The sequence below is a fragment of the Poecilia formosa genome, unplaced genomic scaffold, assembly GCF_000485575.1.
Source record: "Poecilia formosa unplaced genomic scaffold, Poecilia_formosa-5.1.2 Scaffold93, whole genome shotgun sequence".
NCBI classification, from domain to species: Eukaryota; Metazoa; Chordata; class Actinopteri; order Cyprinodontiformes; family Poeciliidae; genus Poecilia; species Poecilia formosa.
In genome coordinates this window covers 1976812-2100799 of record NW_006800032.1, presented here as the reverse complement: position 1 = coordinate 2100799, position 123988 = coordinate 1976812, and the positions used below count along the sequence as shown (strand labels likewise).

The 123988-nt window shown below is 39.7% G+C and overlaps 6 protein-coding genes and 2 long non-coding RNA genes across 9 annotated transcripts; 5 read left to right on the top strand and 3 right to left on the bottom strand.

Moving 5' to 3' along the window:
- The first annotated feature begins 19619 nt into the window (after positions 1-19619).
- ei24 (EI24 autophagy associated transmembrane protein) lies at positions 19620-26666 on the top strand. The gene is made up of 11 exons (XM_007558016.2): positions 19620-19746; positions 20811-20947; positions 22008-22153; positions 22957-23017; positions 23142-23208; positions 23281-23405; positions 23916-24035; positions 24145-24256; positions 24348-24459; positions 24581-24655; positions 25323-26666. The coding sequence occupies exons 2-11, from the start codon at positions 20906-20908 to the stop codon at positions 25486-25488; spliced, it is 1026 nt and encodes a 341-aa protein (XP_007558078.1). The 5' UTR covers positions 19620-19746; positions 20811-20905; the 3' UTR covers positions 25489-26666.
- On the bottom strand, positions 21469-22001 carry LOC107836863 (uncharacterized). Its single transcript, XR_001662836.1, has 2 exons — positions 21810-22001; positions 21469-21754 (listed from the first exon to the last, which is right to left on the bottom strand). It is a non-coding gene; the product is annotated as an uncharacterized LOC107836863 (long non-coding RNA).
- Positions 26667-27428: 762 nt separating the features above from the next.
- stt3a (STT3 oligosaccharyltransferase complex catalytic subunit A) lies at positions 27429-36582 on the top strand. 2 transcript variants are annotated; one of them, XM_016674304.1, is made up of 18 exons: positions 27429-27527; positions 29718-29838; positions 29928-29988; positions 30067-30188; positions 30971-31116; positions 31623-31713; positions 31833-31939; positions 32016-32180; positions 32270-32450; positions 32777-32932; positions 33024-33115; positions 33641-33796; positions 33976-34164; positions 34466-34582; positions 34658-34760; positions 34845-35033; positions 35846-35961; positions 36221-36582. In XM_016674304.1, exons 2-18 carry the CDS (start codon positions 29751-29753, stop codon positions 36257-36259), a joined length of 2118 nt encoding a protein of 705 aa, XP_016529790.1. In that variant the 5' UTR covers positions 27429-27527; positions 29718-29750; the 3' UTR covers positions 36260-36582. The 2 variants fall into 2 exon arrangements, with proteins under 2 accessions (XP_016529790.1, XP_007558076.1); XM_007558014.2 differs by lacking the exon at positions 27429-27527 and adding an exon at positions 28958-29057.
- LOC103142126 (cytoskeleton-associated protein 2) lies at positions 36002-39326 on the bottom strand. Its single transcript, XM_007558015.2, has 7 exons — positions 39218-39326; positions 38922-38974; positions 38074-38822; positions 37670-37997; positions 37526-37586; positions 37199-37418; positions 36002-37100 (listed from the first exon to the last, which is right to left on the bottom strand). The coding sequence occupies exons 2-7, from the start codon at positions 38964-38966 to the stop codon at positions 36836-36838; spliced, it is 1668 nt and encodes a 555-aa protein (XP_007558077.1). The 5' UTR covers positions 38967-38974; positions 39218-39326; the 3' UTR covers positions 36002-36835.
- Positions 39327-40530: 1204 nt separating this feature from the next.
- Positions 40531-44409, top strand: LOC103142124 (52 kDa repressor of the inhibitor of the protein kinase-like). Its single transcript, XM_007558013.2, has 5 exons — positions 40531-40755; positions 41195-41312; positions 41799-41897; positions 42197-42233; positions 42327-44409. Exons 1-5 carry the CDS (start codon positions 40670-40672, stop codon positions 44141-44143), a joined length of 2157 nt encoding a protein of 718 aa, XP_007558075.1. The 5' UTR covers positions 40531-40669; the 3' UTR covers positions 44144-44409.
- A 1366-nt stretch (positions 44410-45775) lies between these two features.
- Positions 45776-59490, top strand: LOC103142123 (uncharacterized). Its single transcript, XM_007558011.2, has 11 exons — positions 45776-46159; positions 47611-47731; positions 48719-48826; positions 48911-48947; positions 49080-50854; positions 50947-50977; positions 51908-53676; positions 53776-53824; positions 53909-55707; positions 57216-57252; positions 57361-59490. The coding sequence occupies exons 1-11, from the start codon at positions 46065-46067 to the stop codon at positions 58884-58886; spliced, it is 7347 nt and encodes a 2448-aa protein (XP_007558073.1). The 5' UTR covers positions 45776-46064; the 3' UTR covers positions 58887-59490.
- Positions 59491-66949: 7459 nt separating this feature from the next.
- LOC103142122 (protein Wnt-11-like) lies at positions 66950-83468 on the top strand. Its single transcript, XM_007558010.2, has 6 exons — positions 66950-67216; positions 68919-69088; positions 72590-72834; positions 75737-76014; positions 76098-76390; positions 82520-83468. Exons 2-6 carry the CDS (start codon positions 69006-69008, stop codon positions 82692-82694), a joined length of 1074 nt encoding a protein of 357 aa, XP_007558072.1. The 5' UTR covers positions 66950-67216; positions 68919-69005; the 3' UTR covers positions 82695-83468.
- A 12265-nt stretch (positions 83469-95733) lies between these two features.
- On the bottom strand, positions 95734-98343 carry LOC103142121 (uncharacterized). Its single transcript, XR_476656.2, has 3 exons — positions 97736-98343; positions 97273-97303; positions 95734-96812 (listed from the first exon to the last, which is right to left on the bottom strand). It is a non-coding gene; the product is annotated as an uncharacterized LOC103142121 (long non-coding RNA).
- Between the last annotated feature and the right edge of the window lie 25645 nt (positions 98344-123988).

Genomic DNA, 123988 nt, shown 5'->3' with positions numbered 1-123988 from the left:
ATATTTGTGTATTATAAAATCCCTCTCTGAAATCATTTGAAGTCTTCTGTAAAATTCATGTTTAGTCAACGTGTGAATTTACTACATCAGGATCACATAACATATTATTCCTTCATGAGAAATTATATTTCATTAGATTTACATTTTTTTCCCCCCAAACTTTATGAATTTCTACAATATACGTTTTACACAACTACTACGTATTTCCATCTTGGCCAAAGCCCTATCTGGCAACCCAATGGGGTTCAACAAATTCCACTGTACTAGTGACACTTAGTGGTAGATTCAATTACTTTGGCCATCTTCCTTCAATTAAATTAAGTCAAAAATATTCAAGGTGTTAAACGGATAATTAACCAATACAATTACCATTGAAATAAAAAATTATAAACAGGCAATATAAGTAACATGTTTTCCATGACACCTAATGGCAGCTCCAGTGGAAGCCAGACTCAGCTGTTACAAAGGTGCCGAAACCAATGGCATCCCTGATACCTGCTGTGTATTTGATTAATTCAAAGACGAAAGGAGACGGCTGGATTATTCAGATGAACTTTAGTGAATAAATAGGATGAACGAATCATACATGATATACAAAACGTGTAGGAATTCAGCTAACATAAGTCTTTCTGTGAAAAAAAAACTTATAAAATTCTTTCTTCTTTGTCTGTCTTCAAATTCTTCTACTAGTTATAAAGCATCATGAGATATGTAGTCCATTTTCCGAAGCCAGTGGCAACACTGACCACTAGCCCCGAAAACAGTGGCACTAATGGCAGGTGTCAGAGGAAGTACCAGTATGAGGTGCCGAGGCACTCAGCTGTTGGCCCAGTAAATTCACTAAAAATTGGTTAAAATACATAATTGTTCCAATTTAATAAAAAATAAAATTGAATTGTAAACTTTATATCATTATTGTTGTATATGTTGTATTTGTCCTATGTAAATTTACTTATTTTTCTATTAGTACATGTTTTAATAGTTAACGTTGTTAATGTCATGGTGCTGTAATGTGCTCTTATTACTTAGGAACTTTCTCTTCTCTGTTGGTCAGATCTAATGCGGGTTTCTAATCCACATTTTGGACAATGTGGATCCACAAATGTTTATATTAAATTCTACTTTTTTTACATACATTGTGTGCTCTCCTCTGTTGCTCACACCTAGGCTCCTCCGAATTTAGAATCTCCTGATTAGGCCCAACTTCCTTATACTTTTGTAGTGTTGGTATTAGTAAGGTAAATTAACTTAACTTGCCACCTACTATTAAAAGTATCTAACGTAATCTTTCTTATTTGCTACATATGGGCAGCAATGTTCTTTCTTCCCCGAGATGGAGGAATTTTCAGTTTCCTGGCGCAAACAAAAGTTCGAAGAGTTCTTACAGTCAAAAGTGTAGAATTGTGTTTTGCAGACTTTTAAAGAACAAATGGATATAAAAAGGATATTTTTTAATATTCCCGAAGTTCCTGATCCTTTGGAGAAGGTATAGACAATAGCAGCAGCTGTTGGCAACAAATGTAACGCTTAGGCTGCTGATCGAAAGCGGGACTTTAAAAGATTTAGATCAGCTCAGCGTAGAGGAAATCGCTCGCGTCAACGAAATCAGAGACAGGGTGATAGAAGGCATCACAATCCCAAAGAAATTTGCTGCAACATCAAAAAAGCAGAAACGTATGGGCAGGATGTTAGGTCACTGACCTCTAGGGTCTCTCTTTCTGAGAGAGCTCTGTGTCTCTTTTTTTTCCAGTTCCCCCTGGCTGCTACAGGTGAAGACTATTGGAGCTTGTCAGCCACCCTATGAAAGCAGCAAGCTTACTGGGTGATAGAAGGCATCACAAAACCAAAGAAATTTGCTGCAACATCAAAAAAGCAGAAACGTAAGGGCAGGAATGTTCTTGTTGAGCTGAAAAATACACACAGTAGCAGCTCAGAACTAGAACATTTTACAAAAAAGGATGAAAATCTAATTGCCAAGACGATCAAGGAGCAGAAGTCCACCTGGATTAAATTCAACAATCGCTGCTGGCCTTACGGGCGACACCACCAGGGAGCTCAGTGATCCACTGTTACTGAGTGATCTGCTTTCTGCATGGAGAGAATGGGAAGAGGAGCTGCAACATCTGGACAATGTCAGTTTGCAGCGTTGCTATGTAAGCTCCGAGCTGGAAAGGTGGAAGTTGCCTTCCTGACCGCACGTTCCAGAGTGGCTCCTAAACGCCAGTTGTCCATGCCAATGAAAAAGGCCTTTAAAGATTATGAGAACAGCCTTCTCAGAAAGCTGTGTACGGCAGAAGTTGCAGGATATGTCATTGCATTAACTGTCGTAGTTATTGTAGTGTGGCGACACTAGATGGAAACTCAGATTTGGTGAACTTTTAGTTTTAATAGGTTGTTCAACAACGCCACCCTGGGAATTTCACCCAGAGAATATTTCTTTTGGTTTAAGGCACACAGGTTCAGTTATGCATGAATTTAAAACATCTGAGACAGTTTCAAATTTATGGAAAAAACATTTATTAAATTATTTTTAAAAATGCTCTTTTAAAACCAGTTTCTTTTTAAAAATAGGACACAAAGGAAAACAAAGAAAATCAAAGAAAGTGCAGTAGCTGAGGTTACCGGCCGGAGGGGGCGCTATAGGGATGGCATCCACCAAACACAGCAAACCAAAAAAAAACCTTTAACACACCAGACGCAGTGAGACAACCCAAACTCAAGAGTCACAGCACGCAGAATTGGAAGAGACTGTCACCACACCAACACCGCCACCAGACCTCAGCAACTGCAAAACAACAAAAGAAAAACAGTTAACCAATATAACAATCTCAAGCCTAATAAAAGAAAAACAATATCAGCCCGACTAAATAAAGAACAAAAAGGGCCGTAAACAAAATAAGTAAAGAAATAGAAATTAACAATACAAGTTAAAACATCAGGACCAGGCGTGGCCCTCTTGTCACGCCACAGCAGGAGGTGAAATGGGCGCGCCGATGCCACACCCCAAACACCGCTGCGATGAAGGCGGATAATGCCGCCGCAGTTCAACTTTAAAACGAATGTGTAGAAGTCCGGGAAACGAACGCAGACAGACAGAGATCCGGGAGACGAACTCAGACCAAGCCGAGCAGAGTGGAACAAAACAAAGCAGAGCAGAACAGAGCAGCAATAGTCCAACTGTGGGGGAGCTATGAAAAATTAATTAGTCACCATTTTAAATAAAACTAACAAACTGAAGCTTAGATTAGCATTAATTTCTTACCTGCCGATCCAAACACACACACACACACTCGCAGAAGGAGGAAGAGAAGGAATGCAGCGCAACACATGCAAAGGAAAACATCTACAAGCCCTGCATGAAGTGAATATCAGAGCTGCTCTGCCTACAGCACCAATGGAACATGTCAGCTAACTGGGCAGTAAATCATCTACTGATGTGCTCTATCTGGACGGTCGTTCAGGCTGCAACCAAGTGCTTCTGAAGATAAGTTTTGCTGCGGAATGGGAAACACTACCTGGAGACGTTTGCCATATTGGATGATGGTTCGGAGAGGACAATTCTTCTCCCAGAGGCCATTCAGAAGCTTCAGCTACAGGGGACCGCAGAGTCTTACTTTACGTACAGTAAGGCAAGGACTGAGAACACTGCATGGCGAATCAGTGACAGTCAAAGTCTCCTCTGCCAGTCAACCATCCAAAACGTTTACCATCGAGAGAGCCTTCACAGCAGATGATCTAGGTTTGGCTCCACATTCCTACCCAGTGAAAGCACTGCAGCAGAAGTATAGATATTTGAGGAAGCTTCCTTTGCAGTCATTTTCAAATGCTCAGCCGCTCATTTTGATTGGATCAGACTGTCCCCACCTAGTCACCCCCATCCAACCAGAGACCAGAACCTCAACGAGCTACTGTTGCCAGGCCCAAACCTGGGGGCCTCTCTTCTTGGTGTGCTGTTACGCTTCAGAGAACACTCCATTGCAATTAGTAGCGATATCAAGGGAATGTTCCACCAGGTGAGACTGCTGCCAGAAGATCAACCACTGCTATGTTTTATATGGCGGTGGATGTGCTATTCTGACACTCTACAGTATAAGTCTAGGCCCTTGAACAGTAATTCTACTATGACGTAATTCTCATACATATTTAAATATACAGCCGGTGTTCCGACTTAACAGAAAAAGACAACTCCTGCACTGAATGCATGTCAGATGGGACCTCTTCTGCGACAGCTGATAATAGCTACCACTAGGTACCACTACAACTGACACTAGGTGGCCATGGTATGTCAGTGCTGACAAGCTCCTGTCAGTTCCGGATTATAATTATTTTCATACAGTTACCTTAATATAATGCTATTATTAAACCGGGTAAGTTCAAACCGGGTAATATTGACTTATTAGTTAATATTGGTGACAGTGGCAACATGAGATATTGACAATTCCAGAGTGACATTATGGTCAGCATGGTTCCATGACAGTTCACAGGATGTCATAGTATTACTTTCTTGGGAAGCCACTATAACTTTCAGGGTTTTTTTTAAGATAATGCAAAGTTTTTGGAAAACATGTTATCATAATTTTCCAGAAATGCCTGTTAACCAGTTTTAAAGAGTTATTACTTGTAATTGTTACCCTACAACGAAGTAAAAAATTAGATTTGCTCTTGCAATTCTCCAAAGACGTCTTTGTGCGTCTTTGCTTTTCTTTCTTTCCTTTTTATTCTTTCCATTTATGTCAGGTAAATGAATGTATGCCTCTATTTTTCTGTTGTTCTGTTGTAATTTTATGTGTTATCCTCTTTTGGATTAAACTCTGCAATTCTGTGACTTTAACACGCATTGCTGTTTTCGAGTGACTACACGTGGTCGTCGCGAGAGGACCCGGGATCATAAAGGAAGAGAGAGAGCCAAACTTTTTCCAAAATTAACTAATTCAGAGAATTCTTCCTTAACAACGCAAATGCTTTTTTAAATGAAAATTGTGCCGTTTATATATTATTTTAATTGGCAGATATGTTTCAACATTTTAAAAAGTTTATGTCACAAAGTATATGCATAGTAATTGATTTGTCTATTTATTAGCCATAGTATGTAAATACTTTAAATAGCAATAACATATAATTTAAGTTTTCAACAGCCAAAAACTAAAATATTTGTGTATTATAAAATCCCTCTCTGAAATCATTTGAAGTCTTCTGTAAAATTCATGTTTAGTCAACGTGTGAATTTACTACATCAGGATCAAATAACATATTATTCCTCCATGAGAAATTATAATGATTCATTACGTTTAAAAATTTTTTCCAAACTTTATGAATTTCTACAATATACGTTTTACACAACTACTATGTATTTCCATCTTGGCCAAAGCCCTATCTGGCAACCCAACGGGGTTCAACAGGTTCCACTGTAATAGTGACACTTAGTGGTAGATTCAATTACATTGGCCATCTTCCTTCGTGACAGCTCTGAAACATCCTGGACACCTAACAGCAGCTACAAAGGTGCAGAAACCAATGGCATCCCTGATACCTGCTATGTATTTGATTAATTAATTCAAAGACGAAAGGAGTCGGCTGGATTATTCAGATGAACTTTAGTGAATAAATAGGATGAACGAATCATACATAATGATATACGAAAAGTGTAGGAATTCAGCTAACATAAGTCTTTCTGCAAAAAAACCCTACAAAATTCTTTCTTCTTTGTCTGTCTTCAAGTTCTTCTTCTACTAGTTATAAAGCATCATGGGATATGTAGTCCACTTGCCGAAGCCAGTGGCAACCATGGTGGCAATGTCTATGGTGGCAACCATAGACATACTATAAGAATAGACGCCTCATGGACCGCTCTCGCCTATTGTCACTGGCGAGATTTAGGGCGGCCATCTTGGAGCGGTCCACCACTCCACTCAGCGTTATGCATTTAGCAGGCACAATGACGTATCAGCGTATGTAATCAATCATAACATGTTTTTTGTTACTGTAAACCATATTCAAACATCTATCAAAGCTGCATTTATAAACAATTGTATTTTTAAATATGTTTTTAATACATAGCTCAGCATATTTAGATATGCTTAGTGGCTATAACAATAGAATAGGAATGGAATATTCTGATATTGATGTATTATGAGCATATTACAAAGCACACAGCCGTTCATAATTTATTTAATAAATTATTTAGTAATATCAATACATATTTATATAACCATGACACAAATAAATAATGATTAATACTGAATAATATATATTGAATACATGTTTATATGAAAGTATGTATATACATTAGGGCTGTGTAATTATATCGATTTTGCGATATATATTGATATTTTCTTTCCTAGAAAAAAATCAATATTCATCTGCAGTATCGTAACAGGCCCCATCGATTTCAATATAAAAATTATCAGAATCATTTCTATCAAATAAAACGTTGCGCTCTTTATTCAGAAATGCCCCAAAACAATTAAATAATCAAATCAAAAGTTAGAAACGCTGTCTTTAGTAATTTATTTGATTCCCAAATATATTAATGTGTGTGAGAAAATGTGTCAATGGCTGGTATTAATTTAAAATACTTTGTAGAACGGCACTTTATAAAGTTCGGTCCATTCACTTGTATTACCTTACTGGCACATATTCCACATTCAATATGGTGGACGTTGTTACGTATCGCAGCAACGGACCGACCCGCTGAGAAGGGCCTCGCTGCAGCAAACAGAAAGGGGCGGGGACGGACCACTGTCAGTCTCTTACCTTATTTGGAAATGGGACCATTGCGCTCCGGAAGTGAAGGGGGCGCTATTTCCTATATTATCCGCGGTCTCCCGTTTTAATTTTCTTTTTAAATCTGTGATTTAACTTTATCTTTAGGAAGGAGTTTCTCTCTCAGCATCTATTTGAAATTCTCTCTTTTATTTACTTAAGCGCAGCTTCTTTTATTTACTTAAGCGCAGCTCACAGTTTTTAACAATTTCCCTTGCTTTCGGTGTACTTCTAAATCTGCTCCTTTTTCGCATCTTTTTGGTCCTGCTACTGCCTCTAGTGGCGTGGGGGTAGTAGCACAACTAATATAAATACATTACTAAATCAGAATACCAAAGAAATTACTAAAGACAGCGTTTCTAACTTTTGATTTGATTATTTAATTGTTTTGGGGTATTTCTGAATAAAGAGCACAATGTTTTATTTGATAGAAATGATTCTGATAATTTTTATATGGAAATTGATGGGCACACTTTTACAGTGTTTAATTAAAGAACATATTTAAATAATTCCATAATTTAATGTACATTTAACATTTCAAGACGAGAAACAAATAATTTTCCTGTATTTATTTTTTATACGTTATTGAGAAATGACTTTTGATTTATAAATCAGTCATTGTCAAACATTAAACTACATATTTTTCTTTTTTCCAGAAAATAAATATTTATTACAGTATGTCAACTCTGCTATTGACAGCAAAGATTGAAAATAATTCTAACAGAGTAAATTATTTTTTATTTCATTACATAAGCTACATTAATACACTAATACTTCAGATTGAGATATTTAAAAATACACAAAAAGTGAAGGAATAAAACATTTATTTATTATACTGGGAACGCTGGTCACACTGGGAGAACTCAATGACTTCTGAGACGTCCTGCTCACAGGCTAAAGCCAAGGATAAAAGAGAAATTATCCAAAAGTGTAATAGAAAATACATACGGTATATGTTTCTTTCACATTCAGAAAAAGACATTTCCAGCATGTTGGGCTCTGACTCGTAGCATCTTTATAGCTAAATACCGACATGGTGAAGCTGAGCTGGGAAACAGACTGAAGAACAGCAGCTCCAGCTCTGATCCTGACTGATCTTTCCTCACTAAATCCCCTGGTTTTTAATGAACATCTCCTCTAACAGCGGTTTCTCATCACCTCTCTCTCTCTCATTAGAAAACAGTACGAAAACGTTAGCTGCTATGCTAACAATCAGCGGTTATTTCGGGCCAATTTAGCTACATAGGAAATATTTTCCGGTTGTTTAGAAGTGAATTTCTAGTTGCAAAGTCAAGTAATTCTGATCTTTCATCCTTACCTGGGGAAGGTAATGGCAATGAATCCAGTTTGTTTCGTAAAACGGTTGAAATAAGTCCACACAGCACAGGACTTAAGGAGCTCCGATCGCTCTGCTGCCACATAGAAGATGGCGGACGCTTTTACGTACGACTCAGCGCTCCATGAGGCGTCTACGTATTGATGTCTATGGTCAGCGGAGTTGTCAGTTCAGCATACTCAACAAGTTATGACGAAAATAAGTCATTAAATTGTTTATAATGTGATATAATATGATAACTAGATAGATATACATGCGTTGTCGTGGTTTCAAAGTGTATACATAGCAGTCTAGCTGCAGCTGCAGTCAACTACAACACACGCCCGTGTAAAACTCATTAACCTACTTAACCGCTAAGTCAGGATGCCATATAACTGTTTATAGCAAAGTGTATGATGATCTACGTCATGATTCTATGTTGATGATGAAATAAAATCTGAAATGTGTATTTCAGATAGTCAGTAATTCATTTAAGATATCTTGAATTGAAATCTCCATACCAGTCAATGGTAAATCTGACGTCATTTTGACTAGTCAGAATGTATATCTCAAATATGTATTTTGTCTAGTCGAAATATAATTAGAAATATCTTAAATCGCTAAAACGTCTAGTCATAAAACAATTTGAGATATCTGGAATGTAAGGGCGGTAAAACCGAATTTATGTTAAAACGGCGCTGACACAGAGAGCGAGAAAGACGTTTTGAGTTGTACTTTAACGGTTTCTCCCTTTGCTGTTAAGCACAGCACGAAATTAATAATGTCTACATGTGAGATCACGGAATTATTCTGCGGCGACGGCGCGGCTAAGCATCAAATGTTAAAGAATAGTGTTTTTGTCCTTCAGCATTGTACACATGCGCGAAATTTCCTGACATAAACAATAACATGCAGGGGTCTAGATTTGTAAATTCAATTATAATTAAGTCAGTGCCTCACCAGCTATGAACCTCACCGCACGTCACTGATGTGTGTGTGTGTGTGTGTGTGTGTGTGTGTGTGTGTATATATATATATATTTAACAGTTTCCCGTGTTTAAAATTTAACATATAAAAACTGTTAAAATGGGGGAAAACAACTGTTAAATTACACAAAAAAAAATTCTGATGGTAATTTCGTTAAAAAAAACAGAAAATGTACTGGCATAAAATTACCAGGACATTTTTTGTTTTTTTTATTTTATGGAATTAGTGTTTTACTGTGACAAAGAATTTCAATTTTGGGTTAGCAAAATATTGGTAAATTTGACATAAAAAACTGTTGAATTATGGAAAATATTTTGATGGAAATTCTGGAAAAAAAATACAGAAAATGTCCTGGTAACTTTCTGCCAGGATATTTTCTTTCTTTTTTTTATTTTTTTTTTATTTTACAGAATTTCCATCAGAAGTTTCCTGTAATTTAACACAAACAGCTAACGTTTGGCGAGAGGCGGGGTAACCCTGGACAGATTGTCAGTCTGTCGCAGGGCAACACAGAGACTCACTCACACCTAGGGTGAATTTGGAGAGGCCAATTAACCTAACAGTCATGTTTTTGGACTGTGGGAGGAAGCCGGAGTACCCGGAGAGAACCCACGCATGCACAGGGAGAACATGCAAACTCCATGCAGCAAGACCCCGGCTGGGGTCTTGCTGCATGCAGTAGGTAGTACTGTTGCTGCAAGGCAACAGTACTACCTGCTGCACCACTGTGCAGCCCGGTTCTTTTAACACTGAAACTAAAATGCTGTTTTGACTTTTAGTACAAAACAGCAAAATGCTTGTGGCTAATCGATAGCCAACGAAGCCCAAGTGTTGCTCAAGAACCCAACTCCTCAAGCAAACCCTCTCTGAAGAATCTTCTGGTTTTCTTCATCCACTGCCCGTGAGTCTGTCCGCCTTCCACCGCAAGTCAAAACCATCTGTCCTCTCTCGGCTCCCTCCCCAGAGCCAACCCAACCCCAGCTTACTGGATAGATGGATTCTTCTCCATCCAGTAAGCTACTCAGTCAGTCATCAAATTCTCAGTAAGTCGTACATATCTCACCTCTGCTTTCATCTCTCCCTAGTGTCCCTGCAGCCTGGTTCGCTGACCAGTAATCAAGAACCCCACTTAATGTAATTTTTGGCATTTGTAAAATAAATCAGCTTTATCTGATTTCCAAGATTTCCTGGTGTGTTTCTCGATCCAGCCTCCAACATGAGGCTGGATCGAGGTGAGGCTGGACAAACAACCATGTACACACACACACACCTAAGGAGAATTTAGAAAGACCAATTAACCTAACTGTCATGTTTTTGGACTGTGGGAGGAAGCCGGAGTACCCGGAGAGAACCCACGGATGCACAGGGAGAACATGCAAACTCCTTGCAGCAAGACCCCAGCCGGGGTCTTGCTGCAAGGCAACAGTACTTCCTACTGCGTCACTGTGCAGCCCGCTTCTTTTAACACTGAAACTAAAAACTGAAATTACAATATGACTTTTAGGCAGCAAGGAGTTTGCAGCAAGACCCCAGCCGGGGTCTTGCTGCAAGGCAACAGTATTACCTACTGCGCCACAGTGCAGCCCGCTTCTTTTAACACTGAAACTAAAAACTGAAATTACAATATGACTTTTAGGACAAAACAGCAAAATGCTTGTGGCTAATCGATAGCCAACGAAGCCCAAGGTGAAGCTGGATGGAGGTGAGGATAATAATGCTGTAACATTAGCCCGTGTTACAGCATTATTATCAGTCCTACAATAAGTACCAGTGTTAATGAACATACAAACCCTGCCACGTTTGCATTACACAGCTTTCTGACAGGGCTGTTCTCATAATCTTTAAAGGCCTTTTTAAATTCCTCCCGAAGCAGCTCGATCATCTTGCCAATGACATTTTCATCCTTTTTGGTAAAAAAATTCTCTAATTCTGAGCTGCTGTGTGTTTTTTTAAGCTCATTGAGCACATTCCTGGCCATATGTTTCTGCTTTTTGGGAGTTGCAGAAAATTTCTTTGGTATGTTGATCCCTTTTATCACACTGTCTGTGATTTTGTTGATTAAAGCGATTTCTTCTTTGCCGAGCTGATCAAAATCTTTTAAAATCCCGTTTTCAATCATCATCCTAAGCGTTACATTTAGTGCCAACAGCTTCCGCTGTTGTCTTTCACGTACCTTCTCCATAGGATCAGCAACTTCGGGAATGTTAAAAAATATCTTTTTTATATTCATTTCTTCTTTAAATGTCTGCAAAAAACAATTCTACGCTTTTGACTCTAAGAACTCTCAGAACTTTTGTTTGTGAAGAGTCATTGAAGGAGACAGTAACTCAAAAGGTATCAAAGTCTTTGATATGTCATTCAGTTACGTCCTGTTTGTGACGTCATAGGGCATATACCTTGTCAAGTTTCCTGTTTGTTTTCCGACCAAGTTTTGGCCGGGAAACTAAAGTATTTTTCCCGCCGCGCTCCCGTATTAGTATTGTTAAGTAAAGTTCCCGCATTATAATAATTTAAAATAATTTCTGTGCCTCTCCAAGCGGAATTGTCATTGAAAGTATGTTTGCACCATTTTCAAAGGCACTTTTCTCAGAGGGCGCTGTATTGACAGGTCTTGACCACTAGGGGGGGGATATATAATACAAGATGTGCAGACTGTCAGTTTCCCTTCATAGCAGTTTCACTATCAGCTGAATCAAACTAGGACTGAAGTTAAAACAAAAAAAAAACAATAATTAATTTTCTAAAAAGGAAACAAAAACATTGAATCCTCATGAGCAGACTGAAATTGTTGATAATTGACAGCATGAGGAGAAGTTAAATACAGCTTTGTTGTAATTGAAGAAAATAAATTACATGATTAATTTGAACTTAATTTTAATATTGTTTCAAGTACTTATATAACAGTAAATTATAATTCCCTTATATATAATATTAATGAATATGTAGAATGGGCTATTTAAAAAGTAGTTTAACAAAAAATGTTTAAATAAAATAGCATCTCAGCTAATTTCAAATTTTTTGATATAAGTTTCAATGAAGTTATCAATAATATTTGTACCTAAAGTTTCAACTAGTTAAACAGGGATTAGTTGGACTAACAGCTTTCTTCCTCTGAGAATTGCTGCGTGTTTTACCGCAACAGTTTTTTCACAGGACTGCCTAAAAAGTAAATCTTTCCGCTGGTTTATAACGATGCTACCTGCATGGTCACTAAAAATAGCAAAGTAAAGCATATCACACTAGTTTGAAAGTGCCTTCCCTGTAACTTACAGATTTAAAAGTACATTGTTAGTTGATAAATCACTGAATTTCCAAGCACCAAAATACTTTACAGAGCTGTTGTGATCTGGTTCAAGTTTACTCTGCATCCCGAAAGTCAGAGTCATGGAGGTGCAACATTCAGTTTCTATGATCCAGTAACCAAGAACAAATTTGAAGACTGCAAATAAAGCTATAAATAGTTCATTCCAATCAAATTTAAAAATCCATTTGGTTAGAGTTGGGTCCAAGTAATATCAATCGAAATATTAATTTTTTGACTTTGAATTGCCTCATTGGTGAAACATGCTTACAAATAAACTTGGCTTTCCTTAGAAAATCAGTGATATTATACACTTATACTGCAGGTAAGATAACAATTGGTGACAATATCACTGAACCTCACTCAACAAAAATCCAAACTAAACCACTTAATATCATGAGTGTGCCTAAACATGGCAGAAGAAGCTATTTAGGCTCTACCTACAAGAAACAACATGCCAGAAGAGGAGTATTTGAAATTAAATTCAGTGCATCTGTTTATTGTAAGTTTTTATAAAAACTAAACAAAACAAAAAAAACACATGTTAAAATTCTTTAACCAGGGCCTCTAATTGCATATTCCTTAAATTATTGTTAATTTTAAACATTATTTACAGCATGCATTTTTTTTTTATTGATTTGGTGTCCTTGGTGCTATGGGATGAGATGGTGGTTGAGCAAGTTCATATAAAATGTATCAAACAGCACGAAGAAGGAGGAGACAATGAACTTGTGCTGAAGTCTGGGCTGGAGGAAGGGTTTGGACTGAGAGGAAGGATGTGTGTGTGGTTGAGAGAAGGACGTCATGGTATGGAAAAGACAGTAGCAGAGTAAATAGAGTGGGTGTGTTGGAGAGTCAGGGATGTTGGTACAAAAGCTCCCCCTCTCACCTATGTGGTCCCGTATCTTGTGGGTGGGTTTTTTAAAAAGGGTTGCAAGAGTGTGTATTCAAAGGACAAAAAGGAGAGTGTTTTGGTGACCTTGAGGCGCAGAGGACTGATAACTAAACTTGATGGCTTGCTGAATAGTTCATTCGATTCAGCTGTTGCAGCTAAAACACGAAAAACAGTAGATCTCAAGGAGAGCTGATTTATGTAAGCAGATAACCTTTAAAATAATTCAGAGGACATGCTTAGCAGACTGCAACGGTACTAAACAGCAATAAGGTCTTTGTGAAGACTCCTATTCGACACATACACCAGGTCCAGGGACAAAACTGAAACACGGATTTCGTAATTTACTCCCTGTGCTTTGAGAATTTTAAAACTCTGACACTTTCTCACGCATGTCTCCTGCAATGAGTAGCAGGCAAATACAATGGGTACAGAGGGCTGCTTGAGGTCAGTAGTAGAAAGGACATCCTGCTCTCTGGAGCTGTTGCCATATTGATTTCTGTCTTGACTTGTATGTTAGCAGGTAAAAAAGCAAGTCACAATACAAGGGTCAAACTATGATCAAATGAAATACGTGTAGTTTTTTTCTCACATATTTGTAACGGGACAAATATGTATTGCTTTTAATGCAACCCATTTTACACAGTGTGTGGGTGAAAAATGTAGAATTTACAATGGGTCTTTTTTTTTTCTTTATTCTTTTCAAGACAGAATCTCTGGATATGATCACACACAACACCTTGTAGCACCATGGGAAGGAAAATGGCTAAATGGGCACAACTTGGACCTTCTCCCTTTTGGGTATACTCAGCGGTTTAGACATTAATAGCTATGTGGGGATGTATTTTAAGGCGATAGCAAATTTACACTGCTACAGAAGTTGCACATTGACAACTTTATATCATTTCACAGTGTAATGTCTTCATTGTTGTCCCGAAAACAGACATAATAACAAAAAATGTGAGGCATGTACTCACTTTTGTGTCATACTGTAAATACCTTGCCGGACCAATGAAAGAAAAAAGCTGTTCAGTTTACTTAATTTCATTTTGTACATCCGTCCCACACAATGCAAATAAGTAGAACAGACATATTTTCCCTCCCTCCTTCAAATACTTAAAGCTTGTCAAATCAACATATTTTATTTACATGAGATTACTTGAAAATATTAAGTTGAAACTACAAACATTTTATCTCTTACCATAATGTAAATATGTTATGTATTATCAATAACTTTTTTTACACTGTTATAATGAATAACACCAGCTTATTTTTCATTGCCAGTGTTACTCAGTGAAATTGTGTTGTGTAAACACGATTCTATCATGTTAATGGATAAGTAGGATTTACAGCTTTAAATCCTACTTAATTTTTTCAAGTTATCTATATAACTTTCTAATGTAAGAAGTTAAATAAAAAAGAAACAGATCTTTGACAAGAAAGACAAAGAGTTCAAGTGCTGCTGAACAATTGAACTTTATTTAAATGAACATTACTAAATCACACCATTTTGTATTTAGCATTTTTTACGTTTAAGACACAGAGCATTTTTAAATTGAGTCTTACCTGAAATACAATTTTTATGAACAAACATGTTATTTAGGAAATGAAATATCAAGTTTTGATATATTAATATTTAAGATATAAAATGGATATTAAAATATAACAGTTAAGCTTTATAAAACATATTTAACATGGTATAGAATAGTATTTCAGATTTTAACAATGTTTTTGAACATGTAACATGACATTAAAGCTGCAGTATGCAAGTAAGCAAATTGTTGTTTAAAGGTTAATCTGGAACATATTTGTACAAGAGATACACAAGATTATGTAGAAAAGTAAGTCAGATTTCAATAACACTATTTGACAGGGTGCCCATATGACTGACATGAGATAATATGTAAAATAATTTTTTTTATAAAAGTTACATTTGGCAGCATACATGCTCAAAAAAGTTGAACATGTATGATGCTGATGCTTTTCTAAATCATTTTATCTTTTATAGAGATATGTTAAAAGTCAACCATTAAGCTGCTGTATGTTCCACTGAGAAAAAAAGTTGTGTTTTTTTTTTTGTTTAAACTATCACTATATTATTACATTACAAACAATAAAACATCAGACAGAAAATTGGTGAAAAAAACTGAGCCTCGTCTTATACAGACACAACGTACTGATAGTTCTAACCAATATGTAAAAAGAAAGTTATAAAAGTTACGTACTGCAGCATTAATTTCATATTAATACATGTTCAAACACAGTTTGTAGAAATCTGGCTAAGACTTTATTTGACGGGGGTGCACAAGACTGACATGACACTGTCATGAACATAAAAGAGTCTTTATGAATGTTGTTATGAAGTGTCATTTGGTAAATAATGACACTTTTAATGCAAAGTTGCTCCAAAAGTTGCATTAAAGTGTCATTATTTACCAAATGACACTTCATAGCAGTCATAGACATTCGTAAAGACTCCTTCCTGTTCATGACAGATGCTATGCCAGGTTTATGATAGGTTTCTATCAACTGTATTGAACATGTACATGCTGCCAAATGTAACTTTTGTGACGATTCTTTTGTACATATTTGTTAAAATTATTATGTCAAGTCCGTATAACACAGCTTAATTTTTTTATATCATCAATCTCATGTTTTACTGTTTACTATGCAATATCATAGTGACAGTTTAAACAAATATGTGAAAAACCTATTGCTTATAAATAGCAACTTAATAGTTGACCTTGAACATATTTCTGCAGTTAGTCATTAAAAAATAATACATTTGTGTCCTCCAATGAAGAATATAACAGTCGAAAACACTCTGATTTAAGTGAGTTTTTGCGTGCCAGAGGAGTCCCCGAAGCTTCCATTGCACTAATGGAAGAACAAAAGGTGAGTAAATCAAATGAGATAGTTTGGTCTCTAAATACGAACGTTTATGGCTAGTTGTTAGCATGTTTGTTAGCTTACGGAATAAGCGTGATTTACAATGTTAAATCACACAGCTGATTAAAGGATGTAACAGCTGTTGATTGCTGGAATTGTCCCGTAAGTGTTTGATGCGAGACATCGACTCACTGATCCACACCACCAGGACCTACAGCACTGACACTGGGATGTCATTCGGACTAGAGAAGTGTGGTCTTCTGGTCACAAAGAGAGGGAAGGTCATCCACACAGAAGGGGTCTCACACCCAGAAGGAACAACAGCAGACATAGAGGACAGTTACAAGTACCTGGGAATACCACAAGCAAATGGCAACCTCGATGAGGTCACAAGGAAAGGAGCCACAGCCAAATACCTCCAACGAATAAGGCAAGTCCTGAGAAGCCAGCTCAATGGCAAGAACAAGATCCATGCAATAAACAGCTACACCTTACCAGTAATCAGAGACCCTGCAGGAATAACTAGCTGGCCAAAGGAGGAGATAAAGACCACGGATGTTAAAACACTCTGAAACTACTAATCATGCATGGAGGGTTCCACCCCAAATCCAGCACTCTGACTAAACACGAGTCACAAGGAAGGTAAATAAGGCAGGTGATTCCTTGAGTTTTCTAAATTGAGGGAAAAAACCTTTTTGGAATCCTAAAGACCTTTATTGGAAATAAAAGCCCCTCTTAGAGGATTAAGAGGCAGAGCGACCACAAAGCTGATTTGTTGGATTCTGTGAAGACGTTTGCAGTCTACAGAGGAAATCCCACCCAGTTCTAGAAGAACGGGTCTAAGTGGTTCCAGCACGCAATCTCCTCCTCAGGGTGAATTGATTGGAATTAAATGCTGAACATAAATCTTTTGTTGATAAGTTACAGGCCTTACTATGTTTAATTTTTCTTTCATGTGTTTGAATAAATAAATTTAAAAGGATTTTCTTAAAAGGATCAATCAATTAATTCATTTTATTTATAAGGGACCCTTTCATACTAAAAGCAGCTCTAAGTATCATGAAGTTGAGGTGGTGAGAGAAAACGCAGACGAAGTCCAGGGTGTTTATCTTGGGCCCCCTGACAAAAAATTTGTTTGGGCCCCCTGCACAGTTGCTGTTACAATTTTTTGAGTGTATTTGACCCATAAAAAGCGTCACAATTTTAAAGGCTTGCATTTGCCTTGCTTTCTTTGGTTCAATACTGATAATTAGCACAATATTTACTGCTCATGAATTTAACATCCAACAGTCCACGACCAGTATGCAAGTAGGTTGCTTACATTTTTTCTATTGGTTTTAGATACTGAAATGTCTCTCCATGAGCAACAGTCAAAGGGAACGTGCAACTACACATAAAGCAATCCAGACTTATCAAGAAATGCTATGTAGTTGCTTTTTATTCAAGCTGCAGTACATAACGTTAATAAAAAATATGTTTTCTCCATATTTGTTAAAGTTGTCATGATGTTGTTACAGTTTGTTATGAGACAGACAATCTGTGTAAACAATCAATCTCCTCCATCTCCATCCTGAATTACTATTACTGGTTAAAGTAACGCACTGTTTTGACCAAAACAACCAATCAGAACTAGTAGGAGGGTCTTGGTGCTGTCAATCATCCTCATTCACTCACTGCTAAACGTGCTAATGGTGGAGAAACAACTTATCATTACAAGAAACCCTTTATCTGCCGTCATTATGTTCTGTGAATGTTCAGTTTAGTTATTTTTACTGCTAAAAACAATCTTTGAAAATACAATATGATTAATTTTGACAGGACCCCGATTTTTTAAAATTTTATTTCTATGAACAATATATAAATAATTAAATTGTGGACGGCCCCCTGCTGGTCATGGCCCCTAGAATTGTCATCACTTTTCACCCCTTTACCGCGCTCCTGAGTAAAGGCATACATGACACATGAAAATATACTGAAGACGAATAACTCACCTTTAAAGAAGCTCTGCTTCTTCCGATGTGCAAGTCCACAAACTTTCTGGAAGCTTCCCGCACCTTCCCACGCACCGCTGAGCTGAAGCATTCACTCCAGTGACAAAAATAGTCAAATCCAGTTTACTCAAAATAAAGTAGTCTTGTACTTTTCTCAGGCCAAACATGTACATTGCTCACATTACTTGAGTTGAATAAACAATTTAGTGACACTTGAGTAAAGCATAGAAACCTAATTTAAGTAAGAATAGGTATTGCCTTTTAGAGTGTTCTAAGCCAAAGGAAAAGACATCAAGAGGTAAAGACAAAGTGGGAGAATGTTGAGTGTCTACTTATTAACACTAACAATTTTCTGACTCAGTATCATTGATATTATAGATTTCAACATATTTGTCTGTTTAACCCCACAGTTGAATCCAGCATGATATCAGTTCTATAAAATTCACTAAAGAAATTTAAAGGGGCAGCATTATGTGTTTTCCAGGGACATTTTATGGCACAATCAAGTAACTATCTCCACTTCAGATGCTATAAAATTCTATATGTATCAAATATGACTAAAAATAAAATTTACTTCCTAATTTAATGCCTTGAAATTGGGCTTTTGTCTCTGTAAAAGCTCCTGATCTTTCTGAAACTTCACCTCCAGGAAGTCAGCACATCGCTCCTCTATCAACCCATCAACAACGTTTTTTTTTTGTTTTTGTTTTTTTACCAGTTTTGGACTGAGAAATTACATGTATAATGAGCTCAGATGATGCTTAGTTCCACCAGGTGTTTGCTAATTGCAGCTGACTAGTCTAAAGGACCTGAGTGGTGGAGTTGTGCTTTCTGAAGCGGTTGCCACTGGTGACTAAAGGATTTCTCAAACATGAAACAATCAAGCTAACATTCCAGGTATGATTTTGATGAGGGAATAAAAGAAAATAGGACGTAAAGCTAAAAATAAGTTGAATTTACATAACACTGCCCCTTTAAATAAGAATCTATTTGTCGCTGTACCTGTTAATACCCTCACTTCTTACACTGAAAAATAATTCTCATTTTCAAAGACATAAGGTTAGTAATCAGTGAACATGGCGATTCTGAGCGTACAGGACGATTTTTGCTTGTTGATGGCTTTTAGAAGTCAGCTGGAATAAATTAGAATTTGAAAAAAAAGAGGGTGTAGAGGGTCAAGGTAGGGTGTAAAAGAAGTTTATTTTTTAGGAAAGAAACGTTTTTTAGTATGTTTTCAGAAAGTAATAACTATTATTTCTTTCCATAATTAATAACAATATTTGGTAACCAATAAATATAAGATTAACCATGGTTTAAGTACATGGGGTACGAAGTTGTTTATTTTTAGGCCCGACATATAAGAAGAACGAAATGGCAACGAAATTGGGTTCGACATTGGGGAGCACGAGCGAATCGTCCATGGACAAAACGCACGTTCAGGTTTCCGTAATAAGTACTACATTTCCCAGGTTACCTAGCGGTCGGAGCTTGCGCAATGTGTTTTGCACGGCCCTGGCTCTTGGCAGTGTATGTTTGTTGTTGTTGTCATATTAGGAGAGTGAAAGAGGCATTTATTATCGGGGCCATAACCGTGAACGTGTCGCATGAGGTAAGGAAGATAATGGCGCTCTTTGTGTGCTCTGTCTATCTTCGCTCACCTCCAGAACTGTTGCCTCGAATATAAACAGCACAGTTTAAGCTACTCAGCGTGAACACTGAGCTAGCAGAGACACGAGCTAACAGCAACACTGGAACAACCCAGCGAAAGTCAAATATTAGGAGTTAGATGCTTCTTGTTAAAGAGTTCACACAAGGAGGCTGTTGACCGATCAAGTTAGAGGCGTTTTGGGAGGTCAGCGGGATCAACTTCTGCCTGAGTGACCCCAGTAAATTAAGCTAACTACCTGTAGTCAGCTGGCTAATGTTGACTCACACACAATAACCATAGCTGTATGTGTCTAAAATAAGCAGGTGTGCCTTGCTGTTGAGCTAGTTTAAGGAAAAGGAAAGTGCCATTATGGTTTTATAATATTTCCATGGATTAAATGCTTGAAGTTGTTGCTAATAAACAAAACAAAATCGGCATGAACGGATAAGAGGAATAGCTTTGTTTTCCTGAGTTCACAGGCAGAAGTTCCCCCCTCCCACCAGCTGAGAACAAAGGATCCTCTCAGAGTTGTTTGAACCTTAGGTCTCATAGTTAACTTTAGACTTCTAGTATTTTCTTTTAAAACTAAGAACAAGTCAGCATTTATGTGACTCCATGATATCTTAGAAAGTAGAATAAAATCTCTGTCAGATGTTTTAGTTAATGTAATGACTTTGGAAGGTAGTTTTTGTTCCAGAGTTATAATCACCATGTTATTATTAGTGATTCAGCACAAAATGGCTCCTAGAGAAACAAACATCTGTGGCATTTTACACAGGCTTTCGTTCCTTTCTTTTTTTCTAATAAATCTGAACTATAAAAATCTGAAGTGCCTGCACTTGTGTGAAAACGTAACATTGTTAAAGCCTAAGTTAAGTACATAAAGTAGGTCGAAAACATAAAACGGATCCCTCACTATTATTTTTTTATGTCTTTTATATATTTATTTGCATGAATTTCTGAGGAATGCGTTGAGTACTTAACAGTTTTTTTTGTTGTTGTCATTTTCTTGTGAATTTCGGCAGGTTAGTATATGAGCCCCACCCTGCCATGAGAGCGGACCACCAGGTCAGCAGCCCCCCCTCCTTCTGCAGTTGATGGATCTGCAGCTGGTCCAGAGATGACAGACAGCGTCAGGGCCTTCCTCCAGAATGTTGCGACGGTCAGCGCACACACGCAGCACACACTCATGAGACACGGCAGGATGATCATCACGATGCCGTCGTTTAGCTTGAATGCTTACCTAAGTGTATGACCTTCCTCAGCATCGGTGATATTTATACTTGAGTAGGAAGGAAGTGGAAAGAAGATCCAGTCCCTTATTGTGCTCTGTGCAACATAATAAAGGTGTGAATTTCTAAGTAAAAAAAACAAAACAAATTAATCAGAATAAGATCCAGCATCGAGCAAGAAAAGTCTTTACAGAAATTTATGTTCGAATGATCTGAACCCAGTGAAAAATGCATCTTTGGCAAAATGGCAAAAGAGTAATTTTTGCTTTCAGTGCAGCTAAGAGAGGCTCACGTAGATCCCCAGAAGTTACATAACCTTTTGACAAAAAAAAAAAAAACAGTAGAAAATTTTTTTAATCAAAGCATCTACTAAAAACAAGTGTTATTATTAGAGAGCCAACATTGTCTTGTTCTTAAAGGTTTTCAAATAAAGAAAAGCGTTAGACTTTTCCCATAGACAAATGTTGGGAAATGTTAATCCGTGAAATATAATTTACTGCCACTGAATAATTCAGAGTAAACTGAACTGAGAACCACAAGTAATAGAAACAGGGTAGAATTTCAGGAAGGTGTGTAAGTTTTACTAGTTGTACACGAGATGAGCATTTCTATGCATTTCTATGCTCATCTGCCAGCATAAGTTTTCAAGATAAAGCTTCTTACTTTCGCTAGAATCTTTATCATTTAAAACCATCAGTATGACTGCTAGACATCTGAGATAAGAGTTAAAGGCGTGTCTTTAACTCTTATCTCAGTGATGTTAATAAAGGTGCACTGACGCACCTTTATTACCATCTTTTTCGCCATCTGTGCGTCATTTATTAAATTCCCCTGCAGACCTGGTTTCTCTACACTCGCTCTTTATTTGTAGTAGTATCTCAGCAGGTGAGTCTAAAAATGTAATTAATCTCCCAACACTGAGAAAATTTGAGTGTTAAAATAAAAAGAACTTTCAACCACATACGTGTTTGTTTATTTTGGATTTGCCAGGGGATCAAGGACTCCATATTGGGGATCGGAACCATCTCCAAGCTGGATGCTCGCATCCAGCAGAAAAGGGACGAGCAGCGGAGAAGGAGGGCCAGCGGGGCCCTCGCACAGAGACGGGCACAGAGTGAGGAACGCAAACCGGACAAGTAGGTCGGAAACACCAGGTTCTGACGGAGGTCGGGCGGTTCCACACATCTGTTTGGATGTGAAAACATCTGTTTTCACATCAACACAGGTTACATCTGTTTATACTAGTATGTTGAATTCACGGCATGCTGCAAAAGATGTTTGGAAAAAAACAAGTCTGGAGTTTGGAACTTGATAGAGATGTTATCCAGGTCTGGAGCTGCACAACGTCAACCTGCAGTTGTCGTCACAACATTCACGAGTGTCGTATATCAATTCCGATGTTTTATTGTGAACGCAGCTCTGGGTTGTTGCTTCCATCACTAACAGGGCTGCTGTGTCAGAAACAAACACCTGAGTTACACGAGACACCAAAAGTGTCTCATGTAAAGACAGTAGAAAATACAGTTTTCAGATTTTCATTTTAAACTTCCTAATATATTTTTAGCCATATTTACACTATTGTACTCAAAAGCTCCAGCTTTCTTTTATTTTACCAATTTTATTTATTCTTGAAGGGGGGAGAAATGAAACTACTTAAGTGATCGGTTTAAAGTTAATAGACAAATTCCTCATTTAACTGATCTGTACTCAGCATAATAAACACTGACATAATTCAGAAAAGATTAAATATTTAACGTGCGTGAAACAGTGACTTTAAACGAATGAATGAGCGACGCAAATAATGTTCCAGCTCCGACTTATTGGAGAGGTAAAAATGTCAATGATGATTTCCACTCTGCTCTGACGCACCTTTATTAAAACTAAAATCGCCTTTACTATAAATAATCCTGACGGTTATAATTTGTCTTTAATCTTTCAGTGAGCCTAGAGTAGCCAGCAGGATATTTCAGTGCTGTGCCTGGAATGGAGGAGTGTTCTGGGTAAGCTGCTTCTCTGCTCTCTCTTCTCTTCTGAAGCTTCTTGGTTTACAATTGCTGTTTTTGTTTCTTTTTTTTTGTCAGGATGCAGTCAAATGTGATCCCTCACTGTGCTTTATCTCCTCAGCTCAGTCTGTTTCTCTTCTACCGGGTCTTCATCCCCCTGCTGCAGACCCTCACAGCAAAAATCATCGGTACGGGCAGCCGCTGGTAGTTGCGGAGCGGATTGTTGGGCTTGTTGTTGATGGAAGCTGTCTGTGCTCCAGGTGACCCCTCCCTCCACGGCAGCGTGTGGTCCTGGCTGGAGTTCATCCTGACCTCCGTCTTCAGCGCTCTGTGGGTTCTCCCTCTGTTCGTCCTTAGCAAGATAGTGAACGCCATCTGGTTCCAGGTCAGAGCCACAGACTGCAGTGTTCAAATAAAAAATGAAAAATAAAATAAAATAAAAAATAGTGGTGGGATTAGATTTAAAAATGTGGTAAATTGCAGGGTCTGTAATTAATCCTATTTTAATCTAAATCTATACATTGACAAAATAATCAACATTGGAGCTTAAGAAACCCTTTATGATGCCAAGTTATTGAATAGTAGACATATGAGATACACCACAAAGATTTTTGTGTTTTTAATCTTTTATTTTGGTTATCCAACCATCAGATTGGTTTTAACCAGTCCTAACCCGTTCAGCTTTCAAGCGTTTCAGGAACAATTGAAAGCTGAAACACTTTGATCATTTTTAACATGTTGAAGTTGATGGAGTTAATCAAAATTAACTGAAAAAAAAACAAAAAAATAAGCATAGATTCAATTATTGGTTCAATTAGATCAAGGTCAGGTCATCACAGCGACGTTGTCTCCAAAGGTCAGAGGTCAGCCTGTAGTCTTTTTTTTTTTTTTGCAGGACATCGCTGACCTAGCGTTTGAGGTGTCCGGCGTCAAAGCCCAGTCGTTCCCCAGCGTCAGTAAGATCATCGCCGACATGCTGTTCAACCTGCTGCTCCAGGCGCTCTTCCTCATTCAGGTAAAACGCTCTCCTCGCTTCCGGAAACCACATTCCTGCTCAAGCAAAGATACCAAAACACATGTCACATCCACGAACGGCACAATGAGTGAAAGCTGTGGTCCATCAGGGGATGATTGTCAGCCTGTTCCCCATCGACGCGATCGGACAGATGGTCAGTCTCCTCCACATGTCTCTGCTCTACTCCCTGTATTGCTTCGAGTATCGCTGGTTCAACCACGGTGAGACTACCCTTCGTTTTCCACTCTTGCAGTGAGTTGTGTGGATTTAAGAGGGGGCTCAAGCTAAAATGATCACTTCTGTCTGTCGAAGGCATCGAGATGCACCAACGACTGTCCAACATCGAGAGGAATTGGCCATATTACTTTGGCTTCGGTTTACCCATGGCTCTGCTGACCGCCATGCCCTCCTCGTACATCATCAGGTCAGCTGCAGAGTCAATTTCTTTTTTCTTAAATATAATGAAATTACACAAAACATAGTACTATCTCAAAAAGAATACCAGAAGTGGTTTCTAACTGATCTGTTTTTGCCCCCCTTTGTAGTGGCTGCTTGTTCTCCATCCTCTTTCCTCTGTTCATCATCAGTGCAAATGAAGCAAAAACACCAACAAAACTATAGTGAGTGTGTCAACTACTTTTAAAATGCATGGAAAGTCTTGAGCCAACCCTCATTCATCAGTTTTTTTTTGTTTTTACATATTTATTAAAACGGTTTTAAAATAACTGAAGTGACATGGTTAGTTGAACACAATGTGGGTGGAAAATACATAAATAATTATCCTAGCCGCCATCTTGTCTTCTGTTTCACTATACAAGGATGTGACACTTTTAAACTATATTAATTTCCGAATTGCCTTCTTGTTCTACTTCGTAGCAGCATGATTTTTTTAGCATCAATGTGGTTTTTGAAACTTTCATATCATGACAATCCTACTTCACCTTCAACTTCACAATTATGTATTTTTATTGTTCTGTCACAAGAAATCTCAATGAAATACAGTGAAGTTTGTGGTTGCAAGACGATAAAAACATGAAGCGTTTAAAAACATTTTGGCAAGTTGCTGTCCAATGTAAAAGTAGTACAAATTAGTGTTTCTTTTTTAAAGTGTTTTTTTTTAAAAACATTAGCTGCTTTTGCATTCGTTGTCACACCTAGTTTATGACATTACCCAAAAGCTCTGGCGGTTTTTGGTTAAAATGTACAGAAATGAGGCGCAGCTCCAGACTTTCCTGTGACGCCGTCGGTAAACCCAATGCGTCTCTGATAACGTGCGTTCCCTCCCAGTCACTTCCAGCTGCGGCTCTTCTCTCTGGTCGTGCTGATCAGCAACAAGCTTTTCCACAAGACCGTCCACCTGCAGTCGTCTCTGACGCCGTCGCCCTCGTCCGAGAAGCTGGCCTCGCCCCACACCTCCCCGAACCGCCACAGACTGCTGCAGCACAGCCAGTGATGGAGCCACGCCGAGCACGGAACGATGTCGACCAACGTTTGGCGTCAGCCGGTGTCGATTCCTCCAGAAGGGTTGACCTCGAAGAAGGCGACATGCAACGCAAGATGAAGGGTTTATGTAGATTATCCAATCTTCGGCGGCTGGGTTCGGTTTTAATCCGCGCCAGGCACATTTTGACTCACATTTCTCTCTTAACACGTTATAGGAATATATACAGCTGTAACTTTATTTTGGTTTGGTCTTCTTTCCGCATAGGTTTTTCTTTTCTTTCTTTCTTTTTTTTTTGTTTGTATAATGTGCCATTTGAGTGATGCTTCGTAAAAAATACAGCACAAGAGACCATATAGTTTTAATCTTAAGCAAATATACCTTAATTAGACTTTTTCTCTCTTTGCAGGAGCATTGAGAAGAAACGGCACATTTAGGTTCCACCTGCAGCATATTGCTTAGTGCCGAGTCTTGCACATGGATGTCGATGTCTGACGAGTTTCATAAACAAATCCTTTAAAGGGAGTGTTCTTCTTTTTTGTTTTACCTTCCTACATTGCAATCTCAGATCAATTCAGGCAGCACCATGTTGCTGTTGATTGACTTTTATAAGAAATGGCCACTCTTTTGTTTTTTGGCTTCTCTTCCCCCGGAAGACCACCACTATCTGTAATATATGTAGTGACACCAGTGGGTGAAGGGTTCACCCCACTCCTTTAATGGTTGTGCGTCATTGGCTGGTCATAGTGAGACAACACTGCCAAAACACTGCAGTTTTGTTTTCTTTTCCACTTTAGGCACAACCATGTGAAGCTCTATAATAAAGAGGCCTTTCTTTAGAGAAACCAAGTAGGTGATCACCCTCACTTAGCTAAACCTATCCTACCCAGAAAGCTGATGTCATTATACCTAATCTGCAACTATAAATTTTTTTTTTATTATGGTGTACATAATAAAAAAACGCGTCTGAAGAAACGAGGGCGTCGTTTCTTCAGACGCCCTTGTTCACTCTGTAGTCTTTTCTCTTTCATTTATCAAAAGCTCATGGCTGTGGATAGGGGCAATGATTTTTGAAAAAGTGTGCAATTCTGACAGGAGCATAAGTGTTAGTGATTTTATTGTTGTCGTTTATTTTTCTTTTTGTAAAAGCAACATTTAATTTCAATAAAATTTGGTCAGTATTCAATGTTTGAAACGTGTCTGGTGATTATTTCTGCTTTTGTGTGATTTGAATTGTGAAGTGAAATGTGCTGCTGTTGCAGTTTGCATTTATTTTATCCCTGCTGCTGCCAGACGTTTCTGGCCAGACCTTTCCAAAAACAAGATTCTACTGGCACAAATAAGGCAACTGAGATATTCAAAGTAAATCCATTTGTATTTTTCATCCAGTTTTTTTTTTTTTTTTAAATCAAATTCCTCCTTTGTGTACTTCTGCTCTCTAGCTGCTGCATATCAGAAAAGTGCATGTATTTCAGGAACCAAAACACATGTCAGTGGTCAAGAATTTTCTATGGTTATTTCAAACCATGTGATTAGCCATCTGACTGACATGTTATTAATTATGAAATTTCAATAATGTTTTATGGAGCATCACCAATAATTGTTAGGTGAAGATGAGTCCAGCTTGCCCAGCCTTGTTCAGTAACTTGTTCAGTAATCCTCTGGGATTTAAAAAAAAAACAAAAAAACACAGAAATTACTTATAAACGTTTAAAAATAAAATATTAGCCTGTTTTCTTTAATAGAGTCTGCCTAAATGTAACAACTCACTCTTATTCAGTAGGGAGGAATCTCCCCCACAGATCTAGTGGAGCTTAAGAGCCAATCGTGTGTAGTTGCCAGGGGAAGAAATAAACATTTGGCCAATCAGCATCGCTGAATTTAATACATTTGGGGCGCTCAGAATATCTCGCCTCTGCCATAGGTAGATGACAGAAAATTTTGGGTCGCCATGGTGATAAAGTTGCTAGTGGCGACAACGCCAGTTGAGGGAAAGCTAAAATATCCACCTTGACTGACAATGACAATATAGAGGATTTTGTAGACGGCAGGTAAGCTACAGCTTCTGCTCCTCTGCCATGATATTGCCCTGATTTTTGTTGTTGTTGTTTACTGTTTTTGTTCAGCAACTGCTGTCATGTATTCTTTGCTGATTGTTTGTTATGAACGTTGCGGTGGTTTATTTAATGTTACTCTGGATAAGATAAAATAAAAACATATTTATGTCTTTTTATTATTGTTGTTAATAGTGAAGATGCTCTTGTTGCATTTGAGTTCCTGCTGCTATTATAAAGTTAATGTTTGGTTAATATGGCATGTTGATTTCTGGGACAGATGGCCATTCTGGTGTGGTGTTGTACAGGGAGGAGCTGAAGTCCTATTTCCAGCAAACTCAGCTCTATTAACATTCATATCAGTAAGATTTTGACTTATTGTCAGGTTAATTCAGGTGATGGCTTGGTGTAGTTCCAGTAGAATTTGAAGTCTTTTCGATTCCTAGATTAAATGCTAGCAGGTTATTTCACCCTATAACAGTGTGTTTTAGTTCTTTTGGGCAGGAAGACTGCTGCTGCTTAGTTTTATTAGTTGTCTTTCCTCATTTTTCATAGAATTTAGCTTTTATTAGCGTTTTTTCAGAGTTAAAATTGTAGGCAACCACAAATTAGTTGGCATTTTTCGCAGTTTTGAGTCTCATTCAGAGTAAGGTATTTGACACTTATTAAATAATATATGTTTTGCAAAATACTGAACAGACTTTTTACTTTTAACTAATCGAACACTTTATTTTATTTTGCTGTATGAAGAATTCAAATTCAATTCAAAATATCCTATTGATCCCAGGGGGAAATTAAATGTTATCTTTCCCATTTAGATTTACTCTAATGTTATCATCGTGGAATTTTTGTTATTTTTCTACTGTTTATTTGATTCAATTTCCCACCACAGTCCTTACACTGGACTATGAAGGGAAAGAATGTATGTGTGAATTATTTCACTGTAACAAGAATCTCAAATTGTATTTATTTATTTTTTAAAGTTACAAGTTTTAGAAACATAGAAATTACTTAATTGGTAGTGCCCCACAGTAAATGGAAATTGAAATACTTAAATATTTATTAGTTTAACTTATAGAATATAAACTTTTCATCTGAATTCATTAAGTTCTTATGTATTTGTATATTTATGCATTAATATATTACTGGCGTGCTAAATTGATCCTGGAATAATTTATTTTCAGTTGTATTTTATTTTAATTCTATTTTAATTATAATATTAATAAATAATTGTAATGATTTATCTACTACCTTTTGGCAATTTTGACTCTCCATCTGTATCATTTTTGACCAGTAGGTGGAGACACACTTCTTCATCTACTCTAAGGACACGTCACTACACCGCAGAGCCAAGGCAGAGAGCAAAGATTAAATGACAACCAATGAACCAATCAACTTTCTTGTAGGCTCCCGTTGACTGGATTTTGACCAATAAACGTGCACGCAAATGGTAGTGTAGGCGGGATTACGTTGAGGGTGAAGGTATAGTGTGTGAGAAGTGTATGAGTAGCAGGAGCGGCGGAGCGGGTGAGTGAGTGTTTTAAAAATATATATTATTGAGTTCTTGTTTTCCTCGGGAATATATATTTTCTATTTGAGGTCTGGAATTTATGGAGGTTTTAAAATAAATAAATAAATAAATAAAAAAGGCGCGTTACTGGTTTTCACTTAACAGGAGCTAGCATGTTAGCCTCTGTAGTTTATCTTCTACATATCTACATATACATACAGCAACGGAACTAACACATACTGTCTAATTTCTACTCTTCCCTACATGTCTGCATGCTAAGTGCAGCAAACATTTTAATATCTTGGCTAGCTTTTACTACAGCTGCCGTGGAAGTTGGTTAATGCCATTTTAAGGCTAGCTTTGATTGATGACTCTGCTGCTTAAACAGATAGCAGTCTTTCAAATAGAATCTCTTTGGGCTCTGTGATTCCGCTTTAATCGTTAGACGAGATGTTTTATTGCAACGCTGGACACAGCCGTCTGCACGGGCTTCAGAGAGGCTGCTTCCTGGTTTCTGACGCCATATGCAGTGCGTGGCCTTAGCTGGTTGGACTGGAGACAGAAGTTCTCACCAGCAGCTCAGACCCTGAATCTTGACTCTTGCTGATCATTGTTGCAGTGGTCTCATAATGCAGGATCTAACCGACGTGCGCCACTGCTTGTCCTGTCCTGAACAGGTAGTACGGTGAGCTGTCCCTGATCTCACCAAAATGACCAAGCTGGGCTTCCTGCGTTTGTCCTACGAGAAGCAGGACACGCTGCTGAAGCTGCTCATTCTTTCTATGGCTGCTGTCCTCTGTGAGTCCTCTGCATCCTTTATCCTAACAGAATGGCTGGAATACGAAACAGAGCAGGTGTTTATGTTTTTTGTTGTTTCTCCTCCTCAGCATTCTCCACCAGGCTCTTTTCCGTTTTGAGGTTCGAAAGCGTCATCCATGAGTTTGATCCGTAAGTTTCCATTGATGCCTTTAGATGAAATGATGTCCTCATGCTGTTGGCTCACCCTAACTTTCTTCTAACTATCAGGTACTTCAACTACCGTACCACCCGCTTCCTGGCAGAAGAAGGATTTTATAAGTTTCACAACTGGTTCGATGACCGAGCATGGTATCCCCTGGGAAGGATCATCGGCGGCACCATTTACCCAGGTAGGAACGATGAGCTTACAGTCATTCCCTTTTCTAGCTCTTATTTGTGTTATGCAAAATAGAGGAATCCATTCACACATTTGTCACACTTGGTCATGATGACCAAAAAGCTTTAAAATGTATATTAATCTTTTGTTTTAGCAGGATGATCTGTGCTCATAACAAATAGAAAATATTCAGTCTTTATAACCACGTTGAGAAATTCTGTCAAGAAATAGTTTTCGATGAAATCACCACGGCTACAGATGATTTAGTCCATTAAAAACCCACGTTTACTTGACTAGTAGTTGACCAGGTTTCTATTTAAAATGCTCTGCTATTTTAATAACTTGATTATGTTCCCACAAGCCCTCAGCATCATACATCCTCACCATAGCTAACAATGGCCCAGAGGTGCTTTTAGTTGATGGGGAGAACCTTTAGTGGTTGTCATGGAAATGCCAAGATGCTTCTGATTGCTGCAGTGAACTTTAGAGAATCATACGGTTTCCCTCTGTACCATTTGGCACGCTAAATATTGGCTCCCGTCCAGGCAAGTCCAGGGTTTAAAAAAGATGGATCTCAGTGCCACGTCATATTTTTACCCCAGGAAACAGAAAGTCATAGAAAACTACTTAGAAATTCCTAGAAACAAATGTTTTAGTTTCATTCATTTCAAAAATAATTTCTTCACATAGGATTTTTTTAAAATTATATTTTTCATTTTGAAGTATTTTTTTAAGCAACTTTATCAGATGTACCACGTAATGAGTTGACCGTCTTCCACTCATTTCCTTCTCCAGGACTCATGGTGACGTCGGCCGTCCTCTACCACGTCCTCCACTTTTTTCACATCACCATAGACATCCGAAACGTCTGTGTGTTCCTCGCTCCCCTCTTCTCCTCCTTCACCGCCATCGTCACCTACCACCTCACCAAGGAGCTGAAGGTAAAAACAATCCACCACAGGAACACACTCTCAGTGAAGAATCCAGAAACTTACAAGTGAAAGGTCTTTTTTTTTTCTGTGGGATATTATTTGATTTAAACAGAGCAACTGTCCATTTCTACATCTTTGTAGTATGTATTTTATACATTAGGAAAGGACCGAATCAATTTCTTTCCTTCCTACTTTGAAATGCAAAAGTTTGAGTTCATGCTTTGTTTACAAAAATAAAGTCAGTTTCTCCTGATAGTTGCGTAATTTTGGCACCTTTTTTGATTGCGGAAACTTTTTTTTTTGCTTTTTACATAAACTTGCAACTGGCTCATTTATTTATTATTTATTTATTTATTTATTTATTTTACTTTCAGTGACTTAGTCTTTCCTCACTATGTTGGCTCTTTGCTCAGTAAACAGTCACGTCCTGACTGAGTTGTCAATGCATGTGGAATTGAAATAAAATGTAAATACTTCTTGGTTGGTCTGTAACGCTGCATGCTCCTTGTGTGTAGGATGCAGGTGCTGGGCTCCTGGCGGCGGCCATGATCGCAGTGGTTCCTGGTTACATCTCCCGTTCGGTTGCCGGCTCCTATGATAACGAAGGTACTGGACCTGCCGTGACCGCTCAGCTATTACGTCACAGTCTGCAGAAAGGTTCTGGATTGGTCACGTAAAAGTAACGTTACAGTTAAGATGCCGTCTGTATCTCCTCCCCCTCTCAGGTATTGCCATCTTCTGCATGCTGCTGACCTATTACATGTGGATCAAAGCGGTGAAGACCGGCTCTGTTTATTGGTCCTCCATGTGTGCGCTGGCATACTTCTACATGGTGAGGCCAGTGAGGTGTTTGCATGGCGTTTTTTAAAGTAAACAGCGGTGACTGTGAGGTGTGTGTGTGTGTTTAGGTGTCGTCTTGGGGTGGCTACGTGTTCCTGATCAACCTCATCCCCCTCCACGTGTTGGTGCTGATGCTCACAGGCAGATTCTCTCACCGTATTTACGTGGCTTACTGCACCGTCTACTGCCTGGGCACCATCCTCTCCATGCAGATCTCTTTTGTCGGCTTTCAGGTATGTTGCATCGCCAGTGGCAGTATTTTTGTGTATAAAAAACACAAAAAAGGCTTCCATGTGACGGTGCGTCTTCCCTCCCACGCCAGCCGGTGCAGTCGTCGGAGCACATGGCCGCCTTCGGAGTGTTTGGGTTGTGCCAGATTCATGCCTTTGTGGATTATCTGCGCAGCAAACTCAACGCGCAGCAGTTTGAGATCTTGTTCAAGAGCGTCATTTCTCTGGTGGGCTTCATCCTGCTGTCTGTGGGAGCTGTTCTCATGCTCACAGGTAAACAACGTTGCCAACATTCTTGACCGACAATAACGACGTTTCCGTCGACGTGTAAATATGTGTGGGTTTTTTTATACGAATTTTAAAGAACTGCATTAGAAAAAGGTGGATGGAAATGGTGAAATCGGAAATGACGTCCTCATATCAACTTTACGTTTATGTCCTTGAAGTTGATATAATAAAGCTGATAATCGAATCAATTTCAAGGATATAGACATTGCATTTGAACAATCTGAGAACTAGTCTGTGAAATGGGAGTTGATTCATTTGGAACATGCTGGATTTATTTATTTATTTTTTTTCTTGTTCTGGTTTCCTGTCAGGTAAAATTTCTCCCTGGACCGGTCGTTTCTACTCTCTGCTGGACCCCTCCTACGCTAAAAACAACATCCCCATCATCGCCTCTGTGTCAGAGCACCAGCCGACAACCTGGTCCTCGTACTACTTTGACCTCCAGCTGCTTGTCTTCATGTTTCCTGGTGAGTCGGCAGAAGCAGAGGATGCAGTCATCACAACATGATCTCTCTCTGTGTATTTACCTTCAGATTTCCTTTCCCTCCTTTCTTCCAGTCGGCCTGTATTACTGCTTTAACAACTTATCCGACGCCAGGATCTTCATCATCATGTATGGAGTGACCAGCATGTATTTCTCAGCTGTCATGGTACGTTTTGTTTTTAGCACGCTCCCCCAATATATCTGCTTTCACAAAGGATCGTAGAAAAGGAATGTTTCTGCTTATTTTAAGTGCTAAAGGGTCAGATCAACATGGGGATAAAACGATTAATCATGATTAATCAGTTGTTGAAATAATCGTCAGTTAATTTAGTAATCGATTAATCATTAAGTGGAGTATACAGACTCAAAAAGTAATTTCCTGGAAAAAACACATTCAGAACAGTAGATTATCTAAAACTTTACAAACATATGGATTCTGCATTAAAGATGGAAAAAAAAAACATCTTTGTCTGTAAATATATTTAATCCCAAACTCCTCAAAATGTGTGTAGTTTCAGTTCAGATTCATTAAAGGAATGCTATGTTGCTGCATTTTAAGCACTAAAATGTTTATTTTCTTAATTCCGAAATGTAATTAACTTGTTTGGATCTTTTAAAGTATTTCTTATATTGTGTAAATGTGCCCCACGTGGCACGAATTGAACGGATCGTTTTCTTTTCACGCTTCCAGGTGCGTCTGATGCTGGTGCTGGCTCCAGTGATGTGCATCCTGTCGGGTATCGGTGTGTCCCAGGTCTTAACGACCTACATGAAGAACCTGGACGTCAGCCGGCCGGATAAGAACAAGAAGAAGCAGCAGGACTCCACCTACCCCATCAAAAACGAGGTGAAGTCAGAAATCACTCACCTGTTTAAAGCACTTTCCACTGAAGGCTGAAGGAGAAATGCTCTGGCGTTTCAATGAGCTTTACTGTTTATGTTACCATTAATCCTTAGCGTTTCAGTCGAAGGAGCATCTTCCTTCAACAGTAACGCGTTTCTGATGCGTGTGTGTGTACCCTGCAGGTTGCCAGTGGGATGATCCTGGTCATGGCTTTCTTCCTCATCACCTACACCTTCCATTCCACCTGGGTGACCAGCGAAGCCTACTCCTCTCCCTCCATCGTCCTGTCCGCCCGCGGCGGAGATGGCAGCCGCATCATCTTTGACGACTTCAGAGAGGCCTACTACTGGCTCCGCCACAACACCCCTGAGGTCAGTCATAGAAACGAGGGATGGGGAAAGGTGGTGATTGTTAAACGGGCAGTATTTGAACAACTTTTTTCTTAAGCTTTACATGATGTTACAATGTTATTCCCTCATCTAAAACATACCTGGAGTGTTGCTGTGATTCTCTCTTGCAGGTTTGAGAAATCCTTTAATCTCCCACGGCAACCATTCAGCTGTGCAAAAACCCCAGTGTGGACCCAGTGCCGCCTTTGGACGCAGCTCATCCTCTGAGCTGCAGATCCTTTAGACATGTTTGCTAGAGTAAAGCGTTTTTCTCCTCTCTCAGGATGCCAAAGTGATGTCGTGGTGGGATTACGGCTACCAGATCACCGCCATGGCTAACCGGACCATTCTGGTGGACAACAACACGTGGAACAACACGCACATCTCCAGGGTTGGACAGGTGAGCTTTACCTTTTAGATTTTTGTCGCGTCTAAAGCATTTCGGTGCTGACTGCGGATGTCTCCTGTGCCGCAGGCCATGGCATCCACTGAGGAGAAGGCCTATGAGATCATGAGAGAGCTAGATGTTAGCTACGTTTTGGTCATATTCGGAGGACTGACTGGCTATTCCTCAGATGGTACGTCATTAAGCTACATTTCGGTACTTTATATCTCTAGTTACTGTGTGCTGAGTCTGATACAAGCACCTCTTTACATGACAGACATCAATAAGTTTCTGTGGATGGTCCGCATTGGCGGCAGCACGGAGACCGGCAGACACATCAAGGAGCATGACTACTACACTCCCACCGGAGAGTTCAGAGTGGACCGCGAGGGTTCGCCCGTCCTACTCAACTGCCTCATGTACAAGATGTGCTACTATCGCTTCGGACAGGTCTACACAGAGGGCAGTAAGTCATCCGAGCAGTATGAACTGATTAGTCACAGGCCAAAGAAGAAAATGTTGACCAACATTAACCTCTTAGATTTTTTTTTTTTTTTTTACACTAACGCAAATTGTAGTATCTGTAGGGATTGCACTCAATAGTCATTTGCGATGATGTGGTAATATATGGTGTAGCTTAAAATTTTCTATTTCATGCACTTTAATTAGCATGCTTTTTATTTCTATGTAAATGGAAAACTAATCTCAGTTTAGAGACGTAATCCTCTACTACACGATCTGTTCTGTTGGCTAAAATATTTTTTGTTAAAAAAGCAAAGTAACATTTTATATTCATTGAAATACTAGGTAGCCCATAAGAACCTATTTCTCTAGATATTGTAAAAAACAAATTTGAAGAATTGCCAGAATTTAGTTCAATACCTTTAGCCATTTATGCCGTCAGTGCACCCTCTAGTGGTCTCAGATAAAAATACATTGATTTTTATAATTGCATCTTTTTGAGATTAAAGTTCTCAAAAGATCTTTACACCTTTACATTACTGAACATGGCACATCTAATTTTTTAAGTCTTGATTTCTTGTGCTCTTTAGATCACACACTATTTTTACAATTACAATAAGAAAAACTGAAAGTATCCTGCCTGGAAGCATTTGTTTTAGCATCAATTGTGCAGTGATGGGCTCTACTGTGAATGACGGACTATAAGAAAACCTGTCTGCTGTTGTTGCAAATACAAATGCACATAGTTTAAGACCTAAAATAAATACTGATTACTGCTGCAAAGAGTTTCCACTCAGACTGTGCTGTTCTCTGCAGAGAGGCCACCTGGTTATGACAGAGTGAGAAATGCTGAGATTGGGAACAAGGACTTTGAGCTGGATGTACTGGAAGAGGCCTACACTACAGAACACTGGCTGGTCAGGATATACAAGGTGAGTCTGTTGGGATTGTTTGAGGGAAAACTCCAGTCAAGGTAAAATGCATTTATTTCAAACTTCAAATTATTGGTGCAACAGTTTCAGACAAAAAAAGCAGCAGCTTAGAATGTACACAGGCAATTCAGCATAAATAGAACATGTTGCATTGCAGCTTTCCACTAGGCAGTCATCAGTGAAAGCTTTGAAAATGTTAGTCCTGGAATCAGATTAACTCATCGTCTTGTTTCGGGATTCAACTTTTCTCTTGTTTCAGGTGAAAGATCTGGACAACCGGGGTCTTTCGAGAACATAAAACCTTCAGGCAGCAACGTTGCTCTTCAGCCTACAGCACTGAACATCTTCCCATGGGAGTCGGCGGACGGTTGCGAGAAGTACTTTTTATACTTTAGGGAAGAAAACTGCATCAAAGTGATTTTGGTTCTTGAGTTGTTTTGGGGTTATTTGGGTTTTAAGAATCTCCGTTTTTACCTGAAGCTGGAGTCAAAACATCCTGTCTGATATCAGGACGTATAATTTTCCATTGGGTGTGTAACTGAAAGCAGTGTTCAATTAAGAGTGCTTTGGATTTTTTTGTTTTTTTACAATGTGATCAATTAAAGTGGGATTGATTGTGAATTGTGTTGAATGCCTTTTTTGTTTAGTCATTGCAAGCCCTTAGTAGAGCTCACATCCTAATTTTCTGAGTTTAAGTTTCTGACTTTTAAAACAACAGGACGTAGATTAGGTGTCATTTTATACTGAAAAATTGAGTAACTGTAGAACATAGTTCTACAGTTACTCACACTTACTTTAGGTTAGTAAAACAAAGTGTACCTATGTAGTGTGCCATAGCTTAAGTCCTTTACATTTCCGTATAAAAACTAAATACTTAGTATGTATTTTGATCCGGCAGCTCCTGCAGAAGCGCAGGGTTCTTCCTGTAGATGTATGCATTAGGATCGTCGTCCAGCTTCACCAGCTCGGCCAGCGACGACACGCATGGATCGTGATCGGTGAGCATTGTGGGCAGATGGGAGGATTTATGGTGGATGCGACTGGACCGGCGCACCGGCGTCAGAAACTTCAGGTCTTTGATGTTGCTCTTCCTCCTCGATGCGCTCGCACTCACCTCGCCTTCAATTGTTTTCTTCACACTACATGGTTTCAAGAGTAGAGGGGGAAAAAAAAAAAAAAACAGAATGAAGACAGGAAGCAAATAAACAGTGATGCAAATAAAAATGTCTGCACTTACCTCTGCAAGTATGGCGTGGTCTTCACACTGTATTTGATAACTGAAGCGCTAGTTAGGGGTGTCGTCTCCATCACATCATCACTACTATCATCTTCTGAATCATCCTCACTTTCCTCAACATCTTCCTGCTTCACTTCTGATTCCTCTTTAATCTCGGTCTGTTCATCCTTCTGCTCTTCATCTCTACATTCTTCTGCTTGGTCGCATTGTGCATCAGCATCTAAATGAAGCAAAATGAGAATTATTAAAATAATCTTGTGTGGGTTGTATTATGAAGTTACACAAAATCTTGACTTTAAATTCACTGCAGTAACCTTGACAACGTACCATCAGAGCTTGCGGATGGAATCGCCATGGCCTCCAGGGCGTCACAAAGGTTCACAACAATCTGTCGACATGAAAATACAAGATTAGATTACCTTCTAACTTGGTGTAACATTTTTAATCCATTTCCATAAGAAATCTGCTTACATCATCTACTCTGCCAGGAGGTTCAGACAGATCTGCCTCAGAGTCGTCCAGCAGATCCAGTGTTGTGTTCATGATCCCAGGAATTGGGCTCTGTGCACTACCTCCTTCTTCTCTCTGAGTTTCCACAGAGGGCGCTGGGATTTCATGCTGCATGCCTGGGTTGGGTTCAGCTCCACACTGTGCACTGGGCTCCAGGTCAACATTCTCTGGAACCTTTGGATCCACTTTTACTTTTGTAGCAAGCTTTGTTTTTGGAGGTGCTTTGGTTGTCATGGCAGGTCTTTTCAGAGTCTTCCCCTTGGAGGCCAGCCACTCAGCCAGTTTTGCTCTGCATGAAAAGAAGGTTTAATAACTGTAAGGTTGAGTAAAATACATTTTTGCTTCTGTTTGCATGAATACTTTACCGTTTTTCTTCTGCAGTCTCTGCAGCAACTCTGTACTGACTCAGTGTGCTTGAGATCACAGGTCTACTGGCTTTCTTGTCGGTCACTGGAATCTTTGGCTTTGAGTTCTGACCACCTCTTGCTTTAGTGGCAGCCACAGTTGTGCTTCTGGATGTAGCAGGTGGTAGCGTGGCTGCGAGGGTTCTGGTGGGAGGCCGTGCAGAGCAGAACCCAGCAGGGCGACAGTTACCGACGGGGGGCCTGCCCACCTGATGGGGTTGGTCAGAAACTGACTTGGACCTCATTGGCACTGGCCTTTTGGCGACTTGCCTGGACACCTCAGTTACAGATTTGGACCTGTTCTTTATGGCTGTGTCTTTGACCTTTTCGCTCTCTAGTTTAGGTGCTGGTGGCTTAATAACTGCTGCACTTAAAGAATCACTTGACTTCCAAATAGAGCCAATTTTTGACTGAACAATTCTGCCTTTGTACATCCCTGGAGCAGGTTTTACTGACTGCTTTGGAGCTTCAGCCACAGCGGGTTTGAGTATTTGTGCTTTGACATCTTTAGTATCTCTCTGGAACTTTCTTTGAGTCTCTCCAGACACTGGCTTCCTACCCAGCTGTTTACCCTTTGCCTTAAGAGAATCATCCTTGTTGAAGACATCCTCTTGTTTGTTGGCTTTGATTTGGAATGGCACAGCTGATGTAGGGCCCGTTTTAACAAAGGATTTTGCTCCAGTTGGAGGCTGAGTGTTCTCCTTGTTTCCCTAGTAACGTTAAAAGAACATAAGTGTTAAATCGGGTGTAAAAGCCCAGGGAGCTAATTATAGTTTCATTTAATAATAAGACTTTTATCCCGAACTCACCTTATTATTGGGATGTTTTCGTCGTGAAATTGTGATGGTGTCCATAATGTGGCCTAAAAATTACAGATGCAGACAGTTAGCGGCAGAAATACACAAGCATGACTTTAATATCTAAAAAGTAAATACGTCATGTAATCGATTCGAGATATACGTAATCTGGAAGAAATACGTTGACGTATTTAAAAGTTTGGACTAAAACAAATAGTAATTTATTCGGCATGTTATATGCCTGCATCACCTTAAAAAATACTAGTCATTACTTAACGCACACAGACTTGCAAGAAATCTTAACTTACCTTGCAACGGTTGGTCCAAACAGCTTTACACCACTGCTATCCTCCACAGTAAGCCACTGTCTGAGGAAAACACGCGGATACAATTTCATTTGACTTCGCGCTTATTGCTTTACGATTGGCTGGCTAGTATCGCGAGAATTTAGAACTAACCAATAAATTGTCAAACGACAGTTGCGTCATTACGTAGCCTGAGCGGCTTCTACACTACAGCAGTTTGAATGTTTGAACCCAAATAGAATTCCAGAAGTACTGGTCGGAACACACCCATTGTGTTGCAGTTCTGACTGAGGCAGAGGAAAAATAGAGGGAAGTGAAGATAGACTAATGACATTAGGAGTTTTTACACGGAATGCTTAATGCTGCACATTTCATTCTGTGTGTGTAAATGATGTTTCCAGGTCAGCAACCGTCTACAATCCACAGTATAACAATGGTCGCTCTATTTGATTTAGACGCCGTGTTTTTGTTTTGTTTTTACATATCTACAATATGACTGGAAAACCACAACATAAGCAGTCAAAGTTCGGAACATGCCCAGACATGTTTTGTTTTTTTTTACCTTGGGAAAGTGGCAAACAAATCTCGCGCTATTTTTTACTTCGGCTAAACGTTGTCTAAACCAACCGGAAGTTAACTTACCTTCAAAATAAAAAGAAAAAATGGAAACGTAAGCAAAGACGTATAGCAAACAAAGTCTGATTGTTGAACTTTTTAAAGATAAGGGTTAATAAATTAGAAATGTGTAAATTCTAATATAATGAATAAAAGTTCATTTATTTTAGTAACTTAATTTTCTAAGTAAAACATTATGTGGGTTAATTACACAGACTGACTGATTTTCCACTTAAAGTTATGTGGGCAGTGGGCTTAGTAAAAAGTATAAATAATACCCCCTTAAAGGTTTTTATTTTTACAAGGTTCTTTTAATCTGATGCATCAGACCTTTAACAAGGGCTTACCATGGCAGTATCCCTCTCAAGCCAAAGTAATCTGCTCTGACCTAAACCTTAACCCCAAGGATACTAGACACACCAACTAAAACTCATCCCGTGTTCAAAGAAAACCTTCTAGTAAGGGCAGACCAATCGATCTATAAATCTATTATCATTTGCATGCATAATATAAACTCTCCAAAAGGCCAAATCCTCCTCATTATACCTCTAACTACAAGGTTGCCCTAATTGAACTTCAGCTGCTCTAAATTAATGTCATATGAACAAAAATGCAATTTTTGTAACTTTGAAATTATGTAGGTGGTCTTCTTGAACCACACTGCACTCATCAAGTTCACTTTTCAGAGGCTTTTATAATTTTATTCTGAAGGCAATAACCGGAAGTCTTAGTTCTTCATAGCCTAATGCTAGATCTTCATAGCTTGGCAGCTAACGTTAGCAGTCGCCTCTTTCTTCAAAAAGTCCACGAAAAATAGAGTTTTATTCCTAAAAAGTCGCCATGCAGAACCACTGCGTCGTGCTGGACTGTCTCAGTGGTATTTCAGACTTTCAGGCCCTCTTCCGGTTTCCACGAGATCCAGACAGGTAAGTGATGCTAATATAGCCAGGAAGATGTGCATCAGTTAGCATAATATCGGTTTCGCGGGTCTAATAATGTCTTTTAATGCACCGCTGCATGTAAATTGTGTGGCTTTGTGAGCTCCATTAAGATTTTGTTGCCATTCCATAGTTAAAATGGCAACATTTTAACTATGTTTACTATGTTTACTATGTAGAAGTAAACATTTTAACTTCTACAGACCTAATATCTGTAGAAATATCCGCAATAAATTCACAGTGAACTTTTGTGCATTTAGTTAAAAATGGACCAAAACGAACGAAGAATTCCGGAAGTTTTTTCAGCAAAAAGATGTAAAATTGAAATTATTGCCGTTTAATCTTCCATTGGGATCAATAAAGTATTTTTGAATTTGAATATGTAGGAACTCTGTAATATGTAACATATAGCTGGTGTGTTCCTCAGATCGCAGAAGTGGGTTGAACAGTGCCAGAGGGATGACCTGAAAGAGAAATCAGCGGAGCAGCTCTACAAATACTACAGACTCTGTGGGAAACATTTTGAAGCATCTGCATTTGATAGTGTAAGTTCTGTGCTCAGTTTGGATGGCTGTGTTGCAGATTAGAGCGTGATCCAACACTACATATATGTAGATTTCTATTTATGTTTCTACATCTCTACTATGTATGCTTTTAAAATAATTTATTTCTGTCATTATAAATGTTTACACATTTCTCCAGTATTTTCATGCTAATCTACACAATGTTGTTTCCTCTCTTCTTTATCCTGTAGAATTGATTGATTTCATTTTCACCATCAATATCTTGACTAGTTTCATCAGTGTATTGATTAAACTTTAGTTGATCATTTCTAGCCTTTAAAAGTCTGTCTTCCTATTTTAATCTCTAAGGTATCTTGGGTTACACCTACTTGGATGAAAAGAACTCTGTGAATAAAGTTTGATTGATTGATATAATTCACTACCACAATGGTGGTATAAAAGAAGTCTAAAGTTTATATATATATATATATATATATATATGGATTACATTGTGTGCTTTTGTTCCAGGATTCTCCAGGTTCTGTGTTGAAAGCTGATGCTGTCCCGTCTGTGTTTGGTGGTCCAGGCCAGCCTCAGAGTGGACAGGTGAAGCATGGTAAAGAGACGGTGGGTAAAAGAATGATTCATTAATTATAGTGGATGTCAAATGTTTACATCATCTGTAATTGTCTCAAAATGTTGATAGCTTTTTGCAAATGCATGTTTTTTTTTTTACATTTGCCAGACAAACAACACCTAAACATAAGATTTTTTATGTTAAGGTGAATGGTACAACATTTGTCACACTAGAGGGAGATGATGTTTTAGAATGATTTGTCATGGTATATTTTATGTATTTACAAAAACAATCTTTTTAACTGCTTTTAATCTAATTTCACTTTTGATTTGTCTGATTTTCTCTGAAGACAAAAGATAGTGAAACTGAGAGAAGAGGAAGGAAAAGTAAGATGAAATAATGCATTTTTTTTTATTTTAAAAAATGTGTTCCAATTGTAACCAAAATGTTTTGTTTTTTTTTTTGTTTGTTTTTTTAAGGAATGAAAAAAGCTCCAGCAGAGCCTATTACTGAAACTGTCCAGAATGTACCAGAGGAAGATGAAGAGAAAAAGTACCTCAAGACTTTATTGGAGGTTCTTCTACTTCTCGGAGAGCAAAGCATTCCGCCATTTGCACCGTGCAATGGGAAAGATGATGGCTTGAAGTCGTGTAATTTCCAGGCGTTGTTGGAATACCGCCTGAACTGTGGCGATGAAGTCTTAAAGAACAAGTTTGATTCTTCAAGGCAAAACTGCTTTTCCAACGAACTCGACATGCTAATCACGGTTTGTGAGCAGTATGTGCGCAGTAAGGTGATCGAGGGAGTCAAGGAAAATGGCTTTTTCTCACTGCTCACCAGCGAACCGGTGAAGATCTCAGGAGAATGGTGCCTTCCGGTGTTCCTTCGTTATGTGGACCAGTTGAAAAGCCATCAGGAGAAGTTTGCGGGGTTCTTGACCTTTGAAGGAGACGAAAATGACCTGGCAGAAAAACTACTATCTGAAATGACCGATCGATGGGGTTTAGATATGAGCCAGTGTAGAGCGCAAGCTCACGCCTGCTCTGGGACCCACTCGAGAAAAATTAAAGCATTTGCTTCCAAATTGGTTGAGAAGTACCCCAAGGCTTTACTGACATTTAGATCTACTAATCCGTTGACCCTGGCTCTGGCCAACAGCATGGGAGTGTCAGGGGTTCAACTCGTCCTGTCCACCTTTAAGCAGATTGAATTGTTTTTCTCTCAGTCACCACTACTGCAGGTGGAGTTTGAGCATGCAATTTCCATCTTCTACCCAGACAAAGAGGACAAAGCTGAGGAGCTGAAGAAGATCTGCCGGACCGGCTGGACCAGAAGAAATGATGGGTTTGAGGTGGCACTGGATGTCATAGAGGCACTGTTGCTCTGTGTGGACAGCGTCCACGACAACGAAGACATGAGGTGGAATGACCAAGTCACCCACAGTGCTTTAGAGATCTCCAAAGCCTTAACTGACTTTGAGTTCATCATGGCATTAATTGTGCTGAAAAACCTGATGGTGCTCATCCAGGCATTTGGGAAAAACCTCCAAGGTAAAGCGGTGGACATCCATTCAGCTACAGCCAGCTTGACCGCCGTGCTGCAGTCCCTGAAGGAAATGTCCGACAACATCGACGTCTACCACGACTTTTTCTACGACGAAGCCGTCAACCTAGCGGCAGCCATGGAGATCCCTGTCAAGGTTCCTCGGTTCTTCTCGAGGAAGCGTCAGGGAGAACAAGGAAGCACTCAGGAGGATGACTACTACAAGGAGCATGTGACGGTTCCTGCGGTGAAGCACGTCATCGGCGAAATGAATGATCTCTTCTCTCAGGATCACATCAAGGTCTTGGGGTGTATGTGTCTGATCCCAGACATCATAGAGGGGAAGAAGTCCACTCAGCCGGACGAGGAGAGCATTCAGGTGTTCAGCGACGACATCCCGAATGCAGGAAGTCTCTCCGCTGAGCTGCACTGCTGGTGGGTCAAATGGAGCAAGAAAGGCAAAGGCGAGACATTTCCCTCTAGCCTCCATGACACGCTACAGCTGGCGGACGTCAAGTTCTTCCCCAACGTGATGACGGCTCTGAGACTCCTCAGCATCCTACCCACGCTGGCTCTGGAGGACAGCTCCGACGTGGCGTTCAAGCGTTACCAGATGTACATAGAGAATATGCCTGACAATGTCAAGTCAAAAAGCCTCGCCCTCTTCAACATAAACTACGACGTTGGGTTCGATCTGGACTCCATGGTAGAGCTCTACCAGAAGACGTACCCTGAAAGGCAGGAAGTCTCTTGAGCTTCCAGAAAATGTTAAACTTTATTTTCTGACCCTCAAATGAAAATGGAATGTTTTGTACTTGGTTTTATTTTTTATGTTGAAGTGTAGACATGAATATGGTTAGATCTGTACACTAGGTCTCTATAGTTTTCTTTTCTTCCACTGTTGATCAGTTCTCTAGTAAAATGATAATTTGTTCTGCTGTTTTGAGAGTTTTGTCCAGATTTGCAGAAAACATGCCCAGTCTTGAATTTGCAATTAAAGAGAAGGAATTTCTAAATTCACTGGTATTGTCATTCTGCTTTTATTTTAGGGTTTCCTTACTTAGCTTTCAAAATATAATTTCTGGATGTGATTGTAAAGTCACACTGATAATAAATAGTTTCTAATTATTTTACCAGAAGCAGAGATTATACATTATAAACATTTAACATGTTCCATGCCTTTGAAAGGTTTTCATATTCCCTAACATTTTTCACATTTTTTCAAAAAATACAAACCATTGTATTTTGTTAAAAATGTATGTGACAGGTTAACATACTGGGAAGAGTAATTATAAAGAGGATATTGGGGAAGTGGTGTTTGTATTTATAAAATACAACCTCCTCGTCTCAATACTTTGTAGAACCATATTTCAGTGTGGTTCTTATCACACTAAGTATTTTGGCAATAACTACTAACTTTTCACATCTGCTAACTATTTGCTAAACAACTCAACCTCAGTCAAATTGAATGGAGTGCATGTAAACAAAACTTTTGCCATACTAACACATAATATGTTGACCTAAACCTTACAATTATAATGCTGTATGTTTACAGCTAATGCTGTGTGTTCATGTCTCAACTCTTTAGCAGCCTTAAACAGTTTTCTCCCAGTGTTGGTTTGTATTTTATTTAAAATCTTGCTAGAAGACAGGAAAATGTTACAGAACTGTTTTTATTCTCTTTCAAATCAGTGCAAAAAAAGTCAATGTGTGGATAAAATGAACTAGTCAAAAACTTCAGTGATTTTATGTGGAATGATAATGTTGAAATCTAGATTTCGCTTATAAGAAGCATTTCCACAGTTCAATTTAATGAAAATCACTGCCTTATTTTATGGTTTATTGCAACAATAAATATATTCTCAACTGGCAGTGATGAAGTAAGGGTCATAAAGCCTTCACATTAGATCAGAAGCAGATGTTCAACTGCTGATATATATATTTTAAACAACATATTGAAATAAATATTGAAGCCATATTAGGAGAGTCAATGTGATTATCAAAATACAAAAGGGCTCTTTTTTTACGATGGCGTATTAGGACCATAAAAACAAAGAAAAACCCCCCGAAATGATGTCATAATATTACGAGAATAAAGTCGAAGTAACACGACAATGAAATCGTAATAATATGAGGATAAAGTTATAATATTTCGGGAATAAGGTCAATAATACGAGAAGTGGTAATATTACTGCAATCGTATGACTTTAATCTCTTACGAGTTTATTCTCGTAATGTGACTTTATTCTCTCATTTTTCTTATAATTTTCTTAGCGTGGCCCTAATACTACGTGTTACTATTTACAAGATGTAAATGAATAATCACAAAGCCGTATCTGTTGCAGAGTGCGTTTATAAAACAGAAAGCTATCTGTCCCATTCCGCCCTCTGCTGGTGAACTAATGGTATAGCATATACTAGTTCCTGGTTGATAGGACAACACGCTTTCGGCCACTGTTAGCTTAGCTCGCAGCTTCAACTTCGGAAAGCATGGAATTAGTCGGTTTTTAGTTTACCAAAGAGGCACTAGACGAAAGTACAATAGAAATTATAAGGTGTTGCTTGCATTTTATGTCCAAGGTATGGCTCTGTAGACAGAGTTTGGTTTTAGTGGGCTTACCAGCTTGCAACCGCCAGCTAAGCTAGCTAAGTTGCTAGCTACACTACAGTCCAAAATGACTGACTGCTGCGCTGCAGCGAACTGTGATTACCAGCAGCAGGGGTCCGAAAACACCACTCCGCTTTTCAGCTTCCCTTTGGATCCGGAGCGGTAAGGATTCGTCTCATTTCGTGCAAAAGTTGAGCAGAAATAAGCCGCGTATAGCTTGCAAAATGAATGTGTTAGCCCTGGACTGTTAGCGATGGGGTTAGCTTTACATCATGTTAGCTAATAGTGACACAACTCTGTGGAAAATGGCGCAGACTCATGTTACTCTTAAAAGAAAAGTCCGTGTGAAACAAACACGTTTGTTAGCCGTTATTGACTTCCAGGGCTGTTTCATAAGAGGTCATGCCTGACTTTGATTAATTGATGAATCTCAAGGAAAATAGCCGTAATGGAGTCTTTTTTTCCCTACAAATGTGTAAATGGCTGTCGGATCAACAGACAGTCCACAGGGGCATCACGGGCTGACATGGGGGCAGTTTGGCAAGAACACATCTCGAGTAGCAGTGTTTTGGCGTTGCGGTTTTAATAACATGCTTAGTTATATAAATTCTACTGCAAGTGTGAAAAGCTAAGTTTGCACAGTTTAACTTGTGCAGTTAGAGATGACTGGCGATAATAACGCTATAGTGACTAATTGTGACTAATTTTATGTTGAAGAAGAAAAAACTGCTTTCTGTTTCGAGATATCTATATGGTTTGTCTTCCGGCTGAAATCTCTCCATCTCCCAGGTACGCGCAGGCTGAGTAAAGGGTTATTCCACAGCTTTCCAGTAATCTGGGTTACCTTTGATCAGTTTTTGTTCAAAGTTTAAAAATACGTAAAATCTATTTGCGATCTAAATTAATATTTGTGGAACCTCTAGTTTGTCAAAATGCAACAAATCAGGATATCGATTTTTTTTATTAACACGCCAAAAAAGAAGGATCAAATTATCTATAGCACTGGTGTCCACACGTTTGGGCATGTGGGCCAAAATAAAATTGGAAGTTGCCATGGGACACAAACAGTAAAAATTTTAAAATACAAATTCAAAAGTTTTTTTTCATTGTAATTTTTGTTTGTTTTGCTTACTTTATTTTACTTGTACATTCACCCCAATAAACTAAACCTGAAATATTTTACAGAAAAACTGGTATGTAATTCATGCTAAATCCAAAGTATAAAAAGGATCTCACATATTAAAATACAGTTAATTTCAGAAATTGTATTGCCAAGTTATATTCTCAGCAGCAAAAGCATGACATGAGCCATGTTCCATGTTTGTTTGTTTTTTTGTTTGTTTGTTTGTTTTTTCAATCAAAGGTTGTCCAGACTAAATAATCTGGGGGAAATCAGTCAGATTGGGCATGCAACTTTTAATTCATCACATGCTTGGAAAGATGGAATAAAGAGCACACAGAGTCATGGTGGCTTGGTGCAAAGGAGATTTTAGAGAAATTATTACTACTGTTGTTTTTTGGGGGGGTTTTTTGGTTTGTTTGTTTTGCTTTTTTTCCTGAGTCTGTGGTCGGCAGGCTATTTAATGACATTATTTATCTCCTTTATTTCTCAGATGCCAGCAATGGTTGATCAACTGCCATCGCCAGGATTTGGCATCGCAGCCGCCAGAGGAGTTGCACAAGCTGTACAAAGTTTGTGCAAAACACTTTGAGCCCTCCATGATTGAGCAACAGGTAAGAGTCAAACCTGAGCTCGTCCTGTCAGCAGTTAGAGACGAATGAAGCTGGTGTCAATTCTTGACGCGGTAACTGTGTTTGTGGAAAATCAACTTAATGCATGACTGGGAAGCTGTAGTAGCTGAATACTCAAACTACGCAGCCACTAGGGGGCAGCATAGCAGGAGGAAGCAACCTGAACCAGTACAAGGTTAATAGCTTTATGCTGAAAAGTAAACAATGAGGTGAATTAGAGCCAGAGTAGATTTTTTTTTTCCGACAGATCGGGAAAGATTAAGAGGATCTTGCATGAGGGAGTTTATGAGCCACGAAACCAGAAGACAGAGACTGTCTGTCACCTGCCCAACCAGATTGGTGTGTTGTCATTTGTAGTCATTTTAGTTCTGCAGTGTTCTGCAGGTTGCTTAATTCATTTTCTGTGCAGTCTTTACATTTGTAGACTGCACTATTGTTTGAATTATTAATTTTACCAATGCATGCTAATGTAAACGAACATGCTGTAGTCACCTGTAGCCACAGTGGTATTTACCACTTACTCTTAAGCTCTTTTCATTATGATGACAAATCTACCAGGAATAACAGAGTTAGTGTTAGCACGTTTTCCTGGGACTTGGTTGACTTTATTGGTTTATTTGTTTATTTCTCAGCAGCTACGACGTTAAACCAGCATGTAAAAGGTTTGCAGTCTGAACAGAACCACCTACGTGTTGCATCAGGTCTAAATGTGTTCAACAGATAAAACCCAATATTGTTTGGTGATGTTTATAATTTTTTTGTGGGGATTCTACTCACTGCTTAACACTAAAGTTACATTGCATTAGCAGTGTGACTAAACTGTACAAAAAATCTTTAACTTTGGGTGAAAGTTTATTAACTTTATATACTATCCTAAAAACTGTGAGTAATTTAATAAGATGTTCAAAATACCAGAGAATCTTCATTATGCACGTAACAATTAACATTTAAAATCTCTTTTTTTTTCAGACTGCATCAAGCTGTGTGTTAAAGGAAGATGCTGTTCCTACCATATTTGACTCTACTGCTCCTGTGACTCAACATGAATCATGTAACAGGAAGCGAGCCAGAGACCCAGTAAGTATACATTTTAGTGTTTAAAATGAGTCCTTTTGGAATTTGAGCATAAAAACCCTAATGATCAAATGTGTCCTTATCCAGTCAGGAGAAGAAGCTGCTGTTGTAAAGAAATCAAAAGGTAACTTATTCAGTTTGCTGGAAATTTAATTTCTTGATTTTATCCCAAAAACATGTCGCTGCATTAAAAGATGATGAGTTTGTACAATCATTTCAGCTTCTCTGTTATGCTTCTATTATTATTTCACACCAGAAAATGCACCAGATGTGAAAGAAGAGCTGACAGAAATGGAAGTACCTCAAAAGGAAAGCCAAATTCAAGAGGATGTAGCCATCTCAAAAGCAAAAGAAACTCTGAAGATTTACTTTAAGGAAATCCTGGCTTTGACGGGATTCAGCATCAATGGGGCAAACAGCAGCGCGGATGAACCAATTGGCAGTGTGCGGGGTCAGCGGGCTCATAATCCTATCTGTGTCGAGAAAATAGACAAAAAGGAAATCCTGCAATTCGGCGAACACTTCATGCAGGAGGAGATCCAAAACAGCCTCAGACTGTCGAGATTCTTCTCCATTCTTGTCCAGGACGTGACGAACATAGAGGGAAAGGAGCAGATTCCGGTTTTCATCCGGTCGGTAACGATTGCAGGTTTCCCCCAGAAGCACCTGATTGGCTTCTTGCCGTGCGACTTGGATGCAGAGAATCTGTTCTACATGCTCCTTTCTGAGCTGAGAAATAAATGGGGTTTGAGGATGGAGCACTGTCGAGGACTCAGTTATCTCTCCACAGGAAGCATGTGTCAGAAAATGCGGGATCTTACCTGCCGAATCCTGCAAGAGTTTCCACAAGTAGTGCTCTCCCCAAGTGACCCGTATGCGTTCAACATTTGGATCATCCGCTGCATGCCCGTGCCCTCCATTCAGAAGGTTGCAGATACTGTGCAGGAAGTGGCATTATTACTCCGACGAATCCCAGAGCTGAGCAAACGATTGGATGGAAAGATCCAGATGACATATGGGCATTTAAAGGGTGAAGTTGACCGGATCAAAGCTGCTCTCAGTGGGATTTGGGAATATGGCACTGACGCCTTCCAGACCATGCTAGAAATCCTCGAGCCATTCCTTACCTGCATCAATGAGATAATTTCGAAGGTGGATGAAGAAACGGCCGAACAGATGGCCAAGCTCAAGCCGGTTCTAAAGAACTTTAACTTCATCATCACACTCGTCGTTCTGAAGAACACACTCTGCTGTGTGAGCATACTTAACTCCAGTCTCAGGGGAATAATAAGCATCAGCAGTACCTTGCAGTATACTATCTCCAATGCCTTAAAGCTGGTCAGCAAATACCAACAAGAGCTAGCAATATTTCACAGGAAATGGTTTTCTGATGCAGTCGGCCGAGCAAAGAAACTGGGCGTGGAGATCACTAAACCAGAAATGGCCCAAGTGGACCCAAACGAGACCCCCCTGGAGGACTTCTACAGAGAGACTCTGAGTAGGCCCATCTTGCAGTACCTCGTTGCAGAAGTGAAGAGAGTGTTCAGCACCGAGATGGTGAGGATTCTCCGATGGCTCTCGTTGGTCCCGTCTTACATGGCTGATCACAATTTCAGCATTCGCAGGGATAAAGTAGCCGATGCCAACTTGAACAACCTTGCACGTCCCGACACATTCTACGAAGAGCTGGGATGCTGGGAGGTGAAGTGGAGGCACGCAAGCAAGCGGAGAATCCTCCCAACCACGGTGTTTGCTACCCTCAAAATTCCAGATATCGGGTTTTACCCAAATGTGCAGAGCTTGCTGAGGGTGTTGGGGACTGTTCCGTGTGTAAACGCGGAGGCGGATGTGTACGGACAGTACCACATGGTACTGGAGCGATGTCATTTCTATCTGAAAGCCACTCCGCAGGAACAAAGACAGTGCAACATGGCATTTGTGTACGTGAACCAGGACGTGCACTTTAGTGTGGAAAAAATGGTGGAGTCATACATCGAGAAGCATCCAGACATCCTGAAGTTGCTGCAGATGGTGAGCAGATAAACACAGGCTGAATACAAGACGGCATGTAGAAGGTTACTGTTCATTATGAGTTAAAGTGCATTTGTTTTGCTGTTTTACAGGACGATGCCATAACAGAGAACCCTTCACAAGGTAATTTCAAGCAATTTAGTTGCAATTCTAACACAATCTTAAAGTTCATCAAATTGACATTGGTGCATTTAAGCCTGAAACCGTAAATTAATTTCACTCTTAATGAATTTTGTTACAAATACACTAAGTCTGGAAAAGGCTGAGATGTCATACCAGATCCATTTTCCAAATTTTAATATAAAAAACCTACTCGCTTACATTTCTTTAAAAAAAAAAAAGCGAACAAAAAGAAATTACAAATGACAAAATTATTATAAAAAAGTGGCTTTTTTTCCTCCAATCTACTCTTCTGGGAGTTGTAAGACCCAGTATGAGGGCCAAGCTATGAGAATTTTTGTTTAATTATGGAAATAAAGTAATCATATTCGCAGAATAAAGACACAATTTTACCAGAAATGTATCTTAAAATTACAAGGAAAAAATTTTATGCTGATGTATTAAAACTATTTCTATTAAGTGTTAGGCTTTACTCATAAAACTTATGTAAAAAAGTATAACTTCACAAGATGCTGAACATTTCTTATAATTTTTTTTATTATTATTTTCATTTTTTGAGTTCTCATAAAATTACTACTTCATTCCACTGATATTATGACTGTATTCTGGTTGTGATGTTATTCTTGTAGTAAAAAAAATAAAAATAAAATAAGACTCTAATAATCTGTCATAGAGTTTACCTGAATTCAAAGTCCAAATAAATATAAGATGGGATAAATAAATAAATAAATATAGACATATAAAACGTGAAATTTTTTCTCTCATGTCTGGATTTTAAGCAGTTCTTTCATTTATTTATTTTTTAAACAATGGTCGTTATTAAGACTCGATTAGGGGTCATTTGAGATTATCTGTAATTTACTTTGCAATGGATTTCTTCTTTATCAATAACACTGTAATCTCACCAAGGTCCAATCTCATCTTTCGATTCAGTGACTGTCCATGGAAACCACGCTGAGAAGGATGCTGAGGAAGAACTGAAGCGAATAAATCTAGAGATGGATGCTGATAGGCTCGTGGAGATGAAATGTGCAGAGACTGATAGGGAAGCTCTTAAATCTGCTTTGCAGGCTGCAGTGGTGGCTGCCTACAGCAGTCACAGCAAGCTGCACGCAGATGCATGTCCTGCTCAGGATGGAGAGGTGGAGTATGTGACCAAGTCTGAAATGAAGGAAGTTCTCACAGTGTGTGAGAATGCAGTCAGGGAGGGGATCCTCACCGAGGTGGGGAGTTCGTTTTTTTCCCTCATCATTGACCGTGTTGTGAAACTGGGAGAAAAAGAATACCTCCCGATCTTCATTAGGTTTGTTGACAGTTTTGATGTCATGCGCTTAGAGTTGGTAGGATTTCTTGAGGCAGATCTGGAATGTGACGTCATGGTGCAAAGTCTTCTGCAAAAAATAACTGTGGACTGGCACCTGGATTTAGGTAACTGCAGAGGTCAAGCTTACCTTGGCTCTGGTGATGTTTCCTACAAGCTCAAAGCCTTTGCCTGCAAAGTGCAGGAGAAGTATCCGCTCGCTATCAGCACACATTGTTCTGCTTATTCGTTCAACACATGGTGGTCTAAATCAATCCCAGTGCCTGCTGTTAAAAGAGCCCTGGATACATTTGAAGAAATCTTGACATTTTTTGGGAGCAGTGCTGCTCTAGAGAAACAACTTGACCATGTGATAGCATATGGCCTGAGAGAGAGCTACGAAAAGGTCCAAGAGTTACAGGGGCAGTTCTGCACTGTTTGGCAGGAGAAGCATGACTCTTATGAGGTGTTTGTGCAGATGCTCGAGCCCCTAAGCGAATGTCTGGAGAAGATCAAGAACAACCCACAGAGATGGAAGCTCTCTGTTTCTGAACAAGCCGCAGTCCATCTGCGCAAAGTCATGGAGTTTGATTTCATAATTTCCATGGTGGTCTTGAAGAATGCTTCCTCCTTCACCAGAGAGCTCAGCGCAGGTATCCAGAAGGATCAGTTCAGTGCGGCATCCCAGCTTTGCCAAATCAGTGGTATCGTGGCCACTCTGAACAGAGTGAAAACCAATATGAAGTTGTTCCACCAGAACTGGTTTGATGAGGCTTGTGCGATAGCACAGAGCCTTAGAGTACAGATCGAAGTGCCTGACAACTCTCTTCCAAAAGATGGCTTGATAAAGCCAGCCACATATTACAAAGACTGCCTGAGTGTGCCCCTCGTAGATAACCTCATCAATGCCGTAAAGGATCATTTTTCAGATGACCACAAAGAAGCTCTGAACTTCCTCTCCCTTGTTCCCTGCTCAGTCACAGTGAGCTACATGTTCGAGAGCCTGAAGTCAAAGCCGCCTCTCTATAGCAGCGACCTCCCTGATGCAGACAACTTCTTCACAGAGCTCTGTTGTTGGAGAGTAACATGGAAGACTAAGGTGGCATCCGTGACTATCCCAAGCTCCATATTTCACACGTTACGCCTGCCGCTCATGCAGTACTTTGGGAACATCAATGCCTTGCTGAGGATCATGTCTGTCCTTCCCAGCACCACGCTAGAGGACTGTGGTGTTGTAATGCGCCACAAGAAATTCCAGGACTACTTGAGAAGCACGTATCCCAAAGACAGGTCTGTGTGTTTGGCTATGCTCTACGTCAGCACAGACTTCAGCAGGGACCTGGACCGTATGGTCAGCCAGTGTTTGAAGGTTACGCCACAAGCGTTGGAGGGCATCTGTTTGGTACGTACCCCTATTCTTTACTGTGACGTAGAGTCACCGTTCTGTTTTTTACTCTACAGCCTTGTTTAATTTAATAAGATTATTTTGCTATTCTTGTAGGACAAGGAATCAAAGAGTCTCATCAAGAACTCTGAAAATAACATGGAAGGTAAACAGTAAAGATATTATTTTTATAATTTAGTTTTTTGCCTGTTTTTCTGGTAATTCTAACCATTTTCCTTGATGTATTTAGTTGACATGGTCAAGGACGAAGTTGGGGAGCTCAGTATTCAGCAGTCTCCTGAGAAGTTGCAGATCCAAGAAATGAAAGCCACGGATGAGAATGGGCTCACAGGAGACAACCGTCAAAGCCTGGCTACAGTTTTTAGGCTGGCAGCACTCCTGGGGAAAAAGAAACGCAGTCTCTGTGAGCTCTCTGAGGAAGACCGAGAACCTCTTGTTCAGGAGCTGAAGTTGTGCCACTGGTTTGGAAGTGAAGGCAAAAGCATACCATGGATTAGTGATGACGAAATGGAGAACCTCCTCATAAACGGAATCAGAGATGTCATACTAAAAGAAATACAGGAGTCTCCATTTTTTTCCCTGATCACCGATAAACCTGTTAAAGTTACTAACAAAACCTACCTACCTGTTTTCACTCGTTTCGTTGGCGAATCTACTCCAAAAGTGGAACTGATTGGATTCTTACCATTTAATGAAAATGGCGACGTTGACAGGCAAGCAAGTAACCTTGCAAAGATTCTTACTGAAGACTGGGGCTTGCCCATGTCGAAGTGCCGAGGCCAAGCATTCATGCATTTAGGTCCAGGTTATCAAAGCCTGAAGAAGATGTCTCTAGATTTCCTCAATAACTATCCGCTCTGTATTGTTACGCCCAGTGAGTCTTGCGGTCTCGCTCATTGGTTGGCCAGTAGTGTGCCTTGTCCTTCTGTGGCAAAAATGCTGGACATCACAGAAGACCTGCTGCTGTTCTTCGACCAATCTCCTGATCTAGAGGAACAGTTGGCAGAGGCTGTTGATGGGCTTTTAAACATGCCAAGAGAGGCTTTAGAGGAAATTCCAGAAACTTGCTGCTCAAGGTGGAAAAAACGGGAGGACTTTTTTGATATCCTTGCTGATACATTAGAGGGCGTACTCAGCTGCTTGGATGCTGTTAGCTCTAGTGCCACAGGCGCCAAGTCGATGCATGCTCAGGTTCTGTCTGCTGCTCTGAGGAACATGGATTTCATCGTCACTCTTGTGATTTTGAAGAACGCCTGTGCACCTCTTCGTAACTGCAGCACCGTTTTCCGCTGCGGAAACCCTGCTGACATCCTTTGCGAGGTGGAAAAAATCCCTTCCATCATAGCAACTCTTGAGAAAATGTTAAAAAATGTGAGCTCTGTGCACACCACTTGGTTTGAACAGGCATTCCAGTTAGCGACCAAGGTGGCTCCTGAACAAGTGTGCTTCTCAGAGGAAGTTAATAGCTATGATTCCCCAGAGATTTACTATGTAGAAAACCTGAGTATTCCACTACTCCATAATCTGATCGAGGAGATGAAGTATTGCTTCTCAGAAAACCATTTAAAGGCTCTGTCTGTCCTGTCACTGCTTCCTTCTTGCAATCCACAACCCATACTTTCAGAGGCCACAGACAAGCCTTTCAGCCTTTACCTTGCAGATCTTCCTGAGCCTGACATGGCTGAGCAGGAAATTAACGCTTGGGCTGCTGTCTGGAGAGAGAAATACCAAGATAGTGCTCTTCCAACATCTATCGCTGAAGCACTTGTTCATCCAGAGTCCAAAAGCCACCCAACCGTTACCTTACTGCTCAGACTGGTTGCTGTGTTGCCGAGTGTCAGTATGGAGTGTGACCTGATGAAGACCACTCTGAACTCAATGAGGGATCTGTTTAAAAACACCACATGCAGAGGCAGCCGGATCAGTCAAGTGATGCTTTTGTTGCACTCCACAACACTGCAGAGACTCCCAGAAGTCATTGAGATGTGCATGGAGGTTGATCCAGAGAGCACTCCATGTCTGTCCCAGGTACGTTCACTTGTCACATGGATGTTTTAGCCAGTTAACTATACTAATGAAAAATATTGAATGTCTTAATAATATAAACTTTAAATTTTATAAATGAGAATTGGTTGCAGTAGTTTTAAATAGACTCGGATATATATACATATACACTCCCTGTCTAATTTTGGTAAGTTTGGAGAGAAACCATATGCTTTTTGTTGCCATCAGCGCAATTCTGGCAAAGATCTGCTTAGACCTTTGATTACTCTTCTTATCTTGGCACATAGCTACCTTTTAAATGTAATCCGCCGATTTCCAGGTCCATATTATCCAAAAGATTGGTTCTGAATTGGATAAAGCAGGCTAAAATTAGTTTTTATGTATTTGATTACTGTCATGGTAGAACACCCAGTTGTCTCTAAAATTCAACCATTTAGCTGCTTGAGGTGAAGTGGAAATATTAAGAGGAAGGCTGCCTTCTCCTATTTCTCCCACCCACCTATCCAAGCACTAGTATTGGCATTGGGACCATCACCATATTTAACAGCTGGTCCAGTTATCTCAGGTTTGAAAGCCTCGTCTTTAATCCTTCAAACATTCATCCTGACGTTGTGGCCAGATGCCTAAATCTTCGTCTTGTCTGCCCATAAAACTTTGATCCAGAATGTATTTGGCTTGTCCACATGGACAGCTGCAATTTTCAGTCAAGATTTAAGAGGTGTTGATGTTGGAGCAGGCTTTCTGCTTATTCATTTCAGTTCAAATGCTTTATTTTTCCCAAAGGGAACTGAAATAAAGAGAAATGTTAAACTTGCTGGTGTTTCAGCATGTTCAGGCTGGGGTGGACCCTATTCAACCTAACTAACTTCCTTTTTATCGGAGCTGCCAGTTTAGGTCAGGTGGTTGAAACCTGGACAGGGTTGGGTGTCCCAAGCACTCGCCAAAGCTAGAGCAATTTGTCTTCCGTAAAACCTATGATTTGTTAAAGTTTACCTGATTTAGATGTGAAACTAAGCATTGTTACTCCCATTTTTGAACATTTTCACCAACAAAATGCAGTTACAACTGTGACTTTAAACTGCCAAAATCTGATAAATGAAAGTAATATTTAATTTTGCTTTAAACAATCCTGATTTTTCAAATCTGTTTTAGTAAGTTTGTCTTAAAATCAACTTTAATGTTTGATGTTTCAAGATGTGTGGAAATAACCCTGGCCAAGTAGGTCAATGTTTTGTCCAAAACCCTGAAAGGCCGATGGGGAAACTCCATTTGTAAAATTGAGTGCTGAAATGGAAAACTTGAATGGATGGGAGAGTTTTGATATATTGGAGGCTTTTAGAAAAAGATAAAATCCACTATAAATCCAAAATCTTTAAAATGTATTGAAGTTGTATTCACCCAGAAGAAGCATTCAAATGCAAGGCACAAATTACAGTACTTTCACAATGAGCTCATATGACTAATGCAGTGATAAGAGAACAATCTGTGGTTGCTATCTATGCTAGATAACTAAGGTTTTCAACTCATTTTAGGTCATGAAAGTTCTCCAAAGACTGAAGTTGGACAGAAGTAAGTTGATGTATTGCTTATTCGGTGACATCATTATCAACCAAGTTTTGTGTTCTGTTTAAATTCAGGGTAGGAGTATAACTTTTGTTTTCTCTTACTGAAATTTAGGGGACCTCGATGTGAAATCAGCAGAATCCCAAGAATCGAGTGTTGCAGAGAAACCTGCAGATGAAGAGGTGAAAGCACCAGATAGGGGAATGACTCAAAAGGTAGCTGAAGGACCTAGAACGGCGGTGTCTTTCTACGAGCCGCAGCTACGTGAACAAATCTTAAAGGAACTCTGGGACTCTCAGTTCTTCACGGTCATAACTGAGCAAGTTATTGAAATTGATGGTGAGCTCTATATCCCATTGTGCATCAGGTACTTAAACAAAGAGGACATCCAGTGTGAGGAAACACTGGCTTTCATCCCTTTCACCGAGGACTCTGATGTCCTTTCCGAGGCCATAGAAACTGCCCTGTCTGAGAAGTGGGGACTCAACATGGAGTATTGCAGAGGACAGGCCTCACTAAGTGTTGGTGAAGCAGGAGCTCAGATGAGGGCTGTAAGTTTAGCCATTGCAACAAAATACCCTCAGGCTATTAGAACAGTTAGCTCTGCTCTGTCCCTCAATGTTTGGCTGGCGAGATCCTCCCCTGCTGAAGAAGCAGCCAATGGATCCGTCCTCATGGATAAATTATTACACTGGCTCACAGAGGATGTAGAACGCCAGAACATGCTGGAAGACATGATCATGTTGACGTTCCAGCAGGATGAGGCAAAGGCCTGTGAGCTGAGAGACAAACTCATCAAGAACTGGGAGAAGAGTCATGATATGCATGAGGTTATGGTAGAAATTTTGGAAGCAGCTATGCTCTGCCTGAATGAGCTGAAAGGAGAGGGAAGTACTTCAGACCAGCAACAAGCGTCACATTTTTTTGACGCGATCAGAAACTTTGAGTTTATCTTTTCAACTGTGGTGCTGAAGAATGCCCTGAGCTTAACTAAAAAGCTAAGTCAGTCTCTTCAAGGTAAACCTTTAGATATGTTGCTTGCTGTGAATACCTTGCCTGATCTCAAAGCGTCCCTTGGTAAGCTGAAGAGCGAGATTGACGTCCATCACAAGTCCTGGTTTGAGGAAACGGTCTCCTTGGCTTCTAAGCTAAACGTTCAGATGTTGCATTCAGTTCTTCTAGAGCCGCTGAGTGACTTTTACAAAGAATCTGTCAGCGTGAAAGTCGTGGAGCACTCGATAGCAGAAATTGACGACCTCTTCACAGACAAGGTACTGGATACTTTAAGATGCCTGGAGATTGTGCCTTATGCAATGTTCAAAGTGGAAACCAGCATTCTTAGTGGTCTTGTGTTTCGCCTGTACAAGGAGGACTTGCCAGACCAGTCCTCTCTTCACTCTGAGATGAAGGCGTGGAAGGAGAAATGGTTGGATCCTCTGGCAGGTTACCTTCCAGCCACTGTGCTCGATACGCTCAAGACATCACAGATCAGAAGTTTTAGTAATATTGAAACGCTCCTCAGACTTCAGGTCATTTTGCCATTTTCGCGACGGGAGAGCAACTTCAGGCAGGGGAAAAGGAGTCTGCAGGACTTCATTCACCAAGAGAAGAGATCCCTCTCTGAGCTCCATTCTCTGTAGGGGTTACAGGTCCTCTGGTTGAAGCTTTGAGCAGTGTGTTTGAGAGGAAGTGGACGTTCGTACCCCCCAACTAAAGGACTGTTTTAGCCTTCACGGACAATTGTCCCTGTACATTACTAAATTTTTGTTGGTTGTCATCCTTCAATCCTATGCTCTGTTATTTCCTTTCTTTCACTTTGTAGTTTGTACAGTTGTATCTCCCAATGGGACCAATATGATGGAAAAACACAAAGCCCCAGTGATGGTTCTCAGTGCTTGTGCCTTGATGAGAAACTGATTTTTATCCCTTATCATGAAATTGAGATGGTCAGCATTGTCCCATTGGTTTTACTTGAGAATCTTCTGCCCCCTCTACCCTCATAATCAGAAACGACACTGAGTTTAATCACTTTTACCAACTTTTTATTTTTTAAGACTCACTCTTATATTTCCTTGGCACAAATAGAAACTGTTAGTTCTGTCATGTCTCTGATTATTTTCTGTGTTTGCCATCTCCTTGCGAGAATGACTTTGCTGTAAACGTATCTTTGAGAATAATGTTTCCTTTATAGGAAAATCTTCATATATATTTGTCAAAAAACAATAATAAAATGATCCAAAAAGATATGTTCATTGTTGACTATGAAAAGGTAAAGGTAATTTTATTTATATTGCACATTTTCAGCAACAAGGCAATACAAAGTGCTTTACAGGAATTAAAGGGAAATACAAACTAACAAACCAAAGGAAAGAAGAAGAAGAAAGAATCTGTTGATCTGAAGTAAATAAACTAGATACTCCTATTCAGGGTTGGTAGATAAGTTTAAGTAAGTATCCTCTGGTCTAATTCCTTTCCTCGTTGGAAAGAGTCTAAAAAGTAGTTAAGTAGTTTTTCTGGATTCTAAATTTGTTCTAATTCCTGTTCTGGGTTGCTAAATAAGTATAATTAAGTATTCTCTGGACTTTAAGTAGTCTCTAAACTTGTAAAAGTAATGAGTACTCCACAGTTTCTAAGTAAAAACTAAATGAAGTGTCTTGAAGTCTGTATGCTAATATGAAAGTCAACACAAGGTGGCGCAGTGCACCTATTCAAAACTGTCTTGTAACAAACTACAGGCATTAAAAAGTAAGAATACTTTTTAACTATAAAGCCGTTTCCTCACATAATAACCAGATTTATCAAACAAGACTAAAATAATGGGCTAATTTCCCTCGTTAATGACGGAGTCTGTTTCCTATTGCTCTAAGAATATGTCCAGAGGAAACATTTGGGATTCTTCATCTCTATATGCTGTGTAAATATTTAGTTTACAGTTGCTACTTATTTGCCAGTCGAGCAGGAGGCCATTCTGGTTCTCGGTATGAGGGAGGGACGTGTTTAACCTGTATTTGCTGGAGATGCAAATCATCTCTTCTGTGATTCATTGTCGCTTTTGTCTGTTAGTTAATATGTAATTTAAGGAATAAGTGTATTCTGCAGGTCTGCTGTTAGACGTTGCCTTTCCTGTTAATCATTTGTTAGGAATTCCTGCAGTTCTAAAAGGAGGCATTGCAATAATAAAAAAAAAAACCCTGCATGGCTGTTTAAAAATTATAATCTATTGAAAACAGTGATTTTATTTGTTAAGTTCTTGATCTTTTTCTAGTACAAACTGAAGTGGCTATAACCTAAGTGTAAAACCATTATTAAACATTTTCCAAAAGGTCCTTGGTATCAATATTAGGCTACAAATTACATTTCTGTAAGTGGTAAATCTTTTGCGTTTGTTCATTCATCGCTGATTTTTATAAAGAATGTCACTTCAGTTTGTTTAGTCACAGTTGTAACGTTGTTTTTCCATTTTCTCCCCCAACAAATTTCAGTTTAATGTTCATAGAGAAAATATTTCTGTTACGTTAACCTCTGAGTACTTTGACATGAGAATGTGTTTTTATTGAAGTTGGCTCAAGAACAGGGAGTTCAGCACTAAATTAAATACTATTAGACGTTTCTGTACTGTCGGAACGTGCTAAAGTAAGCTAATTTAGATGTAAAAGCAGGAGGCTTTTACAACAGTGACATCTACGTTACTAGGTCAGATCTGTGACTTTAATAAATTGACATCAAAATTGTTTTAAGAAGGCTTTAAAATAAAATTGAACCCGGTGAACCTTTCATAAACCCTGCTCTTTGCTCTCCACCAGGAGCTAAACATCTGCAGGCCGTGCTGTATTTGTTGACCTTTTTAAATGTCTGTGCTCAGGCTGCTACAGGTAAAATCTCAGGTGTGGCCTGTGCGTTTGAGCGTGAAGAACACATCCTCCCTCTCTAAGCAAAACAAGGCATTCCCATAATTGACCTCTGCAGCAGGCTTCCTGTTTAATGTCAAGGTCCTGTGCTGATATAAGAGCCGTGGCAGTCTTGTAATCATATCCATACACGGCTGGGATTTAACTACACTTGCAGGAAAGACAGAGGGGCTTAAATGGATTTCATTTCAAGGTTCTCTTTCAGGGAGATTTGACAGCACAGACCGCAACGCAGACCCGTCAGCAAGCAGAAAAACTTTTGGTTTGAGTTATTCAGACGTCAGCTTGTTCATTGTACCCTCAAGAAACACTTCATTTTTATTTGCAGTTGTAAAACTGTACGATTTGAAACAGTAAGTGAAATGTGAGGGATAGTGTAGGTATTGTTGGTGAGATGGGATCGCATAAATTACCCTCTGGATCGACAGTAAGAGGTTTTTCGATTTACGAGGGATCTCGAGGTTTATCTAACTCCAAAGTTATTGCTTTCAAATCCTAGATCTGGATCCGCATCCGTTAGCGGTTATTTTTTGACTCTTGAGAAGTCTCCACTGAGCAATGTGAATATACAGAAGAGGAACGTCCAAATCTTTTGTAATCCTTAAAAACCCAAGCTTTAATCCGTTATGAGGATGTTTTGGTGTTCCGGTCTAACAGTGTAAATATTCACAAGAACCAGATGTATCTGCACAATTTATCTAGCGTGGTGTTTAGAAGCCAGTGGCCCGGTCGATGGCGAGATTAGTGATCCTGCCGTCGCTCCTCGGCTTTGTGTTTAGCAGGAAGTGTGGGAGCAGAGACAGCTGTAAATGAATGGAGTGTCTGAGAAGGTTGGAGTCGTCTCCCCACCCCTCATGGCCAATCCTAACCCCCAAGGAACTTGACACATTTTGCTCCTCTTCAGAAACACCTTTAGACATAGTAGGGTGTCGTCGTACGTTGTGATGAAGGACCTGTATGACTGATGCTCTGACAACGGGACCTCAAACCTCGAGTTGGACTCACTGAGATGTAAACAGCACCGTGTTGGCAGGAAGATACTGATCCCAATACTCCTCTATCAAGAATGTAGACAGTATTTTCACCCATAACGTTTTAATTTAGCATGTAAATATCAATCGTAGCAACACAATGTCAGCTTTTGTTTACAAGAAGCATTTGTTGAGTGATGATACAGGTCTGAAATGGGCTGCATGGTGCCGGAGTTCAGTCTGAAGTGCTTGTGAAGGACCTCATGTTGAGTTCTGAAGTCTTTCCCCCATCTGTCACTTAAAAGCACCCCCATCTGTCCATACTCAAAGCACAAAGATGACGAGGGTGTATAATGATGTGTGTGAGACGACGACTGGACGACGCTTGTTGTTCCTGTGGAGGTTTCAGACACAACAAAGTTTGGGGATTTTCACCTGGTGAATGCGAGGCTCTCGTCACTCAAAACTAAGCCGCGATCCGCAAAAACATTTCGAAACCCAATCTGAACCTAAGCTCCGATCCAGAATGTTCTTGTTATTTGTCAATAACCAGCTGGCAGCACATCCACATGCCTACGTGTCATGCACGAATCAGAGATAAGAGGCTAAATGAAAGCTAGCTGTTACAGCTGCGGTTCGCTGACTGTTTCCATTTGAAAAACCCACTTTTAAGCTCTTGCTTCAATCCAGAAATGATGGCTTTTAAGAAAAGTCCTGCTTTTCATTTGACAGGAGAATTATCTACGGTTTTCTGGGGGCTTGGCCGATGATGAACAGCAGGCAACGATGAAGGTATCCTCGTCAGAAAGTGAAATATGTTCGTTTATTAGTTTATTGTTGTGGTTTTCTTATTGCGGGCACTGACAACATTAAAGGGAAAACAATGTTTTTTTAAATTAAGAAAAATTACTAGGTCCGTAAGCTGTTCTACTCTTCTTCTTCTTTTGAAATTTGAACCTACGGATAATTAATTTTTCCAATGAATATGGACTACTCTCTTCAACCCTCTATGTTGGTTTTGTGAATATATCCTAAGCCATGAAACTAACTGTGCACCATTCGGGCTGGGATCCTCCTGGGTGAAAACTGAGGGTCCTCCGCCCCATTCATGATATTATGCTTGATCCTCTTGAGATTACAGGGACAACAGCCTGGAGCTGTTAAACCTCTTCCTCCTCAGACATTAGTACACAGAAAACCTTCTAAATCATTTGCGCAACACAAACAGTTCCTCAGCAAAACTAAAATACAGTTACACATAAAGGGTTTGACTGAAGGCTAATAAATTGCAGTTTACATTTTTTTGGTTTCTGAAATATTTCTTTGGGATTTAATAATATCCACCCATCTGAGGGTATTTGTCTCAATTACATGACATCGCAGCTGAAAATAAACTCGAAGCTCTGGATCAAACCGCATCTGATTAAAAATGTATTTGAACATTTCCAAACCGTGGAGCTGGAGCTGAAGTTTAAGAGACACTGATGCATGTTCGCCAGTAATCCAGCCTCGGCTGCAGTGACAGTTTTAAAAACTCCGATGCAAATGTAACATTATCTCCGCGAAGCTGGTTTTCATCTTCGACGAGGATTATCGATCTTAACTCCGTTCTGGGCCTGCTCCTCCATGACGTGAATTATTTCGTTATAATAACCCCCACTCCCCCTGCCACCCCTCACATCTCCTGTGTTGCTTGGAAGGTGAGATGTGAAGATCAAGGGGCTGCATGTTGATCCTAGCTCAGGAATGGAGAGCCTGTGTGTAAAAAGTCTGTGGACAGGCCTGGTCCTGCTGGAAGCTCCACAACTCCCACACACACTCTGACCTCGTTGCCCATTCACAGCCGACTGCCATGTAAAACACATCAAGCCTCCCTGACACCATCCCCCCCGCCACGCTGGCCCTGTGTATTCTAAACAAGGTTCATGCATATGGAGTTGTTGTAAAGCTGTTTGGCAAACACGTATTGAAGCCAGCGGTGGGTTCCCAGAGGAAGAGGGGGGGATTGTTTTGGTCAAAAGCAGCATGACAACACCTGGCCCGCCGCTGCCGCCGCCGCCGCTCCCTGATGGCGCAAAAGGCCAGCAGTGGAAGCTGCAAGGTCAAGGCCTGGACAAGAGCTCAGCTCCAGTCACTTCCTGAGCCAAAGCCATACGTCGCATTCCTGCAGCCGCGGCGTATCGCTTACAGCCTGGTTAATACTGGAGGAAAACAGACCGAGCAGGAAAGCTATGTAACATTAGGAAGCTTTTCTGCTCCTTTTTTTAAAAAAAAAAAAAAAGATTTTTAACAGAACATGTGTTAGAGAGTGTTTGTGTGTCTAAATGTGGACGGACCACAATATCCTGTCACACTGCATTACGGCGCATATACTGTAACTGTTATATATGGTGTCCGAAATGATTAAAGAAAGATGTGCATCGTCCTGCGAGGAACTCGAGAACGTCGTTTTATATTTTCAAATAGCTTGGGTTTGAAAAATTTGGAGAAAATTAATCTCAGTTGGCATAATCTGTATTTATGTTTCTATATTAGCTTTACATTTTTTAACTTGATTACATCTGAAAATTGGCCTGCTATGATAATACATATTGCTGGATGAGAAATTGTCCCAGAAAATATTTCAATAAATGATAATATTGTAGTTTTGAGAACATTGAACATTTTGAATTAATATAACAACCATGGCAGAATAATGCAAGTTTGCCCTCTCAAAGATTAATGCACTTTAATTTGGTACATAACATTTAACACTGAAACTATATGACATTTTGAACATCCAAGATGAAACACGACAACAAAAAGCAAAAAAAACAAAACAAAAAAAAACACTCACACACACACACACACACACACACACACACACACACAACCGAAATCATAAATAAAATGGATTATGAAGTTTCTAAACACTTTAAAAAATACTAATCATTAGACTGGAAATTACCGAGCTCATTTGAGTTCATCATGTAATTAATTGCTCATTGCGACGGGCTTTTAGGAAAGTAAAGACGATTTAGAAAAGCCGAGTCCCTGAGTTCGTTCATTTGTTTCGTATGTGTTCAAAGAATCCAGAAATGCCACAAAGTCTAAATGTAAAAATATTTTTTAAATAGTAAATGAAAAAAGACATTAATGATAGGAGTTATTAGAGAGTTTCGGTAACCCTACAAGGCTCGACCATGTATATCTATGATCGGACTACATTCATTGTCTGAGTTTGGTGTTTGGAACAACAACGGTACTTTTGTTCACCACTTCTCCCGCTCTGGATTCGGATGCAATGTAAAATAAAACAGATAAACTGCATGTCACGTTAATAGGAATGGTCTCGTTACCTCTATCAAGTTGTTATGGTTTGAAAACTGGAGTACTATTTTTTATTATACTATTCATACAATTTATAGCGTAAATAAGATGCCAAGAGTCCCCAGAAAATTCTCCAACTGTATGGAGCACAAAGTAATACAGCACCACCTGTTGCTGTGCACTGCTGGTCAGCTGACTGTAAGAGAACATTTTTATCTTGTCTGCAAGAAAGAGAAAGATATAATTTGGCTCTTTGGAAATGTTTGCAATCATAAGAAAACCTGATATATGTTTGACTATGTGTATCAAAATAGTAAAAAAAATAAACTAATACATTTTTATAGAAACCTTTACGTAAAAAGTAATCTTTTATCAATTTATAGGAATAATTGTTGCTGCTTCTTTTTTTCCCCCCAGAATTATCAAACCATGAGAATGTGATAAAAGTTCATGCCTAATTAATAGAGACTGAGAAATGAACCATTACACAGCCTGACAGTAAAACTACATAAATATATAATTTTTGACTGGCAGTTGAAAAGACAAAACATATTGTTAGACAATTTTAGTCCCCGTACAAGGCGTTAGTTACCCTGGTCGTCTAAGGCATTGGTTCGCAAAGTTGAGACTGGGTATCAATAAATATGGAATGACAATCCTCTGGAGAAAATAATAAAAATAACAGTTGGTAATACATATTCCGGCTAAAAATGTTAGAAGAGACGGAAAACCGCTTCAGGGTGGATAAAACAATATATTGGCTTTGCTGTCTTTGTATCCCTGCAGAAATAAATAAAACGTTTAACTGATTCTCAGAGTAATGAGTGTTGTCCTCTGACATTTTGCAAGTCATAAGCTTAACAGTTTGAGAACAACTGATCTGAGATTTGAGTGGATTTACTGAGCTTCAGTGCTCGGAACAATAACAGGACTTCTGGATCGGCTCGGCGGACTCTTTGGACTCGGATGCCTTTCTGATGCAACATAAAATAGACAAAAGTTTCCCCCTTTCTTTACTATAATACTTAAGTCCCAGCAGGGTTTTCACAAATAAATCATTAAAACTTAGTAGTCTTGCAAAACGTTCATTTGCTTTTATTCCCCGAAGAGGACCATAAGATTAAAACTTTAAAACAGGTGTGTCGTTTTAAGAGTAAAAAAATAAGATTCTGATCTAATGCATCATATATAAATAACATTTACATTTACAAGACAATATCTTAGTGGTGACATAATGCAAAGCTCGATAAGACACCACTAAATATCCTCGCAGGGATCTGTAATGGACTTTTACTGGCGTTTGTTAATAAAACCAGAGAAACCATAAAGATGTCACTGAGCAGAAACGTGAACGGACTATTTATCATCAGGGGCTGACTGGAAGTCTGTCCTCTTCAGCTCCCTGTGGGAATATGAAGGTGTTTCGCTCCGGGTCCAAACACCGGTGCAGCCCGCGTTCTTATGCTAATGCGGTTCTGACATCAGCAGTGAGATCAAAGCGGGGCAGGGGTATTTTAGAGCTCAGTCTGCCCCCACTCAGCTCACTTCCACTCCAGCCTCTCTGTCTGTCCCACACTCACACACAGGCTGCTGGCCGGACACCGCTCACACACACCATGCGTACCTGTCCGGAGCCCATCCACCGCCCCGTCTTGGATTTTACTAAAGCTTCCGGCTGATAGGAACCAGGACAGCTGACCTGAAGGATAACGCGACCCGCTGAGATTTAACTTTTTTTTCCTCCTGGCTGCTTGTGCGGACTTGTGGAGCGGCGCGGTAAAGGTGAGCCGCGGAGACACGGCTGGAGGAAAAGTTCAGCTGCTGCTTCACAGCGCGGTGTTCGGTTTAAATAATGCGCTGCTAAACAGCATCGGCGGAACCGTAGGCTGTAATAAGGTCTTGTTGTCGCGGCGGCAACCTGCAGTTTATCATTTTATGGTAGGTGATGAGACATTCAGATGGAGGTGATTTGAAGTCTTTCGGTAGAAATATTTGGTCTGCTTCGACGGAATGTTTTGTCCTAAAAAGTATTTTTAATTAAATTTTGATTCGTTCATTAACTTTTAAAATGTAGTTAAAACTGTTAAAATGACCACACACACAAAAAAACACGAAACAAAAAAATATGCATCTTTCCTTTAAAAGTAATACAGCCTACTTAGCTAGTCTCCAATTGTTTATCCTAGATATTTTAACTAAGCGTAAACAGAGAATGTAGACTGAAAAGAAAAACTTTCCTCTCTCTCTCCCTCTGTGTGTGTGTGAGAGAGAGAGGGGGGAAGAGAGAGAGAGAGAGTGTGTGTGTGCGTGTGTGTGTGCAGACCTACCTTTTAAACAGGAGCTACCTTATTGGGTCAGTCTTGGTCACATGTAAATGTCGGAACGTCATTTAAAACGTAAAAGCTTCAAATAGGCTTTCCTCGAGGATTTCTCGTTGTCCATCGATTAGCTAAAGATTGTATTGTATTTACCTCACAGTGAAAACCTGCAGAGCTTGAATAGCCGCTCCCACACTCTCACAAACACACACACACATAAATCTACACCAAGGCAACAATTAATATCACCCAATTTAGTTAAAACAGCTTCCAAAGAGACTCCAACCAATCAGCGCCGAGCTGCGGACCTCGCGCTTTACGTGCGCGACTTATCAGCGGCGTGCACGTTTCACGCGCTCTCTTCAAAGGCTTTGAGTTTATCAGTGGCTGTTTTTATCAGATCAGGCCTCAGAGGATCTGCCCCGTCCCCCTCTCTCTCTACACAAATCACTGCCTTGATCTGAGCTGCTGTCTTGCTAATGTGATCCTGATCTGGAGCTTCTCACATTTTCCCTTGTGACAATAAATTGAATTAAAGGAGTGAAAATAAACTGAATATACATGGCGTGGTACGGAACAATCCCACACTGCAGATTCCCTTAATTGGAATGAGTAGAAAAATTAAAGTATGACACTATTTGTTTGTGTTCAGTTTCAGATTATGTAAACAGTAAAGTCAGTTTATTATTTTTGGTTGTGCCGTTTTGAGCATGTTTACAGTTGCAGAATAAAGATTTTTGTGAAAATGCAAACTGTTCCTTTGTCTTTAAGTTTCACTGCTGTTGCTTTTGTTTTCCCTGTGTTTATTGGCTGGAACGAGCTCCGGCAGAGGATTTTCCGTGCTGTACGATTGAATACTTGGCCTACAACAGCTGCTAGTGGACTCTGCCTTGAGAAGTTTTTCCCCATATTTGCTTTATTTATGTAGTTTTTGCTCTTCTCTCTGTTTCCCATGTCAACACCCCTTGATATTTTAGAGACGGATTTCACCAAGTAAAATTAAGCCTGAAAATAAAAAGACAAAATAATCCAAATGGAAAATAGTACGACTTAATGCACTTAGTTAAATTTATCCTAATGTGAATTCTTCAAGTTGAAGTTGCGTTTTACATCTCATGCTGAATTTCTTGTGTGCGTTGCACTGATATTCTCCTGATTTGCTGCAGGACTTTGTGACTGTGGGCCGGGCCATGCGCGTTGACCTCTGAGTGTGAGCTCTTTGTGTTTGCGTCCCGTGTGAACTGGAAGCCATCATGAGGAGCAGCTCTCACATCCTGCCTCTCGGTGTGCTCACTGCTCTGCTGCTGTCTCAGGTCTGCTCGGGCATCAAATGGCTGTAAGTATCCTCTACAATCCTACCGTCTTGTTCCATAAGCAGAAAGTGTGTGTGTTTTTTTTGTTTTTTCCCCCACCAGCTTAACGTGTAAACTGTTTTCACTGAAGATTTGGAACTTTGTTTGCTGGATGTTTTCGGAAAGTGGAAAAGCTCGCGGCAGCTTGGAAACAGACACCAGCTTTCCGTGAATTTCCACTGTGTTTTCCGTGTGTTTGTATTCGATGATGGGGGGAGAGCGACTGAGCCGCTGGTTATCGAAATTACAAAGGAAATCGTAATTGTTTCATTACTTGTAATGCGGCCTAAAGTAAAATCTTACACAATTTATGTCGCACGTTTTCACATCGGAGACGGCGAACGTGACGAATTCTGGCGGCAGAAGAAGAGCAGGAGGGCAAAATGAGTTGGCGCCGCGGTGGTGTCACCGCTTTCTGTGTGTAGTCTAGTTAGGCCTCAAATTATAAAAAATGGCTCGCTGTAGCTGGAAGACGCAATGCCGAGGCTGATTGCTTTTACTTGCTGTAATGTGAAAGCAAACAACCAATTTTCACAAGAGGTTTGGAAAGTCCATAAAATTCCCAGTTTGCTATTTTAGATTTAGTTTATGTTTGAGGTGAACGTTTGCTATTTTCTTCTTCTTTTTTGCAGAGTTTACAGAGATGCACCGATGTGATTTCTGATTTTGTTGCAGCTCAAACCCGCTCTTTTTCATTCTGTGTATTTTCCCGGATAACTTTAATGCATATAAACTCATTTGTGTAAAATGAGCTGGTTTGATAACCTTAAGTGAAAACACAACAACGTAAAGTTGTGTGGTACAATATAGATTTTTAAAATAATAAAAAAAGGACGTTTATAGCATGATTAAATCACTTTTATTTAAATAAAGGGCCAAAAGAATTTCACACTGTTTCTGAAAGAAGACAACTTATTTATTATTACGTTTGGTGCCGTTATGATTTTAATGTGTAGACCTAAGCAAAATGAAAAAGGTATTTTTAACTGCTTATTGCACAGAATACGGTCTCGTTTTGCTGTGTGTGTTTTTGGCCGCTCTACTAGTCACACTTTTTGCTGCTTTAGCTTGACAGCCGTGGTTTTAAGGCAGCACTACCTTGATAATGAGGCTAGTTGGTTTTGTTTGAAACTGACAGATTAAGCGATCTGAATCTGTCTTAAAGTGAGGGAAAAAGTGTGCAGCAACGGGTTGGGGAGGGAAGCACAGCTCTACTTCTCTCCACAGAGTTGGGAAAAACGCTGAAAGTCTGAAAGACTGAAACAGGTTTCACGGTTTTGAAAATATAACTTTTCAAGTCAAGTTTATCTGTACAGCACACTTCAGCAACAAGGCAGGTTAAAGTGCTTTACGTCATAAGAACATAATGCATGTTTTTTGTTTTTTGCTAGTTTCACCAATTATGAAACCAGAATAAAACATTATATTTTGACAAATGACATCATCACAAACGCCAAAAAAATAATCAGAATCAAATTAGCGGTGAGGGAGGTTGACTTAGAATAATAATAATAAAAAAATAACAATAAAAGTGATGATTAAAACTATTTGTTACTTCTTTTTTTTAGGTAACTGCGTGGTACGGCTTTCACAGCGCCACAAATATTTCTCCTGAAAAATATTCCTATTTGAAATAAGCTTCTTCAGGATGCCACACAGTTAGAGAGGTGTGATTTATATCACTAAACTGCACATAGACACGTCATGTAATCACATTTTCGAATTTACCGATATTTGTTGATGCTCTCGCGAAAAAACTGTAAAAAAACAAAACATTTACATTAACTGGAATTTCTCGTGACAACAATAAATCAAAATTCTTATCATGACAACAAATCTGTCATGATAATTGATACAACCCCTAAATAAAATATTAAAGATATATATTGATCAACGTTCCAGTTATCACAAATGAAGGGGAAAGCTTCGATTTAAAATAACTCAGTGTTTCGACAGTTTTGCTATTTTCTATTAGTGAACCTTAAAAACTGAACACTGCCTGTTTGGCTCTGACTCTGGGGATGCAGAGTAGAACCTTGGTATTGTGTAAAATTTGTTTCAACGGAAAAACAACAAAACAAAACGAGAAAATATGCATCAGTTCATGCATCAAAACATGCGTTACTTCCAGTTTCAATCACCGGCTGATTGATTCCTGCATCACTGTGTGTGTCTGTCGTGAATCCTCGCCGTTGTGCGTTCCCTGTGGCTGCAGGACGCGCTGGCAACACCTCAGCAGGTGTGCCGGTCAGAAGCCTGAATGCCATGTGGTGAATCTAAGTGGGAAAGCTGCAGAGCCCCGATCGCGCTCAGCAGCACAACTCAAAACAGATGCAGCTGTAAACACCTGCGAGTGCTGGCTCGGTTCGAGCCCGGCTCAGTCGCACCGAATCGCCAGGCACATAGCGGCGGCCCCCCTAATGCGGAACAGGCGCTGCGAGCTCGGTCCCTAACCTGCTTTAATGTCTGAGATCGTTGCAAACCGAATCCGTCCAACTTCTCATTGTCTGTGCTCTGCTGATTCATGTCAGACTGAAGCCGCAGAGGACCACACTTCCTGCGCTGGGAGCTTCTCTGGATGTTTTCTTTCACTTTTTTCTTCTTTTTTTGGCACATCTTCAGTGTTTGAACAAAAGAAAATGCCTGCGCCAAGACGAAGTCACTTGTATATTATGAATATGCATCTGACTTTACTTTGCAGGGTGTGATAGACCCGTGCTTTTCTGTCTGTGCGTGCCAGAGCAGGGGTTAAAGTGTAGGCAAAGACAGAAATCAAACACTTGGCACAATGAAAGGAATAAATCTCGCAGTTTTATCCTCATAAAAGTAATACTTTCACACATCAAGCAATCAATATATTTTAACCATCACCATAATCAAAATATGCGGAGTAATCCAGTCAACAATAAGCTATAAATCAGTTAATCCCATTATAAATTAAAATGAGAGCAATCATTTACATTTGCGTGCTTGTTTGTCTCGTTTGCTTAATCTTTAAAGAGATGCTCCACTTTAATGTTATTAAAAAGCCGCCATTTTTGAAAAATGCTGCAAACATTTCACATGGTACAAAGTTTTCACATTTTGTTTTGGTTTTACAAAAGTCCAAACAGGCAGTTTTGCCAGTTTTCCCTGGCTGAGCCTCATGTTTTGAAGGGCAATTTTGTATTATTTTTACTCCATAATCAATTGTACTTATTCTTTCGGTTGTTTCATGTATTTGCTTTGGATGTTTAAAATGTCTACCAGTTTCAGAAATAAATGTCAGAAATCAATGTTCTTTTTTTCAACCTTTGAGAGGTGTACTTGCATCAATATGCCATTATTATTATTTTAAGAGTTAGAAAAATGGTCTCAAAACGACAACATCATCGTTTTTTATCTTCTGGCCAAATGCGCTAACATTTCAGGCTTAACACGGAGCATATCACGAGAACACACTGACTGAAAGTGCGTTTGTCTTTTTTTTCTCTGGCTGTTTGCAGAGCGCTGTCACACACACCCGCCTCTAGACCCGTCAACCAGACGCAGCACTGCAAGCTGCTCCCCGGCATGGTGTCCTCCCAGGCGCAGCTGTGCCGCAGCAACCTGGAGCTCATGCAGACCATCATCCAAGCCGCCCGCGAAGTCAAGAAAACGTGTCAGAAGACGTTCGCCGACATGCGCTGGAACTGCTCCTCCATCGAAATCCCCGTCAACGCCACCAAGTATCGGCCGGACCTGGAGAGAGGTACGGCTGGCGTCGAGAGAGAGAGAGAGAGAGAGAGAAACCGCTGTGTTTCAAACATGGATGGGCATTTATCGTATCGTTTATCACTTGTCGTGATAAGTTCAAATTATTGCCCATATTATTAGTTTTACTATTTTCTTCACAGTTTTTTTTCATTGAGATTATCAATAAACATCAATAAATTTGGAAAATATGATTAAATTAAATTACTATGTGCATTTAGTGACACTAATCATACTTCTTTCTTTGACTGGTGTCCTAAAGAAGCACATCACACATTTTTTCGAGAGCAGTATTTGTGTTTGTGGAGCTCTGATTGCTGCGCCATGCAGTCACAGCTAAAGTTCCCCTAAAAGAGAATGAATAAATTATTATTTTTTGTCAATTTTATCATTATCACAATAGTACCACAAAATATCGTGATACAATTTTAAGTCCACATCGCCCAGCCCCTGTTCCAAATCAAAGCAAATATTTAAAGCCAGACTCGTTTGGATTAAAAGCACGTTTTCCATGATCGCCGTATAATTTTGCTGCCAGGAAAATAATTCCCATCGCTTTAACACGAAGAACCCCTAGAAAGGAATTGAACCGAGGCTGTTACTTGGTGTGGTAATTTGGCTTGGTATGTCTGAAAGGCTCAGTTTTCTCAGGCCGCATGCCTGCTTGAACTGCAGTTTGATCCAGCAGTTTCCCATCGCCAGAGAACCTTGAAACAGTCAGTGGTAGTTTCAGGGACGGCGCGTCGGGAAAAGCGAGGAGGCGTTTTGGGGCGTACAGCGCTCATTGAACAGGACATGGCTGCCTTGGGGTAAACGAGCAGTCTGCACCGGACAGGAAATGGCTCATCGCTGACCGGGCCTGGCTTTGATCTAACCGTGATTTCTTCCCGTACCTCCGATTGCTCCCATGCTTTGACATAATGTGTGCGCACGTCACTGCCAATCACATCGGCGCTCACTCTACATTACAGCATGAGAACCAGTCGTTGTGCATGCAGGTCTCTGCTTTTTTGCTCTAACAAAACCAAAGAAAGCACTTAAGAACAGTTAGAACAGACATTAGAGAGGCAGAATAAGAAGCAGAGCGGGTTTAAATATGGCAATCAAAAGTGGGCTTTTTATCCTTTTTCCTTGATATTTTCATCTGAGCATCTTTAAATGAGTGAATCTTGTGAGCATCTTTAAATGAGTGAATCGTGATGAAAGCTGCAATGTAATGCTTTTAATTGTTTTTATACAGAGCCTTGCAGAGGCAGGCCTTAAGTCAGGGGTGTCAGACTCATTTTCATTTTGGATCACATCAAGATTGGATCACAAAACAGTCGGCTGCGGCAAATTGTATCTATAAAACCCTTTAACTAACTGTTAGACTGTTAATAAATAGCTGCCTCTGTTTGATGAGTTCTTAGAATTAAATATTTGTGAAAATAGAAACTTATTGAAGATGAAAACATTGATTTCATTCATAAAATGATGTTTAAGCACACAACTGTTTTTTTGAAGTCTCTAGCACAAAGAGGTCCACATAAAAAGTTATCGTGGGCCCGATTTGGCCCCTTTTCTGTGAGTTTGACACATCAGTTTCCTAAGAGTGAAATCTGAAAAGTGTGGTGTGCATTTGACTTTACACCCCAGCTCAGTCAACTCATGATAGAGCCACATTTTGTTGCATTTACAGCTGCAGGTCTTTTAGTGTATGTCTCTAACAACTTTGCACATCTAGGCACTGAATTTTGTACCTAATCAAACCTCAAGCTCAGTCAAGCTGGCAGGAGAGTCTGTGAATAAACGTTGATGAGGTCATCGTAACACCTGAGCATGGATTGATTCAAATATATTTTCTTACTGCATGTCAGTAGTTGTTGTCCTGCTGGAAGGTGGAGCTCTATCCCCTTTTGCAGCCATTTTTAAATCCAGCATAATTATTTGCTGGATTTAAAGAAGAAAAACATTTGTGTTTTTCTTCTTGCAATAAAAATAATTGATGGTAGTGGTTGTTGAGTTAACACAATGTGAAAATGTTGCAGGAGTGTGATGACTTTTTCAAATAAAACGTGTCTCCCTATGTCAGGGTGTACAAGTTTTTGTAAACTTGAGGGCACTGAATAATTTTATTGTCTGTTATTTTCTTATCTTCTGAACAATTAAATGCAAATTCAATAATTTACTGAAACAAAGTGGAAAAGAAAAAAAATTATTGTAGGTAGAAAAAAGGGTATTTTCTCCTAATACAGGGAAGTTGTTCTGTTTCGGAACTTTCTGGGTGAAATGTTTTATAATTTGTTGGTCCAGAAAATGTTTTTAATCTATTTTTAGCAACAAATACAAAAACTTTAAAGCCCAAGTTTGTACTTTTGAGTAAATAGTTGCTGGACGTTTGTGACATGACTTGGGCTGCAACTAACGATTATTTTAGAAGTCGAGACAATAAATCAGTAAAGATATTAGTTAAATTTTCCATTTAACCACTTAGGTCTTTTTTATATAATATATAATATATTAGAAACACAAACAATAAACCAAATAATTCAAGAGAAGAAGATAAACATTTTATTGCCTAAAATGCTGTGGCAGGTGAAATTAAAACTGTTCCACTTGAGGAGTTTGGATAGAACACGTGTGCAGTCAAAAATGATTTATTGTAAATGCAAAATATATATGCATATATTTTTCAAATTACTGATCTGAATGTGCTGATATCATCTCAATGCAGTTAGCGATCAATCGATTAGTAAATTAGTTGACGATTATTTCAATAACTGATTCATCACAATTAATTGTTTAAGCCCTAAATCATGATATTAAAATAAAAGTTAAAAAACAAGTAAAAAAAATTAGGTCCATTTGCGGCCAGAGAGGCCACACAAACGTTGTTCCTAATACTCTGATGCGTCTCTCAGGAACGAGGGAGGCCGCCTTTGTGTACGCGTTGTCGGCGGCGACCATCAGCCACACCATCGCCCAGGCCTGCACCTCCGGGGATCTACGCACGTGTACGTGTGGCCCCATCCCCGCAGAGATCCCAGAGCCCGGCTACCGCTGGGGCGGCTGTGCCGACAACCTCAACTACGGCCTCTTCATGGGCTCCAAGTTTTCAGACGCCCCCATGAAGATGAAGCGCTCCGGGTCCAGTGCCAACAAGCTGATGCAGCTTCACAACAGCGAAGTCGGGAGACAGGTAAGCGGGTGTTAGAGAGGAGGAGTTCTGCACAGTTGTTCTTTCTAGATGTGGTGAGTTAATCCAGATTCGTTGGTGTTCAGGCACTGAGAGAGGCGCTGGTGATGAAGTGTAAATGCCATGGTGTTTCTGGGTCCTGCTCCATAAGGACCTGCTGGAAAGGCCTCCAGGACCTCCGGGAGATCGCCATGGACCTGAAGTCCAAGTACCTGTCCGCTACCAAGGTGGTTTACCGGACCATGGGCACGCGCAAGCAGCTTGTCCCCAAAGACATTGATGTCAGGCCGCTGCGGGAGAATGAAATGATCTATTTGCACAGCTCCCCTGACTTCTGCACCAAGAACGAAAAACTGGGTTCTGTTGGGACGCAGGACAGGTAAGAGCAGCATTTGGGTTTCTGTCTCTTTCATTCCTAAAACGACCTGTTCAGCTCCACGTACCGTTACTGTCACTGTCACTGTCGCAGCAGTGAGGCAAAATACCACAAATTAGCCTGCCATCTGATTTACTCAAAAGTATAAAGTGTTAAAGTACTGATCCAAAGGCTTTTATTTAAACTGAAAAGTAAAACTATTAATCGGCTTAATCATGATGATTAAAATAATCAACTAATCTATTATTTGATTTGTAGTTACAGTATATTTGTTAAAAAAAAGGCACTTGCTGAAAAATAACATGTCCAGAGCAGTAATTAAGCCAAAAATGTAATACATTTTGCACTACTGATAAAAAGAAAATAAAGCTTTAGTTTCACCAAGTTTTGTAAAAATAAATAAAAAAAAATAAAATAAAATGTTCCTATTAAGCAACTTTTGCTTTCTAAATGCGAATCAGTTAATCTAAAAAAAATAATTAGCCTACACTGTACTGATGCTAAGTTGTGCAGAAAGGACAGAGCTTTTCACATGTTAATATTAAATGCATCTTTTTAGCTGCAGATGCATCGTTTGCAATGATCAAGCAAACAATAAATGAATGATAAGTTATTGAATTTTATTAACTGAAACTCACATTTTAGCGCATAAATTTGAATTTGTTTTTTTTGTTTGTGCGTCTTTTAATCTATTTTTGTAACCATCTGCTTAGCTTGTATCGATCAAGAAATGTTTCCAAACAGCTGATTTATTTTCTTCTCAATCTTCTAACCAAGCGATCAGGGCTGAGTTGTTTTTAACCAGCAGTGCTCAGAAAACAGGTGGGAGACGGTGTTGGCACCAACTCACTGATCCACAGGAACTAACTTTTATCTCCATCATCTCAACATGAAAACTTTAGCCGTTAATGACTGAAACTGCAGAGGCGTGTTTTTCAGATCAGGATAAAAACTCACCAGCCTTTTTATAACTTGTGGACCTTTGGAGTTTTGTGGAGGGACAGAGCGAAGCATTTCTAATGGGCTGCATTTTTTCCAAAATAATCATTTTGTCATATCACTTTGAAGTAGTCAGTTCATATTTTATGTTAACTTGAATCATAATGGATTTTAAACCATCAGCGCTTGATTAAAGCCATCTGTGGAGAAGCAAAGAAAGAAAGAAAGAAAGAAAGAAAGAAAGAAAGAAAGAAAGAAAGAAAGAAAGAAAGAAGGAAAGAAAGAAAGAAAGAAAGAAAGAAGGAAAGAAAGAAAGAAAGAAAGAAAGAAAGAAAGAAAAAGAGAAAGAAAAGCCTCCTCTGACTGAACTGATTATAATACGGTTTCACAGTGTAAATGCTGTAAAATAATCACATTTATGGCTATAACCTCGGGATTTAATCACGCCCACAGCTGTTTCATCTCTTCTATCGCCACAAAAACAAAAGAACACGGAGGTCTAACATGTATTTTCTATAACAACATTATCACTTATAGCTTTATTACATAAAAGCACGACTCTTAATCTCGTGATTTGCCTGTACGGCTTTGTGGCTCCGTCTCGGACTCCCCGGTGGAAACGTTAACCACGTCGAGCGTTTGTTTTTTAGCTCGCCCAAAGAACCTTGACGAGGTCCGGAGATAAACGCTACAGTTTTTAGCACAGCTTTTTGCTGGAGGCATCACTGTTCAAAGCAATGTTTGAGGTAAAAAAAAACAAAAAAAACAAATCCATCATAACCTCCGATGGGTTCTGGGTTAGATTTGTAAGCGTGACTCATATCAGCACCAGACAAAGGAGGAAATGACCAGTCCCGAACGTCTGCTCATCCAGGAAGTGAGCTCCAGCGAAACGCCGCCCGCCGTGCCTTTCAGCGGCGTTTATTTTCCAGGCCCGGCTGATAAAAAGCGGAGTGCCGTCTGCGTTCCCCACCGCCCCCCCGTCTGAGCATGTGCCGCTGAAAAGGCCACTGTGAATGGAGCGCTTGTGTTGTTATCTAAAACAATTACTAATGGAGTTATTCTTAGCGCCGAGGGCCCCTGGAGCTGATATTGCTCTGAGTGGGCGGCAGAAACGGGGATCTAGCCAACGGCGGCCAGAGATAAAGATGGACCCACGCCGTGCTCGTTTTCGGAGAAGACATCAGGCAGGAGAGAACCCGTAGAATCACAGATTTAATTAAAAGTCGCTAATTTAAACGTCTCTCTGTTGCAGAGGATTACAAACAAAGGAGTGGAAGCAAAAAGTCCAGATTGGCTCCTGTGTCGACGTTTTGTTTCCTTTTTTTACGGATCACAATGAATCTTTCATCCTTCAGGAGGCAGAGGATGGTACCTTGGTACAGACGCCATCACTGCCATATTAGGGCCGTCTGAGCAGCTGACAGATTTGTTTTGTTGTAAATGTCATATAGAACACATGACTGTTAAATCATGAGTCCTGCAGTCTTGTGCCACTTATCACAGATAAGCAGAGGACCGGCTTAATGTGGAGGACACTTTCAGAGTGCAGTGCATGGTGATAACACACCAGAAACACAGCTTATAACATCATGCTTTATACTCACAAGTGTTTACACTATGACCGCCACGTCGTTACTGGCTGATACTCGACCTGTTGGGCATGTGTGACGCTCTCGTTTTCTTGAGCTGAGATTTGTTTTTAAGATTTTAAAGAAAGCCAATAGTTCCTATCTTGAAACTGAACGTGAAGAATGCACTTCACTTATAACTGTTATTGTTTTCTATAACTATATTTTTTTTGTATTTCATTCATTTATTCATTTGTTTTTTGACTTCTGAGGCCAGGTGAAATCTGTGGTGAAAAAGCACCAGGAGCCACAAATAGACCCCAGAAATTTGCATTTTGGTTTGATTGTAATGCAGCAGGATTGTCATTCAAGGTAGCATTAAAAAGATCTAAAAACGTTTTAAACTTGACTTGCTGAAACTTGCAGATACCATATATAATAGGCCACAGCTAAAAGTTAGTTGTTCTATGTTATTTCAGAGAGGTCTGCAGAGCAATGGATGTTGTTCTGGGAGTTTTGGGGGGGCAGTCCGGTCTTGGGAAAGTTCACCTCTGTGTCATGATTTTTAGTGATATTTTAGTGACTAAGGTCACCGAGAAGTTAAAAATTTGACTGTAAAATATTTTTTAAATGATTTTTGTTCTGTGTTGCTTTATTTGGACCTATGACAGATGTCTGAAGCACAGAGGGGGTATTATGTATTTTCCAGACACACGGTGCCATTTTATAGCACAATCAATTAACTATGTGACCTTCAGTTGTTATGAAAATACTGTCTATACAGAAAAACTATTTTAAAATATTACGGCCATTTCTGACGCCTTGAAATTGGCCTCTGTCTCTTTAAGAAGCTCCTACTATTTCCGACACTCCATCTTTAACATGTCAGCACAGCAATACTTCTCTGTGATGCCGTTTGCAGTTGTTATTAGGAATGTTGTAGTTTGTATGATAAGCTCAGGTGTTTGCTAACCTGTGGGTAAATAGGCGGAGCATTGTATGAACAGGCATTTAGGCACTTCTGATTGGTTGCCATGGGATAATGATTTCTGATACATGCACAAATGTATCAGAGCAAAACTCCAGTTAAGTTTTTGAAGAGGGAATAACGTTATAAAATGACATAACGCTCTAAAAAGTCAACTTTGAAAATTATGCCCCTGTTAAGAGGACATACATGAAAAAATAATAATAATATTGGATGGCATCTATTGATACCAAAGCTAAAATTGTCCAGAACTAAACAGTTTGTGTTCTCCCACATAAAAAAATCACCAGAGGAAATTGCTGCCTCTCTGTAGCCATCTAATTTCTGATTTCAAGCGTGCCAGCAGTAATCTGCGTATTTCTTTTCTTAACACCATAGTTAACTTCGTTCTTCCCTTTCTGCCAGCAAAAAAAAACAAAAAACTATCGCCTGCTTAGTGAAAATCCAAGTGGGATTCTGCCAGCATTCCCAATAGATGAAATGGGATCACTTGCTGCATTGGCTTGTCATGTCCTGGAAAGACCTGATATTTTGACCTTGAGCAGAATCCTGATGTTTGCATCTAGCCCTGCAGACGTTTTGTCCTCTTTCTCCTGACTCTTCTAACCAGTGTGGCGGCCCGCTGGCTCCCTCTGATGCAGCAAACCTGACGCTCTCAATCCTCGCTCTCCCTGCCTCCCTCCTGCAGCGGTCATTAGTTTAGAGGCTCTTTTACCCGGCTGGTCATTAACACCCCGCCACCATAAAACCAAACAGTTACGTTCGGAGGGGCGAGCCAAAGAAAGGGAGGGTCGTGTCCCGTTTGATTTATGACAGGACTATTCTTTGCTCATTCGGGATGCCTCCGGGCCTCTGGAATGAGAGGCGCCAAAGCAGCCATTGCTCAAAGACAACAAAATGGACGAAAAAAATGTCTGGAATAAAGAGAGCACGAAAGGTTAAAGCCCAACAGTCGGTCACAACCTCTCAGAAGATTATCGAAGGGCCTGCGAGGGGGCGCAGGAGTTTTTTTTTTAAAGAATTACAGTGTAAATTAACCCTTTCATGCATGAATTATGATCCTTTGTGTCAGGATTTTTTTTCCAATTTTTTAAAAATTATTTTCTTAAGGCATAAAAAAGGTAGGAAAAATAAATAAATAAAATGTTTTCATTTTATTTTTTTAGGTGATCAACTGTAATTTTCTCCAAATACAAAGTTGTTATTTGAAAAATACATCAGTAGTGTTGTTCTTCAGGGCTTATCTGATGTCACAATATTTTTTTTACCTGCCAGAGTCGTCTACAGTAGAAGGAGGGACCGGGTCGGTTCCCATGCTTTTTTGTCTGTTGGCCATATTGGATTTAACAAAGATAATTTCTTGCATTTGCAGCTGATGGCCAGCAGTTGATGGTGTATTTTATGATGCATTAGTGTCCACTTCAGTGGTCTGTGTGCATTTAAAACATAAAAATCCACAAGAAGTACAAGAACATGGCTTTTAGACAGCTGTCCACCGTAGTGACCACTGTGCATGAAAGGATTAATTGAGTTGAAAGGGATTTAAAAAACATTCATTCACCTCATTCTAACTAGAGATAGAAAAATCTATTTTCCAAAGACGGAAACATTTTTAGGTACAATCCTCTGAAACCCCTTAAAAAGTGTTCAGAGATCAGCTTCTGCTATAATTCAGACGTTCTGTAATTGATTCCAGACATAGGAGCAGTTTGTAGCAAAGACCTCTTCCTCAGTTCAGATTGGACCCTCGGGACCACGAGAAGGTATAGGTAAAACCTCACCGTCTGGTGGTCGATTTAGCTTAGCAGATACGTACGTAGATTTCCAAAAATGGATTTATAAATCTGTGATTTAGTCTTCTGGTAGAGACCAGCTCAGAGAAAAAGAAATCTGTGGAGAGAGCTTTGAGATTTGTTATAAGTCTAAGACAGCCATGCTAGGCCGAGTCTAACATGCAGAGAATGAGATGCATGTTTCCAACATGTACAACCTCTTATAAGCTATTCTTCCCTGGCTTCAAATGGGAACAGGGTTGATTTCTGGGGTTGCACTGATTACAGTTTTCTGAATACCGATTTTTTTTAAACCAATACCAAATTTGGCTGCCGCAGATTTTTTTGTTTGTTTGAAAAGTGACTAAATATAGCGACAATAGTTGCAAAGTTGGCATCGGTGGGGTGACTGTTGTTAACCAGACGTGTTAAGCATTCTTAAAACAAACCTGCTTATACAATCAGACCCATTCAATAAATTAAAACATTAAAAAGTTAACTTATGTCAGAGACTGTATCAGTCTTTATGCATGTTAATTACAATAATTTTCTGCTTACGGCCAATAAAAACGTTTAAAATTAGAATAGTGCATAGACCATTAAAAAAACTACTTTTAAAAACAGAAACGTTAATGAAAAGTATGTTTAATACCTGCTTAAAGGTTATTTTTGTAGTTGTACTGTCATTGTTTGCTAAAACCAAACGTACCTTCAGTACTCTTTGAGTTTGCTTTTATTTGTTGTGCCATAATGTATTTTTATTTTTGCTATTTTAGATGTGAAAATGTTTTATTTTAAAATATTTTCACTGAGGGGGAGTCTTCCCATTTTTTTTATTTTATTTTTCTTTTTGTTTTTGCAGGCAGTGCAACAAAACATCCGTCGGCAGCGACAGCTGTGACCTGATGTGCTGCGGCCGCGGCTACAACCCCTACACGGAGACGCTGGTCGAACGCTGCCACTGCAAGTACCACTGGTGTTGCTACGTGACCTGCAAAAAATGTGAGCGCAACGTGGAGAGATACGTCTGCAAGTGATCCACTGGCGGGCGGCCCCCCCGTCGAGCCCTCTCTCCCTCCCCAGGCTACAGATTAACCAAAGCACTACAGTACCCAGAAGGCTCCAGTCTTCAGCTTTAGCATGCGTATCTCAACAAGAGTTGGTATATTCTTGTGCAGTATCCGTATCACGTTTCATCTCCAAAACTTCCAACTGGGCTTCAAGGTTTGTTGATGGGAAAAGTGTGGAAAGAGGACCATCCTAACGGGTGTTATCCGCTGTCATGTTAGTAATCGTAACCCCTCACCCTGTGACAGAGGTACGGAAAGCCAGTTTAAACATATCTCTAGTAAAAAGAAATAATATTGGATATTGGATTTTATGCTGGAGGATATGTTTGGCCTCCTTCCCTGGATATCAAAGGGCTCTCATGGATTCAGATTTTTTTTTTTTAGGTACTATCGAAACTATTTTTTTCTTTTCCTCTGGAGCAATACCCCACAGAGGAACACAAAGGGAAAACCTCACATACTTTTCAATCACGGATCATTTCTGTGGTTGATGCCTGGGACTCGTCACGTGCCCCGCCTGGACCATGACGTGCCTGATTCCCTGTGGAACGAGAGAAGAAATCAAAGAACTTTGTGAAACGGTGCATTATCTCAATTTCATGCAGGCAGATCAAAATATATTCTATTTTTCAGAGCATATGAGCGTAACTCATGGGTTTTGTAAACCACTTTTGCGTGGGTGTATATACTGTTATTTTGTATACTGAAATAAAGAAATAAGTATTTATAAAATATCCCATAGCCTCACAGACTCTTTGCATTTTAAATTAAACACCATTAAGAGTCATGTTGTTTCATACCATTTAAAGCAGCTGCAGTATATTTTGTATTAAAGCAGATCATCTCAGCATTTCCTCGCAGACATATTCATACCACTTGACCTTCAATATTATTTACTGGACTTTAATGTGAGAGACCAACACGAGGCAGTGCATGATTGTGAAGTGGATGGAGAATGATAAATGGGTTCAAATAAAAATCTGAAAAATGTGGTTTGGATTTGAATGAATTCTCTCTGCGTCAACGCTTTGGTTGAGAACAATTACAGCAGCAGCAAATCTTCTGGGGTATTTTTCTGCGTGTTTTGCACATCTAGAGAGGGACATTTAAGCCTTTTCTTCCTTTCCAATCAGCGCAGGCTCACTCACACAGTACAGAGAGATTATATGAACAGTTGATGTATGCTTAAGATTGCTGTCCTGCTGGAAATTTCCTTCTGACCAGCTTCCCTCTCCATGCGGCAGAAAAGCCGCTAAAGCGCTAATAGCTGACATAATTGTTCTCTTCACCTTTGCTAATTTTAAAAACGTTTAGTGCTCTTTGCGTCCATTAATATATAATTTCAGGACAAATCCTAAAATCGCTAATTTCCTTGACTGTTTTGCAAATTTCCCATTTAAAATAAAGTTTGACGTTGGTGTTTAAGTTTTGGTCACATAGACGTTTATATTCATGCTCTTCTTTTTTAAGAATATGTATCCTGCTTATGCAGCTCTTCTGTTTCCTCAATTTCTCTCTGTTTTTCCCCATATGACTTTATGTCAAATAAAAAATGCACTGGAACAAAATAAAACATGGACGGTGATATGAAGATATAGAGCATGTAAGTTATAATGTCAAAATTAAACTGGTGCTCGAGTGAAATCATTTGATTTGAAGCAGATGAAGCAGAAGCTTCATCATTAGCTTCTGCTAAATAGCATGTTGATGTAGCAGTTTAGCGTTAGCGCAGCTAATGTTTATGAGTTAGCACAACGAACCATTTATTTAGAGGGGCCACCACCATTTTTTATTCACAATTATTCACTTCTTTATGTTGGTCTATCACACAAAAGCCCAATGAAATACACTGAGGTTTCTGGTTCTGCAGTGATGAGACATGAAAAGATTTGTAACTGACTTGAAGGGTTCAACCTGACAGGCTGTTTGGATTATTCAACTGAACGTTTTGCCTTCTTATAAAGCATTAATAAAGCAACTATCTTATCTTTAGCCTTAACTCCTCAGCTTCCTATCTGTGTGAGACCCCCACTTCCGGCTGTAACATGAAATAAGCCAAGTTGATTTTTTTTTTTGCTAACATAAAGGCTTAGTTCTGCCGGCCTGAAACAACAGTCCTCTAAGGGGGCTGCTTATGATTTTTAGTGGTAGATTTCTAAATTTATGAAAGCTGAAAAATTCAGAGTATTTCCCTTCCCTCACTAAAAAGAATCAATCTTATGCGAACCTCCTCACCAGCACTTTTTTTTTAAAACCGCATATTCAATGACTAAGGAGTTGCTTCACAGCTGTAATCATCTTTTTTTTCTCTTTTATTGCGTTCTTGGCTTCAAACCCAGGTTAAGCGGATCCCATTAGGCGGATCTATTTCAGGTAATGAAAAGAAATGTGACTCCACATCCAAAGCCAAGGCCCTGAATACACAAACTTATTTAATGTTCCAACAGGAAAGCAATGACGATGCATGCTAACAATGTGACTGGGTGTTGGAACCGAGCAGCAAATGCTTAGAGGGCTCACACCGACAGAGATGAGTTTAACAGGGAGGGCATCGTTTATTTTGGGGCCGGAAGGGAAGGAAATAAATCTACGTAGCTGAACATAGACAACAACACAGTAGATTATAGGCTATTTGTTAGCAAGCTTAACGTTCTGTATAGCTCGTCATCTTTTAGCTAACATTACCAGCATCCAACAGCTTTACTCAACTCATTCGGTTATTTTGGGGGGAAAACTGTGCCAAGTTCTTTGTTGGTTTTGCGGCCATGATTCAAACACACACCTGCGTAGCTCTGCACAGCAGCAGGGTTACGACATGTTAACAACGGATTAAACAGTTTTTGCTGCTGAAAAAAGGGACAAAGGACACAGATATGGGAAGTGCGGAAGCCCCTACTGTATCAAATCGAAACACGAATAACAGAGAGTTGGCCACTTATAGGTAAAAACAACAAACAGCTTCCAGTCCAGGTGGCACGGCTGAATCCATGGCGCTGGGTCTGTACAGCAACAAGCTAAAGGCTTTGGAGGTGGTGTTGAGTCTGGGTGGGTGATTGGTGGGGTTGTTGGGACTTCTTTCTGTCTGTACCCAGACCTGCATCATCAACCCCAAGGACTCTTAAATCATCAGCATTCCTTCTTATGTTCCTATCAGGAGAAAATAGCTGATGACTCCTTCGACTGCTCTCAGTCACTTATAATTCATCCTTGTAGAAACTGTTTTAACCCGCCACCTTCTGCACTACAGCTGTATCTGTTATTGACAATGAGGAACATTATTGTACATGAAATTATATTATTTGCATTTAAATATGTTATTGAATGCTTTGGAATAGATACATTTTAAATTTATTTTAAATAATTTGCAGTCAGTTTATAGCAATATTCAAAAAATTCCTTCATTCATCCTGAAATCATTTAAACTGCCAATATGGCTTGTGAAAAAGACCCTCGCATTTGATTGGTTAAAGCTGCAGAAGGTAACTTGTAAAAAAAAAAAAAAAAGGTTTTTATATATTTCTTATTTGTTGAAGGGGTCACCATGTAGTATGATATGAGACAGATAATCTGTGAAGAAATTAAGATCCTCTGCCTTCTCCGAGTGCAATTAAAGCCAGGAGGAGGTTCTTAGTGCTGTCAATCACTCCTCTGTGTGCGGCTGCTCATTCCTTTTTCTTCCCGCCTTGTTCTCTGTTATGCTCCAGCTAGCACAGCCTGCCATGAATGCTCAGTTAACATGGCAACCGGTCACGACAGATAAACTGTTTTCCTATAAAGCAAAGTTGTTTCTTTGCCTTTAGCACATTCAGCAGCGAGATTTCTTCAAACAGCTCAGGGAGGATGTGGAGGAGCTCGATCTTTCCACAGATAGTCTCATAACAAACTGTCACGACACGGTGACAGTTTTAACAAGCGTGTTAAAAACATATATATTTTTTTAAATAAAAGTTACATTCTGCGACTTTAAGGAGCCACTATCATGATGCAAACATGCAAAATTCAATTTTTGGATGTTTTGTCTCCAAGATTACTCCGGCCAAGCCCAGCCTCTCACTTGACAACCCACCCACTTCATTACAAGACAACGCTAAAGTTTGTTCTGTTGTTGTTCTGCATAATGGCTGCTGGACAACAAAAATATTTTATCATCGGCTGCAATACAGAGCACTTGTCCATGAGTTTCCTCCCAGTCACGGAGAACAGAGCTGCATGGCCTCATTTTACTTTTGCTTGCAATGTCCCTGGGATATTGCCAAAGAATGTTGTAGTTTGCACAAATCAGTTTAGGAAGGAGTCCTTTGAAAACTACCAACAATAGTCGGACTTAGACGGAGGATTCTGTTCCTGTTATTGGTGGCAATGTAAATATGTAATGATGTCTCGTGTGTCCCACCGGGAGGAGACCCAGAGGAAGACCAGAGACAAGCTCGAGGCCTGGAGGGTCTATGTTTCTCGGCTGACCTGAAAACGCCTCGTGGAGGAGCTGACCCAAGTGGCAGGTGGAGAGAGAAATCTTGGAAAGTTCTCTCTTCTTAGGCTAATGCATACACATAAGATCCTACAGCTCTCATCCTGAGACGTAATGTAAATTGTTTAATGTTGGGAATGTCTTCTGCCGTGTTTTTTAGTCAAACCTCAAGCCAAGCATGAGGTTTGACTAATTCCCTCACACCTCCTCTAGATTAGATAGTGCTCCCACCTGACCTGCTTCAGTGTGGAAACGCTGGACATCGCCGAGTTACCCTCCTGAGCAACCACCGTTATCATCAAGCCGTGAAAGTATTCAGCTGACCTCAGCCTCACCCCGCTTAAATTATCGCACCTTCAGATAGTTCACATAGCAACGAGCTTCATGTGAGGCCCGATTGTGCCGCCACAATTAGAACCTGTTGTTACTCAGTTGTATTATTACACTTTCCAGATTTTGCTGGAATGTGAAGAGATTTGGCTAAAACCGTTTAACAAATAGCCTCAAAACTAGCGCTAGGTTGTCCAAAACAGACCCTAAAAATAGAATTACTTCCATTGTTCTAGTTTTCTTTCTGTCTCTCTTTGTCTGAATATCTAAGTATCTGCTCATGGTTTGCGTGACCCCTTGCTCTGTGGGAAATGCCCGGTAATGGAGGAGGAAAAGAGGGCTTTAATGGAGCGGAGTGAAAATATATCGGAGGCTAATGTTGACCCGGACAATATATTGCTGATTGCCTTTGTGCAGCCTGCAGTCTACATTCAGTCTGTGAATGAGGGCCACAAAGAATTTGGCTGCAGCAGTAAAGCCTTTCAGATGTACTGACCCGTACTGTAAATGGACTTTTGTGGACCATCACCCCCAGCCTCACTTTGCAGCCTTTAAAAAATGAGCCCAGCACTGTGTGCTGTTTAAATGGTGCTTATGTGTGTTTGAGAGTCTCTGGATGTGTGTGTGTGTGTGTGTGTGTGTGTGCGTGTGTGTGCGTGTGTGTGTGTGTGTGTGTGTGTGTGTGTGTGTGTATGTTTGTGTTTGTGTTTGGGCAAGTTGCTGGGAGATCACGGATAGTGCAAGGCATGCACCTCTTTTAGATAAAGACAAACAAGTGGACAGCCAAGATACAAACAGCGACACCAGCAGCAGCTGATGGTGCTTAGTCACAAACCAGTTCAAATAAAGACCCGTAAGTGGACGCAAATGAGAAGCCAGAAGTCCACTGTGCCAGATGCTGAGGTTTTTCCTCATCAGGTCAATGTCACTGACGAACCTAGACGGACATGACCCATTAGTGGTCATGTGACTTTAAGATCAGAAAAAGGTGGAGTGCTCCTTGCAGATCAGGTTTTCACCAGCGATGGAGGGATTGAGGAGGAGATTGGTAAATAGATGAGGGTTGTGTCTGCCCTAATCTATGCAATTCTGCAGTTTTTTGTAATGAGGAGAGAGATAAGCCAAAACAGAAAAGGTTCGGACTCTCATATGTGGTCATGTGATACGGATAATGACGAACAGAATGAGATCTGATCGGGTTAATTCTGGTAGAAGACCCTATGGTAGTCTCGGACCTCGAGGGGAAATATCCTATAAAGCCTGGAAAGACATTGGGATGCTCTGGACTGAGCTGGAGAGTTTATTTATTTATTTATTTATTTATTTTTTTTTTTTTTATGTTTTTGCTTATTAGTTTTAACAGCAACAAAATACAAAAAAAATCACATTGGTTTAGGTCTAGCTAAGCTGGTTTATCTTGCTCACATGCAGAAACTTAAAGTTCAGATTGTGAAAAATATATTTTTTAAAATGACCAGTGATTCCAACAATTTAGTATTACATCTTTTACAAAAAAATGACCCATCATTTCAGTATCATTTTATCGTTCTACTTTTAACTGAGATTTATTTATTTATTTTTGTTTGTTATATTGTGAATATTTTGACAACTGTGCATGTGATTCATTATTCACAAAAAAAAACAAAAAAAAAAAACATAAAAACATTTAATTTACTTTACAAACTCAGAAAATCTGGGAATGGCTCTCGGTTTAAAAATACAACTCCACTCTGTCTCCAAGAGACTTTTGCAGTATTTTATTATTTTATTCCCTCTACCAGCTGCATTTCTTTGAGTATGATATAAGACACTGGAACAGATGAAACTGTATTTGAGAGATTTAAGACGATGCTAACGTGTGTGGTCGAGCTAGCAAAGGAAAGCCAGAACTGAAGCCCCGCAGGAAAGGAAATAGCAAAGGCAGAATTAATATGAATGAATGAAAGGAAGAGGAAGCTAAGTGTGCTGGGAAAAGTAAACAGCGGCCCGCATAATCGCAGTAAATCTGGTCGGGGGGCCACAGAGCAGTCTGTGCCTTTAGTCAAGGAGTCAACAAACCGGGAGGGGAAAAGCAGCTAGCTAAGCAACATTACTGAAAAGGGTTAAAGAGACTTTATTCATGTGAAGATCAGCAGAACCCTGATGTGTTTGCAAAGAGTCTTACTGGGTTAAACCGGCTAAACCTTAGCAACAGAAATCTGAAGATGACTCTTGGTTCTACACAGTGTGTGTCCGGTAAAATTGTTTTCAAGATAAGTAGGAACTTTTACTCATATTTCTGGTAAAAAATATTTGATTTCAAATTCCAGCAATAGAAACGCCGTACAGCGTGTGTTTCACGTTCTTCGGATATTGAAGCTTGGAGCCGGGAATAACGTCAACGGCTGATCAATCACATTCTTTGTTTTCACTATGGCACAATAAAAAACCCGAATCATTTCAATGCCATCCAGACGTTTCGTTGCTGCTTTGGGATGATAAAAAGGGAAACTGTCACACTGTGTCCTGGAAACGTATCCTTACAAGAGCGTTATGTAGTAAAACAATTTGTAGAGATGAATTAAGAACACATTCTGTGGAATCTGTGATTTACCATCATACTTTATGGGGGGAAAAAAAGGAAGCAAAGGTCATCATCTCCTGCAGCGTCCTATCCAGTCAAAAAACTGACCCAGACTGTGTTGTTTTTATCTCGCTGCTCCACTTCACCATTCTGCAACTCACGTCCTGTTTTCAGAAGCCTCCAAAACCTTCAAAACCAATTTGTAAAGCTGCGTTTTACAATTACTCCGAGTTATATTTGTACCTCTACCTCCTCCAACATGACTTAATGCTACAAGAGTCAGTGCAGCTTGTGAGATGAGTGTTGAGAACCATGGTTCTCAAGCTGCAGTAAAAGTATCACTTGTGTTCCCTTTTTGTGGTACTAAGCAGAAAGTCTGATATCATTTTCAAGGTATTTATGAAAACAGTGAACCAGAGGTCACCTGGGTTCAATTGGATTTGATCAAATCCAATTGAACCCAACCTCTAAGTTTGAACACTAGTGGGATTTGCTAAATGTTACACTGCATGTCCAGGCTAAATATTAGCAGACTTGTAAATACATAAAAAATAAATAAATACTTCTTCTAACAGTTTTATATCAGGAGAGCCTTGTTGGACTTTGAGGTCGGGTGTTGGTGAAAAAAAAAACTCCAACTGTACCCGCATGAATTTGAACTTTCTACTTTCTCAAACTTCAAGTTTGGAAATTTCATCTTCATTGTAGACACGGAAAGTATAATTATGCCAGATCCTTTAACCAATCAGTACTGACGCCTACGCATGTTTCTACTTATTTATTCTTTTTCTATCTTTTCTGTTTGGCCTTAATTAATCTCCCACTTACCAGAAAGAGCCCGTTCAGGCCCTGTGTTGCTTTCTCTTTAAACACTCAAGAGAAGCAGAAGACTGGAAAACGCAGCGTTCATTAAAGCTGATCTGGGGAATTCGTGTTACCAGCCACAGTCTGGATGCCACCCAGAGCTTCAGACCAGAGAGAAACATTCGTCCATCCAGCAGCTCTGGGATCAGCCAACACAATCTGATAAGTGCAATTGCCCGACCCCGTTTTCCGACCACAGATCAGCTAGGCGGTCGGGCCATTAGTCTGTGTGAGGCATATCGTTAGTCTCCATGTTGTGCTTTTTTTTTTTTTAATTCTCATATGTTATTTTTCCCGTTAATGTCTTAATCTAACAGGCTGCAGTCACACAAAGCTGATCATTGTCATTTAGGTATAATCTGTTTGGAGTGAATAAGGAGAACAATATTAAATGAAACATTGCCTGTGATGATTAGTTTTTTAGAATAATTGGTTTTCAAACAGGCAGCTGGTTGGAGAAAACAGAAAAAAACATTCTAGTTGGGGATTCATTTTTTTCTAGCCCAATTCCTTGAAATCCCTTCAAAAATAATTCATTGCACTTTTAATATTTCTGTGCAGGGAGTCACAGGCTTTTCTGAGCAGCAAACAGAAACATCTGCCGTAAACAGAGTGTCCCTTTCTTTACTAATTAGTGCGTCTCCATTTGAAGCGATTCCGGTGCGCTCTTTCTGTTTCCAGTTTTATAAAACAAACTGACAACGTTGGACGCTGTCGGGGGAAAAGCTCTTTGTTTGTCACATATACTGACATATTGAAAGCAGATGTGGCTCTTGTTTATTTCTCGAAGAGTACCCCGTTCTCATGGAGGCCGCGCGCGGCCCAAAAGGTCAGCAGACGTAAGCGTCAATCTTTATCTCACGTTCGGGAGGCTGCTGCTGATTTTCTGTTGACCTCCGGCCGAAGCGCGAGGACGCGAGTCCAGGCCCGGCAGCTCAAACTGCGACTAGACTTCCCTAAATTAGAGCGCGTAAACAACGGGAGCCATAAAAGCTGATTCCAATTCCCTTCGATCCGGTTAAGTTGTCCAAACGAATGGCTGGGAACTCAAATTCAGACGTTTCTTCTCAAGCTAATCACAGCAAATCAGCCTGTTGCTCTCACAAATCTTTCAACTTGTGCTCTCATTTGCAAGAACCATATTTTACAGAACAAGCAAGCAATAGATGTGGCAAAGGAATAGACCCGGCTCGTATATTTATCTCATTCTCTCGACCGTTTCTAACATCGGGCTACATCTGAACAGTGGCCAGATTACCCCCTTGATTTAATTGCTTCCATATTTCTCAGCCTCGGTGAGGTAATTCCATTTTATTCGAGCGCGATAGGCAGCAAGCAGAGCCATTTTGTGCTATTAGCCATGCTTGAAGCGCACACTTGATTTGTGACTTTTCTGAATAAAGGAGCTGTGTTGTGGGAAAAATAAAGGTTTTTCCTTTTTTTTTTTTCCACTCTCCGAGAACATCGAGCAGGAAACAATGTGCCAGCATCGATAAGCTGCTCCTGAATGTGGAGCAGCTGCTGAAAGGTTTCGAGCTCCAGGTAAACACCCAAGGCGCTGACATATTTTACACGTTCTGTCAATCCGAAACCTTCGTTCTGGTTCTGGTTCCGTCTGTTTCCATACAGGCTGAACTGATTTCCATCAAAACAGAGGGATATTGAGTTACGAAAGGTTTTTAGAGTGCATTAAAAATTTATTTAATTACCTCAGTAGAACATATAGAACCTATAAATGCTTCAAGTGCTGAAAGGGCAATTACCCACAAAATAAAATAGAAATTGCATTGAAATACTGGGATTAAATGTTCTTTTACTACCACTACTACTACTAATGTCAGAAATTATAACATATATCATCAAATTAACTTAATCAAAGTGAATTTAAAGCACAATTCACATAGTTTTTCATTTTAAAACAAATCAGGTTTTTCTTCTGACATATTTTTAGGAGGTTTTCATGATTGATTTCACGTAAGCTTATTTGTAATTTGTTTTATTTGAAACGTGAGTCTGCCTTGAGGAAGCATTAGAGACATGTTGGACTTCCTTTGTAACCGTTTGCTGTCATGGCTTAGGAATAAAAAAATCACACCCAACCAGAACTGAGAGCTGCTCCTGTCAACGTTATTTTCTTATTTAATTTAGCATTATGTTATGTCTGTGCAGCCCACGTTGTTTTCAGGACGCCTCTGAGGACGTCATGTGGTCGAACATGTCATCGTCACAATGTTCAGCAATGTTTCTGCACATAAACACACTGTCTCGTCGTTAGACTGATGACATCATTCTGCTTCATAAATCTCAGTCATGATTAATTATTCATACCTGCATAAACATATTTTCTGTTCCCTGCTGTACAGATGAAAAGAGGGAGGATTTCTTTGAGTTTTGCAACAACAGAGTCGGTTCTAATGATCCAACTTCTAAAATTAAACCAGAATTAAAATATGTCAAAATGTAAGAGCAATTTAATTTATTTTCTTTTAGCACTTTATCACAGGTGGGTTTTTAATTATTGCTTCAATATCTTTCATGCAGGAAAAAAAACAATATCCCTCATCTGTTTAATTCATTCATGGCTGTCTACTCATGAAACAAGATGTTAACTGGAGAATGAAAAAGCCGATTGATCGCAATTTCAGAGAAATGCTAATGGAGTTTGGAGACTCTTGTTCTGGCTCTGGGCCCAAGTCCACACGTGAAGCCAGACTTATAAAGAGTCTGTAAAATGAAACAGTGAATTTTCTTTCTCTTTTAGCATAATTTGACAGTGACTGCTCATCAAGCACAGCTCCACTTGTATCTAATTTATATACTTTGGATCAGCATTATTAGATTCTTCTTTTTTTTTTGCTCTTTCCTTTGGTTTGTTATTTTGGTTGTATTTCCTTTTAATTCACGTAAAGCACTTTAAATTGCCTTGTTGCTAAAAATGTGCTACATAAATAAAATTACCTTAGAACTTGTTAAAACAGAGAAGAGCTCAGTTTGTTGTGTGTTTCAGACTTTGGATCTGAACTTTCCCAGTTAAGTTCTGCACTATAAAGTATTTTGAAAAACACAAATAAGCAGATAAAAAAAACAAAAACAAAAACAAACTGACACAATAAAAAAAAGCTGAAAAAATTGTGGTGAAATTACGTTCATAAACTGAGACGCACCAGGAAGCTTTAAGTGATTCTTGGGTGATTTATATGATGCTGGGAAAATCAAAAACAGCTTTTCTGAAGCACATTGCTGAAATTGCTCAAATTTAAAATGCGTCTAAGAAAGAAAAAGAAGCTATAATATGAAGGATCCCGGTCTGTGAAATTCTTGTTTTTTTTTTTTTTAAATATATATATATTTTACTTCTTTACGTTTAACTAATGTTTAACTTTTCCATCTCCTCATATGGAGTGAAAATAACTTGAGAAAAACACGAATACTTTGCAGTTTTCCGAGTGAGGTGCATTCCCATCCTTCCCCCTTTGTAAATACCCTCATATAGGGTGTAGAAAAATGGGCAATCACGATGTTGATGCGCACATTTGTATAAAGTTCATGCGTTTGGTTTGGTTCCCCGCTGTGCAATAAAAACCTTCAGCCGGGGCATCTGAATCTACGCTACCAAGATGGGAGCAGGCAACGCTCAGACTCCCTCCGTCCAACTCGGCATACATCATGGCGGGAGGAACTTGTTTCATCCACCAATAAACATTTTAATGTGTGCGGTCACAGAATCTTGTAGTGATAAATACTCCTGGAAGAGCTCTCATTAAACCTGCACTAAAACATTTCGCAGCAGTCTGTGTGGTCTTGTTTGGACCTCTTGATGAAATGATAACCGAGCAGCTGGAAAGTGTGAACGCACCGGAGCAGCCGGGGAACCCGGGGGCATTTACTGCCCCGCATTAGCTCATGTAATTGTCCCGATCAATGCTCTAAATTAAACGACAGGGTAGCCATTAAAGGTAGGGGGAAAAAAAGCAAAAACAAAATGCAATCGAGTGGTTATAGGGGTATTTTTAAAGGGATAGCTTGGGTTTTCTAAAGCGAGGTGAGGTTAAGCTCATTATCAGAATGAGTTTCTTTAGTAGTGGTGAACAGATGTGAGTTTGTAGGAAAAGTGAGTAAATCCTGACAAATCGGCTGCTTTAGGTGATTTAAGCACATCAAACAGAAAATGTTAATGTCTGAGGGAGAAAAATAAAAAATAATTACCATTGACTCTCAACATTTTGCTAAGTTTAGTCCTGTGCATTCGTCCTGATCCAGCCAAAGTTACAGTAATGGCAACTCACTGCAAAATTTATTCAGCATTTTCTTCATAACGAGGGAGTTGTTCAGCAGCAACGAAGGCCTGTAGGGCATCATCATCCTCTAACTGTATCACACAGATATATACTTTTTCTGTTTGAGTCGTTTTCAACTCCAAATGTTTATCTTAAACAAGTTTGTCTATCTCATTAGCTGTTAGGATTGCAACAGATTTCTTCACTTCTCAACAAAACCACTGTGATTTGATGTCTTTATGTACAAAAAACATTTTTTAAAATTCCTTTCAGCATTTAACAGTCTTGATATCACAATTTGTCTTTAATCGTTAATTAGATCTTCAATTAATTCATATTATTAGTAACCCAAATTTTGTTAAGACATGTAACAAAACTATAGATACACGTGGTGAGCTGCATGGAAGCTTGTTTTTTTTTTGTCTTTGTTTTTTACTGCAACTGTCAGTGTTGAAATATACAAATCATTCATACAAATTACTGAGGAAAGACACTGCCACCTTCCTTATTGGCTTATTTTACTTTTTTTTTTTTAACAATTGCATATGAGAATAGCAATCATAAGTATACTGTGGATATTGAATATGCGAGTATTGAATAGGTGAAGGTAACATTTTGTCCCACAGCTCATCATTATTGAGAGCTGAGAAGTAAAAAATTGTGGATATCTCAGATTTTCTGCCACAGCTCCCGGTTCTCCTCACTTGTCCTTCTTCCCCCTCTCGTGGCCCTGCTGCTCTTTCCACATTTCCAACTCGTTCTTAATGGCCAAATCCTAATATTTACATCTTTTGTTTTTGAGCTGAGGCCAAGCAGAAGCACGGAGCGGTGCATGTGTGCAGGATGCTGGAGGTGGCAGGAACTAATGATCTCATTAGATCTCCAGAAGGGAAATAAACATTTGTCCTTTTTTCAGAGTCTTGCATTACTGAAAGGTGCAGGAGCCCTTGGTGTGTGTGTGCATGTGTGTGTGAGAGAGAGAGATTCCTTCTAATGGGTCATGTCGGGGTATTGTCACAGATCTCTGCGCCCGAGTTAAAACAATTCAAACTGCAGCACGGCTCAGAGGATGACACGTTTTTGTTCTTGCTCTGCGCTGAGCCAGTCGCTGCTGTCGCTCAGCACTGAGACATGAATGTCCCTGCAGGTAAAACGTCACCTCGTCCTCCATTTTCTCTCCAAAGAGGTTTTTATAAACACAAGCGGGGCAAACGACACGCTTTTCAGGATGTTCTTTAACACCTAAGTATGCTCTAAAAGTGACAGTCGTGTCCAGAGCAGCAGAATCCCCGGTTCTCCGTGCTGCATGCCCGCTGCAGATTCATGGCAGATTTCTTTTCTCTTTCATCTCCTTTCCACCCTGATCTGCAGCAGAAAACACAGCATAGCTGGGAGGATTGGACAGCGGTGCATTCCTTCACGACTCTGCTCCCTGAAGCATTTGCATCACAATCTTCACTCCGCAGCTCAACACAATTCACAGCTGTGCTGGTTCAGCATCCCGCGATCTGAGATTCCAGAGGAACACACTTGGCTTCCAGCAGATCCTTTCTGATGACAGCTCTTAATGCTGTTGAATAAAACTAGAACAATAGAATAAAAATGTTACCTTTTTTTTTCATTTGAAACGATAAGGATGACAAAGAACATTTTCCTCAACAAATAATGCAGCATTGCACTATCCTAAATATATAGTAATTAATGTTTAACTTCACAGAAGCATTATGTGAAATAAAACAGCACACAGATCTGATCAAACATCAATGTTCTTCTGCGCCAAAGTGAAAAACTAAAAGGTAAGATGTTAAAATGATTCACTATAGCAAACTCCATCAGTGGGGTTGAATTAAGGACTTTAGTTCATAATAATGAATGAGTTTATTCACTTAAAATTACATAGAGACATTTTATTTGGCATCCCTAAGCTAGCACTGGGTTGTGTTTGCTGAGTAGCTAGCACAAGCTAGCGCTAGCTTAGTTTAGCATTCACTTACATCAAAAATTAATGGAAAAAAAACTGTAGTTTACAAAGTGTACACTTACGACAGATTCTTGACTTAATCTGATAGAAAATCTGTGGAGACAGCAAAAGATTAGGGAAATGGCAAGGAGGACAGCCTCAGAGATTTGGAGTCCATCACCAATGCTAGTTAGCATGCTATTTGGCAACGCTAGCTTGCTAAAGGATTTAAGGGCTTTAATGCCCATAAATATTTTTCTCTTGATAAATACATATTTTAAAGTAGATCATTAAATGTTTTGTTTTGAGTAAAAAATAACTTAAAATGTAAATTTGTAAGGGCTATGAATAATTTTAGGCTTCACTCTGTTTAATGTATGAATTTTGTTATTCAGATTCAAATGATTGAAAAAGTCTTGTTACAGATATTATAACTTTTTTACTGTACATGCTAGGCTAGCAAAATAACTGACTTAACTGGTTTTAACCAACAATTTAACAGAATTTTTCTGACAAAACAATGCAAAATGATATTATATTACTTACTGGTTAATATTCTAGACATTAAGGACACCGAGTTTCAGATTTAGCTGGCGTCCTCAACACTGAGACCTTCACACTTCTCTCCGGCTGAACAGTTTGGAATTAGCACCTCGGCCTCAGCTGCTCCCCAAATCCCCCCTTTTAAAAACCTCTGCTAAACTTGTTGGTTCTCCACCTGTGTACTCCAAACACACACACGTCTGGCTGACCCCCTCCGACCCGACACCACACTCCAGCATTCCTCTTGGTGTCACATGGCTGCCGCTGAGCTCAGTCTGAGTCGAACAGGCCGTTTGATTTGTGTACCAACACGGTGCCAACATTCCAGCCTGTCGGGTGTTTTGTTGGAGGGATTTCCTGTGTGCTCTCGTGCCAGCACGTTTCGATCACTGCTCCGCCGTGACAGGTGGACGCAGGGCCAGGGGTGAACTGCTAATGTGGAGGCTCCACTTAAACGTTGAGTGCTTCTCTGGGAGATGAGACTAAAGTGTTGTACCTGCTTTTTGTTTGCAGCTGCAGACAGGAGTGCGCTTTTATCCCTTTAAAGACCTTTGCGAAGTTCTTTACCTCGTCAAAGGTCACTTTTCCTTGTCGGCTCGACTGTCGTACCAAACTTCAGCCACACCAGGGCCAAATTAACTCTAAATCAGATCATGTTTAGCTCAGATTAAATCAAGCCAACTCCCCAACTAGCTGCAGCTGTGAGCCCGGCTCTGTTTTGGCTGGCGTTCCTGAGAGCGCTTTGATGAGGACTGTGGCATGGCTCTCGAAACCAGTCATCCCAGTGATATTTCACAGATACGCCTTGAGTCTATCAGACCGAATTGGGTTGACTTCGTATTTAGACTGCTGAGCCTGTCCTGGTCAGAGAGGAGCTGTCTGGTCAAACACACACTGGTAAAGTTTACAAACCGGTCGGAGGTCAAAGCGGTGATGCCATTTAAACAACTACAGCAGATGCTGATCCAGAGATGACAAACAGAGGATTGTTTAGAACGCTGAAAGGAAAGGGGAACCGGTTCTTCGGCCTTTGAATTCGTCAACAGGGCTACAAAAAGGGGCGAGTTGTTATCGTGAGTACGGTACACGTTCCTGAACGCCCCTCTGTACCGTTTCAGCTTCAGCTTTGTCAGTCTGCATTCCTTCTAGGCTTTAAATTAGATTCAAACATCTGTGTCTGAGACCTTGGCAATGGGAGCCATTCTTTCCTAACTGCCAGTTAGAGATTGTTGCCGAAGGTAAATAGATTACGGGAAGAAGGTTCCGGGGAATCTTTCTCGGGCGCCTAATTCTGGAAAACGCCGCGACCTCAATAGCTCTCAGATTTGTCCTTTGGTCTCTGCCAAACGACACCTGGGGCTTTGCTAAGGCCGGTTAGCTGTGGCACCGCTCAGAATAAAGAAGGAGGCTAATTATTTCCAACGACACTTTAAGTTGCGAGCTTAAACTGTTGACCTGAGGGTGTGGAGGAAGAAATTATCAACTATCTTGTCAGTGTGATAGATGTGCCGCATTTGTGGAAGTTGAAGGGGGGCCACGTTGTGACTGTGTGGCTTTTTGATTCAGACCCGTCTTGAGGGGATCCTGCATGCATGTCTGGAATCTCAGGTTCCCTCTCTGTTTGTTATTTTCTGCTCTTGTTTTGATAGATGATAGTCAGCTTGTGCTAAGCTGCTCTGAGTGTTGCCTACTGAGTTAAATTTAAACAGGTCGAGGGCAAACTTCTCAATTTCCGGGATAAAAGTTTTCACTTTTATTGCTCGTATCAGCGTAGAAAAATGGGCCTTCGAATTCATTTGCACATTTTAATCTGAAAAAATGTGCTGTGCATTTCTACGTTGCCCCCTGACTCAGCTTATGGGTATTTTGGGTATGTTACTTTCAGCTTTAAACTAAAGTTGTTTTGCCAACTCTTCTTTACAAAATAGCTTAGTTTCAGTCAGATTTGATGGAAGGTATCTCAGAACGGTACGATTTTAAAGCTACTGATTCTAATTTAGATTTTGGTTTGAACTTTGACTAGACCATACACTCTTAACCCGTGTTTGTTGACTTTACTAGAAAACTGCATGCGAACACGTTGCCTCGAACCATTCTAGTTTTTACACATAGATGGAACCAAGCAGGTTTAGCTGTGGTAACTTTGTAGCAAACACATTTATCAGTCTTTACCAAAAACGGTTTAGCTTGCAGAAATTTCTTCATATAATAGTACTATTTTAAGGTAAACTAACATAACCACATTAAGCAAATTACCAGTATAACATTATTTAAAGCTACTTATAATATTTTGTTTATATAGTAACCATTGAGGGACCCTAAAGATCTAATCATAAACATTAGTTCTTCCTTTGGTAATTTAGTAATTAACGTTGAATCACAAAACTGTTAAATTTTGACTGATGACACACGTCAATGACACATCATGTGTTGTGACCCGGTATCAGTTTTATATTTTTATTATTTATGTATATGTATATATGTTGTGCTCAAAGGAATTTCTTGAAAACTGAAAAACTCAGAGCTATGGATGAACTTGCAAGGCTAAGTTTGAATAGGCTCCGCCCCCTCGCTTAAAATAAACCTCTTAGTTATCTTTGTACAACTGGATCTTTACATTCTGCATCATTTTTGTAGAACATTAAAGTAAATTAATTTGATTACTTAATGAGACAACATTTAAACCAAACGTGAAAGAATAGTCAATCACTAAAAACTTTAATTACAATTAATATTTAGATTAAACCTGTATTAAGAAATTTGTATGCATTGGTCCAAACCATTCCACTGAAGCTATTGGTGTATGCTTCCCTGTAAAGAAACACATTCCCATAGTATGCTACCACTACCATGCTACCACTACCATGTATGATGGTGGGGATTGTGTTAGCTTCCTGCCATAGGTTTGGCGTCATCAAATCAGAGCACCATTTGTGTTTTGTCATTAAATATCTACGAGATAGTCAGCGTTTCTGGTTGGTGTGTGGTCAAAAGCTGAAGGGGTGGAAACACTTTGCACACGCCGGTCCAACACTGAGCCCGATTCCTCCTGCAGGAAGCGGTTCCCGTCCTCCGGGGGCTGGCCGCTGCTCATGAAAGCTCAGTGAGTCAGAAAACACCTCGGCTGCACGGGGAGTGATGTGCCGAGGAATCAAACTGGTTTACTTCCTCTGTCTCCACATGCCTGAGCAATGTGTGTGAGCAGCCAAACCGGAGAGATTTATCAGCACTTATGAACCACTACCCTCTGCCTGACCCCAAGAAACCTCCAGAACAAGGAAACTTAATAAATCAAGGGGTCAAACCTCAACATTAGGCTCCCCAGTAGATGTATGTCATGTGCTTGAAAAGGATTCCAGTATTTACCATAGTTCCTTCCTTCTTTAAACCAACTTTTCCTCTCCCACTGTGTCAAGGTTTTCCTTTTGTGACTTCTTAAGCGTTTATGTTATTTCTCTTCTCAGCGTTTCTCCTCTTGTTCTCCTGGTTGCAGCAGCTGGTCTGGTGACTCTGGCCCCTAACCTGCCTGCATGAGGCCGTGATCATTTCCTGTGGACCCTCCTGGCCCCGTCTGCCTGATAGCAGCTCTAATCCCCTTTGCTGAACTCTGTCTGCTTACCGCCTGCCAGCAAGAAATAAAAAATACGAACATTCAGTCATTTGCTGTCATGAAACAGGGGGTAGGAAGACTGTCATATATTTCACATAAAGTACTTTTTAGGAAAAAAAAAATGTAAGAATTTGTCTTGGTGAGATATACGCTATTTCCAAAGCATTTTGGGCCTTAAGAGAGCTTCTAATGTGATAAAGTTAACATGATAAACACATAAAGTCGCTAAAAACAGTATAAAAAAAATCAAATCACCTTTGACTTAATTTCGCTAAACAAGAAAAAGGCTGTTTTATGTATTTTCTTGGTGTGATTTCTCTCAGACTCTCACGTACAAATTCAGTTCAGGATGAAAATTAACCGTTACAATTTCACCTTTCACGGCGCAAACTAGCCGTTTTTGCACACGTTCGCCAACGTACTCGTGATACTTTCATAAAACTAAAAGCTGAGCATCAGCTGAATGTATAGATGAGGATTGTGTTTCTTTTTTTCTTTATCAGTGACTTTCCAGTGTATATTTAAAGTTCTTGTAGTAGCCTAATGACACCCACACTTCCCTCGTCCATCATAATCCAACGTTAGTCGGACAAACAGTCCAGTTTACTGCATGCAGCCGCTGCCCAAGGAGGATCGCTAAAACACATGTTCACAGAGTCAGGAGAAACATTAATCAGTTGCACCTTCTGCTCCCAGAAGACGCCTGGGGCTGAAATGAAATAATAAGAATAATACATCACGTACGGTTCAAAATTATTTGTACAGTGTACATCCGTGGGATGTATGCTAAACCCCCTGATTGAGATTTCTGAACCCGCCGGATCATTAATAACTCGTGCAACAGAAATAATCTGTCAGCGTGCAAATTATATTTACTCAACCACAGCCATGTTTGGTGAAATTCATGTCTTTCATGTCATTTTCACTTTGGAATTTCTTTTTAAGTGGACTGACAAATTGAGATATGACTACAAATTGTAATCAGAGCGTTCTTGTGGTTCTCCACATTCTCCCTGGAAATAACTACAGTTCTGGGGAAACGTACGAACTCGGCTTATGCCATGAGGTCTAACAAATGTCCAAGCTGCACGGAGAAGGAGAGACGCGATTTCTAATCTGTCGATGCTTTAAAAAAAATAGACGATCGTCAGTCGTTTGGGTTTTAAGATCTGTAAATGATTTTTTTTTATGCGGTTTACTCAGTTGGATGCTGCGTGTTTATTCATTTATTAAAGTTTGCTGATTTCATGAGATTGTTATTGTAGTTCTTATTTTGGCAATCTGTCTTCAACTTCTTGTAAGCATATTTAAAAAGACAAATTCAGAGGGAAAACTTCTCTGTGTTTTTATAGTTTTATTAGCTCTGATGGCCTTTATTTGCGAGACAGCAAAGTGAGTTGTGAGAAAAGTGGAAAGATCATTGAGCTTTTTACTCAAACCGCTGACTGCTGCATCAAAGACGAGGCCTCTCCACTAACGCAGCGCATCGAATGTTTTGTGGGGGTTTCAAATAATTTTTTTGGCACCAGTGGCTTTTTTACGACAGCAAACTGACAGAAAAAAAGGAGGTAAAACAAAAAAGGAACCAAAGACTGGAGTCTAACTTTGGACAGCAGCGTTGGGATCTGTAGCCTCTTTAACCACTTCAAGCAGTGCTTTATTTTTTTAAAGAAGAAAATCTACCATTTAACTTGTTATATTTATTAAGTGTAGGAAACAAAAGAAGAAATAAGATATATATATTTTTAGTACCAGCTTTAAATTAGTCTTCCATGACTTCCTGCTTCCCTGGTTTGCAAATCTGACAAGACCCAGTGGCCCATTTCCCTCAGGCCTCTGAATATCCACCGTTCTTTAAAAAGTCTCGTCAAACACAGAAGTTTACATCCCCGTACCACCACTGCTGCTGTTTGCACACCTTGCCAATACAAGTTCAGGCGCTCTTCCTTTCTAATCTTTAGCACGTTCAAACCTGCATCCTTATTATTTCACCCCAAAACAAACAAAGCTGAAAAGATGAAATAAGGTTGAAAATAGAGCTTTTCCTGCGTCAATCATTTGACTTTCTTCTCACATAATGCAGCTTAAAGTTTTGTAGAAGATGACAAACTGCGCTGGGTTGGTGGTTTTTCTTGGTATTTCTGGAGCAATGTGGCTGTATTGATTTGTGTGACATGACGGTTTCTCAGGCGAAACTGTCTCTGCCTCACTGACAATGTGGTGAGCCACAACCAGTGCTTGCTGGGAACTGATGAAGCCCTGATGTTTTTAAATCTAATCCAAACCCGCTCACCCCATCATCAGATATTATATTAATTGTAAAACCTTCAGGACAAACTAACAAACATTTGATAAGCTGTTCCCGTTTCGTATTTGGACGTCTCCTTACTTCTTGAAGGAATGCCAATAGTATGATGTGTGTGTGATAATTACAGGTTCAAGCTAATTAATAAATCAACATTTCTTTTGCATGTTTTATTTTTTTCCTCTCTTTTAACTGCGTCAGCGACTGACACACACTCTGAGCAATACACTTCTTCAAGTATTTACTTAATAAAACGAGTGCAATAAATTACTCAGATAATTGCCGTGACACAGTTGTTGTAAAAATATCGCACTGTTAGGTTTAGCTCAACTTATTTTGTCATACAAAAATGCAATTACCTTCCTGAAGTATGTTTTGAGATTGAATCTACTCGTTCTTTCATATGAGTTCTCACAGAAAGTATTCAGACTTTGTAATAACCCAGCGGGGTAATTTAATGGGTCCAGTAGGCGAAGCTTTTTACGTGAACCCAGCTGAGGCCAGTTCAGCACAGAGTGAAACAACCGAGAAAAAAACAAAAAACAAAAAAACCCTAACCAATCTAACCGCTCTGGATACAGAGGTGAAAAATTTTTATAAATAGGCAGTTATTTAAATGTATCAACATTTAATTAAAATTTAGCAGATGTAAATATATATAAATATAAAATATATATATATTTTATTTCCAAAATAGATGTTTTTTTTGCTATATATGTAACATAAACTAACCATAAATTCATCGTCACTTATCTGATGACCTATGAAAATCAGTGGACATGGCTAATACTGCCTCTGGTTGGGTTAGTCGGTTGCTATGCAACCAGATATTACAGACCATCACTCTATTGCTCGTCTAACTTGTGATGCATTCGGTAAAGAACGACTCAGCTCCTTCATTTTGAATAAATAAAATGATTGCTACAAAAGTCAGTGTGCTGCAGTTTTTAGACAAAAACTTTTTCAGCTCACAAATTCCATGTATCAACATTTTCCTCTGTGCTGTTGAAGAGTCACTCACCTCGAGATGCCAGATGCTTGAAATCAAAAGTGATGGCATGACTTAGTTTAGGATTAATTTGGGGAATACCTATAATGGTGGCCAATTAGGGACACTCAGAGGATTTCAAATTTAATTCCCAGATGGTCAGTTAAGAGAAAAGAAAAATGATTGGTGATGTCACTGTAAAATTAAGGCACTCCACGCTGTTGACCCCAGCATACACGCACTATTTTAATCACAAACTTTGAAGGCATGAAAGGACATTATGTTCCACAAATTTCTCATTATTTATAACATTTTTAGAGCCGCTAAATCTGTTTGTTTTTTTATTCTACCAACACACATGGTAGGAATCGGTCTACATAATTGGACGGAAAGGACTTTATGTTTCTGAATATTCACTTTACACGTTTGCCCTGTAAAGTGTATTGGAACAACATTAGTTATAAGAGATGCTATGCGAATAAACTGAGTATTCAACAAATAAGTGGCACGTGGGAATGCATAGAAAGAAAGTAATTTGTTTCTCTTAAGGTTTGCAGTTACGACAGACATAGATAACTATAATATAATCATAAAGATAGTTTATTTATTAATCAGATTTCGTCTGGATTGACTCTCAATAATTCTTAATGTAAATGTGACTTTGATAGTTTCTTCCATTGGATAAAATGCACCCCTTGAAGCACACACCATTTAAAGAAATCATACATTTGCCCAAATCACACAGTAGAGCAGTGGAGTGTGGTCAGATAATGCTGCATTTTAACGGAAGACACATTCTGGACAAAACATGAAGAGGACCCTTCAGACAGCTATCAGCAGCGACTCCAAAAGGCAGATCCTGTAATTTTACTGGGTGGTTAATTTATATTTTCTGTCATTTTAATTTTAGGAATTACCCAGGATGGTGGGAATAAAGCAGAAACAGAACAAGGGTTTTCAAAGCAAAGCATGATTACATATTTTTCAGGACATCCATTAACTTTTGAACCCGACAGAGTAAAACCACACCCTGCGCACATTATAAAGGCCCAGGCTGAGGGAGAACAAAATGTACTGTGACATTAAAATAATAGTAGTTAAAACACTTTGTTGCTTAATGCCTGGACGCTAGCTTACTGTCGTTTCTTCATGTGACTCACATTGCAGTTGCAAAGACACGAGAGTCAAAATACATTCAAGAAATCCTGTTTTTAAATTGATTTCTTGTTTTCAAAACTTTTACATTTCAATTTCCATGGCTGGGGGAAAAAAAGTATTCAGACTCTTTTGAACTTTCCCACAATTTATCACATCGCACATAAACTTCAAGGTATTTTGTAGTGATTTTTACGCAAAACACACCCAAAAGAAACACAATTATAAAGAGGAAGGAAAATTATAGCAGGCTTTTCACTATTATCTTTTTGCGTCTAATAATCTGAAAAGTGTGGCACGTCACAACCTAAAGATACTATGCCCATGTTTAAATGGCTACGGTAGGAAGATGGTTTGAGCTTCATACAGGGGCAATACTTGAACCTGTTACAGGCTGATAAAGAGTCGAGACCGGGGCAAATGTTTACCTTCCTGCAGGACAGGGACAATAGAGTTACAATGAAATGGTAAAGCAGGTGTTAGGATGGCCCAGTCAAAGTCTGGGCCTAAATTCAAATAAGAATTAATGATTTACAGACTATCTCCTTGTTCTTCCAAAAAAAAAGGTAATTTTCCAGATGTGCAAAACTGACACATCCTGCAAAAGAGCAGCTGTAGCTTCAGTAAAATGAGGTTCTATTGACTCACATTGTATGTCTAAAAAATAGAAGAAAGCATTTAATTGTGTCTCCTCACTTCTACTCTTTACATCAGATAAATCTTGCAAGTTTTAGATTTTGAACTTAAATGTGTGAATTTGTGAACAATAAACTGACAGAGTAGTAAGTTGTGTTACCTTTTTATTAATATGTCTCCAAGAGTAAAGTAAACAGGGGTTTTTAAGTTAACACTAAAAATAACTGAAAGAAAAAGGCGGGAGTGAGAACTGGCTCAGGTTTCTGGATCCCGTGTTGCACCGTGTGAGGTGGAAGTGGGATACACTGACCTCTCTTGTGTGTTTTCAAGGCAAATATTCATTGTAAAACAGTTTACACTGGTTGAAGACACTGTCCTCTCACGTTGTGTTGCTTCTGAGCAGAAGTCATTGTGATAAATTGTGTTGAATAAAATGGATGAGACATTTTTATTCATTCAAATTGGATCAAGAATGTGTATCCTTCTAACTTAAAATAAATATTAATCTTATAGTACAATTGAAAATAATGTTTAAGTGTGTGCTCGTTCAGCTAACTACCACAGGAGGTTTGGAAGACTTTCATTGTAGCCCAGAATGAAGAACAGAGCCTAATTTAAAGTGATGCTGAACAGAACAAAAGCGGTTTGTTTCTGAGCGATCCGGCTCGGTTTCCGCTGCAGGCCGAGGCCGCCACGACTCACCGATGCTCCCAGCTAACCGGCTCCTGTGGGCCCAATATCTGGACTCTACAAGTGTCCCCCCCCCTCCTCAGCGGAAACCGAGCCGAGTAATGAAAAGTGGCTGCCGAGACACCCCCCCGCTGACAGACAGCCATTGAACAAGATGTGTTTGTTTGCTTGAAGGATTCAACAATGAAAATTTGCTCATCAGCTGAAGGTAAACACTATTAGCCGTCTCTGATAGCGACCGCAGCTGTACACAGAGCCTCGGCCGTGGCTTTGATGTGTCTTCCATATAGGAATAAACATTTAGACTCCAATTAAAACCATATTTCATTTCTCACACAAGCTGTTTCTGAGTAGTTATACGCTCACGGCACGCAATGTTCCGAATCCCCCCCGTCCCGCCATCCTCCACTCGGACTGACAGCTGGACACTGAGTAGATGAAAGATGGATCAAATATTTACTCTCGCTATTGTTCTCCTGGTGGCCTCCCCTCTTTCACAAGCTGATCTATTCATTAGATGTAAACAGGTCCATATGACGAATCATTAACAAATGCAATCTGGCAGTTTTTTATGGTAGTTTCCTCTGTGTTTGTCCTTTCGGCTTAATGAAGCTTAGACCACTGTCAGCCTGTGATAGAGAGATAAACGAGCCGAGCGGATTCAGACTTGCAGGGCTAATGCGGCGGCAGCAGAACAAATATTATTGCAATTCCTGCTGGCAAACGAAACTCCTCTCTGCTCTTCTGAGCTCTTTACCAAAGAGGAAGAGGTGATAATTAGACGGTTTCAGCTGCTTGCCTACTGAAACTCAGAATCTGATTTAAAAAAGAAAAAAAAGAAAAACTGCATTCACCTGCAGAAGCCCCTCAGTCGTCTCCAAGGAGACGAAACCAAACATACTTTAAAAATCGCATCCAAAAAAAGGGGGGAAGTCACAATTTTCTATAATAATACACAATTACGTATGTCGTGATTATTTGTCGTTCTGCCTGCAGGGAGAAATTTTATTGTAAAGAATAAAAACGTGACATGAGTCAAACGGGAGCAGTTGTTAGCACCTAATAATTTAGTCCAAACAAAGACTTTAAACGACTACCATTATGTTTATTGGGTTTGCATAGCAAAAATGGTGTGCAACGCTTTTTGACTTCTGAGTGACCTCAAAAAAGAAATGAACGGTTGGAAGCACATCTACTGTTATTACGAAGCTATTCGTGCTATGTGGGGAAAGAGGATTTTTGTTTTCTATCAAATAATAATTTTGACTAAGTCTTAAACTGGATTGACTGTTGATTAAAATCATTTGAATGTATATTACTGAAATGACACATTTTGTGTTTTACATTATTTGTTTCCCCTTTCAGTCAACATTAAGGGTTTTAAATTCATTGCTGTTTTTATAATATGGAAATAAACAGATTATATTTGTTTACACCCAGATTGTTTTTGTTTTATTGTAAGATGGATAGAGTAGAATAGAAACAGTGTTTACTGTCATGCAGAGCGGATATTCAGGTGTTACAGTAGCTTCAGGTGTAAAGACTCATGCAAGAAAAAGTTCTTCAAGTGTTCAAAACAATATAGAAAAAACTAAATTGCAATGACAATAACAGTAGTAGCAGTGGGAATAAATAATAATAATAATAATAATGTACTATACAAGACTGTAACAGAAAATAATGTGTTTTCATTACAAATAAATCCAAGAAATGTGCAAAAGAGTCAGATCACGTCTCCATGCATAATGCGCATGTGTGCTGGACACTGAAGAAGTCTGTCATATTACGAATGAACGTAGAACGAACAGTCCGGACCCACTGTGATTTACTGCAAATGGCTGACATGCATCCAGAGATGCTGGTTCACAAGAATGAGATGGGATGAGATTTCAGCAAGAGATTTGGGAAAAGTTAAAACCACAATTTCTTTGGCTTCAGAACTAAGGTGACCGGTTTCATAAATCCCAACCTGTATTTTAAAGCCTCTCTAATTAGTGTAGAGTAATTAAGTCCAGTGGATTTTACTTTTCCTTATTTTTTATTTTAGTGTGTTCTCGTTACCAAAAAAGGTTAAAAAACATTCCTTTTGCGAATCTTGAGCTGTTTTTTAAGGGGGGTCTCTGTTCAGTGCAGAATTGATCAGTTCTGTGTTTTAGACTTTGAACAACAGATGATTGAATGTGGTTCGATCATCTGAACTGTTAAAGGACTGAAATGTGAAAAAACTACAAACTGGGAAGCGTCTGAGCACAGAAACTAGCAATAGGACAAGTTCCACCTTTGATTTGTGAAACTGTGTGTACACTGGCCAATGCAAGCATGCAAACAGAGATCTGACAGCTGGAAACTGTTGAGATTTTTATTCCACGTCGCTCTTTATTCGTGACTCCAGCTGCTTCGGTGACACTGGAAAACAAGAGACGAGAAAAAGAAAATTCTCTAAAACTTTAATATGAAAGCCTCACAACCGAGTTTTGTTAAGAAACAAACAGTGACGCGAAGATCAAGGGACACAGCCGAAACATCAGGGAGAACGTTGGGGAAACTTTTAAAGCAGGGTTAGTTTATAAAACCGAATGCCAAGCTACCTGCACCGTTTCATACGTCTGAATACGTTTCGTGTTTGCTGTGTCCTCAGCAAACATTCACTGTGTTTGGTGATTCAGAAAGGACATCCGTAGGTCTTTGCAGTGGACGACGTTGAGTTGAGAAACGTTCAGTCTTGATTTACTGTTTTAGCGACGACATTCACCTAACCTCCCAAAATGCAGCTGAAATAATTAACGTAATTGTTAAAACTGCCACAATGAGATCGAACCGATAGGCCGCTGGTTTGGTCGACTCTGTCATCGTATCCTTGGCTTTCCTGGTGAAGTGGTCCAGGAGACCCTGAGGAAGACTCATGGTTGCCCTGGAAATGCCTTGGGATTCCTCCGGAGGAGCTGACCCAAGTGGTCCTGGGATAAGTGGATGATAACGGATGGATGACTGGCTGGGAGGCTGTGGATATTAGCTTATTCGGTAGCTTCTTCACTACTGCTGAGACAGTTTTCATTGAGTGTATTAAGGCATATTTGGTGTTTGAACTACTAAAATAGGCAGAAATAAATGTATTTAGACGGAGTCTCGAGAATTCATGGATTTTGGATGTTCGCTGATCCTAACCCCCTTGAATGCTGGGGTCCGCTGTACCTCTTCACGTTGACATCATCTTGATCCGCGTGAGACAGACGTCCCTTTGATGAGACCCTAAATGTTTCTCTACAAATGACAGATTTGATCATGGTGATATTTTGGGCTAGCGTGAGACATAGCGGTCATATCGTACAACTGAGGAAAGTAAGGGCGTCACTGTGACCAGATGTTGGAACTGACGACCCCACAAGTTATGTAATCATGAATCACGTTGTTATAAGTACCCAGCACATGCTGGGCAATTGCACCATCCAACCACCAGGGCTCATACAAACCTACAGCGACCCAATGAAACACTGGTAACTGACTGATCCTTATACACCCTGGGTCTCAAACTCTGCTGATCTGAAACTTAGAGATGTGTCTCTGCTTGACCGCTCATCGACTGTTTGGCTTTGAGTGATATATGGGAGAGCCTTTACTCTCTATGGTGTTTATTTGAACAAAAGCAACAAGATAGTGTGTGTGTACTGGACCAACACCAACCCTAAAGGCCAACTCTAAAGGCTGGGATGCACAACTGACAATATTGGATGAAAAACAAAATAATTCACTTCAGGCGTCCAAAGCCTTTTGTGTCAGCCTTTAAAAATGTGTGATGGTTTTTTTCACACGAGGAATAAGCAGAATGGTTCTCCTTTTATAAGACTAAAAACTGCTTTAAATTAAATGTTCCCAACACGACCGCAGCACTCGTAAAAATCCTGAATCTAAGGGACGGAAGTGAACTCGGCGTCGTCCTGCGCCTTGGCTCTTTAACAAGTTATCACTCAGCTCTCCCTTAATAAACTCAGTAAGAACTCTCTGAGCAGCCTAATAAATCTACACACTCTAATCTTCCCCTTCACTCAGAGCATGAGGCAAACGCAGCCACGGGGTATTTAGTTTCTCTTGAAATCCCAAACCAGAGCATTGATGAGGACCTAAGATGTAGCGCTCCCTGGGGAACAAAGGCATTTTATTGGAGTCCGTCCCTGCAGGGAATTTCTTCTCTTTCAAGAGGCCGAGCTACCAGAGCCGTCCCCGCTGCTCCCTGTTGTGGTGGGATTACAGGGTGAAGGTCTATCTGCCTGCTGCACAGAGTCGTTGAGGTCAAGCAGGGCTGGGCTGATGGCCCCTGCCCCCTACAGCATTCCTCTGGAGCCACGTTTGGCCTTGCTTTCGAACTACACCTGAGAGATGAGTGCGATTCAGAGACGTTACGGACACTGGTTTGTATTTGACATCCTGGAAGTCAAAATCATGTTTGGGTTTTGGTGAAAAAGTCATAAATGTGTCTATAGTGATACTTACCGGGTTCCTACAGGGATGAGACTTTTTATGAAGTGAATTGTACCTACATGCCACCAGAGAGTATTACAGTGTTACTCTATGCAAGATCTCTGTTTACTCACAGAGTATGAAATACAGGGTGCTATTTTTTTCAAGGTACCTACAGCAATTTGGTTTACAGGAAACACTTTTGTAAATTACTTTAAAATATACTTCTCAGTATTTGCGATAAAATATATTTTTTAATTTAACCCTTTCATGCATGAATTATAATCCTTTTGTGTCAGGATTTTTTTTCCATTTTTTTTTATTTTCTTAAAGTGTAAAAAAAAATTAGTAAAATGTTTTTATTTTTATTTTTTATTATTATTTTTTGGTGATCAATTGTAATTTTCTCCAAATACGAAGTTGTTATTTGAAAAATACATCAGTAGTGTTGTTCTTTAGGGGTTATCTTCTGATGTCACAATATTTTTTTTACCGTCTACAGTAGAAGAAAAGACCGGGTCGGTTGGCATGCTTTTGTCTGTCGGCCATATTGGATTTAACAAAAATAATTTCTTGGATTTGCAGCTGATGGCCAGCAGTTGATGGTGTATTTTATGATGCATTAGTGTCCACTTCAGTGGTCTGTGTGCATTTATAACATAAAAATCCACAAGAAGCACAAGAACATGGCTTTTAGACAGCTGTCTACTGTAGTGACCACTATGCATGAAAGGGATAAATTACGTGAAAATAAGTACTAACTTCAGGTAGCAAACACAACTAATATCAACAAATGTCCCATTAATATCCAGGACTTCCTCTGTATCCATCACACTGGTACCCTGTAAGCATTTAGCTCTACTTTTACCAAATTTCTCTCTCTCTCTCTCTCTCTCTCTCTCTCTCTCTCTCTCTCTCTCTCTTTCTCTCTCTCTGTCTCTCTCTCTCTCCATGACATCATAATTAAAAGAACTTCACATGTGGGAGCAGTTCCAGTTAAAATGCTCAATAGCACTTTATCTTCTTTTAATGCAGTTTCCTTTTTTCAACTGGCTCATTTGCTCTCAAACGTCCTCTGTCTTTCCATCTGTTAGGTCACTTATTAGCAAAGCACTGCGGGGATGTTGTGAGCCCAGGACACCCACAGCTGTTAGTTAGGGATGATTTGTTTAGCTTGCTGTAATCAGAGAATGAGGTCAAATGCTTTCACTCACTGCAGAGAGAGAGAGGCACTGAAACGGTGAGCATCCGAAATAGAACCGAATCCAGCAGGTGCGTACCGACATTAACTGTGGTTCCTTTGACCGCATAATTTGACATTTTGAAAATAATTTTGCCTAATTAAAACAAAAAGAAAATGTTGGTGCTATGAGATGGTTTTTCAAAATCATTTCGCAAAGGTGCAATGGAAACACTTTTTTCACATCACATGAGTCACATGATCAACAACCGGATGTTGCCACTGGCGGAAACCACGTAGAAGAAGATGACAGGAAGTAATTGAAAGATCATAGTTTGGCATGCTTGTTAATGACTTATCGTGTAAAAAAAAACAAACAAAAAAAAACATATTTATTTATTTATTTATTTATTTATTTTTTAAATTGTGTTTCTTATTTAATGGAAACAACGCAATTGCAAAATTGTGTTTTGTCAACAGTAGTGGAATATTGACAAGGTTTTGCACACGTTTGTAATGGAAACACAGCTGTTTCTTTTTTAAACCTTTAATCTTATGTTTTTTCTTTGAAAACTTTTCCAAAATGACAGGTTAGATTGTTTCTAATCACACCGACTAAGTGTGACTATTGTCTGTAATAGATCTTCAGATGAGCAGGATTAGATCCTCCTTTATTTCTTTCATCTCCAAGAGAGAGCAGGATGATGAGGTGGTAACCGTGGGAGAGCTTGTGCAAACTTTGGTTATTTTTACAGCTCCCTAATGAAATAATATCACAGACATAAGCAAACCTGTAAAAAAAAATAATAAAAAATACAATCATAAAGTCCAGCGCAGTTATCAGAGGGAACGTGAAACATTGGTTTCCCCATCAGTGGAAGTTACGCTCCACCGCTCGGCCCGCACCGTCCACCGCTTGCTATCTCTGAGTGTGAGTGTGACTTTTCCCCGGAGCTGTTGCGACTTGATTCCTCCTGATCGGCAAAGCAGGAGGTCGTCGTGCCGCGTTGTGTGCGTGTGTTGTGTTTGCATGCCAGCATCCAGCGCCTCTGTGGGGGAGCTGCCGCTATTAGCGCTCAGATCCGGCTCGGTCTGGGGTGAAACTGCGCACAGACACAAGCGCTCGGCGTTTTGGGAACAACTTTTACAGGTCCTAATTGTACGCTCCAAATGAGAGGCTGTAAATCACATCACAGGAGGACAGTTGGGCCGTACAATGATACAGGAGTCTGTCAGCGCAAATAGGGCTTTGAAGGGACTCCAGTCTGACTGGCATCCTCTGCCACTGAACATTTGGGTAATTATGGTCTGTATGCGTTTGTGTGTGTGTCCGTGTGTGTGTGTGTGCGTGTGTTTTCTCTGTTTATTTTTCTGAGCAATAATACATTATAATTTTATGTTGTTATTGCCATGTTGCCACACTGTTGATGGAGAATTTCTTTTTTTGGCTGCAAATTGAAAAGCTGGCTACATACCAAGCAGAGATCAAACAGCACGAGCAACTTTCAAGTTTTCTTTTAGTCATAAATCTACACGAGAAACCCGTCATGGTTAAGAACACGCCGTTTCTCTCTTAATGTTTCGGATATAAATGTAAAAGAGAAAAATCTTAATTTTATTTATTTTGAACATATTATTACCATGCAGACAAAATAAATGAGAATCAATAACTGGCGTGTTGAAAAAGGAAAATTGCTTATTTATTACGCCGCGTCTTTGCTATGTGTCATTAAAAATCCCACAATATTTTGTTTGTTATTGAGTCCTTCTTTATAATTTACTACATGGGTAGGACATATATAAATAATATTTATCGGTTTTAATGAAAACAATACAACATTTGGAGAACAAAATTAAGAAACTTCTGTTTGCTTTGACACAAGAAACTGTGTACAATTAGCTCCCTTTTTACTGTGTACTTGTATTTAATGATATTTTCAGGATTACAGGACTGTGGATTGGTGCAAGCTCCGTGAAATCACAGCTAGAAGATCTGTTCGTTCTTCCGAAGCATGTGTGTTTGTTGTTGTTGTTGTTGTTGTTTGTTTACTCTGGGTAAAGAGTAAACAAACCTCAACCAGTAACTGTTACAGCTTAATTATTAACACTATTCGACAAAAACATCATTGAGAGATTGTGAGCTTTATGAAACTGCTGCACTAACTGTCATTGTAGTATATCCACTAAATGCTGAGAAAACTGAATCTGGAAGGAGGAAATGAACAGACTATCTTTCAATATGATCTAAAATTAAAATCGGCAAATCAAAGAATTTATTCCACATCAGTTTGATGGATTTCTATTTTGGGCAAAAGTACAACAATCGGTTCAAGCCAAATGACAATAAACGAAAACTCGCTTGATTCAGTTATTTGTAATGTGGTTCTGATTATTACAAATGGCAGGTTGGGTTTTTCAGTGCTGCATGCTGCGTGGTTTTTTAGCAAACACGTCTGCATTTGTCTTCATTTCTGTGAACCCTGACCTCGGACTTCCCTGTAAGAAAGACCCACCTCACGCTAACTGAAGCCTGACTTTCTTAAGAAATGCCACTCGATTCTCATCTCCCTTCAGCGCTCCTTAAACCGGGCCAGTCGGCGAACAGGAGGACGGGTTGTGACACAGGTGGGAGAGGAGGCTAGGGACCAGGAAATGAATCTAAACATTAAAAAATAACAGAACTAAACAAGACCTAATCAAAGAAAGAGACTAAAGAACACAGACCCCAAAACCTGACATAGAACCCCCTGACTGGCTGGATTTGACATCATTCCTTGTCACGATGTGAAGCTAACCATTTTTTTTTTTTTTTTTGCTGCCGTCTCATTTCCAGTTCCACGTGGACGAACAGAAGACTCCCTGTGCTCGACACAGTGAGCCGGTGCCTGCTAACGACCTCTGACCTTTGACTTTTGTTTTGGTTCAGAACGTGGACACACGCTGCCAGGACCTGAATGGCACCCTGCCCTCCTCTGGTGATTGGAGGGGGGGTCAGGAGGTAGAGGGACTTCTGACATTCCCCTTTGACCTCTCGAGCGCCTCGTGCTGCGTGATCGAGCTGAGGCAACGTCAACAGAGAGATGGACGACCAGGCAGGCTGGCGGTCAGCCGTCTTCGTGCTTTGCGACTTTGTTGGTCCTCACAGTCCTGTGAGGAGCAACAAAGTTTAGGTGGACTTTTCCTTTGAAGCCTCGGGGGAGCAGTGCTCTGAGCTCGGCTTTATTGCAGGGAAATGGATGGGTCAGGTACCTGCTGTGACCTGTCGTTAGCCTGAAGATAGCCTTATCTGCTTAGAGTCAATCAGAGCTCCGAGCTACTGTGATTACATTTGCAACCACCTCTGTCGGGGCTCCGCGGCCCATTCTGCCGCCGAACGCCTCCTGCTGCTACTGGGCAAAGTCCTCAGAATAATGGATCCCAGCGAAGCAAAGTAGGAGAGCTGCATGGGATTATCAAGCCCCATTAAGGAGTTGTTTGTCAGCGCCCAACATGACATGACTCCCTTTGGTGCTACTCATGCCTCCTCTGAACCACAGCATTGCAGGAAACAGATTAACTTCTGTAATTGAGGCTTTGATTTGATGTTCTGTGAAAGTGGGTAACTAGCTGCTGCTGATTGTCTGCTGTGATGATGACAGGACTGACTCAAATGTGGAGTACTTTTACCCGCTTGACACACAAATATAAAAGCAAACCTGCTCCATTCCAGCAAAATCTAAACTATTTTGACGGTGCAACACCGATGTCCAAACATGGTGCTGAGTCAACAGCCATACTGTTTCCCCCCTTTAATTAAAAAAGATAATGTTTTTGCGAATGCTTTACATTTTTCTTTTTTATCTGCCTTAATTAAAAATGCATTTTTTTTTCATGTAACAAAGAAGAAAACAATTGATTATTGTAGGTCTGAAAAGAGTCTCAGACATTTCCCTTATGAAAAGAAAGGTACATTCTGGTTAGTTTTTCGGTTGACTGTATAATGTCCCATGATGTTAAAATAAAATAAAATTAAATTAAATTAAAAATCCCCTAAACATGGATAGAATTATAAAAATGCTTTCTGTTGTACCTAATGTTTTCCACTTTAAAATAAATAAATTTGACTGAAATTGTAACTGAAATTACAAAAAGTGTCCATCTGCATCGGTTTTTCTGGAGACCCAAATATGAAACATAAGCACAATACCAAAAATTATTCCAACGGTCACAAAGGGTCCCAGAACTGAGACCATAATGCACCATTATGGTCTCATGATCGAAATGAAGTCAACAGACATCACTTTCATCTTAACCACATTTATGTTTAAAAATGGAGTTTTGTACTGTTTTAAAAAGTAGGTAACTGTCAGGTGCAGCAACAGGAGGAGACGAGCTCTGATGAAACCCTATTTGCCCCAACCAGTTGTGTTCACTTTTTTTTTTTTTTTTTTTTAATTACGTGAACCAGGAAGTAAAACCGGAGTCAATATTTTAAAAACTCCTTAGTTCAAAGCTAAGATATTAAGATAAAAGCCAAAGTAATTTCAGTAAATAGTAATCTGAGCAGAGTCTTATCACACTCTAGATGTTTAAAAACTAAGTTTAAAAGTGTCCCTATTGCATTATCTAATGCTTATTTAATCTCCCAGAAAGTACAATCCATTTTTTTTGCACTTTCTAAAGCATTGAAGTAACCAACTCTCTGTGTTGATTTCTCATCTGCTAACTTCAAAAAGATAGCAGAGAGTTGAGTAACAAGACCCAAAGACGTTACATACGACAGATGGTGGCCATGTAGATTTGTTTTTTGTTTTTTTTCTTTGGCATTGATTTTAATTTTTCTGTTATTCTCACAGAAGTACTTTGCCTCTCATGTCTTTGTTTGGACATTGAAAGAGAAGAAGAAAATCTGCTAACAATTTCCAACTTGGAAAAAAAAAAGAAGAAAAAGACACTACTTGTGACAATAAACCAGAATTCTTCAATCAGTGATGCGTGAAGCTGCGGTGCCGGCTCTTTGTAGCAGGACAAGAGCATCAAATATCAAAACACTTTGTGTCCTTGTAGACGTTTAACAGGTCCAAAAATTCCCATTTGGTCCTAATGTTCAGCTCATTCCCAGGGAGTTAAAACGAGCAGACAGCGGGGTGAAACATCTCGGGCTTTCTCTTTCTCGGCTTTATTTGCTTTGGTTTAACATTTCCCATTTTCAGAAAGACCACGCAGGCTGCAGCACAGTTGAGCCAAAAGAAAAGGAGCTGTTGTTCTTTCTAGGTTTTTTTTTCTTTTGTGTGTGTGTGTGTGTGTGTGTGTGTGTGTGTGTGTGTGTGTGTGTGTGTGTTTGCTTGGAATACAAACCTTGTGTGTTTTTCATTTCCATTCTGTCCTTTTTTCCATGTGCTGTAGTAAGAGGTTTAATTTGCAGATAATGCTGGGATGGATTTTTCTGACAAACCTAATAACTGATTAAACACAGCCTGTCAGGGTGATTGGTCTTGGGTTTTTGGCTAATAACTGCCAGAGCTGCGAGTCGCTGTTTCTCTGCCGCTCATTGTGCTTTCAAACAGGCATCGAGTAAATTGTGAGTTGTCCCGATGCCGGAGTTACCGCAGCTTTTCTTCAATGTTTAGCTAGATGTCAGGGTCTGATGATCCGTGACAGGAAAATATAGCGAAACCAATAAGAATGAAGACAATTTTTTGAAAAGCAAAACAGCTGTTTGGACGTTTCATTACACAATACGTTTTGCAGTTTTTTATTTTTTAAAGTTAGGATAAAGATTTCTTCAAACAGTTTATGATTTCTGATCAAAGATGGATTTTTTTTTTCTCTTTGTTCTAGAGGCTTCACTGTCAATTCTTTTTTTCCTTGTTTGTCTAGAAAACACTCAGAGATTTAGGAGTGGCACAGGTTTCAGCACTTCTGCAGTGCACAGACACGGTTCCTCGCAAAAAGCCCCAAACTTCTGTCACACGCATATGAAGATAGATGTGCTTGTGAGGCGACCCAAAGCCCACAGTGACCTGGCAGCAGATTGGAAGAAGCGCTCCACTTGCTCTCAACCAGAGAGGATAAATGGAGATTGAGGAATGATCTGGTGCTATAGTTGGACCGGTGGCACAGCTGGGGTTGGCAGAAAGAGGAATGACTTGAGCACGAGTCAAAAGGCTGATAACAAGACAAGAAGAAACGACGTCTAAACAAGGAACAGGTGGATGGAACCTCATAATCAATCCCAATCTCCATGGCATTTTGTGATTGATCAACAGAAAGTAGCACATTCTGATGAAGAGGAACAGAAAACAATATGATATCCTTAAACTCATATCGTTAAACTCACATTGGGCCGTAGCAAGATCATGTATATCCTCAAAGGGCCAGTTGTAGCAGAATGTATTAATAAAATAAGATTACTGTTAATACTTCTTAAAAGGTAGCAGTTTTTTAACATCTTTTCTCGTCATAGTTTGATCCTGTACAAAAGAGAATTGATTTGATTTGACTGATAAAACAATATTTTAGCACACAAAGGGACGACAAACATCCAGTGACTTTTACTAAAATGCAGACCATTTTGCGCATGACCATTTAATACACTTTAGTTTATTTCACTGAGTCATTAAAATAACACAAAATTAAATCTGGAAAAAGATGATGAACCTGAAACATTTAGGACATAGTTTGCTCTTTTTTTTACTTTTTTTTTTTTAATCTGCCAAAACTGCAGTTTTAAATCCACAATTGTTTACAGATGCCCTGTCTGCACTGCTTTGCTTATGTCAATTAAAATATTGTTAGTTCAGTTTATAATTGAGAAGGTAAAAGTAAAAAGTAAATTAGTTTTTGGAATTATAATTAAAAAGAAAAATACAAAGAAAACAAAGTTTCAACTTGACATTTTTGGACACGACTGGTTATTAAAAAATATACTTTTTACATATTTATTGAAACTATCACTATGTTGTGATAGTTTGGTGCAAAACAAATAATCTGTGCAAAAAAATCAAGGTCCTGTGCTTTCTACCAGTGGTAATTAGGCACAACCAATCAGAGCTAGGAGGCGGGTCTTAGTGCTGTCAATCACCCTCGCCTGCACCTTCACACCCTCACTTTTCCCTCCCCTTCTTCTGGGGAGCAGGTGCAGACGAGGGTTGTGCTAGCAGGTTGTGCTATTAGGAGCTCATTCCTAATAGCACAACCTGTTGTGAATGCTAGGCTAGTTAGCGTAGCCACAGATCAGGAAGAATAAACAGTTTTTCCTGTAGCGGTAAGTCGTTTCTCTGCCATTAGCACGTTGAGGAGCGAGTTCATGAGGTGACAGCGCTAAGACCCTCCTCCACCGCTCCCGCTTTTGGTCGGGAGCGGCGCATTTTCCAGGAAAGAGGTGGAGGAGATAAATCTTCTCACTGACACAACATAGTGATAGTTTTAACAAATATGTACCGGTATATAAAAACATGTTTTAAAATTAAAAAATGTACTCCAACTTTAAGGAATTGCAGGTCAAGGTAAAACTAAACAGCGAATGAACTCGTCGGGGTGTATATGGGGACAAGGGTTCACTCCACATTCCAGGCAGGAATCCACATAATGTGCAGCAAGTTGTCTGCCGTGACTAAAGACTACAGCTCTTCCAATAAATGCTCCCACTGTCCTGCTGTGGAGCGGCCAGGAGACCAAAATAAAAGTCGAAGCTAGCTTCTCCTCCCTCGACCGCAGGTGGAACCACACGCCTTGCCGTGTGCTTGGACAAATGTTTTCACACAGGTCGTCTCTCCTCACGCTTATTAAGATCACAACTTATGTCACCAAATGCAACAGTGAGTGCGTTAATGCAACGGGGGCAGAAATCTGTTTATTTAGCATCAGAGCGCTCCGTCGCCACGCGGGGATGACTGAAATGGAGGTCGCAGCTTTAAAATACGCTCACCTCATATTTGACTTGTGCTGACCAGAAGCAGGCATACAAACCTGCTTCTGGTTTGTATGCCAGAAGCATACAAACCAGATATCTGTCAACAAACAGATATCTGGGGCCTTATTTAGGCCTTTTCTTTGCTCTGCAGAGCATTCAGAGCTGATAGCTTTGCATCTCCAGGGCAACTCTGACCTCGTCGTCGTCTCTCCCCTGTTCAAGAAGTGATTGACAGATTGGATAATGATAAGACGGACACAATCAGGTGGTGATTTGTTTGGGTGAAATGCTGCCTGAACCCAGATATGTTTTGGCCCCTGGAGGAGCATTGGGTGCTCTTTGATGTCTCACAGGCCCTCTGTTCGCCTCGGTAGGTGGGAAAAGTAAAACCAGAGCCGGCTGCCGAGCGGTTTCGGAGCGACACTGCAGAGCCTGTTTGGACTTCAGGTTTCATTGCTGCTTTGTTTCTTTATTTAAGAAGCTTACATTTAAATTTACAAGGTTTTGTTTGAGGATACGGCACGCCGCAGGGCTCTTTAAAACAAAGCAGGCCTCTCATCGGCCACTTTTCCATTCTACATCCTTCAGATGTTTAATTAAAGGAGGACCTTTAAAAGTTCCCCCAGTCAAATATTTAATTTGAAATTGAAGTGTTGGGGTTCCGAATTAAAATATTTTCTATATTGGTGGTGCGCATGAGATGTTTCCATTCTGCGGCAGCATGTTTTAATCCAGATTCCTTCAGACCCCCATGCAGGAATTAACTGAAGGAATGTCTTAATTCAACATGTACCCGCTAAACGCTGCCTGTTTTTCTGGTTAAAATCTGTCAGCTGAGGGTTTATTTTTGGTGCCGGGCATGCTGCATAATTGTTAATAGCCTGATTTATCCCGGTCCAATTGAACAGGAACCACTCTGGTGGAGGCTGCAGGAACACTCCGCCTAGACTGTTTAATGTGTTTTAAAGCTGACTGAGTCAGATTTCAGTTAAAAGAGAAGTGCAGCCATCATCGTTTTACATCAAGCAGGTCTGGTACGTAGGAAGCCGTTGTCTACATATTTGTTAAAACTGTCACCTTGTTGTGACAGAAAGTTGTGGGACAGATATTTCGTTATATCTAATCACAGATAGATAGATTAGATCAATCTCCTCCACCTCCTCCCTGAGCTACTAGTGTTGTCTGACAAAAGGCACCGCTCCCGACCAAAAACAACCAATCAGAGCCAGGAGGAAGATCTCATTGCCTTCAGTCCAACTCATTTATTCTTTCCTAAATGTGCTAATAGCAGAAGAAACAACTTACAGTTGTAAGAAAAACATTTATCCGTTATAGAGTCATCCGTGGCCATGCTAACTAGTCTGAGCCTTCACCATAGGCAGACAGCAAGGTGGGAAAAAGAAGGGCAAATGAGCAGCAGGACACAGAGGATGATTGAGAGCGCTAAGGCCCGCCTCCTGGCTCTGATTGGTTGTTTCTGGGAGCACTGGGAAGAGGCGGAGGAGCTCAATTGTTTTTTCCCAGACTATTTGTCTCATACCAAACTGTCACGGCATAGAGACAGTTTCAACAAATATGTAGAAGCTACATACTGCAGCTTTAAGGCAGCACTCTGAAACCAAAGTCACTTTCACAAGCATGGCTGAATAAAAACAAACACAGCTGCGGTTGGTTTTTGTGGTGGAGATAGAGGTACAGTGAGGGGCGATCTATATTCCACCCTTCACCTATAATCATAGATCCAGACCAGAGTCATGTTGCCACCAGGGCAGAGCTTGTTCAACGCCGGCAGCACGTTTTGATTGAGGAGAAGACTTTTGAACAACACACACCAAAAAATAAAAAATAAAAAAGTCACTTTTGTTCAAGGCAAACATCAAGGACAGGTCCACATTCCACAGGAAGTAGAAGGACGGACGGCAGGAACGTGGATAGGAGTCACTATATTTTGTTGGTTGAATCCTCCCTCTTGTCGTTTGGGCCATCTGGAAAACGTCTCGTCCAGAACAGAAAAGGTGAGAGATCCCGTGAGACCCGTGTTGTGCCAACAGTGATGCTCCTGATCTGATCCATGTGTGAAGGTTGTTCCTCGTCCAAGGGAGTGAGCTCACGTTTCTGTCCAGGACCGTGAAATCTTCCCCAACAGCAATGTGTTTAATCAAGAAACAACTTGATGAACTGTTGATCTTAAATTAATAAAGCAATGCAGTAGAATACAATACGGGTTGCTATGGCTACATATGCAAATGTAATAAGTTTGTGAATGTGATTTACTGGCCCTGAACCAGACTGCTAGGAACTCTATATTTAACACTTTTGACAAGAAGGTGTGACTTGTGTGTCTGTGTTCAAAAAATATGAAATAAAAATAGTAAAAAAGAAGAGAAATATTCTCCTGCAACGCACATCTTAATCTTTATTTTGAAGGATCGTTACATGTTTCTACTGCTGTGCCCACAGTACGTTGTGCACTAATTTAAATTAATTGTATTCTTCTTATTACTAATGATAATATTATTATTATAATCACTATTATACCTCCAGCATATTGGCTTTCTGCTGCATTTTTCTTTTTATGGCCGCTCTGCTTTCCGACGCTCTCCATGACGACAGACAGTGACTCACACAAAGTCCTCATTCAAATCGGGGGCCGATCTGTAACAACTGTTGCTGCTCTCATCAATTGTGCAGTCAATCTTTGTAGATCGCGTGCAACACACCCACTTACTGCACATGCCAATTGTTTTTCTTTCACAAAACTTCCCCATCGTTATTTGGGATTTGTGCAGACCAGGCCCTAAGAGAGCATAGTTTGATATTTCAGCTGCTTCCTCATTCAACATCCAACCATTTTCTCCACCTGCTTATTCCTTGCAGGGTCAAATTGTCCCATATATATCTGCTTCCCCCCACACCTTTTTTTTTAATGACATTTTAAACAATTTCTATATGTTTTGTTCATCCTGCTTTCACCTGAGATTTGGTTCAATCCAAACTTCCACATGAAAGTTGGTTGCTCACGTATCATAACCCTCCATTATGATTGAATTAAGTCACTTTTTCAACTTTGAGACACACTTCCTCCTCAGTGAAGCTTGATGACAATCACTCCATCCAATAAATCAATTATCATGTTTCAGGAACAATTATTTATTTTATTTTATTTTTTACAGGTTGACTTAGACAGCCTTTTCTTCTTAATGAATGAAAGAAATCTTCATTGAAAACAGAGGTTTGTATTTCCTCAGGTTTAACTTTTCTGACATTTAGAATCATTTTTGATGATCTGCAACATTTAATTGAGACTAAAAGCAAAAGCAGAAGGAGTCCGTCGGGGCAGAAA

Bases quoted from the DNA above. Each gene is read 5' to 3' on its own strand.
- ei24 (XM_007558016.2), top strand. From the start codon at position 20,906: ATGACAGACAGCGTCAGGGCCTTCCTCCAGAATGTTGCGACG. The intron at 22,154-22,956 runs GTAGGTCGGAAA...TTAATCTTTCAG, and splicing joins GAGGAACGCAAACCGGACAA to TGAGCCTAGAGTAGCCAGCA. The intron at 23,018-23,141 runs GTAAGCTGCTTC...TTATCTCCTCAG, and splicing joins GGAATGGAGGAGTGTTCTGG to CTCAGTCTGTTTCTCTTCTA.
- stt3a (XM_016674304.1), top strand. From the start codon at position 29,751: ATGACCAAGCTGGGCTTCCTGCGTTTGTCCTACGAGAAGCAGGACACG. The intron at 29,839-29,927 runs GTGAGTCCTCTG...TCTCCTCCTCAG, and splicing joins TTCTATGGCTGCTGTCCTCT to CATTCTCCACCAGGCTCTTT. The intron at 32,933-33,023 runs GTGAGTCGGCAG...CCTTTCTTCCAG, and splicing joins GCTTGTCTTCATGTTTCCTG to TCGGCCTGTATTACTGCTTT.
- LOC103142126 (XM_007558015.2), bottom strand. From the start codon at position 38,966: ATGGACACCATCACAATTTCACGACGAAAACATCCCAATAATAAG. The intron at 38,823-38,921 runs GTGAGTTCGGGA...TAACGTTACTAG, and splicing joins GAAAACATCCCAATAATAAG to GGAAACAAGGAGAACACTCA. The intron at 37,998-38,073 runs GTAAAGTATTCA...CTTTTCATGCAG, and splicing joins GAGACTGCAGAAGAAAAACG to AGCAAAACTGGCTGAGTGGC.
- LOC103142124 (XM_007558013.2), top strand. From the start codon at position 40,670: ATGCAGAACCACTGCGTCGTGCTGGACTGTCTCAGTGGTATTTCAGAC. The intron at 40,756-41,194 runs GTAAGTGATGCT...TGTGTTCCTCAG, and splicing joins TTTCCACGAGATCCAGACAG to ATCGCAGAAGTGGGTTGAAC. The intron at 41,898-42,196 runs GTGGGTAAAAGA...TTTTCTCTGAAG, and splicing joins TGAAGCATGGTAAAGAGACG to ACAAAAGATAGTGAAACTGA.
- LOC103142123 (XM_007558011.2), top strand. From the start codon at position 46,065: ATGACTGACTGCTGCGCTGCAGCGAACTGTGATTACCAGCAGCAGGGG. The intron at 46,160-47,610 runs GTAAGGATTCGT...TTTATTTCTCAG, and splicing joins TTCCCTTTGGATCCGGAGCG to ATGCCAGCAATGGTTGATCA. The intron at 50,855-50,946 runs GTGAGCAGATAA...GCTGTTTTACAG, and splicing joins TCCTGAAGTTGCTGCAGATG to GACGATGCCATAACAGAGAA.
- LOC103142122 (XM_007558010.2), top strand. From the start codon at position 69,006: ATGAGGAGCAGCTCTCACATCCTGCCTCTCGGTGTGCTCACTGCTCTG. The intron at 72,835-75,736 runs GTACGGCTGGCG...TGCGTCTCTCAG, and splicing joins TCGGCCGGACCTGGAGAGAG to GAACGAGGGAGGCCGCCTTT. The intron at 76,015-76,097 runs GTAAGCGGGTGT...GTTGGTGTTCAG, and splicing joins ACAGCGAAGTCGGGAGACAG to GCACTGAGAGAGGCGCTGGT.